This window comes from Ptychodera flava, chromosome 6 (assembly GCF_041260155.1).
Source record: "Ptychodera flava strain L36383 chromosome 6, AS_Pfla_20210202, whole genome shotgun sequence".
Classification (NCBI taxonomy): Eukaryota; Metazoa; Hemichordata; class Enteropneusta; family Ptychoderidae; genus Ptychodera; species Ptychodera flava.
This window is the reverse complement of record NC_091933.1, coordinates 43,067,435-43,211,613: the sequence shown is the minus strand read 5'-3', so window position 1 is coordinate 43,211,613 and position 144,179 is coordinate 43,067,435. Positions and strand designations below refer to the sequence as shown.

Here is a 144,179-nt window from a genome sequence, read left to right as displayed (position 1 = left end):
AGGACCTTAGGGAGCTTTACACGTAATCGGTAGTTGTATTACAAATTGTGATGGGACCCTCATAAACAACTATGTACCGTAGTTTTCAAAGATATATTTTCTTGACAATTTGAACACAAACACTGCAATCAAGTCTTGATATAAAGCAAGAGACAAATATCAATATTGAAGTTGACTTTTTAAAAATCGAAATTTACATCTCTTTCATAGTCCATCTGGTTTATATCTAAATTTTTAAGGTTTAAATGCTCAAAATTCTAAGTGTTCCTATTTTAAAAGTTCTGGGAAAAAAATCTGAGTGACAAATAGTTTGATAATACCAGCAGTACCAGTATTGCGTCATATCAACTTACCAATATTTGAAATACAATAGGTAGTTTAGAACCATGATATTTTTTCCTGTGAAAATATCTCACCAATCTCAGGAGGGGATTGGAAATTTAGAGAAGGATGCTAAAAAGCAACAGAAACCCTTTCTCATTTAATTTGCATACAAAACAATAATGGACTCAAGTTAAGAGAACCTAGCTAGCTCACAGGATCAACTGGAACCATAATTTTAAGATCATTTGGACTCTGTTGAAGAATATGCCAGGAAATGGGCTAAAAGGGAGGATGTATAGAGCTATATCTGTGAGGGGTCCGTGGCTGTATTGGTCGACTTAAATGACAAATTTGCAGAAGACCCTATCCTGTATATAAAAGATTGGATGCTATTAAGTGTTTGAGTGACATTCATGACAAAGATGTTGTCGTCCCTGCTGATAAAGTTGCCAATAATGTCGTATTTGTCTGTAAGAAGTATTACTTTGAATGTCTTATAGCCGAACTTAGAGTAACTTAGATCTCCACCAACTCAACCTACAGACAATCAATGTTCGACAAACTGAAATGTTGGCAAACCATAAGTCATTCAGGGATAATTTTAATGTTACAACAAAGGATGACCACAATAAGTTGCCTAGCTTATACTGGATACCCAAACTCCACAAAACACCAAACAAAGCTAGGTTTATCACAGGGTCTTCAAAATGTTCAACAACTATGTTTAAGACTTAATTCTATTCTTTGTACAATTAAACAGGGTCTTCAGGCATACTGTGATATTGTCTTTTCTGGAAAATTAAATGTGGATATTAAAAAATGCAAAGCAAAGATCTATTTAAAAAATAAAGTCTATTAAAACTTTCAATTTTTCCACATTGTATACCACAATACCACATGATAAATTGAAAGAACGCTTGAAAAACATCATCAACCAAGCATTTTTCTACAAAAATGGTTCACACTGTTACAAATATATTATGGTATAATTCTACATATTTTTTTAAGAATATTACTAATTCTTAAGTTTTTTATACCGGAAAAGACATCAGTATGCTTGATTTCCTCATTGACAAAATATTTGTTGAATTTGGAGGACACATTTTCCAACAGTGTATAGGAATTCCTATGGGTACTAACTGTGCTCCCTTGCTTGCTGACTTATTTCTGCACTAATCATACGAGGCAGAATTTATCCAAAATTTAATTGAATAGAAAAAGGTCTCGGCAGCTAGAACTTTCAACCATACATTTAGATGCATAGACGACATGGGCATGATTGTGATTATAATTGTCTTCGCAGCTTGTATACTAGCACTGCATGGCAGGGCTGTTACTAGTTATGCCTCCTGGTAACACACAGCCTTGTAAAGTATAGCTATACCAGCATCTATGCCAAATGATTGTGTTGACAATTCAATTTGTCCAGACAAGAATTCATTTGTCAACAATAGTATATGCATATTGGAAATCATGGGTTGTATTTGCAGGGACCATGCTTTATACAGAATATAACTTTTATGGAGTGTCAAAATGACAAGTGCAATCTTTACCATTAGTCTGCTCCCTACTTATTGATTTTTAACCCATTGATCTGAATTTTATTTGTATTTACATATAATTCACATCAAAGGCTAAAGATGTACCTAGTAAACAAATATGAAGGCAGCTAGATAAGGGACTGGTCAGTTTCTTCAGCCTTGGGGGGGGGTCACCATGTTTTTGAAATGCCCAATAGGGGGGGGGGGGGGGGGGGGGGGTCAGTGTGTTTTTGAATTTTGACACAGGCTCATCATTGCCTAAAATGCTAGTGTCAGCCACAAATTTCATCATTCAGTTTTATTTTTCGGCGCGCCCTTCGGGCGCGTAACTTTAATAATCAGTCATATTTTTCAGCACGCCCAACTTTAACATATCAAGCATACATACATCAGAGATATCTGTATGTTCAATATTTTTCAGCGTGCTCTTCAAGCTCATTACTTTAATATATCAGACATTTTTCAGCATGCCCTTCAGGTGCATGACTTTAATATACAAGGCATATATATCAGAGATATCAGGATGTTTCATATTTTTCGGCGCGCCCTTCGGGCACCATACTTTAATAAATCAGAGATATCTTGATGTTTGCTTAGTGAAAGTGTACCATTATGAAATCTGCATTTCATATGAAAAGGATGACAAATTCCTGATACTTTTCTGTTCTCTCTATGAGAATTCAGTATGAGAAAGCAACATGCACAAATACAATATATATTTGATGCAATGACTTATTTTAGAGATAGAAAAATGTTGTGAACAAAATAACAGTTAAAGAAGGCAGTTTTTGTCATTATTAGCTGTGCTTTTATGGTTTCAATGTTACCAGAAAAGGTCCTCTCAGTCACTGTACACATCAGATTTGGCTAAAAAAGCTCTCTATGGCTCCTCAGGAGATTTAATAGGATGGTTGGCAAGTCTTAACACCCATCAAAATTTTTAATTCACTGCTTTTTCCTCTTTGATATTAATGATTGACATCCATTTCTGTACAACAGTTCAGGACATCTGGTTAAGCATAGAAAGTGTGAAATACATTCACAGCTCATTCAAAATACAGCTCATTCAAAATGTACTGTATTCAAACTTTAAGATTGACACTTTGAAATTCCTATCTTACAACTGACATGTCAACAATTTCATTAAAACATAGAATGACTATTTAAAATATAAATGTATGTAAAATGTAAAATATAATATATATATATATATATATATATATATATATATATATATATATATATATATATATATATATATATATATATATATATATATATATAAAATTTATGTCCACCTTTTCTTGTACCTGTGTCACGCGCCGGGGGGGGGGGGGGGGTCACCCTGTTTTCGAAATTTGGAATGGGGGGGTCACCCTGTTTTCAAAATTTGGAATAGGGGGGGTCAGCCACTTTTTGACGTCGGCAAAAAATAATCCACCGCCCCCCCCCCCCCCAAGGCCGAAGAAACTGACCAGTCCCTAAGACAAATTGAACATCATAAATGTACCTATACATCACTTTATTTGAGCATTGATCCATCCATCTCTATGCCAAATGCACATAAAATGATGCCTACTAAACATCTCATCACACAGCCAGCCCAAGAGTGCATGGGGAGTTAAAAGAATTAGTTTTCCCAAATATGCTTGTTCAAAAAATTTTCCAGGAGAAAGCAAATAAGTAACACCTTGTTAAACTCTGACAGCAAAACATTCATTACAAATTCTGTAGACTCGGTTGTCCTCGGAGTGAGTCTTGAATCTCTGGCCTTTGGCCAGACACCATTCAGCTGATAGAAAAAAGGCAACAATAGATGACATAAGAGAAGTGACCGTCCTTGTTGAGTAGTCCAAATCAGACCCATCATTAATTCAACAATTCTTCTTTGCTGATTTTTACATTATGACATATTTAATTAGCATTGTAATATGTCAATGTAGTTACTTTGTACAGAACAATCAGCATCTATAGATTGTGCAAGTTTCTACACTCATTTCAGACACTTTAATTCACAGTTCTTGGTAGTTATGTGGCGATACTAATGGTATTCATATTTCAGATTACTCTCTGTAGAAAACAAAGGACATTGTCATTTGCAAGGCTACACAAATATCAAGACTATACTTTACTAGAGGCTGCATGCAGTCTTGATTTAAATGTCACTGCCTGAATGTTGTTACTAACAATAGCATTGTTGGTCTTGGGTTTCTTCAAACACTCTAACGCAGCCAGACGCCAGGAATGGCACCCAGAAGTATGTAATTTCACCAGTATTCTGCTTAAACATCTGAAAATGACTGCTTTGGTGAAGCCACAGAAAATGTTGGCATTCTATACCCAAAAATCATGAAAAAAGTTTTGTGTTTAGTGAGCAGTTCTCAGTGAAAGAAGTGTAAAATTTGGAGACGCTGTTGTACCTACATGTTTGTGAATCTTATTCCTAGTTTTCACTTTTCCAAATCAGTGTGAAGTTGTTTTTTCACACGAAGCATGGAAAGATTGACATATGGAAATCATCCAAATCCCAATGATGTGTTCACCTGGTGAATACAAACTATCTCTTGTTTGTGTTGCTTTATGTCTGGTGACAAGGTTGAGACCTTGTTGTGTCTGGAAATTGAGGATTTGATACAATCAGAGACACTAGCTGTCACATTGCTAGGAAAGCGTGATGAAACAAACTCAAGACGTGACTTCAACTTTGGGGGAGTGGAGGCTGGGGATATTTCTGTAGAGCATGTATGGGATCAGGACTATTGCATTATCCGATTTGCCTATTTTCATCTCCGTTGGTCTGGAGGCAATCTAGGAACTTTGCTGTAGCTGTAAAAGTGGGTCAGATTTTAGCCGTATCCTGGTTATAATAATATTTGCTTTTTATGTGATTATGATTCACAGCAGATCAAAACTATCCAAACAGCAGCTTATTAAAATAGAAAGTGAATAATCCCCAGGATTGGCGAGTGTACACCTTTACTCAAACTACACAAACATCATGTGTAGCTGCATATTGTTTGTTTTTATCTGAAAATCCTCACATTATAACCATTTCAAGTTGCCGCCTCATTTTATGCTGATTGAGTCATTGGCAGAAAAATCTAGTCCAGGATCTGTGTTTAGCATTAATTTCTTCCCCAAAAAGAGCAAACAGGTCAAGAGATTATGGACGATCAGAAATATGTTCTTGCTTTGCTTGTTAATGTACAAGACAACTCACATGATGTAATAATATGCACTCACATCAGCACTGTTTGTATGTAGACACATTCATACAGGTAAAAATCTTTTGCAATCATAAAGTGAGGACGTTTTCACAGTCAGTACAATAAAAGTAACTTTTCACAAGACTGATGAATTAATACAATACACACAACATTGTAAAAGGGGGCTTTTACATTCAAAGACCAAATTCTCAGTCCCTAAATTTTCATGTTATTAGGTCATATACATGTGTTACTCCTAAAAATTTTGTTTTTCCAATTCAGAGTGTAGTATTGGGTACTTTCTGTTTTTACTATTTCAAGACAGAGAGAAATTAACAAGCGACCTAACAGCCGATATAGCTCCGCTGTGTTTATGTAGAGAATAACTTTTTTTTACACATGTTGATGAAGAAGGTGGAAATCTTTGATAGCTCATTTCAGTGGCCAGAAAAAAGTGGCTAAAATAGCTGCAAAAATACACAATTGAAGATTTCATCATAATCTGAATATATCACATTGGATCATCCCTAAGAACATGTCAACCAAAGCTATCGACTTGCAGTTTTTGAGAAACAAATTTTTTGACCAAAAATGGCAAAAATTGCCCCAAAAATACAAAATTGCAGATTTCATCGTTACTTCAATAAATATCATTTAGATCATCTACAGGAACATTTTTACCAAATTTCAAAGCTATCAGATGAGTAGTTTTGGAAATACCCATTTTTTGACCAAAAATAAAAAACTGAATTATGGTCCAGCAATACCTGTCAACAGACATACCCCATGGAATTGCTCTGACACATACATGCACAGACTACAATATGACAAGATCTGTGGTTGTACTTCCTACATTGATATCAGACAAAGGGGACATATTGCAGCAGAGTCCTTTCCACACAGTGTGTAACTTTAATATGAATCCTGATATTGTCAGAGAAATCCTGTCTGGGGGTTACATACCTCTGAATATTTGACCTGCCCCAAAGGCACTGCCCTAAAGGCATAACAGCACCTTATCAATGAGTCTGTTTCACAACAAAGGAAACTGACAAAAGATAAGAGGAAACCTTAACTGTCTGAAGGTCACAACATGTTCCATTTTTGATCTGTTTCATTTATGCACGCAACCTAATTAACTGTATCACTTTGTAAGGCGATTACTTCTGGGAATTCAGATTTTAGAAATCAAAGAGGGTGGCCTGGGGCTTATGCACTTCAAGGACAGGCTGTAGAAGTAATCATTCCATTGTTAACAAAAACTTAAAAAGTTTTTTAAAGTTTTGGTATCACATCCATTCTTGAGCACCAGAGTAAAAGAACCATTATTTTTTCTCAAGACCCAATGAGGGAAAAAAACGGCCAAAGTTTTTTTAAAATGTTACATTTCTTAAAGACCAAGACACAATGCAAGAATTTCTTGGCAAAACACCAATGAGGATTAATGCTATGATAGAGAAAGGTCAATTACAGAGAGGCAGTCCTTTAAGATTATGTGAACTGATATGCAAACCAAGGGATGTACACTGGGCCTTTAAGACTTTAAGAGTATATCTTGTGTGTTTTGATGACAGTATTATGTGAATGTGCCAACATTTCAACTACAACCTAAGTTATGCTGCAGTCTTCCATAGACAAGCTCTAAGTTGTGTGTGGCTATACAAAACACAAATGCCTCCCATATCAGCATCTTGTATTTTGACACATTCTGTGAATTAACTCGTCCACTTAATTCTCAGTTTCAGAATATTTTCTGTAATTTAAAACCAATTTTTCTCCAGCCAACATCTAGACTGAAAGATTTAGTTGTCTATGACTCTCCGCCAACTCCAACCCAAACAAGGCAATATGGTACATACAGCTTGAAAAAGGCAAAATGGTCATTGGCTGTTTATTTAGATTATTAAAACGAGATGTTCTATACTGTGTCAAAATTCGGAGTCTCAGTCGGCTTCCAGTTGTATTGCCTGGCAATTGATACTCTTCATGAACCGCTGAGAGTGACAAAGTAGACAATGTTGGCTGTAAGACTGAGAGACTCCGTTGTGAATGCCATAGGTCTCTGCCAAATCTTTAGTAACAGTATCCCAGCCTATCCAAACAACCCTACTGATACTAACAACTTTTCACGGGCTGACAGTCTGGGCAATCAGAATAACAGCCAAATTCCACACTGCCTTTTGAAGTCATATTTGCCTACCCTGGTAATTAAGCAGTTTAATTGGAGTGTGTTGGGAAGCTGTCCTGCCCACCACTGACAGCAGGGAGTTTCACCTAACATACTCTTTGAAGGTCATCACAAGAGGGCCCTTTCTTCAGTTTCGCCTCTATGCAACAACATGAAGGGTGTCATCACGATTGGGTCGTGTTATGTCGGACTCAAACTCAGTTTTCACTTTCAGGTTAAAATGATTCACTTGGCATTATACTTGTGTTCACTTTTCTCTGATCCATTCACGGTTATTTTGCAATGCCCTGTAGCAAGTTCAAAGTCCCTAGTCCTTACATTTGGCACTCGTTGACATTGACTCGCATTTTAACAGTACTTTGTTCTTATTTGAAAGTTATGTCAAGTTATCATCAATTTGTTTGGCTCAGTGCATAGACCCAGATCAGAGATACAGCTGACAAAAAACCTGCCCCTAATACTTAAATTCATGCCAACAGATGACGGTTTTGCAAGAAAGACTGTCTTGGGAAATCGTATCGTATTCCACAAGATATGAAATCTCATTCAGTTTCACATTCCAGCATCTGTGTAGTCCAAATATCGCACTGTAATGAGGAGTCCCTGAACATCATATCAGAATGTCAGAGAACATACATGTGTTGAAATACATGCACGCTATGGTACAAAGAATAGCTTTTCTTTGAAAAGTAAAACAATCAGATGTCATCAGATTACTTTATATTCTCTTCAAAAGCCTGCAGTGAAAGAAGGGGTTCAATCTCTTTGAGGTGGACTTGATTCCTTCAGTACATGACAATTACCGGTTAAATGGCAATATGACAGAAGGTGAAACAATTTGTAACATCTGGAAACTCTAAGATACAACCTTGTATCACACATTCAATATACACTGTACGTAATTCACCCGAATCAAGACCCCTCAAAATGAAGGGTTTTTCATAATCCACAGCTTGCATTTTCACTAGTGCTTTCCTTCTCAACACCAACTACAAAAATACATTTTTTTTCAGGCAAAGTTCTGTGAAAATACTTCACTTTTGAAACTGGAGAGAACCAAACGTCTAAGCATGTGGTTCCCAGTGAACAGAGTAACAACCGTGTCAAACTGGAACCAACAATCCAGATGATAAAACATGACATTGAGAACACTTACAGATCATATCTTGGCCAGGTTGTTCTTGTACAAATGCTCTTTAGGTTGAAAGCACAGAGCTACATCAATTCATTCCACTTTGTCAATGGAACACTTCAACCATTCTTAATCTCATCTGGGGCAATGGTTATAACAAATAAAGGGGAAAATGCTAATTCACAGTTCAAACAATTTTTGGCTTTGATACAGTATACCGTATTCTATTTACACTCACATACATACACACTATGCTTGGCTAGCAGTGTAGCCTAGTATACATAGATGTTTTGACAGAGGAAAAACAAATCAGGACACAAAAATTGTCACCAATGCCTTGAATGGACTCATTATGTTTACAAATCTCATGTCAGGTAAAATAGTTCACCAGTAATCCCTGCTGACACACACACAAAGTCTGGACCTGTCTCTCTGGACAAGACCTGATGCAGTTGCAATTTGTTAAGGTAACACCTTTTCATGTGGATGTGGAAATATTACTAATTATACAGTGGTCCTCTTTAGATTTCATCCCTGGTCATACAGGGCAATGGTTATAAAAAATAAATCACAAAAAGCAATTCAGAGATGGTTTATCACAAAGCCATCAACTTTAATACAAGAAATGCAGATAAAAGGACAAATGATTACAACAAAGTCATTTTCTTTCTGATCTGGTCACGTCTCATCTGCAATCCAAGATCTCCCTAAGTCTTCCATGATTAAGTTGCACTGTCATATTTTTATCACTCTGATTTCGGCTTTGGATGGCGGACGTTATGTTTCTTGGCAAACCTCATATTTTTGAGGAATTTAGGATCCACCTGAAACAGCAGAGAGTACACTTTGTGAGAATAATATTCTCAAACATGGTTTTTTTTCACCTCATGGACTCTTTCACCTTAAAGGTATACTTTCACCTGTTCGGATTTTTGCCACAGTTACCAAGGAAAGAGAAAATCTAACCAATCACAAATTTTAAGAGGGTGGTTGCGTTTTAAAAACAGCGCCCTCACATGGGCATTTTGAATACCAAGGAATGCCCCTTTGACCATATATTGGCATATTTAGATTACAGGTGACTGTATACCTTTAATTTCAGGGATTTTCAAATATCTCTCTACAGATAAATTCAGTAAAAGCACCCTTCAAATTGAATTTAATTTCAGGGATTTTCAAATTCCTCTCTACAGATAAATTCAGTAAAAGCACCCTTCAAATTGTGAGTAGACCATGTCATTTGCACGGAATTGAAATGGTACGATGACTGCCGTCCCTTTGACTAATTTTTGTTTTCATTTTTGAATAATACATTTAGTTGTCCATGATTAGAGTTACCAAACAAAACCTGCAAGGTGTCACTATACTTGCTCACACAGCCACAGATCAGATAACGGCTCCAAAAGAGATGTGCCTGATGAACCAAGTTTTCCTTCCATATGCCAGAATTTCTTACAAGGAATTCAATTAATTGATGAATCAATCAAAAATATTTATAACGCGCCAAAATCAATACGGTATGTTATTCTCCAAGGCATGGTTGAATCAGTGTACATTATATCTCTTGGCAAACAAGTCTTTGATTTATTCTTGAAGCTGTTAAAAGTGGATACTTGTATGTGAACATGTGCTATCAACTATACTTTTCCTACACATTCTCAGTTGAAGACAGCACATCCTGTCAACAATTGAAGAATGGCACACAAAGCTTAAAATAGAAGATCAAGCCAGCAGCGCCATGGCTTTTTGTTCTATAGAAGTAAAGCCATGATTTGCACTGCATCCAGTGCACTATACAGCACACACACACACACACACACATAGGGGCACAGACTACTCTGGGTTGTGACAGCTGATACTGATGGAGTGTCACAGTATGAGCAACACAGCCTAGATATTGAACTGATTAATTCTTTAAATTCATCCCAACTGGTCTCCAATGATCTGTCTTGTCACTCAACTTTTCAAACCAAGTCCATCTGATTCAAAACTGTCTGCCTTGTGAGAGAGCAAGCTGTGTGATTCTGCTCAGGGATAAATGGATAAATTGTCATTTCCATGACTACTTTAGGTCAAAGGTTACTGCTGAGGATTTTGAAAATACTCAAACTGCGAGTCAAAGTTACGGGGTAAGGCTTGTAACCTTAATAGTTATAATGCAGATAGACAGGTAGATTTCAAATAAGACAATGAAATTCACTTTTCCTCCATACTTTCATATGTTACTGATCTTAAACACTACATTCATGTCTTATTTTTACAGGTAGATATCAACAGAAAATTTGTCACACTCTTCAGTGTGAATTCCTGGAAATCTATGTCCGGAAACACTCAAGGACTTCCTGTAGTCAATTATAGTAATTTCAAGTTAAAAGGGGAATTTTCACACTTATCTCCCTTCAACTCAATGATGAGTTGCATAAACGATCTGTCATCTGTCATTTTGAACTTTGACAAAACATGAACCATCAGATCTATCTGGAAATGCTTACATGTTTTATACAGTAATGTACAGGGAAATATTAAATCAATCAACACCAATTTATATATATCACACATTATAACATAGCTAATTAACAAGTATTTATAACTTGTAACCTTATTGATGCAAAACCTGTAGAGAAATTAGTACATGCTTTTGTAACATCAAGGCTAGATTATTGCAACAGTCTCCTTTATGGAATTCAAAATTACCAGTTAGAAAAAATTCAGTCAGTCCAAAATGCCGCTGCACGCCTAATTACTGGCACAAAGAAACTTGAACTTCCCCTTTAATAAACTTCATTGGTTACAAGCAAAGGAAAGGGTTAAGTTTAAAATAATCATCCTTACATTTAAAATAATGAGAGGCAATTGTCCAGATTACTTGAGGTTGTTGATCGATATACAGACACCACGTCATACTCATCGTTCATCGAATGAACTTTTTAACTAGGCATGATACAAGGTACACTACTTCAAATTATGGCTTTCATGTTTTTTCAGTTGCTGCACAAATGTTGTGGAATGAACTCCCTTTTGATATTACTGTACGACATTGTTCGATTGTTTATTTTAAACGCCATTTGATAACTTGTCTTTTTAGAGATTGTTATGCCACCTATTTGTGATCTGTAAATTTTTACTTTTGTTCAGAGCTCTGAGACGCAGTGTAGTGCGCTCTTAAGAAATAAATACTAACAATAATAATAAATAATAATTTTATCTTATCAACATGTTCACAACCTTCATTTCTATTTTTTCAGCATAACCTTTTTGTCTGATAAGTGCATCTTCAAATATTCTGCAAAGACTCTTCACCATCTCAGGGTTAATATCAGCTGAAGTTAACACATGGATGGAAATACTGTCATCATGACATCTCCAGTTCTGATCTGACCTTCAATGGTTGCCATTGGAAACAGAGGAACACAGAGATTCAAAAACAGGAAACTGCATCTCCATCAGCAAATTATCTGTAACTATAGCAACGAGTCCTTGTATATCCTTCTGTCAGGCTACGGTTTCAAAATTACAGGAAGTGATCAAAGCAAAATGGGAAAATTCTGAGTAAATTTTTGATTTGCCATTTCCCAGGAGATAAACCGTACAAATATACAACATATATTTTGTAACTTTTGTCATTTCCATCCCAGTGCAGATGAAGTAAACAGCATATCCTTGGAAAAAGGATTTACTATGCTATGATTACTGACAAACAGTCTAAAAGTCCAAACAAACAAAACAAACAAAATCCTTTAAAATTATTCCAGTTAGTGATAGCTTATTGTGTTCTTTGTTAACACATTATTTCATTGTAAACCTTGGTTAAGAATATGAAAAGATTAATTTAATTGTTCACCCCCAATTCCCTGTAAACAGGACCACTCTCACACTTGATAATGATGGGTTTGGGCAAACCATGGCCGTGTAAGTGTGAAAACCTTTCTACAGCTAATGAGCCTGAGTTTGAAGGACACAGAAACGCTTCTTTCAAGTGACATTGAGCTTTTTATAAACATCATTGGGCAAAATGAAAATTGCCCGGTGTGACACGGAAACACTAGCGTCACTGTGTGCATGTACATGGTATGGAAAAGCTAAACACATCCCAATCCACATTGACATTACCATCAACACAATCACACACTGCTAAAAGTCCATGCAAAATACCTTCAAAGGACATACAGCTCAAAGAGATTTACTGGTACATATATAAAACTCATACAGGAAATCAATAACAGCAGTGGTTATGGCACATTCACCGTGCAACACTTATCCATTACTTGTGAAAATAAGAAACGTATGGCCGACATAAATTCACAAATGCATGCCATACTGATCATGCAGTCTTACCAAGAGGGCTTCCAATACAATGCTTATCAAAATACAGATTTTAGGAATATACCTATTTCCCTTTGTAGTTACTGATTACTTTCATTTTTGATTGGCAGATCAATGGTTACAGAAATAGGCTGCTTGAGCTACTGGTCAATCACCCCTACAACCAGATGGTTTAGTTTATATTGTCAAACTAATATCTACAGAGAAAAAAAGTTGCATGTATTCCAAATATCACATTACATTATTATGAGATGAATTATTTCTATCTCCCATTTCAGCAGTTGTTGCGAGGGCACAAACATGAAATGACACATGGATACGCAGAAATCAATCCCAGCCGAAAGGCAGCAGTGCAGGGTTTCCAGGAAGTATAAAATGTCTTGTGTAAAATGAACTGGCATACAAAACAAAATCAAACAAAGGTCTACATGAACATGCAAGTATAAATAATGAGCAATTCAAAGTGTACCAGCTCATTACCAGGTTATTGACTTTTGAAACAGACAAAAAGTAAAAATTCCAACCGCATCTGGTGAGATACAATGACAACTTATACGTATGATTAAACTCAAACCAACAACCTTCAAATGAGTGTAATCCCTTCTTTATTCACAATGTGGCTTGTGTATTTTTTGATGGGTTTAAATTTTGCCTTTTCAGAGATTTACACTATTCATACAGTATTTTAAACATATGTGGTCCATCTTACATCCTAAGCATAGAAACTCAAGTCACAGAGGTCTGGAAATATTTCAAAAGTGGAGTCAACTCATTGACATAGTTCACTAATTAATTTCTTAACAACTTCACAGACAAGTATTTCTACGGCATGAAACAAAAAAAATGAGAAGAGTATATATACAGTCAGGCAAATTGAAACATTGAAAAACATTTTAATTCAAGCCTTATGTTTGGAGATATTTTCAACCTCCAAAATGTTGAAATCATGCCATGAAAACATTTCCCCTGCTTGTACACTGTATCTTATTTCAAGATGGATCGACAGATTTCTGTCCTTGCCATAGATGGCGCTATAACATTACCCTGTCAGAGCCAACATTTTTACTGTGATTATACTGTCAACTTACTCCTTTCAGTGATGGGTATCTGTGTGTCTTTGGTCTCTTGATACCATTGCGGTGGTTTTTATAATCTGTGAAATGAGTAGAGCATTCTCTTGTTGGTTTGAACATGCAGACTTTTGATTCCTTTGTGTGTGTGTTACCTATGATGTCAAAAACTACTCGACACAATGGGGTACGAATGGGAATTGCACAGAATGAAGCAGACTTTACAGGTTGACAACAAAAGACAAGGAGTTTAATTAAGCAATAAACTACAACGAGTGACAGTACACCGCAAGATTTTGGCCAGTTCACACATATATGCATGAGCAATAGAGAATACACATGTGAAATGAACTGGTCAAAACTGAGTGGTATTCCCATTGCTGGGGTGCATTATTGCTATTATATCATAATAATATATTGAAATTCTGGCGTAAAACATTGGAAAGGGAATTTTTCTCTTGATAAACGCTCGCCCTATCGCAAATGCAGCACGGTTATTTTCACGTCTCGACCAATCAGATCACTAAATTTGCAGCATCAGAATACTGGTATGACAAGATAAACTACTTTCACAGCTGATGATTAATGCTTTACTAATAACACCATTCAATTGAACAGACAGGGTATGCAACAAAGCATGTTGTGATGGAAAACTTCACTGTATTGTGTATCTAGATTCTTAGACAGTATCTATGTAAAGAAGACTTACTTTGATTGTGATTGGTGTGGTTCTTTGACTTGGCCATCTTCAGCTGTTAGTAGCTAACTGCTTTAGCTGCACACACATAAAAAAAACAACAAGTAGAGTTAACTTCGCATAAAAGTTAGTTTGCAATGTTGGAGATGTCTTGCTTAATTATGACATCCCTAACTACAGCTTTGGCAACTCTCGAATTTGAAGTGACACCAGTACCATCATAAGCACCTTTGTAACGCATCCAAAACTGACGATGTTACTGTTTTTAAGGGCCAGTATAGCTGAGCTTTTGTTGATTTTTTCACACAGTTTTTTATTAATGTGATCTTCAGTTTCTCATTCTACTCCCCAAAGCATGTTGAGATTCAGCTTATCAACTCAGCCTGTACATGTGTGGATTGCATTTTTATTGTTGACAAATGAATTCTGGTCCAGACTAGATTTCAAATGAAAACAAATAAAAGTACTTCTACACGTACAAACACTGTACTTGCAAGCTTAATAGTACCAAGTAGATGTTTTAACATGCTTTGGAAAGTAAAACAAGAACTAGCAATTGACTTACACAGAAAAACTGATAAAAAAAATCGTCAGACGTTATGGCTACTGGTCCTTCAAGTGTTGAGCATAATGCATGACAATTCCGTTCATTAAAATGAACCAAGAAACTTAATACTTTAACCAGTTGAGAATGTCATTGACAGCAAAGATCATGGGTGACATCGATGAAATATTTGAATGGGTGTGTACCAATCAAGTAGATCACCAATATTAAATAGTGATGTTATGAAGAGCGTGACTACTTCCACTATTTCCACTAGATTAGTTTTGAAAGGAAAAATTTATTCACAAAAAGTTACTTTGATAGTAGATATGTCTACCATTAACATGAAACGTAATGTCTACATAACTATAAATAAGTAAAGAAAACAAAAGGTAAAAATATGTTTTCAATAACAAAGTGACAATAACATGCCATTACTGCAATTTGCTTCATGCTAGATTACAATACCGCCCTCAAAGTTGACAAATGGAAATTCCACTAACTGATGCAAAAGCATTAATATTCACTGAGATTTAATTTTGCTGTTTTTGCCAAAACATAAAATCTGCTAAATTAAAAGGGACATCTCTATCTTTTGACCCTTTTCTAAACGAGCAGTTGCTGATGTTGTTCGACTTATTGAAAGATGTCTAAAAAATGGTCGACCATAGACAACTTCCATCCCATCTTGCCTACACTGTGTGGAAAAACCTCGGGTCAGGGGTTTTAGTAGCTGTGATAATATCGCAGTGGTACTTGTTGTGGCGTGTATCGAACGCCCTTGGGTCATTGGGGTCATCGCCAGTCCTGCTGCAACCAAACTATGGGCTTCTTTGGCAGTTTACTACGACACCGACCAGTGTCATAGATTTAGCTCGCAAAATAATGAACTATATTAGCCTTTGAATAAATAAACTTGTATCATCTTTATCATTGACTATCTGAGACTCATTCTGTACCCCTGCTAACTTTCTTGAAGATAAGAACACGTATTTTCGACCGTTTTCCCATGAGCCGTGACAGTTTCTGCGAGGTTTGCCTGATCGCGCTACAACGCACTGAATACGTTGGCAGTCAAAAGTTCAAATTCGAGCAGGAACCATCGACGACTCACCGAAAAACGGACGAAAATACATGTTATCACAGTCGGGTTCATTAGAAGGAGTAGAAAATGAGTCAATTTGATCTATTCCAAGCTTTATCTCCTTTATTATTTTGCGAGGTTAATCTTCAACACCGGTCAGTGTTGTAGTAAACTGCCAAAAAAGCCCACGCATTGGCTTGCAGCGGGACTGTGGCGATGACCCCAATGACCTGAGCGCGTTCGATACACGCCACAAGTACCGCTGCGATATCACAGCTTGGGTTTTAGGTGACTGGTGCCATAAGTTGTGTGTTCTAACCCGATTGAAACCACCATATTTTCACCTAATCATGTTCTCATTTTTCAGTTGCTGACCAAGGTCTGTGCCTCAAATGTCATATGATCTACCTCTATTTCAAAGTGTTGCTATTCATCACTGTTAGCTCTAAAATATTTACCCAACATTTGCACAGTTTTATCTTTCATCATTGTAACTCGTGTTGAAGTTTATTACAATCCACACTTTTGTTCAATTGAACTGGGCAGTATTGATTTAGCCTGTGTACAGTACGTTTCTGGGAATGTGCTCATTTAAGGTTTATTAAAATGATATTGAAAGATCTCCCTGCAAAAAGCTCTTGGACGACAAAATAGAAAACTTTTTCTCTGTGAACAGCACAGGCCTACGTAGGAACATATTAATTAGGAATAGTAGCACACAGGTAACATACAGGGAACTTCGTTATCTGGTTGTTCTTTTTTGTTGTTGTTTGCTGTTACTCTTGTTCCAATCACCATGATCATACTATTGATATACTTAAAAATAAAAGAACATCTCATTATAATCGGGGGCTCCTGTATTTCAACACATTTCACTGTTAAAAACGGTGTGAAGCAGGGTGGTGTCTTGTCCCCAAATTTTTTCAATGTATATATAGACCATCTGAGCCATAGATTGATTAATTCTAAGGTTGGTTGCAACATTGGTGGTATATTTGATAACCATCTCATGTATGCAGATGATATATGTCTGATAAGCCCGTCAGTGAAAGGAACTTAGAAACTTTTAAATATTTGTAGCAATTATGGCAATATTCATGATATTGTTTTCAATACAGAGAAAACTGTATGTATGTGTATAACTTTCAAGCTATGTGTGATAGAGCTTATTCAAGCTGTTTATTTCAATGGAGTTAAACTTCCATTTGTTGAAAAGAAAACAGTTCGGCTACCCGTTGATAAATACCTTCAGTGACAATCTTGATATCGAGCGTCAGAGGAGATCTTTTTATATCTCTGCTAACATGCTTTTGAGAAAATTTTCTCTGTGTTCTCAGAGTGTTAAGTGTAAACTATTTAAAGCATATTGTTATCAATTGTATGGTGGTAACTTATGGGTCAGCTATAATAAAAGCGCCCTGAAACAATTGAAAGTTGCTTACAATAACGCTGGTTGCATATTTCTGCGATATGACAGACGCAGCAGCGCTAGTACTATGTTTGTATATAATAGGATTGACACTTTTGACGCTTTGCTTAGAAAGCAAATCAACAGTTTGATGAAAAGGATTTCTATGAGTGAAAACTTAATTATACGTAAGGTGTATGATGTTGTGTACTTCACTTCTGACTTGAGGAGAAGATGGATAAATTCAGTCTTCTAATCTGAGTTTCTTTGTACAGTAATATATCGTCTAACCCATAAATGAATTTTTCTTGATGTCACCATTTTTGTATGTTTTTTCTCCCAATCCTGTAATCATTTATATAAATGGACATGCTCAATGTCCGAATTAAAGAATTAATAAATGAAAAAATAATACTAATCGGGCTTCCTTCAGGCCGGCCCAACACAGCAGCCAATATGAAAGAAGCCATCGCACGGACTTGTGGACATTTGTTGCTGCGAGCTGCTAGGTAATTTGGCTCATCGTATTAAAGTACGGAAAAGCGAACCATGCCATACATTCTAAGAACGTATAGTATAGTTGTTTTCCTCTGACAACTTCAATAGTGAATACTGCACCATCTACCAACCAATGAAGGAATTAATACTATACAACGGGAACGTTCGTCTTGTCCTCTTCCCCATGTGTTGATTACGTACTTTGGAATACTGTATCAAATTTCCTAGTGAACGTATCGACTCTATAATCACCAAGAGCAATATCTGTTTATTATGGTTTAAATTTGGGTCGTAATATACTTCGGATGGCCATTAATAAGGCCGATATCCCGACGATTGAAACAAGTACCGCTGCACTTACCCAGACTATACAAAATGGCGGATCGAAAAGACCTGCATGAGGGCGCACTACCAAAACATTACTTCTTGACCGTAAGGGGCGCCACTATGGTTGAGTCCGAACTACCGTATTTGTAAATCATTTTGCAGGCCAGCCATAATTATAATAAAAAGTGGCAAACATATCACCAATGCAATATTTATAATATGAAATCTATAAATTTGATTGTAAATATTTGATGTTTGAGTAAACCAATGTGACCGTTGACCGTAAAATAAAACTAAATCCTTGAAGTTTTCCCTAAAAACCAACACTCATGCCTTGTTCAACTTCACTGAATCAATTTATATTTAAACTTACCACAAGGCTTCTTATGTCAAATGAAGCAAATAAAAAAATAATGCAAATGATTCAGCTTTTATATATCTTGTTAAGTCAATGAAGATACAAGAACAGTAACACTGAACAAATCCAAAGTGAAGTGAATGACAATGATATGATCCAACTCTACTAGCTTATCACTCAAGTGATAAGGCCAGGGACTTGATCCCGAGGATCAAGTTTATTTCGGTCTGCAAGAGGATCATGGAGTGTCATAGCTTTTTGTTTTCCAGTGAAATTGTAATCATATATTTCCCTGCGAGAATATCTGAGTCTGGCACAGTACGTTAAGGTGGTAGTCTACTCAAAATTAGAAATATTGTCACTTTTTCTGATTTTTATATATGTTGTGCTCTGATCAATTTATATCAACACAAACAAACAGAAAAAGAGAGGTTCCTGTCCTACTTTTTGTGTTTGGGGGTCCAAAGTACCCCTACCCCATACTCTTTCAACTGTTTTATGGTAGTATGCGCCTTGAAAATGAAAGACTTAAACTTTTGCTCAAAATTTCCTCAAGGAATCTTTCAACCATTCTTTTCTAACTACAGAATAAAAATCGGGAGTCACCGTGCAAATTTTGTCACTATAGAAACAAATTACCCAAGATTTACCTATATTTGAAATTCAAAATCCCTGTGTTAACACTATGGAGAAAAATAAAATTTTCTATATCTGAAAAACTAAGATGGTGAAGTTATCTTACACCAAAAGCTTTAAAATGAACCCCTACAAGTACTAGATCATAACAGAATTGTAAAAGTTTGAGAGCCACAGAATCTGTCCCCGAGGCGTATTCTGTATTCTACCTAGTGCTAGTTTAAAGGCGGAGCCTCCCTTTAAAAGGACGCCAAGGTATGGCGGTGTTCACTGTGTAAGTGGACACCAAACAGGCAACACGCGGGCACACGCTCCAGAAAATGCCACTTTTTAGTTTTCCCCGGCCGCAAAAACACAGACTGCCAAGCGGTCAGCGCGAAGTTGCTGCCGATCGAACTCTGTGGTTATATTCAAAGTCTAACGCGACTGGAAGACAATTTTTTAGGAAATTCGAGCGTTTGTGGTGGGGAATCAATGACCGTTGGCGATTTGAACCGACCGTCAATCAAAGGCTTGCATAAACTCTGTTTGCAGGATTAGCAAAAGGTGATAAAAGGTTGAGATCAGTTTGTGTAATCAGTGTTATAGAAATCAAATGTCGTACTGGCCAAGCGTTTGACTGGGAGGAGAACTCCACTAATGCGAAAACCTGGGATTGAAAAGTGCGGCTTTAAGAATTTCAGCCTTGAAACATGTATTATGCTCATTAATACTAGAGTATTGTTATTTCCTGCAGTGTAAAGTTCAAAATTCTTTACAAATCCCTGTTTCATCGTATGAAGCAAATTAGTATTGCTGACAGGTTGATGAAATTACACTACGTTTATCAAAAGCACGAAGAAAAACTGCTGAGTCTGCAGTTTTTGCTGGGTCTTTTGTACTGAAAGGAATAATCTTGGCATTTTATCTCAAAATCTAGCATGGTGACACAACTTTTTAAATATAATTTTCAAAGTGACTTCTTATTCCAAGTCGTTTGTGAATGTTTCAAGAAAATGACAATATTGCAAGGATGTTTTCTTGCATTTTTACATATAAACAAATGGAATTGCGGACACTGCACTATCCATGGGTAGTCAGTCCCCTAGGCCCTACCATAATTCTATAACATGTGTTCCACCCAAAATATTCAGCATCATGGGTATATATGAACTATAGCTGCTTGTTACATTTCTTGGATTTTAATAGAGTGTCGTATATTTCTATAAGATCTCTATCAAAAAAGCAAGTTAGAACACTACTCTTTCTCACTTTTCTTGTCTACTCACTGTAACCTATACATTATATATTAAAATCAGAAAATTGACTTTTAGCCGTGTTTTGATGAAATTAAAGAAAACGACAACAAGGTAAGCCTATGTGCAGTTGAAAAAAAGCATGGGTAGGGGTACTTTGGGACTCTAACTCAAAAAGCAGAATGGTGACCCCTCTTTTCAAGTTCTGTTTATTTTTGTTATTAAAATGAATCAAGGCACAACATACGCAAAAATTAGAAAAATGACAATATTCTCTCACAAGTTTTGCACATGCCCTTTTGCTGAAATCATCAAAAATGACAAGAATGTCCTTTGTTCTGCATAAAAAAAAAAATGTTGCTTGAAAAATGCTTGGGATAGGGGTGCTTTGAGACTCCTAATTCAAAACCGGGAACCCCCTTTTTTTCTGTTAATTTTTGTTTACAAAATTGATTTGAGCAAAACATATGTAAAAATCAGTGAAATGACAATATTCCCTTACAAGTTTTGGGCATGCTCTTTGCTGATATTATCTGAAATGACAAAAGGTGCGGTTTGTACTTGAAAAAGCACGGGGTAGGGGTACTTTAGGACCCCTTAACTCAAAAGTTGGTCGGGAACCCTTTTCTGTTTATTTTTGTTTTAATCCATCAAAGTGCAACAAATGTAAAAAAAAAAAATGACAAGATTTTTAGTAGACACCCATAAGGGGTACGGAAGGATTCAACACGCACGCAATCGCTAAGCCTGGCAGTTTTCCAAATGCACTATTGCAGGTGAAAATCATTACCATTTACATAGTTTTCTAGGCACTATCGCATTCAGCTCTTGTGCAAATGTTTAAAAGCTTTCAAGTTGGCCAATTTTCCATCTGTTGAGAAAATTTTGGCAGAATTGTAGACACTGCCAAGATAAATAAGGCAAAGCATGCGTTTTAGAAATTCTCAATAAATTTTTGACATATGGCAGGAATAGGATTAAAAATTGTACAAAATTAGAAAGTAGATTTTTGCCATTTCAAAACATAGTGTTTGTTTCAGGGCTGACCAAATCCATGCCCGGGACTGTGAAGGAGTATGTCAAGTATCACTTTGTAAAATTTCAGGGGATTTTGAGCAAATTTGGAGTGGCTTAATCTTTTCAAAAACATGCTGTGCAAATCTGCATATCTATGACATCACGTGCTCCATGCCTGGCAACCATGCGTCTGCTTGGTTTTGGTGTCATTGTTTTGCATCTTTAGGACAATAAATGCACAAAAACTCTTGTTTTCGTGGATTTGACAAATTTTCCTTATCAACCATTGCCTAGATACTTGAATCCTTCAGTATCACCTTTAAGGCTTTGAGTGCTGTAATTTTTTCTTGCCAAAAATTTTCTTCATTTTAGAAATTTTCAATAATTTTTCTGTAATTTTTTTAGATAATTTTGGACCAAAAGGATATTAATTTTAATTTCACTGGGTAGTTTTTTATGTTGGCAAACTCTATATATTATAGCCCAAACATGGGACTATGTGTCCGAGGGTAGGTGACCATTTGCCTGACGTAAAGAGGGCATTATATGGTCTCCTGCCCCAATACATAGTCCTATGATTGGGCTGTTTTTATTACATGCCTCTCTGACATTTTCTCTCCAAATTTTTTGGTTTACGTGCAAATGACAATTATATGCTTTATTTCCATTTTAGACGAAAATGTTGAAAAAACAACGATTTTCATCATCGAACGGCGCATTGATCATGTTATTCAATTTATCAAATTTTTTCGCATAATTTTGTAAAAAAAAAGTATTTCCTAAGTAAAAGATGTAATTTGATCATTTTTTAATCCTGAAGTTTCAAGTTGAAAATAGTTCCAGTTCACTTTCAGTTTAATAATGACTATGCGGCCCACAACATCATTGAATTACCATTGAATCCCATGGAGCACCCGCCATTCGATATACAAGGCATGTAAAAATAGTGTCAATGACACTGTCCTCCCATTTTACAGAGATACTAAGTACTAGTACACACATTACAGGTTGACTAAGAAAATTCCATTGCAAGTCCAAATTAATCTTATACCCCAGCAATATGAAATGCTCCATCTCATAATGACTTTTACACATCTGACAGAAAACAACCCTTGGATCAAGACTATCATGTTTTACAGCAATCCAACAAATACTTTGGGAGAAAATGATTTTTTGACAAAAAAGGGAAAAATTGTCCTAAAAATACAAATATGAAATTTCACCCAATTCGAACAAATCTGACAAAGGCCAACCCTAGGATCATACATACAAGTTTTCAAGGCAATGGGATGAGCGCTTTCAGAAAAGATTTTTTGACAAAAAAAATCCGGGAAAATCGCCCAAAAATACAACTTTCAAAATTTCACAACAATTTGAAGAAATGTAACTTAAGTCACTATAAAGAGCCTGCATACCAAGTTTCAACCAAATCTGGCCAGTGGTTACAGGGTTTTAGCAATTTGCAGGATTTTTCCTTTCTTCCCCTTCATTTGCATATTTTTGACTTTGACATGTTTCTTTCAACAAATTCACATCTCCACCCTTGGGTGCACCTGTCCACCAAATAGTCCGTGGGCTAGAGGGGGTCTACGTGCACCCCTCCCACAGGATAACAAACCTGTATTTTTCAGAACCCTTGGGATCCCTAGAATACGAAATGGAATTTTAACAGGAAAAATATAGGGACGCAATAGCTGTTATGGTCATGTTTTGAAGGGTACCGCAAAATCACGATTTTCCAAGCCAAATGCATTTTCGTCAAATCTGTCTTCTTGTAAGTCATGTGCTGAGCTCATTTTTTAACATAACCTCACTTGTTTGGTATCATTAGAAAGGGAATTTATTTCTCTTTAAGATGACATATTGCACTATGCAATATCTTCTATAGTTTTTGTCAAATATAACCAAAACTTACCCCTTACCCCAAAATTTAACATTGCAAATTACAGTAAAACTCAAATTCTACCAATTTTTTAGCTAGGCATAATAAAATATGCATTGCTTTGTCTGAAATCTGTTTTATTTGATACAGGGACATGTCAGAAATATGAAATAGACTTTTAACAGAAAAAATATTGGGAATCTACAGCTGTAACAGTCATATTTTGAAGGGTATCGCAAAATAACAGTGTTGCAGATTTGCATGCATTTTTGTTAAAACTGTCTTCCTATAAGTTATTTGCTGAGCTTGTTTTTGAATATAACCTGGCTTATTGGGTATCATTAGAAAGATAATTCACTAGTCTTTGAAATGACATATTGTAACATGCAATATCTTGTGTAGTTTTCATGATATATAACCAAAATCTACCCCATACCCCAAGGTTTACATTGAAAATTGCAGTCATAGCTAAAACCAAATTCTACCATTTTTTTAGCTTGACACAAAATATCTGGCCGATTTTGCTATTAAATTTATTTTATTTGGTACAGGGACATATCAGAAATATGAAATAGACTTTTAACAGAAAAAATATTGGGAATCTACAGCTGTAACAGTCATATTTTGAAGGGTACCGCAAAATCATAGTGTAGCAGATTTGCATGCATTTTTGTTAAAACTGTCTTCCTATAAGTTATCTGTTGAGCTTGTTTTTGAATATAACCTGGCTTGTTGGGTATCATTAGAAAGATAATTCACTAATCTTTAGAATGACATATTGTAACATGCAGTATCTTCTATAGTCTTCATGATATATAACCAAAACTTACCCTATACCCCAAAGTTTACATTGAAAATTTCAGTCATAGCTAAAACCAAATTCTACCATTTTTTTAGCTTGACACAAAAAATCTGGCCGTTTTTGCTATTAAATCTATTTTATTTGGTACAGGGACATGTCAGAAATATGAAATAGACTTTTAACAGAAAAAATATTGGGAATCTACAGCTGTAACAGTCATATTTGGAAGGGTACCGCAAAATAACAGTGTTGCAGATTTGCATGCATTTTTGTTAAAACTGTCTTCCTATAAGTTATCTGTTGAGCTTGTTTTTGAATATAACCTGGCTTGTTGGGTATCATTAGAAAGATAATTTACTAGTCTTTGAAATGACATATTGTAACATGCAATATCTTGTATAGTTTTCATGATATATAACCAAAATCTACCCCATACCCCAAGGTTTACATTGAAAATTGCAGTCATAGCTAAAACCAAATTCTACCATTTCTTTAGCTTGACACAAAATATCTGGCCGATTTTGCTATTAAATCTATTTTATTTGGTACAGGGACATATAAGAAATATGAAATAGACTTTTAACAGAAAAAATATTGGGAATCTACAGCTGTAACAGTCATATTTGGAAGGGTACCGCAAAATAACAGTGTTGCAGATTTGCATGCATTTTTGTTAAAACTGTCTTCCTATAAGTTATCTGTTGAGCTTGTTTTTGAATATAACCTGGCTTGTTGGGTATCATTAGAAAGATAATTCACTAATCTTTAGAATGACATATTGTAACATGCAGTATCTTCTATAGTTTTCATGATATATAACCAAAACTTACCCTATACCCCAAAGTTTACATTGAAAATTGCAGTCATAGCTAAAACCAAATTCTACCATTTTTTCACCTAGACATATAACATCTGGCCATTTTTGCTATTAAATCTATTTTATTTGGTACAGAAACATGTCAGAAATATGAAATAGACTTTTAACAGAAAGAATATTGGTATTCTATGGCTGTAACAGGCATATTCTGTGGAGTACTGCAAAATCACAGCAGTGCAGACTCATATGTGTTTTTGTTAACTTTGTCCCATTGTAGGTCATCTGCTGCGCTTATTTTATTACATGACCATGTTTATTTGGTATCATTAAAAAGCTAATTTACTACTTTTCTAAATGACATATTGTTATATGCCATATCTGATATAGTTTTTCATGGAATATGACGAAAACGTACCCCATACCACAAAGTTTATATCGAAAATTACTTTCGTAGCTATCGTCAAATTCTACCAATTTTCTAGCTAGACATAACAAATAAGGCAATGCTTTATATGAAATCTTTTTATTTGGTACTGGGGAATGTCAGAAATATGAAATAGACTTTTAACAGAAAATATATTGGGACTCTCAGCTGTAACAGTCATATTTTGAAGGGTCTCGCAAAATCACAGTATTGCCAACTCGCTTGCTTTTTTGTTAAATCTGTCTTCTTATATGTCATCTGCTGAGCTTGATTTTTGACATAACCTGGCTTGTTAGGTATCAATAGAAAGGCAATTTACTAGTCTTTAAAATGACATATTGTAATATGCAATGTCTTGTTTAGGTTTCATGAAATAGGACCAAAACTTACCCCATACCCCAAGGTTTACACAGCAAATTACTGCAAATCTGAAACTCTACCTTTTTTTACAATTTATTAACTTTATATACCAATGGCAATGCTTGTATGCAATCTATGAAATCTGTGATTTTGTTAAAAAAGTATGTCACAAATATCTAATTAACTTTTAAAAGGAACATAATATGATTTTGTAGCCTTTTGGATCATATTTGGAAGGGTACCCAGGTATCAGGGCAAATTTGCCGAAACACATACATTTGCAATATATGGGTTCCCCCTCCAAAAATGATCCAAATGGCTACTAAATTGTATCATCTTCCCGTTAAAAGTTAATTTTATACTTGTGACATACTTTTGTAACAAATAAATCAGATTTTAAACAAGAATTGCCTTTTGTATTATGTGCAGCAAAAAATGGTAGAAGTTAAGATAAGCCGTAATTTGCGATTTGAACTTTTTGGGTATGGGGTAAAGTTTGACCATATTCCAGGAAAACTATGAATGACATTGTATATTACAATATGTCATCTTAAAGAAGAATAGAATGCCCTACTAATGATACCTCACAAGCCAGGTTGAGTCACAAAATAAGTTCAGCAGATGTCTTACAAGAAGAAAAATTTAAAAAAAAGGTGCCAGTTTGCGGTACTGCGATTTTGCATTTCCCTTCAAAATATGGCTGTTACAACTATACAGTCCAAATATTTTTTCTGTTAAAAGTCTATTTCACATTTCTGACATGACCCAGTACCATATACAACAGATTTAATACCGAAACAGAGCTATTTTTATCACGTCTAGCTAAAAATTCACGGAATTTGATCACGTTATCTATGACAGTACTTTCAATATAAACCTTGGGGTATGGGGTACGTTTTGGTCATATTCCATGAAAAGTATAAAAGATATTGCCTGTTACAATATGTCATTGTAAAGACTATTCAATTACCTTTTCAATGATACTAAACAAACCCAGTTATAATCAATAACAAGCTCAGTAGACGACTTATAAGATGACAGATTTAACGAAAACGCATGTGAATCAGGAATACTGAGATTTTGCTGTACCCTTAAAAATACAGCTGTTACAGCTATAGAATCCCAATATTTTTTCTGTTAATAGTTCACTTCATATTTCTGATATGGCCAAGTACAAAATAAAACAGATTTCATACAAAAAATTGTCTAATTTTTTATGTCTGCGTAAAAAAATTGCTTGAATTTGACATTAGCTGTGACAGTAGTTTTCGATGTAAATTTTGGGGTATGGGGTAAGTTTTGGTCATATTTCATAAAAATCTGTACAAGATATTGCATGTTACAATATGTCATTTTAAAGACTAGTAAATAATCTTACTAATGATACCTAACAACTTACATTATATTCTACAAGAAGCTCAGCAGATGACTTAAAAGACGATAGATTCAACAAAAATGCACGCAAGTCAGGAATACTGAGATTTTCCTGTACCCTTCAAAATCTGACTGTTACAACTACAGAATTCCAATCTTTTTTCTGTTAAAAGTCTATTTTATATTTTTTTACATGACCCATTACCTAATGAAATAGATTTCATACAAATAAATGCCTGATTTTATATGTCTAGGTAAAGAAAATGGTAGAATTTGATTTTAGCTATGACTGGAATTTTCAATGAAAATTTTGGGGTATGGGGTAAGTTTTGGTCATATTTCATGAAGACTATAGAAGATATTGCATGTTACAATATGTCATTTCAAAGACTAGTGAATTATCTTTCTAATGATACCTAACAAACCAGGTTATATTCAAAAACAGACTCAACAAATGGCTTATAAAAAGACAGATTTAACAAAAATGCATGCAAATCTGCAACACTAATATTTTGCAGTACCCTTCAAAATATGACCGCTACAGCTGTAGAGTCCCAATATTTTTTCTGTTAAAAGTCTATTTCATATTTCTGACATGTCCCTGTACCAAATAAAATAGATTTAATAGCAAAAATGGCCAGATTTTTTGTGTCAAGCTAAAAAAATGGTAGAATTTGGTTTTAGCTATGACTGAAATTTTCAATGTAAACTTTGGGGTATGGGGTAAGTTTTGGTTATATATCATGAAAACTACACAAGATATTGCATGTTACAATATGTCATTTCAAAGACTAGTGAATTATCTTTCTAATGATACCCAACAAGCCAGGTTATATTCAAAAACAAGCTCAACAGATAACTTATAGGAAGACAGTTTTAACAAAAATTCATGCAAATCTGCAACACTGTTATTTTGCTGTACCCTTCCAAATATGACTGTTACAGCTGTAGATTCCCAATATTTTTTCTGTTAAAAGTCTATTTCATATTTCTGACATGTCCCTGTACCAAATAAAATAGATTTAATAGCAAAAACGGCCAGATTTTTTGTGTCAAGCTAAAAAAATGGTAGAATTTGGTTTTAGCTATGACTGAAATTTTCAATGTAAACTTTGGGGTATGGGGTAAGTTTTGGTTATATATCATGAGAACTACACAAGATATTGCATGTTACAATATGTCATTCTAAATATTAGTAAATTATCTTTCTAATAATACCTAACAAGCCAGGTTATATTCAAAAACAAGCTCAGCAAATAACTTATAAGAAGACAGTTTTAACAAAAATGCATGCAAATCTGCAACACTGTTATTTTGCGATACCCTTCCAAATATGACTGTTACAGCTGTAGATTCCCAATATTTTTTCTGTTAAAAGTCTATTTCATATTTCTGACATGTCCCTGTATCAAATAAAACAGATTTCAGACAAAGCAATGCATATTTTATTATGCCTAGCTAAAAAATTGGTAGAATTTGAGTTTTACTGTAATTTGCAATGTTAAATTTTGGGGTAAGGGGTAAGTTTTGGTTATATTTGACAAAAACTGTAGAAGATATTGCATAGTGCAATATGTCATCTTAAAGAGAAATAAATTCCCTTTCTAATGATACCAAACAAGTGAGGTTATGTTAAAAAATGAGCTCAGCACATGACTTACAAGAAGACAGATTTGACGAAAATGCATTTGGCTTGGAAAATCGTGATTTTGCGGTACCCTTCAAAACATGACCATAACAGCTATTGCGTCCCTATATTTTTCCTGTTAAAATTCCATTTCGTATTCTAGGGATCCCAAGGGTTCTGAAAAATACAGGTTTGTTATCCTCTGGGGGGTGCACGTAGACCCCCTCTAGCCCACGGACTAAAATACTAAGCTGTTAGGTGCTGTAATTTAGGAGTTTTAATGTGGACGGATATACATCCGCACATACTAACTAACATACATACATACAGACAGACAAACAGACAGACAGACAGATAGACATGCATACAAGCATACATTTATTTTTACAGCTTTTAACCTCCAACAGCCAACCAACTTGTCAATATCAGCTTGTTCAACTTGATACTACTGCTTATAATAATATAAACGAGAGTTAATTACATTCTAATTAAAGTAAACAAGACTTGCTTATCAAGATTTACGTCATTTAAAGTAACAGCATATCTGTCAGGTTATAAAGAATCTTCAGCTGGATATCTTTATCAGTATTTCATCCTATTAACCAAGCACATTTTAACTTTCAAATTAACATTGCAAGTAAGTTCTGTTGAATAAGTTGAGCCTGTAAGTACTCAGAGAAAGCACACTGAAGAGACAAATATTTGCAACTTAAAAAGTTCAAGGTCATCAAAAGCATTATAAGGAATCATGTAACACTTTCATTGCACTGTTTACACAGATTGCATAATTGCTATAAATAGCACGATGAATCTTACAGCCCAGCTTTACCATAAAAACCCTATCACTTTGACCACTCTTTTAATTGACCACTTTATTTTTTTCCTCAAAAAGTAATTTTATTGTATGCTTACCAAGTCAACCATTAATGGAAATTGGAACTTTCTCTATCTCTATTTATTTGACCAACCTATCATGACAAACTATTATGAGAAATTTCTTTTAGATAACATACAGAGCACAATATATGACGGTTCAGAATATGTCAAAGTTGGGATTCAGGAAAGCTGCCTTTACATGTTTTAATCCTCCAAGATGGTAAGCAGTTCACTATGAACTGTCAAAAAAATTGAACATTCTAATAATTCTACACTAAAATTATTTTGGCTTTGTTGATATCCTAATTAATTCAATTATTTAAAAACTTATTATTTTTTTCTGGGTGAATTGATAGGGTTATACAGTACAAGAGTTACATACAATGTAAGTCAAATTCAGTTAAAACATCAATTACTGTCTAACATTGCATCATTCCTATAAATAGCACCTCAGCCTGGAACAGCACAATCATAATCTGCTCATTCACACAGGCAGTACTTGACTTTGAATGAATGACCTACTACATTTCACCTATGTACCAAATTTGAAAGCATGGCAAAAAGTATCGCAAAATTTGCAAATTGCAGCTTGAGTTCATAGAGTCATCTTCAGGTCGCTCCTAGGAACTTGCACATCCAATTAGAAAGTAATGGCATACAGTTTCAAAGAGGATTTTTTAAACCAAAAATGGCAAAAATTGCCCAAAAATACAAATATGCAAATTTTGCCATAATTTTGATGAATTCTATTTTGAGTTATCACAAGGCACCTGCACGCCAAATTTTAAAGTGATTCGACCGTTGGTTTAAGAGAAAAAGATTTTTTACTAAAATGGCAAAAAAGAAAGAAAAAAATTCATTAAAAATAGAAAGCATCAAATATTGACATCAAATCTATATGTTTAAATGAGTTGGGCCTAAGGTACCTAAAACCCAAATATGACAATGATCAGATGAGTAGTTCCTGAGTTATTGATTTTTGACCATTTTCACCGTTTTTTCTACCTCATTTGCATATCTATGAGACTAAAAAGTTCATTTTAACAACGGCACATCTACACCATGTATGGCATCACTACACCAAAAATCAGCTTAATACGTGCAGCGGTTCGTGAGTTTTTGCGTTGGACGGACAGACATCCATACATACATACATACTAACATACATACATACATACATACATACAGACAGACATCTCACATACAGACTTTTTTCAACCATATAACCTCCCAATTGCCATATATGTATGGCAAATGGGAGGTAAAAATGAAAACGAATGACTTGGGAATATATTAAAATGGCAACAAAAATTGACTTTGGTGTCCAAAGAGTTAACCCTTTCAGTGCCAGTCAATTTTTGCCGCGTTGGAATAATGCAATTTTTTTCAGTTCCAGAAAATTCTTTTAGGTTTTTGCCAAAATTTTGTACAAAACCTGAAGCCAATAAAAAGTGAGGTCCAGTTGGTCAAAAATTATCAAAATAATTGCGGAAAAATTCATAAAAATTGGTAAACTATTGCACAGATATTTAAGTTGGAAGTTTCAGCAAGGCTCAAAAGGGCTAACAAGATATTCTACTCCTTTGCATAAATTGGTCCCTGAAAAAATCAGGAACATGCAATAGAGTAGACGTTTACTTCCGGCCCCTGCTGCAGACGACATAGTTCTTTTACCGGTTCCATGATGCAGTGCACGCCAGGGTATACAAAGCGTACGTTACGCATAGAATTTCTTAGCCGTAGGGTACAGGCAGGGTACGTTACTCATAGAACTCTATGTCAGATTACACCCTGACCTATATTTTTGTCACTGATGGTTAGAATATACACGGGGCATTATTTGGTATTGCAAATATGTGTCATTCTTCTATAACAATCCGTTGTACAACACAAATCAGTGTTTTCATTGTTTTGAGCCTATATACGGTATTTGATATAGTATAGTATTAGACTAGGTTGTTCATAGAATGTCCTACACACACTTCATCAGGCTAATCTTTGCCGTGCCAAAAATTTAAGTTTGCAAGGATAAAGAATATAGAAATAACGGGTGACGTGCTGACCATTAACGTTTATTTATGGTCAAGGGCGAGAGGAAAGCCAAAAATTAACGGCGAGGCTTTCCTTGAGCCCACGCCCATAAATAAATGCTAATGGTCAGCACAGTCTGTTATTTCCATTATATTATCAACGAACCCCAAAACTCTCAATTTGTGAATTTCCCACATGAACGACAACAAGCCCAAGGACTTCTCAGCGAGTAGTGTGTGCATTGTAAAAATTGTCTAAACTGGCCCACAAGTGTTCCACTTTATTTTCTGACTGATTATAATCTGCGTACAAATTACAATTTACCTTTTAGCTGAAAATATACGATGTTTATGATATTATTCACATTCACGGGAACATAAACCATTATTGCGTATTTGTGGTTGGTCACATGGTTCAGCTCGACCAATTAAAATGCGAGGGACAGGGCATGGTAATAATCCTTATTTTTTCTGAAAATTACACGATTTTCAACAATCTATTACCGTTAAACTGAAAAAGTTTTGGTAGAGTATGGATATTTAGTGACCTTCCTTTTTGGAATGCATTTGTAGAAAGTTTGAAAACTACTAGGTTAAAAGCTTGAATTCCATTGGACTGCAGTACAAACAAAACCAAGTGCACAGAAATGTGTATTTCCCTATGCTTTTGTACACAGGAGTTTGTTCTTACTGTCATCGCGTCATCTCTTAGGCGTGCTGAGTCTGCAGAACACAATTGAATCATTTTTATTCTGGAGTATACAGCAAGCAAGTGAATAAATAGTTCTACTCAAAAGCAAGCAAGTGAATAAATAGTTCTACTCAGAATAAAAAGGACATGATGTATAATGTGTGATGACAGTACCAATACGTATGAAAATGCATGTACTTCTCTGCGTACGTGTTTTCGCGCGTAGGTTGGTTTGTACTGTGGTCCATTCAAATTCTGGTTGGATGTATTAAAGGGATTTAGTTGTCAAAACTGCGCTCAAAGGTCGTATGGGGCCCATACCACAGGGACGCGTTATTTTCCCAGCTGTGTCATGCGCACGCTGCAACCTCTTGCGAATTTGGGTACTATGAATAGTTGTACACACACTCTTACTCATAAGAAATCCAAGGGTGGACACCGAACTAGACCGTTTGGGAAAATCTACATTGTAACAGGTTATATGCCAACAAAACCAATAGTTATGGCCATTTCTTACGTCAAATAAATAATTTTTCCGGTAACATTACCAAATAGTGCGTTTGTCATTTGAAAATGAGTGTAATTTCGCTGCTTGAACAAAGGGAAAACTGCTCTGTATGCAAATTACAGGTCGCGATGTCACGATAGATTTCTCGAGTGCTGATTGGCTATGAAGTGCCGGCTTTCCTATGACGTAAGTATGTGCAAACACAAACATTGCAAACGACGTCCCAGTGTTTCAAACCCGGAAGTATAGATCTCGCACAGTTTTCGACTATTTCATGGCATTAAAGTAAGACATATGCGTACACTAATTAACCTAGTGCATGTCTAACAATATGTGAAGTGTGGAATATCTTTTGGGTCATTTTTTTCATATTTCAGTGATTTTTACTATGGTTCGAGCGCAAGTCGTACATGATAACGTACAGACCGTACGCGTTCCGATGAACCACGCGCCACTTGTCAAATGACAGTTTCCGTTTGAAATGATTGACGTACAGAGCAGTTTTCTTTCAGGTGTCCGGTTTGTGTCCACCCTTGGTGTTTTATATAAGAACAGTGGCAAAGCACTTGATCTTGAAAATACTATTTTTATAATCAGACGGAAATATAAATATTCATTAATAATTGATATGTTATTGTGAACAAGCAAACACGGAAAACAAATGTTGTAAAAGATCGAGTCATAATGTTCGGAAATGGGTACTCATAGTACCAACATTCGTCATTCGAAAGATAACGCGTCCCTGTGGCCCATACGACCGACAGCAACTGTATCCAAGGTGCGGTTATTGATGAAAGTTGAAAAATGTCTGTCATAATCTACATCGTATAGTTTAAATGTTGCAGCTATGATGATGAGGTGCATCTAGATATCGTGCACGAAATACATTGTTTGAAAACAAGAAACTTGCAGATCCGACTACTATTTCCCTTTAAAATAACAAACTATGGTTGAAAAAACTAAACACAAACACATTCGTTTTCATTCTAGAACAAAACTTTTATTTCTTGCATTGGTATTTAACGTTGCAGTGGGATTTACACAAAACATGCTTTTTATCTTCCATAAACTGGTGTTTATTTTAATATTCTTCACCCTCTTCTTCAGCTTCACCTTCAACAGAATCCACACCAACTTCTTCATAATCCTTTTCCAATGCAGCCAAGTCTTCACGGGCCTCTGAGAATTCTCCTTCTTCCATACCTTCACCCACATACCAGTGTACAAATGCACGTTTGGCATACATCAGATCAAATTTATGATCTAGACGGGCCCATGCTTCTGCAATAGCTGTGGTGTTGCTCAGCATACACACTGCACGTTGGACTTTGGCCAGATCACCACCAGGAACAACAGTGGGTGGTTGGTAGTTGATACCCACTTTGAAGCCAGTTGGACACCAATCCACAAACTGGATGGTACGCTTGGTCTTGATTGTTGCAATAGCAGCATTGACGTCTTTTGGTACGACATCACCACGATATAGCATGCAGCAAGCCATGTACTTGCCATGGCGAGGATCACACTTGACCATCTGGTTGGCAGGCTCAAAGCAGGCATTGGTGATTTCAGCAACAGACAGCTGCTCATGGTATGCCTTCTCAGCAGAGATGACAGGTGCATAGGTGACAAGTGGGAAGTGGATACGAGGGTATGGCACGAGATTGGTCTGAAACTCTGTGAGATCGACATTCAGGGCACCATCAAAGCGGAGGGATGCAGTGATGGATGACACTATCTGACCAATCAGACGGTTGAGGTTGGTGTAGGTTGGCCGTTCAATATCCAAGTTGCGGCGACAGATGTCATAAATTGCCTCATTATCAACCATGAAAGCACAATCAGAATGCTCCAAGGTAGTATGGGTAGTGAGGATTGAGTTGTACGGCTCTACAACTGCAGTAGACACTTGGGGAGCAGGGTAGATGGCAAATTCCAACTTGGATTTCTTGCCATAATCTACTGACAGACGTTCCATCAACAGGGAAGCAAAGCCAGAACCAGTACCACCACCAAAGCTATGGAAAATCAGGAAACCTTGCAAACCTGTACATTGGTCAGCCTAAAAGAGAAAAAATACGAAGAAAGTATTCTCAGTTTAGAGTTTGGACGAACATTGAGTTGATAATGGTCTTGATCTATTCAATTATTAACCTTTACCAAATTGAATTAACCCCTTATATTGAAGATATGTGAAGGAATTGTAAGTTCCCATGAATTTAGTTTACAATTTAGTACAAGGCCAAAAAAAAAAAAAAAGCTGTTCAACGGGCGGGATGACTTCAAAGTTGGGTAGGTAGGTCGGATTTTTTTTTTTTTTGGTTTTTCTTAAACAGAACATATAATATAAACACTTTTTGTGTGTTTCATGCTTTTTCTTAGTCACATAACATATACTGGATATGTTGTTTAGTACGTTCATGATTTTTTCAATTTTTTGTTGACATGGGTTGGTTGTCTCACAACAGCTTCTTTGCCTTCACTTCTACAGTTCAATCTACAGGTGCCGCCAACTGGTAAATTTCATGAATTTCTCAAAATCATCACAAAACCTGTTTTGAAGGCTGATATACCGATTTTCTTATTTTTGACCCTGACCTAAAACTTGGAGGGGAAAGTGAGATCTGTTCATAACTGTCCTACCACTGGTATACACTGAAAATGTGCCTTACCACTGAATTTTGATGCCCACTGCCCTCCGGTATCTACAGTCTGCCCGCTCCCTACTCCCCATAACAATTCAAGCTCCCCGCTGCTCTCTCCCTACTACTGAAATTCCCCATTGCCAACTAGATGCCCACTATGCAACCCAGATCAACACAAAACCATGCAAGCAGTTAGCAGTATACCTTGGAACATTGCTCCCCTCTAAGTTAGGTTCTATTAAGCACGCCGCTTTCCCCTCCCTCTACGTATTTTCCGGTGCCCACTGTCAAAAATTTTCTCCCCGCCCGCTGAAAGTAATGAAATTTCTTCCCCGCCCACAGTAAATATCGATGTTTTCTCCCCGCCCGCTGATTAGTTTTGAAATCTGCCCGCCCGCTGAAAATCTCGCACGAACACCTTTTTGCACGAACAGCTTCGTTGGCGGCACCTGAATCTAACGGAGCTAATTTCTGTGTTGGTGTCACCAGCCCCATGAGCACGGTGGATTCCAACCAAAACTCGCGACTCAGAAACTGACGGGTCAGCCCCGGGGATGTCCGGGGTGACGTCGTCGAGCGCGAGGGAGCGAAATTAGACCATTCGTCCTGTGTCCAAGTCAAACAAATGTCACAAGGTTGACTCCTTGTGCATTCTCGACAACGGAAACACAAATCAAAATCATGTCCGTCCTGCAGTGAGAACTGCTGCTTACAATCACACGTTTGATAGGAGAAAGCCATGACGAAAATCGGAACGAGTGATGACTCAAAGAACAATAAAGAATTTTCAAGGAACACTGAAAATAGGAACCCTAGAAAATGTAGACTGTACAACCACTCGGACGTGAAATAAACGCCGGTGAAACAATACAGTACAGAGTGTCTAAGCTATACGGAACACGTGGCGTAATAGTTTATTTTCCACGGCGTATTAACCCTGCCCTTCACCTTGACCAAATGTTTGTGATGCGCTTCCACCTTTACTCTTCAAATCATAGCCTGTATCAATCTCACTCAAGTCAATGTCATCGAAAATGTGAAGGTCATTCATCTTACAGACAGATGTTCACTGAATAACATCTCCGCGTTTCTTCAGATTCGTAAAGATTTCGGGAAAAAAAAAAGAAAAATGTGGAGTGGTCCAAATATGGGTCGGTCGGGCCCGTTGAACAGATAATTTTTTTTTCTCGCCCAATCACATTTTTTTTTTATAATTACTATATATTATTCATAAGCAATTTTAAATAAGTTCTAATCAAAATAGCATTAACAACATGACACAACATCAAAATTTTATCTCATCAAAAAGAAGATATTTGTTTTGGAATGCTTACAAGTTTGCGAATCCTGTCAAGAACGAGATCCACAATTTCTTTACCAATGGTGTAGTGCCCTCGGGCATAGTTATTTGCAGCATCTTCTTTGCCAGTGATCAGCTGTTCAGGATGGAAAAGTTGGCGATATGTACCAGTGCGAACCTCATCTAATAAATGTGAAAGGTTAACATGCATAAATTAACATTATAATTATTATCTCTTGATGGTCAAAGGTTAAAGGATACAACCATCAGCAAGACGACTGTCAAAAAGACAGTCAACCACAAAATTTCAACAATTTTGATTCCTTTTTTGTCATCCAAATATATTGACTCACCTGTGAATTCACTACTGACAACACCTAAAATTTTAGAGAAACACCTAAAAATACTTTTCGATTCATTTTCTGGCCCTGACTGAAAAATTCACATTGACTTTTCAAAAAACTTACCTACAACTGTAGGCTCAAGATCAACGAATACAGCACGGGGTACATGTTTTCCAGCACCAGTCTCACTGAAGAAGGTATTGAAGGAGTCATCACCACCACCAATGGTCTTATCACTGGGCATTTGGCCATCAGGTTGGATACCATGTTCAAGACAGTAAAGCTCCCAACAAGCATTACCAATCTGGACACCGGCTTGGCCGACATGAATTGAAATACACTCACGCTGAAAAAGTTGAGTTCAGGAAACACAATGTGGTCAATTCAAACAGAAGAATCTTTTGCTGGCAAGGAATTTAAATAAAAAATAACACAACAAAAACTTACTGGCATGTTCCTTTTCCTGACAAGCAAAAGTAAAAAGAAAATTCAACAGAGGCACACTTCGAACAGCTTGAACCTTGCTGAGTTCACTGTTCTGTGAAGAATGGCGAATACATCATCAATCCTATTATATTTGTTGCTTGGATCGTACGCCATTGGCTGTAATTGCCGACACTTCTATATATGGAAGAGTATTTATTTGCGATGCGCAATGTCACTCAGGCCAGGCCTGGCTACATGGTAAATGAAATATGATCTCCAAACTACGTGAAACAAACTAATTTGCATAGAGAAGAAGAGCAGCCTCTACTATCAATTTCTTTATCGGGATTATTTCATAAACTATGACCTATAGGGTATTGCGGAATCCTGTTACAAATTGAATACCTCAGATTTAAAAGATAAAACAGGAGAAATGGCTCATAAATGGAGATTTGGTTCGCTACGAATGCGTTTTTTGTGACGCTTCAAGTAAGGGACTGAAATAAAACTACTTCTCGTCATGAATATTAGCATTTTTAAAGCTAACTATATATAATTGACAACCCCCATTTAGGGTTTTAGACGCAACGAGACTTATCTTTTGTCAAGTTTTCTTGTTCCGAAGGCTGTTTCTAAACCGTAGCAAAATGCAAAAGCTTATCCAACTATGTCAACATTTCATGACTCGATAAAATGTGATAACAACTACGTTTGCGTGTCGTATCAATATAGTTATTGGCGCAAACCAGTTACCCAGCATCTGCGCAATCCTTCTCGGGTTAACGTAAATGTCGGATAATTTTCACAAATTATTCATAATTAAGATGAAACGGTATCAATGACTTGGTTATCATCGTTACACATTAATGACACCAAAGAAAATTATCTGCACACATCTAAAAATATCATGGTATGCACAAACTATGTCACATCTCAGCACCATATCGTGGCGCGAGATTTCATTCTCTCAATTGTTGTTTACAAAACTGGAAAATCAGGCAACTGTTTGTGCTCTTTACAAATTTTAGACTCATTTATGATGAAAAAAACCCAAAACTTACCATTTTTATCGAAGTTTCTGTGAAAAATCACTCAAAAAGTATAGGAAATCGTTATTTTGTCTAGAAAGACTGCTGACCAAGATGCGCAACGGATCTCAACAACAGCTAAACTGATCCTCCTCGAGATGTCGTCGTTATTTATAGAGGTTGGTTGCCAGGAGTAACTGTTCGTCGTCTTGACTACTCTATTGTTTGTTGGCGCGTTGGTTTCTTACTACTAGAATTTACAACAATTAGAGCCAATCAAAACAATCAATTCGCAAACGTTTGATGATTTTGAAATTTGATTGACAAGTACATCCGCGCGCAAAATTTGGCATTCTCGAAATTTCTTCCGCACGCGCGCTCGTACTCCATGCGCATGCATATATGCTGTGGGCATAGAACTCCAGTGATGATGCCATGTGTGCAACTGTTGTACGTAATTAAAGTTTAAAATATTGCGTTGATACGAACAGTGATATCTGTACACTGTCGATTTTCCTTCGAGCAACTGACAGAAATCCAAAACATCAACACTTTTGGCTCGAAGAAACCTGTTTAAATATGACCGCGACACTGGCGTTTTCACCCCGTTTTCACAGACAACCACTGTCCAGACAGTTAGGCGGAAGGGGGCGCTGTCCACTACTACAGCTGTGTTTTGGGCCCTGGGACTGACAGGGCACAGGATATGGGACAGCCCTGACAACTATGAAATCGCTACTACCATGTTATGATGTATCAGGAATGTAATCATCATTTGTTTTTCTCGATATCTTGAGGAGATTTATTATCCTATTGTTTTCGGTATGATTGGTTTTCTTATTATTATTTTGTTACTCTGTTTTGGTTTCTTAAACTTCCTCATTTGTTTTTTTAACACTTTTCTTGCCTTCAGAGGGAAGTTGAGTGTTCAATAAAGGATGTACGAGGACACATATTTTTTTTGTGTTGGTTTTGGGTTTTATGAGAAATTGCCTCTTTTCAATTTAGTTGAAGTTACAATAGACCATGGTCCCTTTGTGGAGGGACTGTGAATAGACCCTCTTCAGTCAGTCATGCAGTTATCACTTTTCACACTTCTCTTTTGTGTTATTGTCAATTACGGAAAGAATTAAGTATTTTTTAAGTAAACAGCTACATAAAACATGTAAGCCATGAATTGAAGTATATTATATCTACTGTACACTGCAGTAACTTTGATCATTGAAATTGTAGCTGCGATTATTCGTTCATAAATGACATCATTGTCCTCTCATTAATATGCAAAAATAAATATTTGTCTGTATTAATTTAGATTACATTGATTGGAAATTACGTTAACTTCACAGGCAATTGTCAATATTGTGATGAACACTAGAAAAAAATAGCGTCAATGACACTGTAGCTCCCATCCTGGACTATTTAGTGTTTGTTCTCTGGTCAGATATTTGAACATGTGTGAAAGGGATAAAGTGCATGAAGTGAAAATACTTAAATGTAATGTACTGGAGACAGTGAAATATGTTTAATGTATTTATTCAGAATATAAAATGGAAAAAATACAGAATTAGATATATCGAATACTGTGATACAACCATTAACTCAACAAGTCATTTACAATGACATAGTCCCCACTTGTAATAGGAGTATTAGTCTTGATGGGGCAGGAAAATGTGGTCATTAAGAAGTATCACTGGAGTGTATATGTTGAGATCTATGGGCACATAGGTCTATGTCGTTGTTCCCATTTGAAACACATGAGGCATGTCTAAGTTATGGTTCTAAATCGGGAAAAAAGATCAGACCTCTAGCAGTATTGGCCAGCCAAGAAATACATATGCGCATTATAAAGAAGATACAAGATGTGACATCTTAAGGTCTAATATCCTATCAAATTGGAGGGTATAGAACTTGTGGTTACTGAGATATGCATATATATGTATAATCATAGGTCAAAGGTCATCGAGGTCACATGACATTTTGAAAAAAAAAAATTATATAGCTAATTATATGCCAAAAAATCAGATCTCTAGCTCTATTGCTTGCCCAGAATAAGATGTGTACATAATTAATGTGTGTTGTCATAAGGTCTCCCATCCTACTAAATACAAAGGACATAGCACTTGTGGTTACTTATTTATTGACATAAACATATATTTTAGGTAAAAGGTCATCGAGGTCACATGACATTTGGTCAAAAAATTTCTCTCCTATGGTTATCCCTGTATACCAAAAATCAGACATCCAGCTCTATTGGCTTGCTCAGAATGAGATATGTGCATAATTATTGAGGTACAGTATGTGGTGTCATAAAGTGTCCCATCATATCATACATGAAGGGTGTAGCACTTGTGGTTACTGAGTTACAGACAAATATGTATATTTTAGGTCAAAGGTCACCAAGGTCACATGACATTTTGTCAAAAAAAATTGTATTGCTAAGTTATCCCTATATACCAAAAATCAGACCTCTAGCTCTATTGGCTCGCTCAAAATTAGATATGCACATAATTAATGAGGTACAATATGTGGCGTCATAAGGTGTCCCATCATACAATACATGAAGGGTGTAGCACTTGTGGTTACTGAGTTATGGACAAATATGTATATTTGAGGTCAAAGGTCACCGAGGTCACGTGACATTTTGTCAAAAAAATTGTATTGCTAAGTTATCCATATATGACAAAAATTAGACCTCTAGCTCTATTGGCTTGCTCAAAATTAGATATGTGCATAATTAATGAGGTACAATATGTGGCGTCATAAGGTGTCCCATCATACCATACATGAAGGGTGTAGCACTTGTGGTTACTGAGTTATGGACAAAATGTATATTTGAGGTCAAAGGTCACTGAGGTCACGTGACATTTGTCAAAAAAATTGTATTGCTAGTTATCCCTATATACCGAAAATCAGACCTCTAGCTCTTTTGGCTCGCTCAAATTAGATATGTGCATAATTAATGAGGTACAATATGTGGCGTCATGAGGTGTCCCATCATACCATACATGAAGGGTGTAGCACTTGTGGTTACTGAGTTATAGACAGATATGTATATTTGAGGTCAAAGGTCACCGAGGTCACATGACATTTTGTCAAAAAATTGTATTGCTAAGTTATCCCTATATACCAAAAATCAGACCTCTAGCTCTATTGGCTCGCTCAAAATTAGATATGCACATAATAAATGAAGTACAATATGTGGCATCATAAGGTGTCCCATCATACCATACATGAAGGGTGTAGCACTTGTGGTTACTGAGTTATGGACAAATATGTATATTTGAGATCAAAGGTCATCAAGGTCACATGACATATTGTCAAAATATCCGAGATATCTGCGTGAACGGATGGACTCACGGATGGACGAACAGACGGACATGACCCAATCTATAAGCCCACTGGACTTCATCCGTGGGGACTAAAAATTGTGTCACTGCATCCTTTTTGCAATATGAATACGATGAGAAACTAAATTTTTATTTTTCGTGGCCTTATACATGGGAGTCTATGGAGATCTGCCTTATACATGGGAGTCTATGGAGGTGTAAACTAAAAATATGCAAATTTCACCACGATTGGCCCAAATTTGGGAAAGGTCACTCCTATGCACTTCCATACCAAGTTTCAAATCAATCGGACTTGTGGTTGCAGAGAAGAAGATTTTTTGACCAAAAATGGGAGAAAATTACAAAAAAAATCATGAAAAATAGCAAGTCCAAGATACTGACCCAAGATGTGCACAATCATTCATGTCAGCCCAAAGTACTTACATGCTAATTTTTCATGTAATCTGCTCAGTGGTTATTGAGTTTTTTCAATTTGACTGTTTTTACATTTTTTCACTTAATTTGCATATTTTTGGCAATGACAACTTCATTTGAACAAAATCTCATCTACAGCCCATCATCCATGTACACACCAAATATCAAGATGAAATGTACAGCGGTGTTTGGAGTTTTTGATGTTGACATACAGACATACAGACATACAGACACACAGACATACAGACATTTCCCTAGCCTATAAGAATAGCTTCCATTGCCATATATACATATGGCTATGGGAGCTAAAAATGGCTCAGACTTCAATCTCTGACAGACAACCACACATGTAACACTGACAAATTTGCCAGCAGTGCCCAATGTTGCATGCATGCAGCTTTATTTAGTAACAAGCCTGCAATCACAAACAGCCCAGGGCCACTCTCAACTTCAAGGTAGAATCAGAGACAGATATTTGCATGCTCAAATTTTTACAATTCTTTTCTAGTCTACTGCTTGTGAGGGTTCATTTAAAACCTCTTAGCATAAGAGAATTTTTCACTGTCTTAGATTTTTCAAAATCAGGAATTTTATTTTTCTCCATAGGACTTTTTACTCTGGGATTGCCGCCATTTTGAATTTCAAATATTGGTAAATCTTGGACATTATATTTCTCTATTACCAAAAGTTGCACAGTGGCCCTCAATTTTTATTCTTGATTTGAAAAAGAATGATTGAAAGTTGAGGTAAGTTTGAGCAAATGTGCAAGTCTTTCACTCTTTAGGCATATCTCACAGTTAAAGAGAGGGCAAGAGGGTGGCTGGAAGTGGACTGCAAATTTGTTGTTCTCACCTGACAAGATTTTTTTTTTCATTTTTTTTTTTTTTTTAAACAGAGGTAGGGAATGAAAATTTTATTATGCTAGAATTCTCAACACTTCAAAATTGTAGTTAGAGGGAGCTAGGGGTCATGGGAACTGCTACAAGGTTGTATGGGAACCACACAACCAATGAAAACACTATTGGAGGTATGTTGGCGATCAATGAAAATTGAAACATGTTTGTCATAATGTAAACTTACATCATGAAATTTAGATGTTGCAGCTATTATGATGTGATGTATATAGAGGGACTGTGGATGTATCTATATACCATTCATGAAATACATTGTTTGTAAACAAGAAAGTTGCACAGGCGTAGTTATGACATCCCCTCCCTTTAGATAATTATGGTTTGCAGAAGCAGCAAGGCCACTGATACATAAAGGGGCTGAACCACTATATTTTGAGTGAAGTAACATAATGTAGATTAAGAATTCCCTTAAAAAGTGTTACTGCCATGCTGACTTTGAGGAAAAAATATTGAAATGAAGGTGTTTTACAATTTGGGGAAAATTAGTGCACACACCATACAAAATCCAAAAAAAATTGTGATATTTTCAGTTGCATGAAACTGCATGTCCACATCCTGAGTTGAGCACTTCCTTGATCTTACACCTCCTAGATTTACCCCAGCTGATCCTAACACAAATTATCCCAAACATTTCTGCATCGTTTTGTACCATTTAGAGAAAATTAGAACACGCTAAAAAAATTCAAAATAATCAAGAGATAGTGTATTGTGCTGATATCACCAAATCCTTGGTCAAGTTTATTGTGACTGGATATTGATGCATTTGCTTTCATTTGAAGAAAAAGTATTCAAAAATAGAATATGCTATGACTAGTAAGTAGATGTGACTGGCTGCTAATTTACAATTTTGATTACTGTCCATGACAGTCTGTTGAGATAAAAAAAAGTAAAAATCTTCAACTCTACAGATTATCTTTTTTATGATTGATGGTACTCCAAATTTAAAGTCCTTGTGATTACACAATAGTTGAAGATGTTCTTTTGTTATCTTACAGTATCTACAACTATACACATCATCTAAGATTCAAATAGTTTTTTACAAATATGTACAAACAAAATAAAATCTGAAAGTTAAGCTATTTTGCCAGTGATATGTACATTGCAAAAGACTACACATTAACAGTTCAAATTAAGAAACATTGTAAACAATTTTTCATGTTTTTACTACAAAAATACAATTACAGAGAATTAGACACAACAATTGACTAATATACAAATCTAAATATGTTACAGCTGAATATCTTTAAAAACTGAGTTGTTTGGAAAATTCATCATAGAGGTTGGCACTTCATGACTATGTACAAATCTTATTCCTCAAGCGATATATACTTTATTTCAACAAATCATTTACAACATTGTAAAAAATATTCTCTGTGTTGTCCCTCTCAGGATATGAATTAAGTCGTCAAACAACCATTGATTTGCACAATGTATCACGTTATAAAATTAAGTCTGTCCACATACATGTTGAAGATATTTAACAACAATACAGTATACTGTAAATTATCCTAAGGAGAGAGTTGCAAAAGACAAATTAAAATCAGTATTCTTTGGAGCCCATAAAATGTGGTTGAAACATAACAGAATTCATGTAAACAGACTTTGACAAACTACAGCTGCTGTTCCAAATCAGTGCATTTCAGCTGCACATCATATGTTTTATAGACTATTCTGTGAACAAGTATAATCGGTATTTCTACGGAAGCAAAAGTATCATTGAAATTTATTACAATGCAAAGTGATTGTCAGTTCACTTCATTTCAATCTTTTGTTTCAATGTCATCTTTGAACGTGATCTTGGAAGTTGATGGCACTTTGTTTGTGTCTTCATCTGTGCTATCAACTTGAGGGATACTACCATTGATGTCTTGGGTTGTTACACTTTCAAGGGATGAACTGGCCAACTTTTTCACATCGGGTGTTATCAGATCATCTTTGCCACTTCTAATCACCTTCTGCTGATACATGTATGTTGGTAATCGCTTGAATGGTCGAATCTGACTTCTTTTGGATGGGTATGGCTGGTCATTTGTGGAGTATCGACCTGGTACGTGATACCACCCTGCTGAGTGAACTAATCCACTCTTAGGTCTAGGACAAGGTGGATCTCCTAGAAGGGTGTCTATAGTACTGTGTGGACCATGTACATTGCGAGCATTTAAAGGATCCCAAGCAAATTTCCCGGGTATTTTACACTTTGACCTATGAACTGAGTCTTCATCCATTGCACTGATTGGTCGGCTGCTGCTTGACCAGGCACCACTCCGATAGTAGCTACCCAGTACTGTTGAACATCTGCTGGTGGCGCTGTGTGTACGTCTTGCTTTTGATTCCCCTCTTTCATCTTTGAACCTGATACTCACAGATTGTTGCAGTGAACTGGCGATGCTTGGAGCCCCGATAGCACTGACAGGCCGTGAGTCAGAAGCCAGTACTTTACCACCTGAAACACTTCTCCTCTCAAAATCAGTGGCATCAAATTTGACACTTCCATTAGTTGTCATGCGAGACCTGTCTCCATACTTGGAACTGGTTGGTCTGTACAAAGAAGAGTCATATTCATTATCAGTATCCCTGTAGGAATAACGACTTGGTGATCTGTTGGTTGGAGTGAAACCACTCCTAATGGAGAGTCTGGAAAGAAGAGTTCTATTTGAATAGCCAGCTTTGCTTCTTTTGTCCAGTTTCTCAATTTCTTGATCATGCCAGCTCATACTGCTGTAGGGTCGTTCAACTGTTCTTTTGTCTGGCTGCTTCACTGGTGCGTAATCATATTCGCCATGCTGTAGTTGCTTTTCAGCTCGTATCAGACAGCTTCTAACAGCTTTGGTTATGCCGTGGTCAGGACCAAGCAGTGTTGATCTAAGATCCAGTGACCTCTTCAACAGCTCAATGGCTTCCTTCTTGTACTGTCGACTACCATTTGTGTTAAGCATTCTCCCTGGAGATAGATAGAAACAATGACAGAATAAATATATTTTTTCTGGTATCTTTATACCACATTCTCCAGTAAATACATTGTGAAGGAGTAAGCTGAATGGTTTTCTTCGCTATTAGAATAAATCACCTTGAAAATTTCTGTTTCATACAGCGTCCAAATCTGCATTTCATTTTTACTTCAAAATTCATCATTGATACATTCTTTTCTAACAATGAACAGGTAAGAGATTTCCTGATTATAAAATGTCAATCTTCTGCATTTCAATGAAATCAACAGAAATTCTAATACTTCTTGAGCAATGTCTGGGTTACCATTTCTTGAACATACTATGTATTCGTAGTGTAACACAGAAACATGGCCATATGTCTATTTCAACTGTGAGATACCAAAAAGCCATGAAATTAAGCAAATATCATATCTCTGTATGCTATATTCGTCTTGTTTGCGCCACTTCTTGCATTGACGGTGATGACTGCACAGAAGTATAGACTTGTCAAAGACTATTCACTCACCAAGATGGAATAGTGTTGTTGCAACAAGTAGGTGTTTTTGTCCAAGACTTTTCTCTCTAATTTGCAGGGCTCTTCTGAACATAGGTTCTGCTGCTATAGGGTTCAAACTGTAAGAGAATTAACCATTAACAATTTACTAACTGAAAATAACAATTTAGAAATAAAAAGGACTGTGTAATCATTTGTCTCTGAAATCCTCAGGCAATGTACTCGACAAAAATCAATATGAACCATGACAGATTTGATCTAGTAACTTTTTCCAGTAATCTCAGCACAAAATGAAATGTTTTCCAGTCTAATCATATATGTGTAATCTCCTCTGTGATCCATACAGGAATTTTACTAACTATATCCCACTTTGTATCAACACATCAATATTTTCCAAACTAAAAGTCACATACTTGCAGTATAATGGACAAGAAGTTACACAGGTGAATAATAAATAGTTGATACTGAGGTCCTTTTGAGAAGAAAATTAAAAGAGAAAGTTGAACAGAAGAAAACAGAAGAAGATTGATTCTAGATATGTATCAGTCAGAAGCCATTGTCAAAGATCAAGGTCAACAAAGATTCAAGGTGGCAGATACCAATATACTCACCCTTCTTTATTTTTTTCATTAGACAAAAGACAAGCCAGATCATCCAAAACTTCAGCCACAAGTGGATGAGATGCTCCATACCAACTTTCTCTCAAAGTCAGTGATTCTCGGAGATATTTCTCAGTCCTTCTGAAGTCACCTTTCTTATTCCTTGGTGGAAATGAAAATAAAATTGATGAGAATAGGTTGACAATTTCTTCATGGCAAGACTTGGTGATCTATGTCTGGTGAGGAAATTCATGAAATTCATAAATAATGTATCTCATCACTTCAAGAGTTTCAAAACACTTTCTGACATAGATATTCTGTCTATCTTTTTTGAACTTCAACATTTTGAATCTGAAACAGCAGAGGAGGTTTTTCTTTCATTTTCTCATTAATCAAAGCACTCACAGATTTTATCTTGTAGAAAAAGTTGCTTGGCATCATCATACATTCTTGTATATATGTTTATAGTCTTTTCAATTATCACTTTGGTAGAGTGTGTTGAAACTGGCTGACACAGTAAGAATGCAAAGCGTTTAAAATCAAATTCCTAGATATTAAACTCTATCATTATCATGATCACACAACATCTTTACCCGTAGAATGCACTCATTGTTTACATTTGAACTCTAGTGCGGACCAGAATTCACTTGTCAACGAAAACAATGCAGTATTGGAACTCATTGGAAGTTAAAGAAACTAGCCCTTTACAGTGGTTTGCTTTGAAACATTGGCATTACGTGAAGTAGACATATTGTCTACATTGAGGTGTTGCCAACACTGTCAGGTGTAATTATCAGCTGAACAGTAATTCCAGTCGACCACAGAGAAATCAACTCTGCAAAGGTTGAAACATTGTCTTGCAGGAGGTCAGACGTAGTCAAAACACTCGGCAAGTGATAAGACTTGGACAGTGTTGGACATGTGTGGTGGTGTTGTTCAGACTATGTCTGACCTTCTGCTAGACAATGTTTCAACTTTTGCAGAGTTGATTCCTTTTTGATCGACTCATGTTACTGTTCAGCTGATAATTGTACCTGACAGTGTTGGCAACATCTCGATTTAGACAATATGTCTAGTTCGTCTAATGCCGATGCTTCAAAGCAAACCACTGTAATCCTAGCAAGTATCTGATTGGTTGCCATTCACCATGCTACATACCAGTAGACTCCAAGATTGTAGTAGACAGTTGCTCTACCGGTTGTACTTCTGGCTGCCTTCATACAGTCTTTGGCTCCTTCCAAGTATGCTAGGGCTTCCTTGAACTGTCCCTCATGGATCTTAAGATGTCCAAGTCTGTTCAAAAGACGTCCTGAACAAAACACACGAGTTAAAAAAACCAATGATTAAACAAAAATGCTATGTGATATTCATTGCATTGGCTTAAAAAATGCGCAAAATGCAGAAAATTTTGTCTGTTTGGTTTCTGCCAGTGGGAAAGAAAGGTCATTTGTTGTATGAGTTAAGACCTTTGATAATAAACCAAAGTAACTGGACACATGATAAAACTTACTTTGTGAATACACATGCTATTATTCTTTTACAAGGACAGTTGACTTCTCTTTCTAAAAGCACAGAGACATAAAATTTTAAACTGTGAGTATTCTCCTGTCATTGACTGAAAGTTACCTTTGCTTTCCATGTGTTTATAGTAATTATTTGCACAATCTTCCTCTGGCATCTCAATCAGTGTGTTAAGAGCTTTCTTGTAGAAATTCTCTGCTTGGGTCTTTTTCAGTTGATACAAATGCCAGTCTGCTAGGCTCTCCTCAATCTTAAACATCAACACCAATTCACTGCTGTCAAGTGGTATTTTCTATTAAAGTAACCAGAGAAAAGAAATCATAAACAATTGTTTGTACAGAGCGGTTTAATATCGTACAACTCCACTTGGAAAGAAATGCAGCAAAGTTCAAAACCAACAGGACAGACTACCAATAGATATCATACCTACAACACTACATGCAACCACAAAACTGCTAATCTTTTCATGTTTTAAAGTTTACAACCTCTCATAAAAATCTGTCATCACTATTGAATGAACCTCCTACAAAAACGCGAAATGACATATTCAATGTCATTGGTCCAATCAATGAACAAAGTCATTGGTTCAGTCAATGTATTGCCAATAATGATCAGAGAGTAATTCAGATACTCACCTGTTTAATGTAGTTGTAAGCCATGAATAATAATTCTCCTGCACTTTCAAATTGATTGAGTTCATTTAAGAACTGACCTGCATGCCTCGCTAACGCTGCTAGCTCATCATCACCCAATGGTTTCATGTTATCTGTAAGACCATGAGATATTATAAGGATCATGCCAGCTGTCTTTGATCATCAGACAATGATTTTCATAATATTTTGCAATGCATAAGAACAAAAACACACAATAAGTGGTTGTTACTATAACTGTATAGATGTACTAGCTAACATCAGTAAAATGTTTTAATAATCTAGAACAAAATTTAAATGAATAACGGTATTTGGCAATTTTATGAAGAAAAATCAGTACTACGTGAAAAGAAACTGAGGAAAGATAATGAAAATATCAATAACTCTAAATGACCATGATGAGACCAGAACTCTCAATGACCATGATGAGACCAGAACTCTCAATGACCATGATGAGACCAGAACTCTCAAAGACCATAATGAAACAACGAATGGAAAGTGATGGATAAATAGTAAGTTCCACTTAATTTCATTGTTTCTTAAAAGTCATTTTCCTTCAAGTAGGGAATATAAATAGTCAAGAAATGAGAATGGCACGTTTTCTTTGTCTGAAATATCCAATGTCTGTTGTAGAGATTCGGTTACATTGACATATGGCTACTTCTACAACACAAAGTCCACCAAGACTCCACTCAGGAGTAGACAAAAAAGGAGATAACCACAACCTACCTGGAGATACCGAGTCTATCAAACTATTGGATGCCTGTGTCAGAAACAAATCATCAATCATAGCTCTGTCCTTGTTAATCTCATCTATGTTATCCTCCATCTGTTGGCTGTCTGAGTTGATCTCACTGAGGGCGTCACATCCCATGCTATTCACACTCATACTGTCACTGGTAACCACTTGGAGTTCTTCATTGACGTCTTTGTCACTGTCCACTGGAGTGGTTGGTGTGTTAGTGTTCTCAGCACTGTAGGCTTCCTCAATGACAGACAGCTGATTTCTCATATCTTTTCTGTCTGTGTCAAGTTCATCTTTACCTGGGAAACAATTCACATTTTGAAATCTAAATGATGTTGATATTACATTTGAGGGAAAAGTTACGGCTACATTATATCAACTAATGGAATGTTGAACGATCATTCAAAGGACACAATGCCAGGCTAATGCCTATGACGGGTATGTATATCTGTGTGTGAAAACACTGGGATTTAATTTCACCAAATTTTCAAAAAGATGAAATCCGCTCAATAAACTAAATCCCAGTGAAAATTTAAAATAATGACGACATGTTATATCGTTCTACTGGCAAAATCAGTGAATTCAAGTCCCAGTAAAAAAATCTCAACATCAGAATGGTGAAATAACGTCTCTGTGAAAATAAGTGAATTTTCAGAATCAAAACAGTTGTCATTAAAACAACTTGACAACCTTCTTGAAAAACTATATGCTGCATTTACACAAATCCTATGTCCTCATTTTTGACCAACCACTGTTCCAGTATGAGTGCTGATTCTTCCCTATTGCCCGCTAAGTGTATTATGATTGTCAAAACTTATACAAGCAAAAAAATGAAATTAAATTTTGAACTAAAGCCACTAAATATCACTGGCTGCAGTGCCTGAGAAAAACAAATAACATGTACCTTCAAGCTCAGCGACTCAAAGACATTGAATCTTGCTGAAGTAAAAAGTATATAAAATAAATTTCTCAAGCTGAAGTGAAGTAACATCTTGACTAAGATGAGTACCATGTAAGTTTTAAATCAAAGAACATCGCTATTTGAATTCAGGTGAGAGAACTTACCTCCACTTTGTGAAGTTACACCATTGATATCACCATGTGTTAACTGCAATAGTAAATCAGGGATTATATTTGCTGAACTTGTCTGTATTAGCTGACAATAATGCCAGCACTCTCACTGAACTGGATAACACTAAGCATACAAATGGGGCAAGACAGGGCCACACTCTGCGTCTACCTATGGTCTATGAAAGAGTCTTAATATCCCTATAACACACGACCTAAAAAATATTAGGTGCACTGCTGGGCACTTGAAAGTTTCATTTTTATAACCTTTACAGATAACTTGAAACTGAAAATTAAAAAATGCACTCTTGATGCTTCATATTTCCATAATATAAATCACAAAATCTTTTTAATTTGACAACCATCTCTCAAGCATTGCACATAACACAATTCTACACATTTTTAATTGCTATCTCAAACAATACTTATAACTTTAATATAGTCACATTTAATTTTTATTGCATATTAATAATGTAGTTCTTCTAAGAGTTTTCATGCAGCATAATTCCATACCTGTGTTTTCTCTGCCCATTCAGTTTTCTCATCACTGACATCAAGTACAATTTCTACAAGACTGCTTAGTTGTTCAGGAGGTCCTATCTCACCAGCTTTCTTCACCATGTCTGTGTAGAGCTCTGCCGGTTGGAATCCAGCCTCCTGCAGGGTCTTCCAATACTGATGCAAGTCAAGCTTCCTAGCCTCATCCTCTCCACTCAAAGTAGAAAACATTCTGACAGAAAACAATATTTTCAGAAATTACCATAAGGATGACAGGACACATTATCAAGTCGTGATTTTTTTATTTTATATGTATCTTACAATTTTGCAGACAAAGGACATGATTGATGTTTCTCCATGTTTTACAAGCACACATGGATGGTTATTGTATTTGTCAAACATTCCTTGGAAACTTGATTGAAACAGTCCAACAACGTAAAGAAATGTATGTTATGCTTTAGAAACCACCTTTCTGAACTAATAAAAGGAGCCTTAAAAAGTGAATTTTACAACGATTATAGGTCAATTCCAAAGACGATATATTATCATGACCTTCAAGGATACAAAAATACATGCACAAGCCAGCTTGGTTAGGATAGGAAGATACTTCAAGCGCCAGAAAAACAGCTCCTCCAATTGGCAATGCTAGACACAAACTCTACTACACTCAACTTGAACTATAGAGAGCAAGCTTACCTGGGCTCCGTCAGAACTTTACTCAGGGCTTCCAACTCTCCACTCATTTCTAGTTGCCATGGTAATTCTTCCGTTCTCCTTGGTCCATGGTTCTGCTGCATGAAGTAATGAGCAATATAACAATGGTACTGTTGTTTGATTCTTTCCCACTCATGAGGGAGGCCAGGGTTACTGCTCGGTCGCGTTGCATTGCCAACGATGCCTTTAAAAAAATACAAAGAAAAGCTTTTTACTGAGATGGGAAAAGAAATGCATCAAAACTACAGCTTCATTTCATAGATTTGCGAAGTCACTTAGATGCTTTTGTCAGTTCTTCCAGTTTTCCTTGCCCAGAAAAATATATTTCAACATCAACATACCAATACTGTAGCATCTAGTAAGCATTACAGATACTAACTGGGACCTAACGGAAGTTGCTATGCAGTAGGAGATGAGCAGACTAATTAATGTGGTAAGTGATAGCGTAACAAATTTCATTATTGCATATAGATGAAAAAACATAATTCAGTATATCAAAAGCTTACCGAGTAAAGTGTGATCTACTGCCTCTCTGAGATGTTGATGGAAAAATGTCAGTAATCCACCAGGTCTTTCTATCAATGCATCAGAAGAAGCTGATCTGAACATCGCCCAGTCCAAGGATGAAACTTCAGTGTTGCCAGTGTAGCCAATCATCTGGAGAATCTCCAAAATTTCTTTCTCCATCAAACCTTGTCTGGACACAGCGATGAGTCTCATTGCATCAGCAACCCAGCCTATCAATGCTGGGTTGGGAAAAAAATACAAAATACTGCTTTTTAATTTCACTGGTTATATTTTCTCAGATCGTCATGGAATAACATTTTCAGACACAACTTGGGATGATTAAGTTTACAACAATGGTTAGAAAGAGTTTGCAAACAAAGCACTCAAGATAAAGGACAAACATAGAATGATGCAACAGAGAATGAAACCTGCATTAGCTGTAACTATTGATGTTGTCCAGTACATGTATTTTTGTTGCTTTCAATACACATTTCTACTCCAAAAATCATGTTGAAATGGCTTGTGTCTAGCTTTGCAACATGGCCCATAGGTGTGCAATATGTAATCGTTGACACCTGAATTTTAGTCAGGGCAAGAAATTATTCTCAACAATAACATACCGCATATTGTACAGCATGTGTTGTGGATAAATGTTAATATTCTGTATTTAAATGTAGGAATAAGAATGAATACTTGTTTTGTGGAAAAAAATTATAAAAATATTAAAAATTATAGGTTTTGTCCCATTAAAATGTATTACTTACGAAATGGTTGTGTGGTTGCAGAACTAGTGACACTTGCTGTGATGGATGAGCTTGGATAATCTGACGTCCAACTGTAATCCTTGATCCATCGTTCTATGATGAGTCTCCAAAGATCACGGTTGTTTGACGTTTCCAAGTAATTTGTGATTTGCTTGTTTAAGTTTTTATGATTGCCGATCACTCTGAGTTCGTTGGCCAGCACCGAGAGGAAGAGGGGTCTGTCGCTTAACTTCCACTCCATGATGTCGTCAATTTGACCCTTGTCCAGACTTTTGCAGTGCAAGGCAAGGTGCTCCTCCACCACGCTGCGTTTCATGTCAGGGTCATTCATCAGTGGTACTGTGTAAATCACTGTATCCCGTCTCTTTGACAACGCTTGATACGTCAAATCTGATCTGACTGTGGTCAGAATGATTTTGCACTGAGCAGGGAGTGGAGTTGCTAACCAGGATAACTCCTTAATCTGAAATGAATATGAACCCACATCAAACTACTTGACAATTTTATTTTTCCTTAATCTGAAATGAATATGAACCCACATCAAACTACTTGACAATTTTATTTTCCTTAATCTGAAATGAATATGAACCACATCAAATTACTTGACAATTTTATGATTAAGGTAGTTCCGCCCTCCGAATTGAAAGACTTAAAAATTTTGCCCAAAATTTCCTCAAGGAAACTTTCAACAATTCTCTTTTCGATATCAAGAATAGAAATCAGTGGTCATCATGAAAAATTTGGTACAAGGGAAACACGCTACCCATAACCCTATATGTACCATCACTTGAAATTCAAACAGCTACCACCCCTGTGTTAACTCTATGGAGAAAATTAAAATTTTTGATTTTATACAAAATAAGCCCTTGAAAGCTTTATTTACTCCATGAGCTTCAAAATGAGCTTCTACAAACAGTAGACTAAAAGAATATTGTAACAGTTTGAGTTCATTGAAATATCTCTCCTTGAGGAACAAGGGCGGCAAGGTTGAATTGAAACCAATGTACAAACATATAATCATGCTATTTGAAACCGTATAGCTGAAATTAATTGAACTGCAATGCAATCACAAATGATGTTGCATACAGTTATTACATGTCTCCTTTGATATTACTGAAAAATTCCTAACCTGCCTTATCATGTACTCATACTCGTTCACAAAATTAAAACAAAAACAAATGCATGCAAAGGAACAATAATTTTTGAGAAAAGCTTCTTCTATAAATTCTTGAAACACAGCAAAACAGTGCAGAGATATCGATTCAAAGATTTAATCCGTTCACATGCCAACTGCTGAAACAGAGGTTTTAAATCTTGAATCAAAGACTTGGATTTATAAAATCTGAATACAAAGCATGGAAATAAAGCTTTACCTGCTGTGCACTGAGCCCATAGGTTGTACTGAGTTCATCAATTCCATCTATGATCAACACACATGGTCCCATTGCAATAGCCGCTGAGAAGGCTTCTGAGATGTGATGAAAATCTGCCAAGTCATGAGTACTTGACGATGAAGCTGTGTCTTTCTGTGCACCTACAAGGAAAGAACAGTGTTTGGATAACAATTATTTATGAAAAGTTATAGGTATACTTGTGTTCTGGTCAACATTTTCATCACTTCGGTCCAAAATTTACTTTCTTATTTTAATGGAGACTGGCACTAACCCAGAGGAAGAAAGATTTAACATAAGTTAGCTTAGTTTATCAACATTTAATCAGGTTGTCTTGGACGTAGTCATATTAAAGCTAAAATAAACATCATTAAACTTATACTTTTCATCATACATCAAACCTTTGAAAATCTGATCTAAAAGTCATAAACACATCTTCTGAGAGGTTAAAAATTCACCCATATTCCACTTACCTGTATATGAATCTCACAAAACTTAAAAAGAAAAAATTTATTGAGATCAATTTGTGTCCTACCTATATATTCATCTCTGAGATCATAGGTAGCTCTTCTCATAAAGCTGGTAATGTCTACGCTTATTGAAGTAGCACCCACGTAATGAGTCAAGACTTTGACACTGGGATGGCAGTCTTGAAATTCCTTGACCCAGTTTGCAACGACACTGCTTTTGCCGCTTCCTCTCTCACCAATCAGCACAAACATTGATTTGTTATTCTCTGTTGTACCGACATCCCTGGAAATATATTACAGAAAATTAAATAGAGGAAAGGTTTCCAGCTCTGTAGCCTATAACTTTTGATGTATTTTGTGATATTTTTGTTTTGTTTGTAAAAATGCAGTGTATTGTTCTACTCCTAAATTCATGCTAAAATGTCTTATGTCACACTTGTCGATACTGCTCATGCGTACGTGTAATAAGTCATTGTAGACTATGAAATTGAAATCCAAACTAGGATTCACTGGTCAATAATTGCATAGTGTAAATAATACACTGCATTGGCAAGACTTTTTCTTTACATTTCAACCTATTTGAGAGAGAAGAAATAGTAGAAATGTTTAAATTACAAGTTATGCATGCTTAATGCACCTGTGAAAGAAACTGGCAGGGAACCAGAAAACTATGATTTCATATTCATTGTGCCGAAATAGTAATGACACATTATGTATAAATAAGATTTGCAAATATTGATGAAGAAAATTATCCCTTCAATGATATCGCTCTCTATTTTGTAAAATAAACATTAAAACTCATGAAAATGTACATCACACGTATAACACTGATTACGCTCAGACATTAAGTTGTTACTACAGATAAATTGGAAACAGCACGGCTCTGATGCTATAGTTACGTGATGACGCATTTCTTAATGTGCCTGTCAGACCTACTCTTCACCAACAGTACCACTCAGGTCATATTAAAAAATTTTAAGTATATTTATTTAAAGTAAACCATAGCTATATTACCCTAGATTTCAGAAGGAATACATGTTTTAATTGATATTTCTTTGTATTCATTCTGACCCATTGTCATTTTCTGGTGATCACTAATTTATTACTTTATAGAGAGTGTATCAAAACACTAAGTGGTTTTAATAATGGATGGTTCAAATTTTGTACATGAACCTCTCATCTACATGTAATCTCAGATGCCATTGATGTAGAAACCCCCAAGTAGCACAGGCTATGACTGAGAAAGGCCTTTGATGAGTTTGGAAAACCTACTGCATGGAGATGAAAAGGCCAAATAAACATGATGATTGAATTACAACAATTGGTTTGTGAGTGACATTTAGCGATCAATAGACAATATCTGTCCAATCATCTGTGACAACCACTCTACCATTATTGTCTACACGATCTCAAACTGAACCCATTCTGTTATTTTTTTTCAATTGCACTTAAAAGAATTAAATCTAATGTGACATTCTGGTGACTCATTATTCCAATCATTTTTAACAAGCAATAACCATAACATTTATGTATAACTACAATGTAAAATACACTGTAATTTATTGATTAATGGTTGTTTCCGTTTGTTTTCTTTCTTTCTTTCTTTTTCTCAATAACATACGTCTGAAAAACTCTCAATCAGTGTTTCACTTTCTTCTAGAATCTTCATTACTTTTATCAAGTACATGTCCTGACATGATTCCCATCAAGAATGAATCTTACACAGTATTTTGTATCTAATCAATAGGGCTTTGAGATAGAATGATTGCACTTCATTCAAATCTTTACAGTCAAGGATAACCCTACTAAATCTTGCTTTTGCCTAGCATGATCTTTGACCTTTAGCACAACTCCACTATGCTGGACACAAAGGCTGTCTAGCCAACCTTTTACTGTGGAATGTCTCTTGACAACACACTGACATATACAGACTTCTGTTCCGTGTGAGAAAGAATTTCAACATATCAGTGAATCAGAAGTGATTTTTGATCTGGATACATATGTATACATGTAGATGGTGTACACTTCAACTGATATTGAATTAGCAAAACAATAAACTTGACATTTTCATACAAAACTTTGTTCTGGAAAACAGAGAGTGGTCCTTTTCAGTGTGATAGCTTTCAATTCAGTGAGGTAAACACTAAATGTTTTTTTGTCATTTCACTGTGATGCAACAACAATGCCATTCCCATTGAACTGAAGTATATAAGGAGGCTGAGTTTAACAATACGCTATCGCATTACTGAAAACTTTCTGTAAGATACCTGTACAAGGAACAGATTAGCTTGATAGACAAGCATTGTCTGAGGTGAAGAATGCATTCATGACTTAAAACCCACTAGTATCAGCTTTCAAGACAAAGCTTCCTATTTCTTTGTCCTAATGACTTTAGCTCAGTAAGCTACTTTACAGACAGCTACCATTACACATGTACGATACAACAAAAACTGTGAATGCGGCTTTCACTTTGGTTGTATAGTGATTCATGCATTGTAACTGATTGTCTACAACAGTGAATTAGAAGTTCACCGGTTTTTTTCATAAGAATATGCATTTTATATGCACACAGCAATTAAGCTGAAAGATACTGAATCACCTATGAAAGAGATATTCTAGTATTAAATTTTGTATTATCAGAATGATACAAGCTTTACCAGGCATAGATGTACAATTCTAAAAGTTTAAATGTACTTGGTAGAAGTGTGATAACCAAGTAACTTCAATGGCAAAAAAGTTGATTGCTAAAACAACCTACCTGTTACCCTTCAGTAAGTTGCTATGATCATTTGCTTTGTGTGCATTTTCAGTTCCATTCATAGAATAACGAATAACAGGTTCAATAAACTCATCGAGTTTTGCATTGAGATTCTGAATAGCTGGAGTTGTTACAAAAACCCTTCTCCTTGTCTCTGCATACGCTTCATGGGCTGTCCATTCCTGAAACTGTTCACCACCTGAAAGTAAATACACAGATTCAAGTTCAGATTACAGTAGAATGTGCCTCAGGGACAGATATTCAAACTCTCAAATGTTAACAAACCTCTTATAATCTACAACACTTGCATGGGCTTATTTTGAATTTCTAGTAGTAAATAATATTTGCACCATCTCATTTTTGTGAGAATCAAGAATTCAGTGTTTGCCATAGAGTTGACACATGAATGGTGGCCATTTTGAGTTTCAAGTTTGAGCAAAACTTTGTCTTTCAATTTCAAGATGCAAGGTACCTTGATAAGGAAATTAAATTAAATTATATATATATATATATATATATATATATATATATATATATATATATATATATATATATATATATATATATATATATATATATATATATATATATATATATATAGATATAGATAGATAGATAGATAGATAGATAGATAGATAGATAGATAGATAGATAGATATAGATAGATAGATAGATAGATAGATAGATAGAGATATATAGATAGATATAGATTTTTTTGGTTTTCTATTTCATTTTATTTTATTTGTATGTTCCAAATAACATGCACACATGACAACAATATGTATGTTTAAGGTTGGAGATTAAATTTTGTATTTTGTATATGTTGTCATATATTAAACTCTATGTTGTCTCTGCAGTACTTGTGAAGTGAATTGGAAATCAACAGTCTCTAAAAATGACCAATAACACCTACATCTGCAGATCTAATCTCTCTGACTTTGACAGGGCACTTACCCATTTCCCTGACCAGATCTGTGATATCAGGACATGTTGTATCAATGACATTGGTCCAGTCTTCAAGCACCAGGTCTCCAAGCTCTTGTGGTGTCTTGAAAAACTTTATAGGCAAACCTTTCTTTGCTATCCTTTGTTTTAAGTCCCTCATTTTTATTTCTGCATAGTCGCTTTCACTTGAGTATTTCTGTTTGAAAAAAGAATCGAATGTATATCTATTACCGAAGAATCATTTGCATTTGTTACTTTGTGGCAGTAGCCACAAGTGGAGAATCTCTCTCTCTCTCTCTCTCTCTCTCTCTCTCTCTCTCTCTCTCTCTCTCTCTCTCTCTCTCTCCAACATGAAGAATTTATGTCATATTGCAAACTGATTTTTCATTATTTAGATACTGCAGGAGAATAATACAAGTAGTATTTCTGAATTTATGAAAAATTCAAAACTGTTTTAACTGATCTAGTTTTTCAACAATGGTTCCTTTGATAATAGTTATACGGAAACACCCTGTACCTTATTCAGCTTAATATTGTGTGCGATACCACAGATAATACTGTGTACTGGTTGCATTGTGCTCTATGGGCTGGGCTGTACTTAGGATAAACCAATTCACTTTCAACAACACCAATGAAAATTGACCACTTCAAATAAAAGCTTCAAACTTCAAACTAAATTTTACGTTTATGAGTTTAAGATAATTCAACTGAAATGATGAAATACAAATGAAGTTAGACAGAAAGGAATCTACTGGATCTAATCTAGTCATCAAAGTGGAGAAACATATTTGGTAGCAGTACTCCAACAACAACAAAATTTCAATGCCAGCATTATTGTATTCTCGTCCATGTTAAAAGTTGAATGGCGTTATGAATGTAGAAAAATATATTCTGATTCTGTTACATTGAAGAAAAAGACGGGTTTACTGCACTCAAAATGGAATATCTATTTATAATACTGGAACAGAAACAATGGAAAATTTATTGCTTTCAAACTGGAAACATTTATTGCTTTCCAACTTTCTGTAGAGGTGCTGTAAAGTTTACAGCTACCACAGCTGAATATATTGATTTTCTACCCATGTTTAAAGACAGCATAAGAATGTCTTGCACATGTGTTTTTCCCAGGTTTATTGACAAATTAATTATAGTAACATAAAAAAATTAGGTCTAGTCATTCCACACTAACTAGAAACAAGTAGCATATGTTTTTATTAACATTGTATTATGTTATTTAAATGTATCTACCAAGTTACATGATTGTATTATATCATGTGTAGACAGAATCAACAACAACTATAAAAGTAGGTATAATCTGATAATGACACCATTCCTCAAAGTTCTTGTTTTGAGTTTGTACTTCCAAGACAGCAAGGCTAGGAGAGATTTAACTGTGTCATGTTAATCGATGAACAGTTAAGAGTTTGAAAATGGAAAATACCTGTTGAAGTTGTGGATAAATGTATACATATAAAAAAACAGACGTATATCTATAAGCACGACACTGACTGTTAGAAGAATGAAGCCTATTTACTGGTTTTCCAACATAAATGGACTTTACATACTTATTTTATATGGCTCAATAATTGGATGTATGTGTTTTCCCTTCACACACTGGTCTATGGTTTCTTTCAAGGCATTATTTAGATTAAACAGTTACAGATGAAGGTTAAATTTGACAGACATACAGTGTTTAGAAAACAGCTTTTATTGGCACACAGAGTGTACAAAAACTATAATAAAAGTAATGAGTTGAATGAGCAAACACTTGAAGGTGTTCCCATTTTGTGCCACTGATACTTGCTGTCTGGGTTTCTGTCTAGACTAGGTACAGGTTTTAGGATTACCAGTTTCACCAATTTTCATGGGTAGTGAAACCTTCCAAGTTTGAAAAGGATTTAAATTTATACTTCACGGGAGATGAGAACAACAAAAGAAGGAAAGCGATGCAGACCAACTCTCATTCTGATTCTGAGGTTGATTTTCCTACATTATCTCTTCAACCAATTTCTAATTTCAAGTGCTTATAATCTATCCATACATACATAACATTTTCCAGGTTGCATTTTACACATACAATATAATTGTCTTCAATATAATGGATTGCACAAATTTATCCACAGCGAAAGAAATAAAGGTTAAAACAATAGAAAACCATGATAAAAATCTTCTACATAACCATGATGTCAAATCTGAACAAAAGCTCAATGTCAAACTCAAATCATGTTTACAATGGTTGCCCTACAGCAGTCAATACAAGCTGTACTTTTCATTAATCATTTCTAAAGAAACTGATTTCATGTGAAACCTTCATGAGTCAAAGAGCAAGTGGTTGCTAAGATAATCAAAGCTGGTTGCTATGGAGCAGCAGCTTTGAAGTAACGTATTAGCATACTGAATCTATCATGTAATTAAAGTCTATTTTATGAAACTAGGGAAGGATAGAATTGGACTTCTGTTAACATTACGTCATTTTTCAAACCTTGAACAGGCAGAAATAGGGGAACTTGAATTCAAATAAGTTCAATCTGATAATGATTTTGGTTTTTTTGGTGACATATTTATCTATGATTTTCTGTCATTTGTGACAAAAATTGTATAAAGCTAACTTTGCATATTTTTCATTTTAGTATACGAATAATGGGTATAATTGAAGTGCCTTGCTTGTTGTTTTTGTTTAATTCTACCAAATCTTACATGTAAACAAGTATTTTTCAATCGTGAATTGAGATGCAAGGTACACAGAATGATTTGTTTTTCAGTCAATGAATATTTACGGTGACAACAAATTGACTTGGCTTGCACCAAAGAAACAAATTAAAGGTCATAATTTGATCAGGGGATTACAGTTCAAATATTTCTGCTTAGCATCAAAGATATTACATGTCAAATCTGTTAACTGAAAATTATGTTGCCCTCAAGCTCAAACTAAAAGACATGTCATATCAAAATGGCTTCATTTCTTTAGTTTATTCTGTCAATCCAGAATTGTATTCAGAAAATCATCTGATCTGAAGGATATATTTTCACTTCCTTGGCTAATATTGAGTTCATTTCATTTCTTGATACAAAATGCACCGCAACCTATTCAATCAAGTAGATACCATGCCACCTCAGGTGTAAATTTCATTAAGCAACACACAATTGCAGTAAACGAATTGCTAACTCACAACTTTTTTTCACAAAAATAAATAATTCAAGTAAAACCTCAACCTGCTGGAGGGAAAAAGCATGACACCGACCCTTTTGTCCCCTAAACAATAGAAACTAAATTTCTTTACATCTGTTACAGTAATTAAAAATGCAAGTTATGAATAATTAATTATGTTTTGTCCAACACTATACTTATTAGAACCCTCTGTCTTAAATGCCCTTCATTTTCCACGATGGACATCAATTCACACTGTAGGAAACAGTATGTCCAAAGTGCTAACAACATTATTCACACGTTTTACTATTTAATTTTTCGGGAAGACTTAAATGTTAGCTCAAAATATCAGGGGATTCAGATGTGTTTGGCGACAGAAATATTCCATATCACAGTTGCTATAGGCAATCATGGCTAACCTGTTACCTATACAAAGGTTGTGCAATGTATGTTCACTACTCATGGACTGCCCGCTATCAGTGAATCAAACAGTTCATTGTCAAAGGTTCATGTTTACAAATAAATTGTGCCTCTATTCAAAATGAAAACAGCATGAAATAACATCCCCACTTTCTAACACCTCCTTTGATCTTCTTTTGAAAATTATTACAAAACCAATCAGTATGTACCGGTTTTAAACATACCTAGTGAACTTGCCATTGCTTTTGATATTCAGAAGATTCTGATCTATTTTGGTTTAATTCTCACAAAATTATGTGTACCCTTCCAGACATGAAACCAATTTATTATGTTATAAGCCACACAACAACTAGAACTTGCTGTGAACTCAGCTGTTACATGTATACACCAAGGATTCCAAATGCAACACTATGATAAGAGATCCCTCTGTATTTTAAAATGCCCACGCAGGATGAAAAGTCTACTTCGTGTCTCATTAGGATATTTCATGCAAGTATTTTAAGGAGCTTACAACTGCCCACAATAGGACAGACCCCATTTACACAATACTGGACTTGTACAGTTCTATGTCTTAATTGTCGTTACTCAGATGTATTTAAATTCTCTATCTTCTGTTTGGGTCAAATCAGGACAGCATTGCTTTGAAAACATAAAGTGTGCATAGTTTTACTGACAGGCAGCCGTCAGGAAAGAGTTGGAGATTAAAATCATAGAACATTTCGGCTTTCTTTGGAAGTCTGCCTTGAATAATTGTGGGCTAGAGGGATAGGTTCTGTAATTTAATTATGTTCCCAATATCTGGATGTTAACTATATTATTGTTTACTCTTTTAGAATTTAATCTCCATTAATTAAATTTGCACCGCTATTGCTTTCTGTATCACACCAACATTTGCTAGTTTAATAATTAAATACCATAATTTTGACCACGTCACCTATATGATTTGCTTTTTCACCTTAGCACCTGAGATCATGAAATTATGGAACAACCTTCTTTTTGTTTAATTGTGACAAATGTATTCATTTCAACCATCATTTTTTCAGATAGTAACTTTTCTGTAAGCTTTTTTGTGGTAATGATGATATGGACGGCAAAGTCCGAAATAAAGTCTTAATAATAATGATAAATAAAACTAGTTTTGACCAAAATTATTGCAATTTTACAAATATGAATTGTTATCGTGCTTTCCTTTAGCACACAAGTTGCTCAACCTCAACTTACATTTCCTCTTTCCACATCATTACAATCTTGCTTAAATTGTTAATCACAATTTGCAGTAGCAGCTAGCAATAAAGCATTGAAAAATGTATAAAATGCCATATTAACTTGTAATCTAAACCAGCTTAATATTATGTACAAGTGATAAAAATTGTGAAGAATTTCCATTGTATTCATCAACCGACAATCAAGAAGCAACTGGTAGTATCATTAACAAAAGCAACTGATTACTAACCAGTGTGAACTCTATAAATGTGACACAATCAGGTGTTTTTCCTGTAGTGTAAATGAAACTGTTTGTCTTACATCCTGGCAGATTGCTTTTAATTGGCAAAGGTTGTGTTAGGCACTTTGAGATAGGGTTAGCATTTGATGGACTTTATCAATAAATACTCTTCAGATACTTGATATCCTTTGATCCACTTCATTGTCAAAAATATTTAAGAGACAAATGATATAAAATCAAACAGCCTACTATATTTGGTGACAGACGAGAATTCTAAATCTTCACTGATATCTGTCAACTGTACATCGTTTCCATGGTATTAGGGAGAGCCAATGGAAGAAATTCATTTCTCAGTGATATATGCAACACTTTTGTAATACATGAAAAGTGGAATTTCTATTTGTAATATACTGCACAGGGCAATGAAAGACTTTCCATAATCCCACTGTCCATATTTTTTTCACCTGTCTCCTCTGAACATTACATACATAAAATATCCTGCAAATGGAGCACACAGCTTGTTTTTTACCTTTGGTTCTTACCTTTCCAAAATAAAATACTTCCAAAACTTTAACTTACCTGCCCTATTTCAAGAGGCTAAGACAAATAATTTATTTTTCCGTCGAAATCTACCTCCTTTGCTTACTGTAAGTAAAGAAACGTAACTGTTATAAATTCATATGGACAGAAAATACTAAATAGGCCATGAATGGTCATTTTTACCTTTAATTTCTCTTCCCTTTCCTCTTCTGGAAGATCTGTAAATAGGTAATCAACATGGGCTGTCTGTCGAACGTAAAAATGACAGTGAGTGTTCTCATTGAGAAATGCTGCTTGTATAATTTCCAGTTCAGTAACACTTGAAGTTTGATGTGATTCTTGTAAGATCCATGAATACCCATTGTTTGCAGCAACCAAGAAATTTTTGTCAAGCCAATGTGCATCATCTGATAAGTCACGAAAATTCTTTGGCAATGGTGGTGCATCCATGGGCCTATGAGAGCCATACCGTTCACCGAGAAGACATATAAAATATGGGGTACATCGATTTATGTAATCAAGGCACAGTGCTATAACATTGCCAGAACTTGTCTGCTCATCATTAATCCCCCACTGGAGATCAACTGGAGCGAAGTATGAACCACGGTTCCTGCACAACTTATCAAGCTGTGGAAAGATCTTCTTAACCAGATGTTCTCTTTCTTCATGGAAATCAATGAAGGTTGAACTCACAAATGGTCGCACTGGTTGTCGCCATTGAAAGTGGCGCTTTAGCATACTCATGCTACGTTGTAGCTTTGGTCGTTGAGTAGAAGACTTCATTTTGTCACAGCTGTAACAATTTATGGATACTACTTCCAATGTTTTACAGGGATACCTTCTTTCTATTGTTTTATCTATCTATCATTTTTGCAAATCATGGAATTTCCTCTTCCTTGCCAAACCACTCTGAGTCTCATCACACACTTGTTCTCAGGTTTTATACTTCTTCAATGTCCAGCTCTTCTGTTACTCCTGGAAGGCAACAGAGAATATCAATGTTTTTAGTTTTTTAAAGATTGTAAAAAAATTTGCATTCCCACTTCAGTGGAATCGTCTTCATCATCAACCAAACACATTCAAAGTCAGTCAAGACTTCCAATTTAATAGATATGCTAGTTACACCTTTGGTATATTTTTTTAGATAATTTGGATTTTGAATAACATAACTTTACATTATATAATGATTACGCTACTCATCAAAGGTAAAATGACATAACCCTATTTTCTCAACATATCTGGCGATATTAAATTGAGTGGATTAGTTTGTCTCAACTTTCTAGAGCTAAAAAGTCATTTCAAAAGTTACAAAGGTGTTCAGAAAGTATTCTTAAAATCTTTTGCAATTTATTGGTTTAAGACATTTTTGTTATATCAAATGAAAAAAATTACCATATAACAGTATTGTTGTTATAGTGTTGATAATCTGTTGTCTTTGTATATAAACAATAAATGCAAGTCAACTTAAAGTTCGAATGGAAATTGTACACTTTAATGCCACGGAGAGTCACAAGAAAGTGTTCTATAATCTCAAAATGGTGCAAAAAACAAAATCAGAAAGCCGCATTTGTATATGCGACTACAGTGTTTTACTGTATTACTGGTACCACGGAGATTAAAAGAAAGGAGAAGGCTATAGCAATTACAGTGTACCATGGAAATAGTAGCTATGCATGTGATATGATGCATGTTACTGCCCATGCAGTGGGTAGCACATATATAGACAGGCGTTATCAAGTAGGAAACTGCCCGGAGAACCTGCCTCCACACACTCCAAAATTAGTAGCGTGTGATAAATTACTAAAGATCCGCATTGACTGTGCATCTTCCGTAATTTTTAAGTTATCGGTGAACAGTCGGTATCCGGGTGAGCACCATCACGATAATTTTTTAAAATATTTCGTCGAAGCGGTTTTGCTCGACAATACGATCATTAATCTACTGCTGCTATCTACTGTCGACTATGGTGCTACTGTCACAGTGGCATTGTTTGTGAAGTTTTTATTGAATGACAGTGTACGTTCGTGCCGATGAGCTACTTGTGGCTGCTATCGCTGCACCAAAAAGTTGTTCTTGTCCATTACATGCCAACAGCAAACCGTAAGAATGATAATGTAAAATCCCTGGATTAAAAAAATAGCGGATTAAGAACTGCCATACCTTTCACGCCAAGATCTCCGCGGGAAATAACAGAAGCCAAACTGCGCCTGTTCAACCGCTATCGCTAGGCAGCAAAATACCAACGCAATCACCCGGGGATATCCTCTGCCCTCGTTCGGGACCTGTCTCGAAGTCCTCGCAGGGAAAGAAAAGGTGTGTAATTCTATGATTCTACTATGATCCAAAACTTTAATACTTTTCATGCAGTGAAAATTTTTGAAATGTTTGTGTTCATTTCGGAGGATACTTAGTAGTGTTCAAAAAAGCCTTTTTATTCATACGAGGACAGGGGTCAGAGGTTCGTGGTGCTTTTTCCTGTCTCATGTCGACTGACCTCAGAAGTTTGGGTAAGGTTCAAGCAACGCAAAAGCACTCTTATCAGAAATGCTGTCTCTAAAGTTAATTTAGCGTGTAATTTTTCCGCAAAATATGCAATTTTGGGAAATCTATTAGCATGAAATGATTAGCATATGCATGTTTGTTGACCCGTCAGTCGACATGCGTCTGCTGTTTGGGTCTGACCTCAGGGTAACAGCAACAACCAATCACAATGGGCCACGCTCGGGAGAGACTATACATGATTTGGAATAATCTAATTGGACAATTTTTATCACATGCAGCTACGCGGTGCATTTTCATTGGTTCACAACCGGCAAGGTATTCCCTAAACTTCCAGGGATTTCCGTGTTGTCTTCAGTCACCTCCTTGTAACACATTTTCGTGTAGCTTCATCGAGAGTTCATATACACTGACAAAGATGAAGAGCAAATTGTGGTTACTGGGACTTCTAGCCCTCGTTTTAGCATCCTGTAAGTAATTTCTTGCGTTTAATTTTCAAAAACACCGCAAAAGGGTGAGCACGAAAACATGTGTACGCGTGGACGTCTTTCATTGGCTTCATTCAACGTGAGTGCGGAAGTAGTGACAGTTTCGGTATAACTTTGTCGTGCTCTCTGATATATATGGAAAAAGAAGTGTAGCTTTATGTATTGGTTTTCCATAGTACCTTGATGAAATAACATTTGTTTCTCCAAAATCCAGGACTCTGTGTGTTTTAAGATGTTCTCTGAGTTGACACCGAAGTCACATGTCACCCTCCTCCAGGCTCGAGCCTGGCATTGGCACATACCAGCAGTAATCGCAGTTAAAAATGACACTTCACATTCAAGGCAAACTGTTGTCTTTGGCGAAAGTGTTTACAGATATGAAGAGAACTGAAAAACAGTCACAATCATGGACCTTACGTCCATGATCACAATATACGTTAAAGCATCGAGGTAAAAAGAGAAGCTTGTCGAAACTCCATTCGTGGAATGGTACCGTGGTCTCTTTCCGCGTTGCTTTCATTACTACAACTCTAGTACTCCAGCCCTGCGTACGATCCTACGTGTGTTCTCCCACCCACACGCCGGGAACACACAGCATCGTACGCAGGGTTTCTACTTCAACTCATGCTTTGTCAAGTACCCGCCAGAGAAACTATTCTCTTAATAATACATTCACCAACTTTCTAGTACCATTGGAGCTTAGTTATACCATGAAGGTATAGAGACAATAACTTGCAGTAATACAAGTAGGTAAAGGATTCAGGAACTTTAAAGTGCTGATAATTTTCAAATTGACGTACACATCAAAGCAAAATCAGACTGATGTCATGCATATACACAGTTTTCATTACAGCCTTGGCATACAGTTAATATAAAATCACACATGATTATGATAGTGGAAATAGAGCTACCCCCATGCAATGTGTTTTGTAAGTAGTGTGCATTTAAATCATCCATGGTCCGAAAATGTCTGAACCTCTGTGAAGTCATTGAGATAGAAGCTGCTACCTTCATGTCGAAGCAAAGTTTTTCACAAGTTACAACTGCAGAAAGGCACATATTTTTTGTCTGATCTATTTGATAAGCAAATTTATATTTAATATCTAAGTTTCATCAGGAAAACAAAGGACAACACCACGTACTCTTGCACATCACCCGAAACAAACTTTATCACTAAGATAAGATTGAAATAATGCCAGTATACCTGCAGTTATCATCATCATTACAATTTGAAAATGATTGTCATGGGACCAGCTTTTAATCAATACATGCAGGTAACTTTGAAAAGATTTTTACAATATCTGTCATGGAGGACGAGTTTTTTATTCAGAACATGTGAGCAACAAGGAATAAATTTCCATGACATTTGTGAGGACATTCATATCAAGTAATGTAAAAGTATATTTCTTCTAGCTGACAATGAATGAATGAAAGGATTGCAATTCTATCAACCAAAGCATTTAATGTTGTCCAATCTAAACTAAAAGCATGTGACACGACACCAGCAAAAGGAGGAAGTGATTTCATCAATGTTCAGTCTGGTGGTGTAAATGGAGCACATAGTTGCCTATGGCCAGAATGCCCACTTTTAACAAATGTAAAAAGTGACTTTGGAAGTATGATAGGTTCCTTGTAATGTGTAACATTCTATATGTCCATCCAGCACTTTCTTTAGCATAGCCTTTGCAGATTTTGCAACTGGTGCTCAAATATCCTGGTACTTTAGAAACCAATAGGTTCACAGAGATTGGTATTAACACGTTGTACTATCTTGGTACACATGTTTCAAAACTGATAAAAATAACATTTCTGTCAGAAGTGAGGGCTGTCATACCCACTGATAATGGGGAAATGTTACGAACGTCCAATAGTTTTTTGACAAATACTCCTACTAGTAGCAGCTTGCAGACTTATAACAATGGATGTGGGTTATTAATAGAGCTATTCATTACTTATGCAAATGACACGTGCATGTTTCAGCCATTTATGTTGTACCATCACAGCAGGTCTTTCATTAGAAACCTGTACAGATATTTAATAGTTTCTTTGTTAAGAAAAATGCTTTTACTTTGTAGAACAAAGAAGTTGGAAAATTATTCATGTGAAATATCACCATGTAGCATGTTCACAAGTATAACTCGGCATCAGTAAAGCTTGTAATACACACAGCTTTGAAACCATCTGTAGGTAACAAATAATGCAAAATATTCTAATTGTCCAAAATTTAGAAAGAAACAAAGCTTTAGGGACTCTTTGAACCCAAATTTTAGATGCTTAATTTCAATAGATTACACACTACATCATAAATTTGAACATCACTTTGGAAACACCTATATACATGATGACGATTTTCAAGTGGAAAAAATAATGGCCCTTAATATTAAAAAGTAGCTGAAAAAGAATTGGGGTGCATTTTTGTACATGAAGCTATAAAATTATCAGAGGTAGATTCAGAAAGTGATTTCCTACTTCAGTTTATCTACTAGACATGGAAGGATATTTTGGAGGTGAGTAGGAGTTGACACAGTTGTGTCATCTTCAACACATTTGTTGAAGTTGGTATCTCCATTTCCTGCTAACTCATCTCAAAATATTGAACTCTCGGGTCCTTTGTGAAGTTTTCTCACCCATTTCTGTTTTATTCTTTTATCAAACAGCCTGTGTTCTAGCTGAGGACTCAGAAGATGCAGAAGTCACAGTTGAAGATGACATCGGAAGTAGCAGAGATGGATCAAAAACAGATGATGAAGTTGTACAAAGGTAAACAATTACATCTGATTTTGATTTAATCAAAATTAATATCTTCTATGAAACAATCTGCTTGGAATATGAAGTTCTTGCCTAACATGAATCATCGATTTTGTGTTGCAGGGAAGAGGAAGCCATCAAGTTAGATGGACTCAGTGTAGCACAGATGAAAGAACTTCGAGAAAAAGCAGAAAAGCATACTTTTCAAGCAGAAGTAGACAGAATGATGAAACTTATCATTAATTCTCTTTACAAAAACAAGGAGGTATGTATCAGTTGTTGTTCAAACTCAAAACGTAACTTTTGAACTCCTAGTTCTCATTTTGGCCTATGATGAGGAGTTGCAGCAGCACTATTGATGAGGAGTTGCAGCAGCACTATTGATGAGGAGTTGCAGCAGCACTATTGATGAGGTGGACAGAAATCCTGCAAATGTTTAACTTCCATGAAGTACCCAGTAGTAGAATATGCAGATTGAGTGCATATGCTCCAAATTGATCAAAATAATCTCGTGGTTAATTTCCAATTTATACATAGAAAGAATGTTCATTTCTTGAAACTTACGACGACTCCTACTGTGCTTCTTTCCCTTTCAACAGATTTTCTTGCGTGAATTGATTTCAAACGCTTCTGATGCGTTGGATAAAATCCGTCTGCTATCACTCACTGACAAGAGTGCCCTTGATGCAACAGAGGAACTAGTTGTTAGAATAAAGGTGAGTTTACATCAACATGTATGGTATTCTAGCTCTAAACTTTCATGTTGTCTCTGACTAGTTAATCCTGCCCAGACTAGTTGAATTATGTTGAACATTTGTCTTGGCATATCATGCTTAAAAAATGTGAATGCAAAGTCAAAGTAGCTGTATGATATTATGTGTGCATTGATGTTTGAAAAGATTATACTGACAGGGCATAGAATGGAAAATGTATCAAATTGATCAAAACTTGCAAGTGGTACATTTTGTTTGAGTCAAAAGTTCTTGGAGTGAAAGACTTACTGACAACAGCATTTGAACTTATAAGGTTTAAACTGTGACCTTTTGGAGAAAATGCTATCAACTCAAGGAAGAAATTACAGATGGTGTTTAACAGTCTGTAAATTTCAATTATCTCATGAAGTAGTTTGTACAGTGGGAATATAATTTGACTGTTGGTGATAACTTTTCAAAACCCAAAACTCTAAAAGTACAACTTCTCATAAGATCCAAGCTTTCACCAATGAAGCCTGAATCCATACAGCAGGTTCCTTGAAATGAATACTGCTTAAATAATAACTAAAGGTCATATCATGTTGCAGTGTTTCCGTTGTTTTCACTTATAACTAATCAGTATAAATCTTTGTACGTTTATTTGAATTTCAGGCTGACAAAGACAATCACATGCTGCATGTAACAGACACTGGTATTGGTATGACAAAAAGTGATCTTGTAAATAACTTGGGAACGATAGCAAAATCTGGAACCAGTGAATTCCTCAATAAGATGTCGGTAAGTATGTGCTAAAACTTCAGTCACAGTCACTTCTCAGATACATACTGTGCTCTGATATCAAATACTACTGTTTTATAAACAATGTTATTGAAGGCCAGAACTAACATATTTTCACTGACCAATCGATACAGAATACAGAAAAGTCAAGTGAGAAGCTTTAATGGACATCTGACCTTCTGTCTTATGACAATTATTTTACCATCTATAGGAAGCGTCATCTATGGAAGCTGGTGATCTGATTGGTCAATTTGGTGTTGGTTTCTACTCCTCATTCTTGGTCTCAGAGAGAGTAATTGTGACATCAAAACACAACGAGGACAAGCAACACATCTGGGAATCTGATGCCAATGAGTTCTCTGTCACTGAAGATCCACGTGGTGATACACTCAAACGTGGTACAACTATCAGGTATGGTGCTGCAATATCAAACTGTCCTGCGATAAACTGCTCATTTATTTTGTACAACATGTGCGTTGCATTTCCTGTTTGTGCTCAAAACGTCACAGGGCTCTGAATGAACTATACACAATGATTTCTCAATGCATAGAAATCTGGACACATGACAATCAAATCTATTTTTCAAATTCTCCGATACCAAAGTCTGTTGTGTCATAATTTGATTCCACTTCAGTCGTAAAACATTGTGTTGGGATATTTCTCTTTGTAGTCTGCATCTGAAGGAGGAGGCATATGAGTTCTTGGAACCAGAAACCATCAAGAATCTTGTCAAGAAATACAGCCAGTTCATCAACTTCCCTATCTACCTCTGGGCCAGCAAGGTACACGATCTTTGCTTTCATTTGTGAAAAATAAAATTATTTCGATTGATTGAGAAAGTTGTTCTCTCATCCAAAATAACACCAAGAAAATGCAAGTAATTGTGATATTAACTATGTTGAGATGTGGATGGTTAGATTTGTCATAGTTTATGAACTGCAAGACAGTGCCGTCTAGGTGACAAAAAAGTTTTGAATATTGATTACCTGTTATGCTTTACCCACATAGACTGAATACGTGGATGAGCCAGACGAAGATGAAGATGTCCCAGCTGATGAAGAAGCTGAGGAAGAAGATGAAGAACCAAAAGATGAAGATGGTGAGTGTTTCATCCTGGTAAATGTTTTATTTGTCCCTGGGTTTGTGATTTCATAGAATCAGAAGCCTATACAGGGCTCGAAATAATACCTGTCTGCCTGTCCCGGACAAGTGAAATTTGGCCTGGGACAAGTAGTTTTGAAAAGTACTTGTCCAAGTGGACAGGTAGGTTTTTTCAGCCTGCAACCAGTATTTCAACCTATTGACTACAGCAAATATTCATAAGTTTAAATTTATATACCAGCGTTTCCGTTACAATTTCAAAACTTGCGTACGATTTTACGCAACTTGGTTTTTATTTGCGTAAAATGTATCAACAACACGTACGGTGTCGGTGGGAATCGGTATCTGAAGTGAGTTGGGCATTCTTTTCTGTCGAACTTGGGGGTTTCCTGTAATGCGCATGCTCTGTTAACAAAAAACAATAAAGTGGGGGGGGGGCTTCATAGTAGCTGAACGCATGTATGCAATGCCATGATGCATGTCTCGTAAATGATCGTTGAGCAGCCTAATGACTTCATGTTCAAAGAAAATACTTTCTGACCGTGAAATTAATGTTTTCAAAGGGCCAACAAAAAGCAGATACTGATCAAAGTCCAGCGGGACCTCTCAAGATGCAACCCTACAGAGTGTAAATCGTCATCCGTAAACACTTTCCAAATAACATGCGACCTAATGACCATGATTAACTGTATTGTGTTACCAACTCGATGGATTCTCGAATTTTTTGCATCTGTAGTGTCATTGTCTGTACAGAACTGATTGACATGATGCTTTGTGATGATGAAATACAATGTTTCATAAAGAGTTGCGGTCCGCTAAAGTCTAAAATGTTGCAATATCATGATAAATGTCACTTGCAAGCAGGTGCATATGTTCTATTTTTGTCCTGCATTGAACCACGTTGAGGCAATGTAGTGCGAGCCAAGTACGTCCATGTCAAGGGGCGGCATTTCTCAATGCGTATTAGTTTACGCAGTCATGATTTTTTTTTTGCGTATTTCAGACTATTTTGCGTAAAATACACAGGATTTTGTGTTAACGGAAACGCTGTTACAGTATATACCTTTTACAATTTTGAAAATCATTATTTGGATATTTACCTGTCAGAAAAAAGTAAAAGAAAATTCGATAATATCTAATCACTGTTTACAGGAGGCAGCCATATTGATTTATCTAAGGTCACGTCTCAAATCTCTTAGATTGGGAGATTCTCAAAGCTATCTCGACACCGCTGTTACGCCAGTTTGCATATGATACAGGCATGAGTTTGTTGAATTGAATTGAAACTAGTATAGTTTCTTAGAATAAATTATGCCATTTTGGACAGGTACTTTTCTCACTGGGACAGGTACTTTTTATTTTGACTTGTCCAGTGGACAGGTGGTTGAAAAAAAGTATTTCGAGCCCTGCTATACCAAAGAAATATTTCAAAATGTAAGTGTGGCTAGAAAGCAATCAGTGTATTGAAATACACTATTGTCATTTAAGAGGTGACCTTGTGTATAGCATGTAAACAATCATTTTAAAATAGCTGTAGAATTCAGAGTGATGGTTCCTCAGTATGTATCTTAACAATTTAATTTTCACTTTTGTAGAAGCCACTGTGGAAGATGAAGAGGAAGGAGAGAAGGAACCCAAAACAAAGAAGGTTGAAAAAACCACATGGGACTGGGAACTGATGAATGCCAACAAACCAATCTGGACTAGAAAGTAAGTCATAATGACAGTGTTCTGACATACACTCACTATGATCAGTTAGTCTGTAGATGGCACTTCATAGCCCTTTATCACTTTGTTTGGTGAAACACTTGGGTTGTTTCAAAGTCAGACCATTGTGAAAAAAACCATGGGCAGATGATGACTTGGAAACTGTAGCAGAACATCATTGTGAATTTGACATATGCCCCTTTCTCAATAATAGTCGAAGCTCCTGACAATGTTTAACTGCAATTCTTTGGTTTCAAGAAGTTAGCATTGATCAAGACCACAACTGTATAATGCAGGGAACAAACTGTAACAATCTACTCTATATACAAACCCAAATATCTATTTTATTTACAATTAACTGTCTTCTCTATTTACAAACCAACTTTCTATTGTATTTACTATCATTCCATATTTCATTTCAGTCCCAAGGAAATCACCGATGAAGAATACAATGAATTTTTCAAACAATTCACCAAAGAAGTTGAAGATCCTTTGGCCAAGACTCATTTCACAGCTGAAGGAGAGGTCACTTTTAAATCCATTCTCTATGTACCAAAGAGTGCTCCTACAGGCATGTTCCAGGATTATGGAAAGAAAGTTGATGCTATTAAGGTAAGTTTCTCCTCAATTTTGACAGTTTCTTCAAAATGAAAAGGAGCAACTCTTGAATGACTTTTGTACTTCTTATCTGACTCCTTGCAACATGAACTCCAGCAAAACTGAAACAAACCAATGATCAAAGACTGATTCATATCAAGAAGTCACATTTTCTTTCACAAGACTGTGCTTGTATCCTTGTTTTAAGGTTACCATTCTTTTTATTCCCATTCATAAATATGTTCCAAACGTCAGACATCAGTGTTTGACTTCATGATTCTCCCAAAAGGAAATTTGAAACATCAGTAGTTTCTTACTTTGACAAAACCTGTTTTTGCATCTGTGCTTGAAACTGACATGGCAAATTACCTTATCACAAGGTATTCATCTTGATTGTTTCATATTACAGATGTATGTACGCCGTGTCTTCATCACTGATGACTTTGAAGACATGATGCCCAAGTATCTGAATTTCGTCAAGGGTATTGTTGATTCAGACGATCTTCCCCTCAACGTATCACGTGAAACTCTACAACAGCACAAACTCCTGAAGGTTATCAAGAAGAAGCTTGTCAGAAAGGTAAGAATTCTGATATAATCCTAGTATTTACATTTTTCAGGAAATTTACAGGAATTTGAAATCAGTGTATTCTCTGAGTATATAAGTTATTTGAAATATATTTGAAATATATTCTCTGAATATATAAGTTATTTGAAAATATTTTATCAATTTCCGATTCAGTATTTCTCTTCTACATAACATTTGTTTGAACCAATGGACAATAAAGATACATCAAGCATAACATGCCAATACTTCTAGAAAACAAAACAATTGTCAAAAGAATAAATATCATGCATGATTTGTTACATAACAGTTCCTATTCATGAAATATGTAATAGTATGTCATTCTTTTAGTATATTACAAAAATCAAGACTGCAGTTAAACATTTGAACTTGAAATTGAGAATGGCTCACATCATGTGTTTCTCACCCATAGACTTTGGACATGATCAAGAAGATGGACGCTGAAGACTTCAAAGAGAAGTTCTGGAAGGAATTTGGCACCAACATCAAGCTTGGCATCATCGAGGACCATTCCAACCGTACACGTCTGGCTAAACTTGTCCGTTTCTTCTCCTCCAACTCTGACACTGAACTGACCGGTCTTGCTGATTATTTGGAAAGAATGAAGGAAAAACAGGAGCACATTTACTTCATGGCTGGAACATCCAGAAAGGAGGCAAGTTCTTGTTTACTCTTTCGTACTGTTTCATTTTTTCAGGTAGTATTGTGTGCCAACATGTGTGTCATATGGATGTCTCGATGGTTTGAAATTTACTAGACAAGATAGTTGAATTTATGTTCTAAATCCTTCCATAAAACTGATAATAAAGAAGTAGTTTTCCCACAACCTTTTTGATGATCTACTGGTGAAGGTGATAAAGTCATATTTCTTTAAGTGTCTCATGATAGTTATCTGGATAACACTTCTCGATGGGATTTCAAACTTTATACGAAGCCACTCTGTGATATTCTTTATTTTCAATTAGAAATGGCTAAACAGGTACTTTCAGAAGAACATTGCTTCTTTGACCCTGCAAACATCAAGGCAATCAGCATAAACAAAACGAAACAAAGCAAGATTATGTACAGCTGGTGTTTATTGGGACACAAAATATATTACACCATAAAAATTGGTATGAACACTCACACTGATCTAAAATATTTTGTGAAATCTGATATTTTACATAGGTTGAAAATTCTCCATTCGTGGAAAGACTGCTGAAGAAGGGCTATGAAGTACTGTACTTAACAGAGCCAGTAGATGAGTACTGCATACAGTCCCTGCCAGAGTTTGAAGGCAAGAAATTCCAGAACGTCGCCAAAGAAGGTCTTAAGATGGATGAATCTGACAAAGCCAAGGAAAGACGTGAAGAAACTGAAAAGGAATATGAACCATTGATGAAATGGTTGAAGGATACCCCACTGAAAGACAAGGTAAAAAAAAACTCTGTACAGTGAACAATGATGCATTTGAAATTTCATCATTTTAAACCATTTTAACAACAAATATTTTTAAATCTCTAAAGAGAGCAGCATTTTTCTTTTATCCTCTTTTGTTTGAAATCAAAATTAATTGTGATTATCATGGCAATATTTTCATCATGAGACCTAAATTTTTTTCATTTTTCAGATCAAGGAAGCAGTCATTTCCAACCGTTTGACAGATTCTCCCTGCGCCCTGGTTGCCAGTTCCTATGGCTGGTCAGGTAACATGGAACGTATCATGAAGGCACAAGCATATGCCCAGGCCAAGGACTCACAGTCAAGGTGGGTACAGCAGAAAAATAATTTCTCTTGGCGTTTCAAAACTGATGTTGTCAATACAGGGCTTTCTGATACAACAGTGTCAGCAAATTAACACTACCAGCAACTGCCGAGTTTCTGTTAAGGTAATATGCACCTCGAAAGTGAAAGACTTAAACTTTTGCTCAAACTTTCCTCAGTGAAACTTTCAACCATTCTCTTACCAAAGCAAGAATAAAAATCAGGGGTCACCGTGCAAACTTTGGTACTAGAGAGACAAATAACTTGTGGTTTCTCAATATTTGAAATCCAAATGGCCGCCATGCCTGTGTTAACTCTATGAGAAAAAATAAAATTTTCGATTTTTGAAAAATTAAGACGGTGAAAACTTTTCTTTCGCCATGAGCTTCAAAACGAGCCCCCACAAGTGGTAGGTCAGAAGAAAATTGATAAAATTTGAAGGCCTGAACATTGTCCCCGAGGTGCATTGTACCTTAAACATTCTCATTTTTCTTGTTCAACTTAAATGTCATCCATGGTCTCTTTCCACCTATTTCATTTTAAAAAGTGCTATAATATGACCCCTCGCAAAATACAGTTGACGAACATAAAAGCAATCAGTCAAATTTATCACTGAAAGATATCTGGTATTTTTCTTTTTCACCATGTATGGAGGACATTATTTATTAATTACTTTTAAATTGATGATATGTATTTGATAAATAAAAATATCACTATTGATACTCAAGTTAGTAACTCATTATTTTATTTATGCTTACAGCTTCTATTCAGGTCAAAAGAAAATTTTGGAAGTGAACCCCCGCCATCCATTGGTCAAAGAATTGAAGGGCCGTGTTGATGCTGATGAAGATGATCAGAGAGCAAAGGATCTTGCTGTCCTCATGTTTGAAACAGCAGTTCTCAGATCTGGCTTCCAGTTGGATGACTCCGCTGCTTTTGCCAGCAGAATTGAGAGGATGCTAAAGATTAGCATGGATTTAGATCCAGATGCACAGGTAAGAGTTATCAATTTGACCAAATTTAATACTGGTGAAAATTGTGTTCCAAAATGGTAACACTATCTTTCCAAGGATTACAAGTCTCAGAACACTTCGTGTCTGTATTATGCAAATGTATGCCAGACAGTATGCTGTATTTTGTGATGGGAATTAGAGTGCCAGTGTGTCAGGTTTTCTTTCCTCAAGTCATGTCAGCAGGAAATATTCAGCGCATCATTTGTTCTCCTCCAACCAGGTTGAAGAATGGCCTGAAGACATTGAAGAGGAAGAAGAAGAGGAAGAAGATGAGGAAGATGAAGAAGAAATTGACAGTGAAGATGAGGAAACAGAAACACAAGAAACTGAAGAACCAGAAGTAAGTTTACCAGTACCATCTTTAACATCAGAATAATGCACTTTGCTGAGACCATTGTGACCAATATTTTGATCATTTAAATACTTTTCATGATGTTGACAATGATACAGTTTTCTAAGACAATTTCAAACTGAAGTCTGGCCTGTATGTAAGTTCAGCTAAAACTCTTCTCTTGGTTAGAACTGGAATTGTTTGTATATGTTCACACTTTGCAAAAAATTTACCGGAAAGATTTTTTTTTTCTATGTATCAGCCTATAACCCCTCAAAGGTTTCACATTTATTTTCTACAAGGCCAACTTTCTCAGATTCATACTTTGCTTAACTTTTTTATACTTCCCATTACAATTTACTCAAAAAAAATACTGTTTATTGAAATTAACCAAAACGGATAAGATGATAGATACAGAACAATCCAACAAATAAAAAGCATTGCGTAGGATTGCATTCAGAAACTAACATCACTCATGTTTTTATTTTATCATCAGGAGAACACAGAAGACCATGATGAACTCTAAAAGATGATGACTGCCATTCCATGCAAAGAGAGAGTAGTGTAGTTGTTACAGTGCAGCAATTGTCATTAAGGAATTCTGACCCGTATCTTCATCGTTGTCATCATCGTCATCATCTTCATGTCTACTACAGATAAAACTTCATAAACTGTTCTGCCTTCATCAACAGAGCCTTGCTCTGGAAGGCGTCTCTTTTCAGCAAAGTGTTGTTCAACTATTATGCACCATTGCTCTATATTCATGTGCAGAACAGTAACATCAGAATCAGTACTTCATCATCGGCAGCAGGGTTTTGTCATTAGTTGTCCTGTCTCCCAAACATCACTAGAATACAGATATTTATTGCAGTCAATATTTTATACTCATTCAGGTAGCAACACCGAGCTGCATAATATAATTTTTTTTACAATTGTTCCTGTAAATTTTAGAGAAATCAAGATCACTGTATGTTACACTGTCATGAATATAATAATATGGAGCAAAAGCAACTTAAATGTTATTCTTGTGGATTGTCGTAGACTTCTGTTTTCTGTGTTTCAAAGAGGGAAAAAAAAGAAAGATGTAACGTTTTTTTCTATTAGGACTCAAGTTTCTTACATAGTGATATGCAAAACATGCATGGACATTGCACTGTGACTTTCAAAAAATTCAGATGGATTAACTAGCCATTTTTCTCTGTACATTTGTGGCATGATTGTTCTACAGTATGTGCTATTTGCTAGAGGGGATTCTGAGTGATTCATCGGTCAAAACCTTGCCTTTTTATGTTTTTATCAAAATAATGGATGTGATGACAGGAATCAGATGGATTAAAAGTTTCATCGTTATTGTATCAATTTTGAACAAGGAAGAAAATAAATTATTTCTTTAAACAAATGTGTGGTTACCATGTGCACTCTGATCTTTTAAAATTAGTGCAACCCTGTCCCCAGATGAAACTTGCTGGTATTAATCAGTGTAAAGTCTTGGTTGTTCTTGTATGTGACCAGTGCAATCATCTCATGACCAAAAAGAAAACATTTCCACATTCAAAGTTCTATATCCACAGAGCAACAGTATGATGAGTAAGCAGAAATAGAGAAATATGTTTATTTAGAAGTTCAAAAATCTTTAACAATGCTATCTAAATGCCAAAGTGTTAATTTTCAGTGTTGTACATCATGTATACCACTGAAGCAGGGCTTGCCTGTAGTGATGTTTAGTGACCATATATATGTCCTTTCTCCAGTTTTTGGATATCTGTAAAGTTATTGTTCACCTTCTATTCATGGTCCCTCAATCACCGTGCTGTGAGGCTAGTATTTATGTCCTTTCGAAGCTGTGATAGGAAGTAATTAAAATACTGCTTGTAGACCGACAGATCTCTGATTTGCAGCAGATACAGTGTACTGCTATGATAGCCTGAAATTCAAGCATAGCGATGCTGTTCCGTTAGTTTGAATTTTGTTGTGTGAAACTAATTTGTTACAAAATAACACAAAATTTGATTGACAACTGACACAGGTTGTCCGCAAAATGTGCAAACTGCCCTCCAACATAAACAATAGTGGGACACAGTATCCCCTGGGTTAAAATTCCTGGCTGCAACACTGAAAAAGTATTTGTGGTGCAAAGAACAAAACCAATCTACCCATCAAATCTAACAAGTATACCCATATTATCATGTTAGAACAAATCAATATGCACACGTCAGCAATTAGCAGGTATCCAAGGTGAGAAATTCTTCTGATTGCAGAAATAAAAATCATTGCAATTCTTTAAGGTGGAGACTATATGATAGTAATAATAGTATGCAGTAGTAGCAATAGCATAAGAATTTTGCCATTTTCTTTAAAATTTTGGATGAAGATTGCAGTGGATACACAAGGATTATGATGAGAATTTAGGGTTCCCATGGAATTCATAAATATGTCATAAACACCAATTGCTTCATAGCTTTCAGAGAAGCAGGAAGGTGATTACAACTGGAGCAGACATGTCATGTCAATTTAGATTTATAAACCATTCCTCTACAAATTACTTTAAAAATTATGAAGACACTCGGGTGTGTAAGTCTAACGGGGATTTTGACATCTGTTACTGTTTTTTTAAGCCATGTAAATTTCACACCCACAGGCTACAAAGAATGTCAAATACTCAAAAGTGGGGGAAATTACATGCTACATGTAGATAATTGAGGACTTCATTAAAACTACCATCTTGCAGCTTTGTCAAATCCTCCCACAAGGCATATCATTGCAATCTAAGTTTGAACAAATCCCCCTGTCCCATGATATGATTTGTGATCAATTTCCCCATTGTCCCTCTCTCTCCCTCTTCCCACACCCCTCTTCCAGTGGAAATTGTCCCGCTCTCTCCCTCCTCCCACACCCCTCTTCCAGTGGAAATTGTCCCGCTCTCTCCCTCCTCCCACACCCCTCTTCCAGTGGAAATTGTCCCACTCTCTCCCTTCTCCCACACCCCTCTTCCAGTGGAAATTGTCCCTCTCTCTCCCTCTTCCCACACCCCTCTTCCAGTGGAAATCGTTGATTGGTACTTCTGGCACTTCTGGCATTGCTATCTTGAAATCTTTCATGTTGACACCATTTTTATTTAATGACTGTAATATTTACATAATTGTAAACAAGACAGTTGACTTTATTGAATTATTAAACTCTGAAATATTTTGATTATGAATGCTGAAATCAGTTTATCCTCTACACACATTTGATCATGGGATAAGTTGCTTAAGATAGACTATGTGCGTCAGAAACAGGTATTCAGATTCACAAACTTTCACAATTTTTTTCTGATCTACCACTTTAAGGGGCTCAGTTTAAAGCTCTTGGTGTAAGGAAATGTTCACATCCTCATTTTTTTCTCTGCTTTGTTTTAATGTCAACTACGGTTTCTTGTTCAACTTCCAAAGTACGTTGATATATTCAGTATTCAGTTTGTCAACTCAGCCTTTACATGTGTAGACTGCATTGTTATTGCTGACAAGTGAAATCTGGTAAGAATTCAAATATGAACAATATCATTGCGTTTAGTTAGCGTAATAATAGGCTTTTTAACATGCTGTGGGGAGAAGAATGAAATTTGCAGTTGACATACAATATAAAAATAGTGAAAAAGTCATCAAAAGTTAAAACTGCTGGCCCCATAATTGATTTTCTGTTAGTAAAGGTTACATTACTGGGGCAAAGTGTTACGAATAATATCTTTACATCAAACAAAAAACCTTAATGTTAAGTAGAGCCCTTTATACCTCAATATTTCAATCACACAATTATTTGATGTCAAATATCCTTCAACATTCAACCTTTTATTACTGTTTATTGCTTATTATTATGATGGAAGATTTTGAGTAGAATAGGACAAAATGCATTCTTTCAAAAGGATGTAATATATGCTACTCAAACTGTCATTAGGATCAAATAGTACAATCAAAACTAAATAGAAGCTATTGTTTCTGTTTTTGTAATTGTTTCACATCAAATTCTCTGTTGTCATATTTTTTTTTGTTTTAAAGAAACTTTTAATAATATGAAGAAAGTCATTCTGATTTGAAATTTAAAAAGCGTGATAGATTGACTGTATTTCCAAGTAGAATTCAAAAATGTAAATCTGTCACATTATCCTTTCCAGGACATGATAGGTCCAATTACCATTGCTGAAGTTATGTAATCGCTGTCATTTATCAGAAATCAAATCAACTAGCCAAAATAATATGGTTTCTTCAGCAAATATCTAACTATGCACATCTTTCTTGATAGAACCCTTCACTATTACGATCCTGCTAAATATTGATATGATCAGTGAAAACTTTCACCTGATTTTTACTTTAATTTCCAAAATCTCTGAAAACATTTCAGAAAAATATTTTCCCTGTAAAAAGAATAATTTAGAGCAAGAGGTAAACATTGATATGCCTCACCAAAGCGTCAGCTTTATAATATGATTTTGCTATAAACAATTTTCAGGTCGATCGTCGAAAATGTCTTTCATGTAATATTCAATTATCGACAGCAGAGTTGTTACCATTAATACACCTTCGTAAAGGCAGTTGTGACGTGTTCGTGTTGAATTATCCAGAAGTTTCGTGAGCATGCGCAGTATCATTGTCGTGGCGGCAGCTGATTGGTTATCATTTTCATCATGGCTGCCCCCAGTAAGCCGGTGTTCGTGAAAGAAACCCTACGAAACTTCTGTGTCCAGTGGTTCCACGCCGTGTAATTAGATCTTTCTGAATTCCATTGCCGTAAAATATCCGGGTTAACTTAACAGTGAGTTTAAAGACAGCTTTCAGGGTAGTTTTCCGTAAAGATTGCCATCGTTACATCTGTGATTGACACGTGTGTTTTGTTATCCAGCAGACTGAGGGGGTAGCCTCTACTAGTACTAGGGTACCGCACCGGTATATGGTACGAGGTTATCCGTTACTGCTGCTATTGCTAGATATACGGAATCGACAGACACGACTCACTGTTCCGTTCGTATAAATGTATAATCAGTGAGACCGGGACGGTAGCAATAGCTGTCAGGAGCCTGGAAGATATTTACTTACTCGCGTTGAATGACCGAATCGGTGGCTTTATTGTTGTGAGAGTGATCGACAACTGACCAGTACAGGACAGAGATGCGGTTATCCAGAACTTTGCTGATATGCATTGCTTTGCTGACGTTGATGTCACAGTCTATTAGCAGTGCTAAGAAGAAAAAAACGAGTAAAAAGAAGGATACCCAGAAAGAATGCGAGACTTGCAGTGGTATAGCAAGTGCATTCCATGAGGTAAGTGTAATGACAACATGGAGGTAGCTCTCTACCTTCATGGTGACAACACCACTCATCATAAAAATTTCGGAGCAACGTTTTATCATCGACGTACCACAATAGTACATCAATAGTTTAATCCACAATATTTATTGTTTTTTAATTGATTTATTTTATCAAGCTCCTTCCACCTTTCTCTCTTTTTTTTTTTTTTGGTAGAATTTTAATGTTTTTTTTTTAAATATTAAGCCAATCCTAAAGCATTTGATTATTTCAAGGTCGGATTTATGTTGTTAAAACTTATTGTAATGCTCGGAAATAGGAATGAAAATTAGGGTGACGGACTCGCTATCAGAGGATGGTGGGTTCGAGACCCGGTTCAAGACCCGTAGGTCCAGAGTAATGGACTCACTGTCGGAGGGCAGTGAGTTCAAGACTCTAGCACGGTGTTGTGCCCCTGAGCAAGGCACTTTACTCCTCAGTGCTCCATTGGGGGATAGTGGATTATGCGTACCTCATCCTGTAATTGGGCTAACGCCCGTTGGATGATGGACTGATTAAAAAAAAAAAAAAAAATGACAGAATTACTCTAATGAAGTTTCTGTGATAAGCTACAGAGACAGAATGCTACCGTTGTGACGAAACGTCATTTGTTTGATGCATGAGATACATAATTATAAAATCTATCAAGACTTCTTTCATATTAATGGCAAAAAATGAGTAAATTGAGAATATTAATTGAGTGTTTGTCACGGCTTAAGAAAGTATCATACCCACCAAACATGAGATATCAGGTATTTACATTAATTTGATATTCAATTGTCAACAGGGAATAAAACGAACAACTAAAAGTAATTTTGGAGGTGGCAATACTGCATGGGAAGAGAGAGCCCTTGGAAGCTATGCAAACAGGTAAAATATTTCTACAATTCTGTCTGCATTATGTTCAAGGATAAAATGGTGTCAGAAGTTGAAGTAACTTGACTGAAAGTTTGTGTACTGATACTGAACTCATGTACTGAAAGTGAAGTTCTTCACTGCATCACTGTGAATCATACCAGCAGAACAAATGATCTACACTACCCTCACATGGTCAGGAAGGCAGACTCTTTGCCCTCCCCTTTTGCAAGTCAACCAAGGAAAGAAATAATGTTGAAGAAGTCTTTGATATTCTGTCACATATTTGTAATCCTTCTTTCCAAATTGCATCCTAACAGAGATTATGACATGAAGTTGAGTTCATAGGAGACTGAGTTGCCAGTAATAACCATATATGCTGTAAATGAGTGTATGTAAATGACATGGAACATACAAATATGTAAATTCCTTTCTTGTGCCAATGTGTAATCCACATATAGAACAATGAAAGGGTTTTCAAAATGAACAGCTGCTTTGCTATATTTGTGAACCTAAGGTAACCTATTGCCAGCATATTCTGAAAAGCATATAACCTGTTTTAAAATGCACAATTAAAATGTCAATGCTGGTACATAGACATTAGAAACCTTTGTCAATTTTTGCACCCCGCTAAGCCTAACATTTACAAAAATACAATGTGCAATACAACAATCATCTGTAGTATTACTGAGACTATCACTGCAATTGGGATTTAAATTTAAGATTTTACTTTTTACTGTGGAGATTTGAAATCTATTTGCTTGACTACTATTACTGGCTAAAAAGTATTCAATGTTTCTGAAATCAAATTGTGAAAAATGTTAGTGTCAATGCCAAAATGTTCCTCGCTATTTTTGTATGTTGTTATATCTACCAATTCATAAAGCGTGATTTTTTTTTAATATTGAATATTATGCAATACTGATGTAAAACATTATCCATATTGATTCTCTGAATTTGCAGCTACTTACTGTCATGCAGCCGGCGTGGTTCTCTCAGAATTAGTGTAATTTCATAGCCAAATGCTCATTCCACAACCCTCTTTTAAACTTAACAGGTGTTTACTGTGATCTATCATATTGAATACTATGGAATCATATTCAAATTAATACCCACCTTTAGGGGCGACGTCAAAAGTTCAATGTAGGATAAAAAACTTAATTCCCTTAGTTTCCCCCCAAACCCCCCCACCCCCCCTAGAAACTTAATTGACTTATATTGAAACTATTGCAGGCTCTTTCTATGTAAAGCGAAGCAAAGGACCAGTCAATTATGGGGTGAAATAAAAAACAACTAAAACAATACTTCATTAACACTGAGAACACATTTTAATTTTGTGTTTTATCCAATGAAAATACAAAAACTTGAAGTTTATTTATGAGTGAACAAGAACAATACAAATAAAGTCCAGGTTTCTCCTTTCAGAGGTAAGACAAGAACCATCTCATTTATGGTTGTAACAGCTGCACACTGCGCATCCAGGAGGACTACCATCCAGAAAGACGACCACTTCTTTGTTTGCTCAGTCAGAGTAGAAGTACTTCATTTTCAGGAAATTCTAACTCTCTTCTTCCTGACGAAGTGTTGGGATTAATGTTTGTGTTTTCTCAACTGATAATAGCTTTCACCCCTGTGTAGAAAAATTTTATATATTTTTAGAAAATTCGGAAAATAAATATTTTATAATCCAATATGTCCAATGGAATTTGGTGAAAATTAGTGTGAACTGTAGCTTACATGAATCTACATTCTGTGCTATCAGGCAACTTGTACGTGCAAAGCCAAGACTGAGGTTCAGCTGCTGTGGTACAGCTATCTCCTTCAGTCAAATCCACAGTAGTAGGGGAATTCGCTGCCCTCTTCTGAGCTCGCCTCTTCTTCTGCATATCAGACTGCCTTTCAGTGTAATGTACCAGGAAGTCATGTTTCTCGCCATCACTAACAGAAGAGATAACATACTGGCAGCCTCGTGGACACACCTTGACATCAGCTATAGATGGGCACCCTTTGTCGATACCTGACAAGATTAAATGTGCGAAAACATCTGGTATTTCATCAAATTAAGGCAATATTTGTTGGAGTTACCCTTCACGCAAAATATGTGCCAATGCTCTCGGTGAAGATTTATGAAAATGCTTCAATTTTCAGAGAAAGGACGCTATATATAATATTGATGGCATTGTGTCATTGTTTGTGAATGCAATCTTAAAATACTATATTACTTTTTCAGTATGGTTAACAATAATACAAATAAATACTCACCAACTACTGGCTGCTGCAAATGTTGTATGTAATTGTTCATTTCTAACCATGTCATATAGTGTCCTGCATGGATATGACTAAAACCTGGAGTTGGCAGTTTACCACCCATCTGCTTGAGCTATGTGAGAGGTCTGAAATCGGCAGTCTGCGCCCCCAAACTGCGCAAGCGCATTTCAATTTGCGCTATCATCTGCGCTCCCATTCTGCGCTATTGATCTGCGCCCCTGTTTTGCGCTCTTTATTTCTCCAAACCACATGTGCTGTGAAAACGACCCAACTAGCACAAGAACGTACTACAACGATTATGATTTTACTATTTCCATCATTCGATTTTTTGATATGACATCGGATCGAGACATGGTGCTACAGGCACATTTATAGGGACTGTAGGGAGCTGCATTTAGGACCCTGGTAGCGAGTCCTGTATCATCGATGGCTGCCAGACCTACGTTGAGATAGAGTTGACCTTTCAAAATTCTGCCTTGTCGACATATACACCTACGTACTTTTTTGACTTTCCAAACATGTAAACTACATGTATGAGTGTGATAGAAATGACACAACCACTTAACTTAACCACGTATCCGCGGTTTGAAACAGTCCCGACAATTACCCCTCGGACTGGCACTGTCGCTCTACAAACCCTCGACCCGTCCGGCTCATTCATTGACTCGGATGTGATACATTGTGAATGAAAATTCAATTTTATGAAATATAAATATTGTAGAATCAGTAGACAGTCCCCTGTAATCAAATAGGTGTGTACATACAGGTTCAGTAAGGTTGTACTTTCACTCGGCCGCTAGTTGACAGGTTCACAATCGATGTGATTGTGAGTACACTGAACAGCTAGGACGTACGTGTTGTCATGCTGAACTGTGGCCCACAGTTAGTGGTTTTCATTGAAGTGCAAATATGTGCATAAAACTAGCCGTTAAAGGATGATCGGTCGATGAAAATACGAAAACTTTCCATGCAATATGCATTATTCACACCGACACGGCTTCATCAACTGTCCCCGTACTCAGGGAAGATGACACGCGTATTTTATTCAACATATTCGGTCATCTATTCAGTAATGAAGTAGCGCACGATCTCGTTCAAATGTTATTCTAGCCAAGCCTTTTTGAATGAGCTTACTGTTCTGACTGAGAATTTAAAATAAGTTCGAACTAAATTTAACTATATTCCAACTTAAAATCGACCGTACATCGGTAGATCCTGTACGTACGCTTGGCTGACGGATATAGATCTGAGCGCGGAGGGGGGGGGGGGTGGCCCTATATACCGGAAGGAAGGAAGTAAACCAGTTCAAGTGACCTGAAAATGTACTTTCAGACGCTTACAAGACGCTTGCGACGCTTGATCTCGACCAACATGCCACGATTTTCGTTGCTCGATAATCCGGTCCTACTATACATTCTCTCCAAAACAAAACGAAAACTGCAGGACTTTCTTTTGGGGAAAAGTGTTGGGTCACATCGTACCGGGAAATTCCTGAAATATTACTACATGTAAAATGGCAAACTATCAGCTAAAATCGGTACAAGAACACATATAAATAAAGTTTGAAAAAATAACACGAGTCAATCTCTCCCGTCGTAACAAAGGGCGACAGGTTTGCAGCGCGGTGCAAAAGCTATTAATTAAAAGAAAATACAACAAACATTTTATGTTGTCAAGAGTTAGATGTGTTCATCTTGAGGTAGGAAAACTACAACCGACGTCCCGTTTGCACAGATCACGGTCCCTCCACAAATTTGTTGAGGGACCGTGCACAGATGTTGGCGCTGACATGAACTTGACAATCATTTTTCACAAAGAACATGCATAAATTGCCGCGCGAGACGTAAGTCAAGAACAAGTGAATGTCCAACGCGATCGCGCAACGACAGCGCTCAGGTCTCGATCGGATAGACTTTTTTACACAAGGTTCGACATTTTCATCTTGACTATGAACTCTGGTAACCAAATTGTAACTGTTGAGACAACAGTATACAGTTAATCTACTAGTTAAACGTTCGAAAATTGGATTTAAACCAGGTTTAGCAAAGATGTGGTTGCGGTTTTAAATATTGCCGTCTCCGGTATAGAAATAAATACATGCATGCACCACGGTGTTTGGCCAAGTAGTGGTAACTTTATTACTACTAGTCAAAAGTCTATATTCCACAGAGTGCCGTGACCACCCCCAAAATGCTAGCAAGAGGCGAGATTACAGAGTTGTGGCTGCCGGGGGTGGCCACTGGCTCTACCACTATGTTTCTAATGTTTCTAATAACTATATTGCTGAAAACGTCACGGTGATCACAGTCCCTCGTGGGCTATTCAGCTCTGGGACTATTCGCCCCATGTCGAAAATTGCATATGTAACCTCTCCTAAAGCCTTGTGAACTGCGATTTGTTTGCAGTTTTTTCACGATTTTACTTTCTAACAAAAATAAGTTCATGTAAAATGTACTGATAGATGCGTAGGGAAGTTTTATTACTCACAAAATTTGAACTGTATGTCCTTGGAGATTTAGTTTGAACAATGAAATAATGAACGGTTGCTGCTCTCATAAAATTGCCGCTGCATGGACGTGCATCTATGTGTCATAACCTTCCAAGAAACAAACATGATGTAATTTACTGATATGAGTAACACTGGATTCCCTTGTAGTTGATTTCCTTGATGTTCTGGTTGTAAGCTTTATTCTCTCCCTTACATGGCTAGTTTTTGAAAATGTCGGAAAATCAAAGACGATGTAAAAACTGCTCAATTCACTTGCTCATTCCGACACAAACAACAGTGTACTAGTTTATCAACATATCATGTAGTGAGTAGAATTCAAAGAATATCCAAATGTCGAAACATTAAAATGAACACAATATGAGAAGATTCCTTTCACAAAAAGATCAACTTCAAGTGATACTTTTGAAGATTTGAAACCGAGTACGTACACCCTACTTCACACCTCGTCAGTCTTACGTCATCGACAAGTCACCCACGGCGTCGGCACTGGCTTGACGTCATGGACGTAGACTTGTCAATCATCACGGAAGTCGCGAACATGTATGATCTGTCGGGTTCAAACGTTTCTGAGAACATGAACAGAAATTCTCAGTATCGACAAAGAAATCGTCAGAAAAGAAGTAAAAAATTGTGATGCTAACGTAAACATAATTTTGTATCCACTTGTGCCATTCCATGTTGCAGGGTTGCGTCGCCAGCCCTGCCACTCACTCTGCTGTGCATTGTTGGACTCGGGGAAATAGTCGCCGTCGACTAGCAGCAACGTCTAACCATGGGGATACTAACATAATTTTAGTCAGAACTTGACTTTGAGCTTTCAACTACTTGATCACTTCCCGACGTCCTTATACGAGAAAGAAAATCATTTAATTTTTACTACTTCACATATCTTTTTGTGTCGGATCCACTGTCCACAGAATGTATGTATGTCGTGATTGTACCGGAAATAAATTCGATCTTACGTTACTCATAACCAGTCGTCCTGACAATCCTGACATACGTCGAAGTTTTTAAAAATACATTACGAAAATACTGAAAACTTTCCTAATATTATGAAAAATAGTGTTGCAAAGTGTTGGCAATGGCATGATGGTGGGAGGCAACCGACAGCTATAAAGTTACAAGTAAATACAAATATATTTCGACACTGATATGTCCTACGATCTGGCTGGCAGCTTTATCAATCTGTGGCAAAGTGCCACGGATTTATATCGCGTTAGTTTCGTAAATGTCGCAGCTACAAAACTAAACTTACAACATTCCATAGATAGCGCAGAATGGGGGCGCAGATCGATAGCGCAGAATGGGAGCGCAGTTTGATAGCGCAGAATAGGAGCGCAGATTGATAGCGCAAATTGAATGCGCTAGACGCAGTTTAGGGGCGCAGACTGCCGATTTCAGACCTCTCACATACCTGTCTGCTTTATGTAGCTTATGAGATTTTTAGCACGGATTGGTTTACAAGAACAGTGAGAGCAAGATGGGTCATTGCACTTGACAAATTCCAGCATATAAGTTCTCCGTACACAATGTTTTACCAAAAAGACATACTCTTGCCGGAGGTTTCTAAGGCTGGAGTCGTAAGTATTTCACGGATTCCCTTTTTGAACAGTTTTTCAACATCTTCATGATCATTATATGGCATGTTGGCTTTCATACAAGGAACAGGGATTGGCGTTATAGGGAAACCGTCATGCTCCCTTCTCCAAAAATTATTCAACATTTTGATTGCCCCGTCAAAGACTTCAGCCTGCTTTTCCGTCTTTCCTGCATGGATAGATTTGTCTGTTGAGTTGGAGTTGTATTTTCTCCCGGCAACGTATTTGGCAGTGTCACAGACACCAACATTTTTGACAGAGGAGACCATTTGTGTTCAATCGGATTCTCAGCACTGTGTCCCGGTGCATGGTTTATTATGGCTAAGTAATCAAAGTCAAGATCCCGCCACAGACGTCCTTGATACATAAGAGTAAACTGAGACTTAGCAGACCAGTCTGGCCCACCGTCGGTTAGATTTATCAAAGCACTTTTGCCCCTACGAACGTTTGGGTCTCCAAGTATGAAATGCAGATCATTTGCATGAGTCATTGCATTGGATGAATGAAAGCATCCTGCTCGATTTACTACAAACAGTGGTCCACTCCGGTTTACTTTGACATGCATTCGCCCAAGTTTGTCAACAACAAAATTAGAATTTGTAAACCTTTGTTGCCCTTTACCAGTCAATTCAACTGACCTTGACCTCCTCCTACTTATTCTCTCTGGGTGCTTTCTCTTTCTAAACTGCGTGATCGGTATTGTTTTGTTGCACTAGTTTGTTTTGATTTAGTCAAGAGGTATCCCGAAGGAATAATTTTGCTATTGGCATATGGAAAATCATGGTCATAATAATTCGGGCTATCATCCTTTAAAAAAAACCTACTTATTTGATGATACCTGCTTACAGCTAAGGTTCCCACATTGACTTTATTCTTATCATCACAGGAGAATTTTAAGCATTCCGCATCAAAGTATTCAGCAGTTTCACAAGCCATTGCAATCTGACTTCTCTGAAATGCAAATCAGTGTGTTCTGTATGGGTAGCTGTGTTACACTTTCCAGGTACCTTTGCATCTACGAGGCCCTTATAATATAATGAGCTATTTGATGATCTATTTGGTGGGACCATAAGACATCTTACACTAGACAAGCTTATCTTACTCTCCTTAAGGCCAGGAATGTTAGTCAATAGATGATGTCGCAATTCAGGAATAGAAGTGCCCAATGCAGTTGCAGTGTTATTTCGCCGTCTACTATGGGCTGCAAATCCATGCAATTTCAGAAATCGAATACTCTCTGAAACAATGATTGGAAACTTGACATGTTTTGCCGGTCTTCCACCTGTCCCAGGCTTTGGTCCTGATTTAATGCGTGGTTTCTCAGGTGCAATAGATTTTTCAGGGACAACTTGTTGCAAATCTCTTGTCAAATCCAAATAATAACCTCCTCAAAAAAGCTTTCATTCAGATACAGCTCATGAATATTAACAACTACCATACAAGTTCCCTTTGAATAACCATGACAGGTAGCCATTCCATCAGATTTTTACTCAGGGTGCGTTTAATTGCATATGACTGCTGGTTTTTTGTAAGTGGTACTCAAGCAGGTTGTCAATTGACACAGCATTGGTTTCCATTATTGTTTTGCCACACGAAATCATATCAGAAAAGTGAAACATCCGGGAAAGCGGTCTGATTGTTGCGTTATCAAGTTGCTGAAAGCTTCATCCCATGACAAAGTATTGTCATTTGTACAGTGGATATGAAAGTTGTCATATCTGGGCAACGGATCAATGCTTGCTCTCTTTTGACTGATTTGTACCCTAATCCTAGATAATTGGTCATTTATAACAGTTTTCAAACGTTCAAATTCGATGATCATGATTTTTACAAGCGATGCCTTTTTGACAGCTGTCTCTAATATACCCTTCAAAACGGCATTTGTCTTTAATTTGGCCAATTACCGAAACTGGTTTTTCAGTTCAGATAATGCTTGATTAATTGACAGCTCATTATGTGTTACGTTAGTTTGGTTTTTCCGCCTTGGAAAAAGCTGGATATATTCGAATAAAGTATCCATGTACAGAAAATACGATGCCGCTATGTCAAACAGAGGAAACATGAACGAGGTAGAATTAACAACATCTGGTGTCAAAATTTGAGAAGGGTCCAGACGAAGCTCGAACAAAAAGTCACGTGTGAGTGCCATCCTACTTTCACTGAGGAAGGCGTCCTTTCTCCCAGCATCACATCGAGTGCCGGATGAGTTTGGTACTTTCAAATTCGAGGGTATTTGGGAGATTTTTTCATCAAAAATTGAAGCTGCGATGCAGGATTCGTGTTCGCTGATTCATTTTGGCGTCAGGAGTAAAACATTTTGGTTTTACCGTAAATACTGAGCGATTGCTGTTTTCTCGTGACGTCATGAGATAAGAAATTTTGTAACGATTTTCGATCCTCTCTGTATTTCGTCCTCCACAGACGACTCGCACTCTCTTGAACATCTGCACGTGATTTTCCTTTTGTTGTTTGATGTTTATGTCCCAAAGCTTGTTAGTAAGTTTTTGGAAATCATTCGAAGGGTTTTTATACATTGTGTACGGAGAACTTCGCCAGAAATATGCAAAAAACTCACCAACTCTCCCTGCGCCTACCTCATGCACCACTCCGGCCTGTTCTCAGGACACTACAGTGACGTTACGCGCATGTGCAGTCCCCGAAACTGGTCAGATCGCATGGCGATCGACCGTGTAAAATGTCGACACGTGCACAAGAAATGTAGCAAAACATAAATTCCGCGCGCAACAGAGGCCAGCCTGCATTGTTTGCGCTAACCAGGGCAGGGATCGTCGTACAAAAACCTTCGTCTGCTGGCTTCAACACGAAAGTGCACATTTCTGCTGTATATTTTTCAAAATATCTATTCCCCCGGCAATTTTCACCTTAAATCGATTTGTCGGATAGAAACTTTTTGGGGTCAAAACCCCCCCACTCCCAAACTAAAAGGATTAAGTTTTTTATCCGACATCGAACTTTTGACGCCGCCCCTTATATGTCTCTTTCAAGCACAATGATGAATTAACCCTTGTTGTTTTCCACAACTACCAGGTTGGTTCTTCTGATGTCAATGGACATTAGAAACAAGGAAAAATGGCTGTATGGTTCAGAGACTGTGCACAAACATTTGTAGCTGTTTCTTTGAAATTTTACCAAGAAATAAAATCAATCTGACAGCAGTATTAAGTAATGATGTTTTAATTTTTGCAGTGAAACAAGATTTGTTGAAATAAGTGAAACAGTTTGTGAAAAATCAAAACATGAGGTGAGTATTGGAATAATTTTTCAACCAAAATACAATTATGCATTATTTTATTGATCCACAACATTTTTAATTTCTGTTTCTAGTCACCTACATTATACAGTACTTTTTCTTGTCTTTTTACCATAATATACGTGATAATTTTAGAGCAATAATATTTTCAGATGATTTCTGTAGTTTTTGCTAGAAGTTGAAGGTTTCATATCTTTTAACATTGCAAACAGCAATGCATGATACTAAACAGTGTGTGGTATGTACTCATCTTCCAGGAAAATGTTATGAAACTAGAATATGCAGCTTTTCAGAACTACTTACTGACTCAGAATATGCCCCCTCTTCTTTTAGTAGAGATTATGTAAAAGTATAAGCCAGTGTCAACACAGCAATTATGAAAGTATTACAATTTATTAAAAAAATGTCAATACACTTTTTAATTTTTAAAACATTTTAAAATGTGTTTTTAGATAAATCAAAACATTCAGTGGTAGGGACTGGAATTTTCTATGAAAATTAATTTCCCTGTGAACAAGGTCAAAAATCGTCTCACTTAAGATTTGATAAAATAACCCAGAATTTCAATTTATAGAATGATGACATACCACCTGGACTTGCAAAAATCAATGTTGATAAAGAGGGTCATGGTATTGAACCTCAGTTTGGTGATCCTGGGTTTGGAAATTTACCTGTTGTTGATTACATGGTAAGTTGCGGATCATCTGCCGCTCAGTGCAAGCATGAAAAGTAATGGTGATTTGCATGGGGTGTACAGGGATGGGCCCTAGGTTCAAGGTATAGCCATAATGTCATGCTCATTTCACTGTCTGCCCATGAAGTTGAGGTAGATGAAATGACAGAATGGCTCCAATGTTTTTGCAGATTGGTGTCCACCATTGATACTCTGCAAGGGAATTCAAAAATGGAAGTCTGTCCGTTGTATTTACTAATTGATGTTAGAATAATACCACTGTCATATAATGTCAATAATGATCTCAATATAAAGTTTTAATACTGGTAAATTCATAGGATTTTGATAGACTGTTAAAAACGACAGGCATATTTCAAAATGTTTTCATATTTTGTCAATACCATAGCTGTTATGACCATGTCTACAATAATAAAGATTTTATCTGTCTATTATTATTCTAAAATTAGTCTTAATAAAATTTAACCACAATTACACTCATACAGGTGATAGATTGTAGAGCTTAAGTTGATATCCCCATACAGAGGAATGGGCTGATCACTGTAACCATGGTGATATCCTTCACATCTCGTAATTGTCTGTTACACAGTGTCACAAGATGTTTGAAGAGCATGAGGAGTTGTTGGAAAGCTGGTGGATGGAACACAGAGAAGAAAATGAAGATTTACACCAATGGTTCTGTATAGATGAAATCAAAGGTACGCAGCGATACTTTGTCTTTAACCCTTTTCCTGCCGAGCGCCCCTGTCCGTTATCCTGCCAAGTCGGTCAAAACCGGCCCCCTTTTCCGTGTCTACAGAAGATAGGCTCTCCTGCACGCTTTCCTGCCAGGCATTTGGCGGGAAAATACCGCATTTTCGGGGTACGATTACCGACCATATACGTGTTAGACTTCAAAAATTTTTGCATGCCCGTATAGAGGGGCAACCGCTGATGAGGTTGTGTCGAGAAAATAACGAGGTCTTGGGCGTTGTTTGCCCCGGGGGACGTGCACTTTTATGCCCTTTTCTAGCTTACTTTTGCGGAAGTAAAGCTCGTTCGCCGTCACGCACGTCCACACCGGGGAAACATCACCTCGCTCGTGGGTTAGTAGAAGACCCAGGGGTTAGTGCTATGGGTGCGGCAGCACCCTCAAACCTGTCCTGTTCCCCCTGGGTTGTGTCACTTGGCCACGTACTTTGAACGACTTGGAAGAGTCGCACAGTGCAGTCTGCTTTGACGTAGTGTCAACGACATAGCTTCGCCATTGAAGGAAGGCGTGTACGTAGTTTGGCCAGTTCAGTGCACACTTAGCTCGTTAGTGTTACCGTTTCCTAACAGGTTAGTTGTGCAGTTGTTACTAAGGTGCAGTTTTGTACCACCTTAGCTCTGGACAGTGCAACTGCTCTATGCACTAACCCAAACGACAGATGGTTGGTACAACGTCTACGTCGCACGAGCACAGCCTCCGTTGGGCTGTGCCCCTCCCACGTGATACAACGCACGTTCATCCATTACTATAGCGTCCTTACGGATCTGCCAAAAACGAAAGTGGGGGTAAAACAAAACAAACGAAAATATGCGATCATAGATAGTATTTTATTCGGGAATAATTTACATTATGCCGAACAATAAATCTCGGAGTCTGTCTCGACGTCCTGAGTGCATGGTCCGTGTTTCAAAAATTACAATCGGGGTGGCAGATCCGTGTTACAAAAATTATAATAGGGGGAATTGTACAAAATAATCCGTCTAAACAAAACAAACGAAAATATGCGATCCATAGATAGTATTTTATTCGGGAATAATTTACATTATGCTGAATAATAAATCTCAGAGTCTGTCTCGACGTCCGAGTGCATGGTCCGTGTTACAAAGATTACAATCGGGGGATTGTACAAAATAATCCGTGTTTCAATTTACAATCAGCGGGATCGTAAAGCACAAACAAACGGCACAACCGTGCTCAAAATGTGATCATGGTCCGTGTTAAGAATACAGTCAAGCCACTGTTAGGCGAAGCTGTCCCCTGTCCGTTATTTACGTCGGGTTCTCTTGCTGATGGGTGTCGTCGGGGCTGTGTGAGTAGAGGTCTGCACGCCAACTGCTCCTCTTACCTCGTAGCATCATGCGATGATGAAAAGCCGCAAAACACTCGCCCTCGTGAAGATGACCCCGCACAGACTACATCCTTTGGACGTCTCAGACAGTCGTCCGCTCGCAGTGGTCTTACCCTCTCTGCTGCATACTTTACAGCATTTCTGCCGCCCCTCCAAACGGCTGACAACGTGCATCGGCTGATTTTGTGGATTTATGTACGAGGCAAGAGAAACGGTGGCCTCGACCTCTCTCACACTGGGCTGCGATCGCCCACAATAACCGCCAATGAGTTGTTTCCCGACACGCAGATGAAACATCTTATGGGTCAGCTTACTATCAGGGTGTACATGCTTGAAGCATATATATGCATTTACCAGGGCAACATCAATCAGGTAACATGCCAGATATGTCCACCATCTGTGATTCTTGCGCCCAGTGTGAAAGTACTTGCGCTTCTGGTTGGCTCGGTCGACACCTCCCATGTACCGGCGATAATTATACAGCGACAGAGGCACTTGTCGCTGCTCGTCTCCCTCCCCCACTGGCACGCACTCCAAGGGTGGATAGACCGTATTCAAGATCAGCACCTGAGCGTTACTATCCTGATAAGCAGTGATGTTAAGACGAGAGTCCGTTCTGGTCGTGGCTTTCATATCCCCAACAGACAGAGGAAGGCGCTTCCTCTTACCCGGCGGAATTAATTGAGGGGGCATGGTGCGACGATTACGGCGGTTAAAACTCCCGACCATGTAGATCCCGGTCTCCATCAGCTCTCTAGCAGTAACGACCGTGCTAAACAGGCTATCACAAAATAGGCTGTGATTATATCCACAAAATGGCTGGACCAGCTCCATCGTAATTCTTTTCACCACACCTCGCTCCTGCCGTCTCCCATCAGTCCGATCCCGAAATTTCACACCTAGGTACGGTGCAAAGTTAGAGATGTATGCAGTGCTGGAGTCGCACAGCTGCCATATCATATGCGGTAATCTCTGCTTAAATTTAGAACGGCCCTTAAATCGCACCATGCCCTCGTCGATGGAGATCTCTCTACCCATCTTATAATTATTTACGCACCTGTCAACTATGGGCTCCATCCATGGATTGATTTTATAAAGGGGATCCTCCTGACACCGACGTCGGCGGCGTGCCTCATCAGGATCACGACGTGGATCGTTCTCTGGGTCTGCCAGATGAAAGTATCGCATAAGCTGCTGAAAGCGACTGCGGGTAATCACAGTAGAAATACCCTGGTTTCTCAGAAATGGATCGCTAGACCAATAATCCTCCACTGATGATTTACGGTCGATACCCATACAGACTAAGACGCCAATGAACGCCTGCACCTCTCGGTAGTCAGCGTTACGCCAGTATTTATCTATTTTCCTAGCGATATATCGCTGGTGGAATTTGGCGTATTTATTAGTCTCGTCCTTTGCCAATCTGATCAGTGTAGCTGGAATAAACTTAAAAAGTAATCGATCTCACGGGAGTGGCTGGGCAAGGTGAAAGTCGGTCCTCTCTCATGGTCAAAATCGGTCTCCTCAAATATATTAGCATGGTAGTCTCCGACATACGCCAGACAGGAGGGGTGTCGTCCTCCGCCAACACAGCAGCAACGTCATCATCGTCGTCAGAGCTTGCCTCACCTACATACTGCCTGTCATAAAAGTCATCGTCCTCTGCCGCATCCTCGTCAACCTCCGAGTCGGACTCAGCGGTGATATCACCGTCGTCTGGGCGTCTGGGCCTGAACTCGCCCGTAGCGGCATCAAGGATCATATCTGGCTCAAAATCAGGATGGGCTATCCTGATAACGAACCCTCCGCACTATCTTTTTCGGCGGGGACATCGCAGCACACGAAACTATGGCAGGAGCGGGCTGGGCAGCCTCTGCTGATGACGAGGACTCAAGCTCTTTCGCACTGGGCACAGGAACCTCTCCTGACGCAGGATGAGGGCTCATGGTGCACGCAACAGGTGGTGTCTCTCCCGGAGCAGCCGGGGGAGAACCAATGGCATCAGCCGTCTCGTTACTAACTGTCTCACTAGCAGCAGCAGACGTAGTCTGTGCAGGTGAAGTATCTCCCACAAGAGCAGATGTAGTCTCTGCAGGTGAAGTAGTCTCTCCCGGAGCAGCCGGGTGAGAACCACTGGCAACCGGTGACCCATCATCATCCTCATCGGCAGAACGATCAGTCTTACGTTTACGCTTACCACTGGGTTTTTCAGCCGGAGATAGCTTCGCCTTACGGGAGCGTTTCTTGCCCGACTTCTTAGAACGTTTACTAGGGACATCACAACGATCGCTACCACTACCGCCCGGAGACTCTGCATCTTTGAGCTTCAGTCGTCTGCTCGCCTTCAGAAAACTTTTGCGGTCCGTCAAGCTCATGTCTGGAACAGTGTCGACAGACTAGCAGGTCCCACCCTTTTAAAGCCACAGGGAAACAAAGCCCTGGACATGATTGGACGCAGGGGTGTTTATATATGCAGCCACCTGTTATTATAATGGACCTACGGCAATCAGTCCACCAACCGGCGCTGACATTCCTACCCGTCATGTAAATTGCCTGTCCGCACCATTTGATATGCTAATAATACTCATTTGCAATGCAAATCCCTCGAGCACTTAGCATAACATAGTCAATGTCATTAGCATCTCAACTTGACATTCCGTCCAGCTGGGTACGTGGCATGCGCACCTGCCACCCAGGCCCAAGCCCATGTTTAGTACGGGTGGGAAACCCGTATCTTTAACCTCATGTCCCTTCTAAGTACGCCTGCGCAGGGCGTATTGTCATCCAAGTCGGTGACAAGCAACCCGACAGATCGCCCATTAAGCAGTAATGGACTGGCCGTCTCGTTCTTGTACGGCAACGAACAGTGCTTCAGCGGCTTGTTTAGGTCATAACCGTCGCCTGCCGAGCGGCTTACCCAACTAAGGCGGTCAAAGATGAAGGATGCCAAAATTGTCAACAGCTGTCTCGGCCTCGTCCGTTGGGCAAACATGGCTCCTTCAAATAACGTGGCCAGCACGTCTACGTCATCAGCGGTGATGACGACCCGTCATTGACGCCGGAGTGCGTAAAACTCGGAATATACCGACAGGTACCTCTACCTGAGTCGGTCATACTACGGTATAAACCAAACACAGGTCTGCCAACTCCCGTTAGACTCGGCCGTTAGCCGAACTTCACAGGGACAACATAGGCGTAACAAGTCGGTGAACAACGGTTCACGCACCTAACCGCAGCCGCCAAGTCGGTGAACAATGGTATCAAATTTTGAGGCCATGTTCGTGAATGGCAAGGCTGAGGCGGTGTGTTTCGTTGCACGGCTTGAACGTCTAGAGCCAAGTGCAGCCGACAACGTCCGACATCTGAGTGGGTAGTCTTTTCGAGAAGGTAACAAGTCGGTTAAAAGCGGTGGTTACCTTCACAAATGTCGCTCAAGTCCGTTCGGATCAGTTCCATGTCAGGGACTAATCAAGCCGAGTCCGTCAAATCCGTCCGCACTTCCCGTCAATCAGGACTAAGTCCGTGATTTTCTCTCGCACCATTGGCAAAAAATTGCACCGCCAGCTGAGGCGGTCTTAGGCGGTTGCCTTACAGATTAGCGTTGCCGAGACGGTCAATTTCGGCCGCAATCTATGTAGTGCCTCAGAGCCAAGTTAGCCCAAACTCCGCTAGGATACGTCACCGTGCTAACCTGCCAAGTACGCTACTCGTCCCCCCAAAAAAAACCAGTCCCCCACCGGGGTGGGGGACTGGCTGGGTAGCTTCCGCACCTTTCCCTGTCGTTGGACTCTCTGTGAACCCATTTCGAGAGCAAACGCCGTTCCTCGCCCAAAACCTGTCCTCGAACGACCCCTAGCGCGAGCAAGGGTTTGCTACACGTAGTTCCGTCGACTAGGCAGGAAAGGGGGTACCAAAAAGTAGCCCGATTTCCACCGCCTTGGCAGGATAACGGCCGTGGCTGCTCAGATTCTAGCTACACCGAATTTCAAGCGGATTTTCACCGACTTGGCAGGAAAAGGGTTAAAGTTCAATACATACAGCAAATGTTTTATCATTATTTCTGTTTTCATTGAGCATCATGTCTATATGAACATCTTTTCTCACAAGACTTCACAGATTGAATTTTATACATTCACAGCTTTTCAACTTTTGAGACAGGTTTAATAGAATACATGCATTTTGTTCTGGATAATCATACACTGCGTGTGACTTGTACCATAATTGATGATTGAGATTAAAACCAAGTGCGAGGTAGTTCAAATACAAATTCTCTTCTGATGCTAAAAGTATGTTTCCATGGTTTTTTTGTCCTATCTAACAGTTTGCTGTCCAAAAAATACATACGGCCCAGAATGTAAAGGTTAGTGTTGGCAGAATTAATGTATAATTTTTTTTAAATTTGTATCATAAAGGAACAAAAACTTCACTAAGCCTTGGAGAAATTTCAGACGAATTCTTTGCATGTATTAATGAAGCATCAAGTGGTCCATTTGCCTGCATGCTGGTGAGAGAAGAAGATCAAAGTATTCTGAAGTTTAAAAAATTATTTATTACCCAGTACATCTTAAATGGTGTTTAAAGGGGCAAGTTCATTATCAGCTTTATCTCTGAACAAATTGATGAACTGGACACAAATTTCAAAAGATACCAAAGGACTAACGCCATGTAAACAGTCAACATCAACAAAGAGCTGATGCTAGAGTCGTGGATTGATGACACCGCTTTAAACTCTCTAAGTTCGCCAACTTCAGGGATAGAGCATACCAAGCGTGAATTGTTCATACATTACTAAGTTGTTGTCATCATCAGTGTTATTTTGGTTGAAATGTGTGCAGTTGTACATGTGAACATACCATGAACCCTTGTACATTGTCACTTACTCATGTGATTGTTTTTATTTCCCACTCAGAGTGTCCAGGAGGCATTGACAGACCTTGCATGGGCAATGGAAAATGTGTTGTAAGCCCTTTAATACATTAATTATAGTATATTTCTGGAGGGCTCTGATGGAAATTATAATAACTATATTAAAATCAGATTACCCTCTTTAAATGAAGTATAATAATAATAATGATAATAATACCTACACCATTTTGTAAATCTATTTAATTGAGTTTATATTACATCAAAATATTGGCTGTCTGAACTAGTGTTTCCAGTCATTGATATAGCCCAAGGTGCATTCACGGTGAAAATTTAGTGAGACAGATCTTAAAATTCATACAGTAGGAAGGGAAGAATTCTAATTTTGCTTGGAAAATGTATTTGAATATGAATTATTATCTCAGCATTGTATTTTCATCTGCCTTATATTTTATTATCTCGCCAGAGATATTAGTGGGTATCACAGTCATCATGAATTTCACCACTAGAGTTCAAAAAACTGCACTTTTGCTATTTTTACTGATCACCCTAGCCTTCAGCTTTAGAGATTCTGTAATCATTTATTCTGATGCGTGTAGGGAGAAGGTACTCGAGGTGGTTCTGGAAAGTGCAAGTGTGATGATGGCTACAAGGGTGCCTTATGTGATGGCTGCAAAGATGGATATTTTGAAGATGTAAAAAATAGTACCCATGTTATCTGTCTAGGTAAGTCTACAATATCCTGGCCTGTAGATCCCAGTGTTCATCCATGTATTACATACTGATACCTAATTAGCTTATGTATGGAGCAGTTGAAAAATTCTACAATTATACGGAGAACACACAAACCAAAAGGCTCCCAGCTAAATTGAATGCATTAAATAAACAGCAGGTGGCACTCTGAAAAATACTATGAACAGCAGACAAATCAGGTTGCCATGGATACTTCATTGAATCTTCACAGGCTGAATCAGTGCATAACTGTACTGACCAGCCCCTTTTATCCTCACTCTCTAAATTCATTTTGACAAAGGGTTTTTTTTCGTAAATTTCATATGGATGTAATGCAATGGTTCTCCGTAGTCACAAAATTACACATGAACCTGGTGTGACTCCCATGAATTGAAGTCCATACTAATGGCAACACCCTGTTGATTACATAATATATCTGATAACGATTGAACTTCTTTTAATGAAAAGGAATTTAGAAAAATGTTTGAAAAAAGTCCATGGCAGTTTTGCTATGCAATCAGTGAGTATGGCAATACTGAGATAACTGTAAAAAAACTCTATGTTTAATCATTTTTCTTTAACATATATTATAAATAAGACAGAGGTTTGTTACTTTTAGATCAAAATTCTAAATTATGAACTTCGTAACATTTCTTTCATAAAATATCTTATTCACATCTATATATATATGAATGGCAGTATTTGATGACCATAAACAACATTAATGAAATGCTGTGATAGTCATAAGTTGCTGTTGTTATTGCTTTACTTGCAGAATGTCACAAAGCATGTGCTCACACATGTTGGGGAGGGTCAGTGAAGGACTGTGACGAATGCAAAGAGGGATGGAGAGAATCAGAAGACGAAGGCTGTGAAGGTACAAGTAACATTTGCTGTCATTTTATCTTCCGAGTCCGAGTCATTGAGAATACTAGTAATATACTAATTAAAGTTAGAATGCTCCTTGAGAACAGATATACAAACACTCTCAGTTTTACAATATCTTTCTGATCTACCACTTGAGTGGGTTCGTTTTGAAGCACGTGGAACAAGTAAATTCTTCACTATCTTATTGTTGTGAAAAGTGAAAATTTTTGCCTCACAAAGTTATCACCAGGGATGGCAGCCATTTTGAATTTCAATTATCAATAAATCTAAGGTAATTTGTTTCCACAATGCTAAAATTTGCATGTTGACCTAAATTTTCATTCTTGATTTTGAAAGAGAATGGTTGAAAGTTACCTGGAGGAAAATTTGACTGTAAGTTTAAGCCCATCAATTTTTGAGGTGCACACGACCATAAAAATAAACACAAATACAAATCATGCTATTTTGTTTAGAAGAATAGACAAAAATGAACTATACAGAAGTTTATTATGAATCAGTAAATGACAGAATTTGCTAAGGGACAGCAGTCATCATTTGTTCATTCGTCATCATGTCAAAATTTTATCCTAAACATTACAGTGTAACAGATTTTCAGTTCACCAATAAAATGAAGCGTTTAATAATAAGATGATAAGAATTCTCAACTATATCTGAGTATCAGTTGGCGATAAATGTGCAGGACATGAAAATTGCAGAGCTAATACCTTGTGACCTGTGTCTGTCAATTTAGGTTCACTTACTGCTTACTTGTGTTCATGTGTCATTGTACACAAATCTTTGAGTCTCAGTTTTGTTGATTGTTCAGATATTGATGAGTGTACTGAGGACAATCCGTGTGAAGCCAAGCAATATTGTGTCAATTCGGAAGGATCTCACAGCTGCAAGGATTGTGATTATTCATGTGAATCCTGTCTTGGTGATGGACCAGACAAATGCATCAAGTGTAGGACAGGTTACAAAATGGAGGAGGGCAAATGTGAAGGTGAGTTTATGCAACTTAGTTTCACGGTAGTTCCTTTCTTCTCTCCCCACCTGATATCATGGTACAGCCCATTGTCTCCCCACCTGATGTTATGGAACAGCCCATTGTCTCCCCACCTGATATTATGGTACAGCCCATTGTCTCCCCACCTGATATTATGGTACAGCCCATTGTCTCCCCACCTGATATTATGGTACAGCCCATTTTCTCCCCACCTGATATTATGGAACAGCCCATTTTCTCCCCACCTGATATTCTGGTACAGCCGAATTCTCAGACAACAACGTTTCATACAGTTGTGTTGGGTTGCCAAGGTGAGAATTACATCAGTTGTGAAGAAAGACTTTAGCTGTCAAACTATTTCTCAAATGCATGATTTTTATGAATTATGGTGTCAAGTTGACAAATTGTCAAGTTGACAAATTTGTTCCTTGCGTCTGTCATGGTCAGGTAACGATGTCCTCATTTTCATAGTGAGAGGAACTCTATGGAGACTGAAAGTGATATTAATCTTTATATACAGTATACAGCGTTTTCAGCCATAGATATATTTTCGCCACACTAAACAGAGCTGAAAAAGATGCATACAGCCCATGATGTTTTATCATATTCTATTACCTTATCACAAATAATTGTTTGATTGCTTCACAATTTATTTGAATAATTTTGAAAGGTAAACTTCAATTTACTGAAATGGAAAAGTGTTTCCAGTTTTGGAGGCTCCTTACTGATGCAGACTAAAACTAGGGAGGCCAACTGAAATTTTTAAATGTTCAATCTGCATTTTAATTAATGTAGTTTTTTAGATTTCAATGAGAGAAGCTAAACATTTTTTTAATTTTCGAAATTGGATGAACGGTTACAATTTTATAGCTTTTTAAAACATTCACTTTTACTCTTTCTGTAGAAAGACAATACATATAATAACAATGGGAACAATGGGACAAAATGAAGGAGTTTTAGCTGAAATTTACAGTAAATTTGCTGTAACTTTGTTAATAAAACATCTTTTTGTACCAATTTGGCATGGAGATAGATTTCAATGGCACACACAAATGTATCCTAAATTACGCGATTACAATGGTGGCCATATTGGATTTATCCATGGCAACAGATGAACGACACTTAACGAGAAATGACAAAATGAAAATATTAAGCTCAAATGGCATAAGTGATATATCAAATTGAAGGTCTTTTTGAGCTGATGACACTTTTGAATAGCTCTACTGCATTAAAACTACCTACAAAAAGTATTTTATCCAAATAAAGGCTTTCAAAACATCACCACTGGGACCATGTGGAGTTTTGACATTATTTGGTAAAGGCTTCTTCAATTTTATCAGTTTCTGAACAATTTGAAACTTAGAATTTAATTTAAGGATTATTGGTTAAAACTATGCTCCAAAATTATTGATCATCTTTAAAATTCAGGAGTAAATTGAATGAGAAGTCGATGTTTGGAGTGCTAAAAATTGCATACTTGTCATGGTAAAGTTATCAGCAACTAAGATGGTCTCATCATACCACCTGTCAGACATGCAAATTTCCTTCGTTACAAACATTTAAAAAATCAATACCCTTTCTTTTGCCAACACAGATGCAACTTATTCCCTTAGTTTCCTTGAAAATATTGTGTATGGCTGTCAAAAATCTATGTCGACAAAATCACAAAATTGCTATCTCCTCTGCGCAAAAGGGATTGATCTTCTTATTATTCACCGTGAGAAATTAGAGAATTATGATTATCAAAACTATGGTCCCAGAATTTTGATATATGGACCGAGCTGTTCTGTGTACAGAAGAAATTTGCTCCAGTTCAATGAGTGATCTCCTTGTGTATGGCTCATGGAGAATTGTGGGTAGCCTCACTTACTGTGAAGCGTAGTCTGGTTCCCTGACCCATTCCCCGGTAGAGGGCGTAGGGAAATATAGGTCAGGTACCGGGTAGCCATCTTGAACAGAATTTTGTTCAAGATGGCGGAGGTTAGTCACCTGACAGAACATGCTGCAACAAATATGGCTGCTACCATGAAAACGCCGGTCAAAATTCGACTGGATCAGAATTATGTTCGAACACTGGTATCCGAACCAAAAACATTGGAACACGAGACGGGAAACATAAACTGAAAGGATAAATCCAGAAGTACGGGGAAATAGAGGTGACTGAAGGCTGGCTGTGGTATCGCAGCAATACTTGTTGCGTGTATTGAACGCGCTAGGGTCATTGAGGTCATCGCCAACTGTGGCGTGACCCCAATGACCCGAGCACGTTCGATACACGCCACAAGTACTGGTGCGATATCACAGCTAATTAAAAGCAAACTTTGTTGGAACTGTGAACGACGATTGATTTCGATGGATAGCATGGTGTCCGAATTTCGTGAAAAATGCCAGGCATCATGTCGACGTTCTAAAAATATTAAGAGGTGTGCTAAATCACAGTGGCTAAATCATGGAGGTAGAAAGTCTTTCTTTCTACCCCCACGGCTTTGTGGTACAAACAAAAAGGTGGTGTCAAGTGAGCCTGAAAGTGCGAAACCCAAGAAAGATGAGAAAAAGTTACAAGTGTTACTTTCATCCAATCACAGCTTGTTTTATTTTAACCCAATAGCGTCCATGTTTTACATTAGCCGGTACCTGACCCTATATTTCCCCACGCCCTCTACCGGGGAAATGGGTCAGGGAACCAGACTATGTGAAGCGTGGTCAATATCTCCGTCATAAATACGTGAGCTGTTCAAAATTTCTCATTTTTCTAGCAAAATTCAAAAGAAATAATGATAAACTGCGTACTAGAGGACGTTTCACTGAGAGTTGGTCGGGTTAGGTCTCGGAAAAATCGCTCTCAATTTTTTGTCTCGGATTTGGTCATATACACTGCCCTATGTTGGTGAAGAACCTTATATCGCGAGAAAGAGCGAGATCTGGGCTTTCAAATGAGTATTCGATGTAAGGGATGTTTTGATTGGCTCACCTTCAAAAATGCGTTTCAAAATCAGTGATGTAAATATTAGGTGCTGCCATGTTTCAGATCGCCGTTCCCGGTACCGTTTCTAGCTCAATTTTGCAGTTTATTCAAAAAGTAATATAAAGAAATAAAAAACATATGAGAGAATAGCTGCATTTTTAATTTTAGCCTCATGTATTTTTTTCCACAATTTTCTTTCCGTTATCGATGTTTTTCAATTTTGAACATGACTAAGTCACTGGTGATTGAGTGTCAATTCAGCATGTCCTGGGCGACCTGCTGGCCTCCCTACTAAAACAGAGAATGCTGCTTGAGATTGTGTGATTAGTTTTATTTAATCTAATTGTGGGTGGCTTCACATCACACATGAACCCTTACATCCTGAAGACTGGAATTTTTGTTTCATTCAGGATATATAAAGTCATTCACAGTTGTCAAATCTTCATTTTCTACCATTACCTCACTGTTGTTGCTAGCACAGAGTAAATAAAAAATCCAGCTCCTCTTTTGCAATTTTTTGCATTCAATGCATTAACATTTTCTGTCACAGAACACCCTTATGAGGATTTTTATGGGTATTGCCATTACTGCAGGAAGATTTTTCTCAGATCACCAAATATTTTTGGTCTTCTGCTTCAAAATTTCATTTGTAACTAGAAAGCATTTGCAAGCAAAAGCGAAGTTCCAGAGACCAGAGCAGCGGAAGAAACAAGAGAATGTGTGACAAAGATAGGTGCAGAATGAAAGAGTGCTTTTAATATTCAAGCACGTACCTATGGCTGCTAGCAGTAAACACAATGATATACAACTAGAAGCAAGGCAGTCCACAGATCACAAATGCCTACATGTACGGTAAAAACGAAACAGATACATACGGGGGCGACAACGCACGGAAATGTATATCAGACGACATTCTCGCGAGCCAGAGCAATAATTTTCGCTCCGCTGATCTACGCAAAAGTCAATCGCTTGACGGTAGCGCTGAGTTGTTGCCGTAAAAAGGTGCGTGGTTTAAGACGATGATCAGACGAGAGGAAACATCGGACCTAGGCCGTTGAAATTGAAAACCGAGGCCACATGCATTTTCATTTGATTAAAAGCACAGACTAAAACAATTTTCATTGCAATGTCGCTGTTTTCACGAGATACTGACCGTTTGATCTTGGAAAGTTGAGCTGCTTTAACGTGCAGCCAACGCATGCCGGCGCCGGTGCGGTGACGGCTGTGTGTTACCGGCCTGTGTGTTAACGGCCTCGCAGACTGATATAGAAAAACCGGGAAAAACCGCTGGTGGCTTCTTAGAAATACGGCGGGCAGTTTCTCCGCCAAAACAGCCGATTTTGAATCCAAATTTTGCATTGACCTTCGTTTTCGAGCACACCCACCTCGCCTAGGTACACGATGTACCCAGCCGTGCTTGTAAATTTAGGGAAAGCTATAATTTTCTCTCTCTATGCGACCGAAGCCATCTTATGTGCCGCCATTGTTACATTCGGGCGAAACAGTATAGCGCCACGTACGGCGAGTATTTAGAGAAAAATAAAATCAAAAAGCAACAAAAAACAAAGCGAAAAAAAGCTAGAATTATTAATAGCTGAACGCAATATGATAGTCGAGCAATGCAGAATAAAAAATAAATAAATAAACACACAAGAAATGCCCGTAAAACCCGTCTGAGTTGAGCGATGACGTCATAAGCGTGTCGCAATGCATTCTGGGTAATTAAGGTAAAATTTGTGTGTAGCATGTTCTATGATAGTAATACCGGAAATAGAGAAAGAAAGAAAGAAAGAAAGCAAGGAAGAAAGAAAGAAAGAAAGAAAGAAGGAAAGTGAGCAAAAACTAACAGTTCCAGAGCTGGTCTCTGGAACTAATAATTAGGGTGAAAAATATTCCACGACAAATATTTTGCTCTTCACCAGACATCAATGAGTGTGAAGAGGAAGATATCCAATGTGATGGACACATGACTTGTTACAATGATCCGGGCAGTTATCACTGTGGTTGCAAAGAAGGATATAAACGCTTCCAAGGAGAGTGTGTCGATGAAGAAATATGTAAGTTGCATTCTCCTTGTCTTCATTTCAGAATTGTACTTCATCATGGATATGACCATCTCGAATGAAATTAAAAAGTAAAAATCACAGCTTGTGACAGAAGAGCATTTCTTATTGGACAAAATATTTTTTCTTCTTCAATATTGAAACATCTTTGTGAAAGTGAGTTAGTTGTATATTATCACTGAAAAATTACCTTATGCATGACCTAAGTGCTTTGATGCTGACAAAATATGGCTATTGGTTTCAATCATTTCAAATTTTGTTCATTACTTTCTCCCCTTTCCAGTGAAACAAATGAAAGAGCTATCACATCAAGAAGAAGAAGAAGAAAGCACAACAGGTGAAGTTTTGCGCTATGTAATCTACGGAGTTGTATTTTTGGTTTCCATGTATACAGCCAGGGGTAATCCACTTGGAGCTGTAATATTTGGATTGGTCCTTGGTGGCCTATACATTTACAGATTGTCTGACAAACCTCTCTAACAGATCTTGGTCAAGTTTTCAATTTTTACCTCAGTACCGTATGTCTCTCAGTCTGCACTGTCCCATAATGTGATCTTGTTTTCTTGAACTGGTCTTCCCTTTGTTGTAAGTTCCTCCATTCCACCATCCAGATATTATTTGAAACGACTTTTTTGACTCAAGCAAGTAAATTGGTGCCATGGCTGTTTGTGTACCGATAAAAAAGGACTCGTTATTAGCGATATTCTTTCCTTCTTAAACAAAGTATCAGATCGTAGTCAGATGATGGTAGTAGGATTTTTAAGGGCATTAATGTGGAATGAAAATTGTAGATATTTTAATGGAAAACTGTGTTTTTAAATCAGTCTTTCTTATCCCAAAGTCAGTGACCTGTTGTATTTGTACATTCAAAGAAAGGGTTATTAAAATGATAGAAGCCTAAGAATTTCAGTACTCTGGTATCAGCCTTTACATTGGCAGATGGTTGGGTACTTACACTGAGCCTAAGTGTGGACAAAAGAAAAATACTTTACTTACATACAATCAACTTTTGATACACCAGAGTTCAATGAGCTGTCATAGTATTTATGGTTTTTAAGTTAATTTATTCTTCAAATAAAAATAAGTTGCTCTTTGGCTACATTTAATCCAGTAGTATTTATACAATAACATTAAAAAGTTGATCCTAATTACAATTTCATTCATGATCAATACAAAGAAATTCCATATCAGAAATACTTTGCCAGTGTGATCTGTCCCCTTCTACTCTGTGGTATGATGGGTGATATCGTTTATAGTGAATATGAAACTGGGAAAAGATGGAAAAATTTGTCACAGGGTGTTATTGTGGCTGTCTTTTCACCTCCTTGGAAAATCTATGAAAATGTTTGCAATTATCTTTGAAGCTGCTTGCATTGTGTGGGCTGATGTGCAGTGTCTCGGAAAGTGTTATCCAATTGGGTGGCTGAATCTTACCATTACATTATAGACTCCCTAAGTTGCTGTGAATAGTGACAATCGCCCAATCAGATATAGTCTTCCAAGCACGTTGCACATCAGCAGCATTGTGTGAATCAGCTAACTTATTATATACCAGCCATTTTCAACTACAACCAATTCTATGTTCAGAAACAGAATCTATTATACACTGAACGTGACAGGGTATTTCAATGTAAGCTTTCATTTTGTGAGTAATAAGCAGCACATGGCACAGCATTATTAGCAAGTAGCAAGTTAACCACAAATGAAGCGGGCACTCAACAAAGCAGGGGCAAAGGTAGAAGTTGTCTGTGAACTTTGAACTGCTGGTAAGATGGCATGAATAGGTTTGCGGAATCAGACTGCACTCATTCTAGAATAGTCTGTGGTTTGACCTACACACAGCCATAGCAGCAAAGCTAATAGCACAGAAATTACTAGGGTAATGTTTTGCTTGAATTTAAGTTATTTGTGCAGTACTAGCTGTTAAGAATGTAGCAAGTATTTATAGATTGTCAAATTTTTAATATTGTGTCCGTATGATAAGTCAGTTCTTCTGGCAGATTTTTGTTTTGAAACCTTGGCAAAGTTTTCGGTGCCAAAAAGGTTTTCATTGGTAGAGTAATGACATTAACAGCATGCTTTAGAAACAAAGTTAAAGATTTCATTATGTGGAGGTGACCTTGAGATTTTCAAAATGTAGATATGATCACTTATGACAGACTAACATTTTCTATTTATTGTGAATTTCACTTCTGCGTAAGAGTTTGATAAACTATATTGAATGTTAGTTGTAAATTAAATTATTTTCCAATGATGTAAATGTTTTATCAGTGTATGCAGTGATAGTCTTTCTGTTTCAACTTCTTCATGAATATGGATCATTTGTCATTCTGTGACATTGTTTCCAGCAAGCTGTATCCAACATCATTTCCTGACAGTTTCTTATGTAGGAGATCCCTCAGGCATGTCTGTTGTCTGCCACGATGGCCATGTATCAACTCACAACTCAGTATACAGATGCAAAGCCTGTGCAGGTTTCTAGATCAGAATTACAGAAGAACTGGTACTACCAGACAGTAAAACCTGCAACATACACACAGTATAGAAACTTTTACAGAACTATAGACAGTAGAAGTGAAACTCGCTTCTACTGTCTATGACAGAACTAGAATCAAATGTCTTTTTAGGAAACGAGGAAATAAAAAAATTTGCATACCACATTGTGCTTTCGCCACAGCAATAATAACAAAGCATGAAGCAGGATATGCATCGGTGTAAATCTTTATTTATTTCACAGGCATTGAGATCTCATTAATACACTTGGAAACATTATGTGGAACCAATCAGTATTCTTAATTTGTTGTGCATGTAGTCCATTTCTCTCTCACTTCATCTCTATTAAAAATGCAATAAGATTGAATGATGAAACAGATTGTTTTTGCTGATTGTGTTAAAATTGTTTAAGATCAGTGCAGATATTGAAAAATACCCAATCCTACGAGGATTCATACTTTGTTGCAGTGTGTGGCAGAGCTTTCTAAGTGGGTACAAGCTGCATCAAATATAGCTTCTACACTCCAATTGTTTGAGTTTTACTGCATAGAACAAGTTGTCCTGATGCCAGTGAAGTTTGAATCCCAAAAGACTGAGCTTTTAAAAATACCTCTTTCCGTAAAGAAGATGACTGTAAATCTAGCAAAGCTATTGCATTGTGGTATAGTATTCAACACTCATTGAGCTCAGCTGGTCTACAAATTCTGTGTTTCTAAAATACACAGATATAGACAGTAATGATGTGTGCATCTCTCTTTAACAGACAACGATGAGGAGACCAAGGCTGGTGATGATGTTGTGGAGGGTGTTGTCAGTAGTGATGGAATAAATGAGAATGGAGGGTCTGACAGTAATGGTGGAGGGAGGGATGGTGATGCAGAAGGCACGGCAAATCTGCATGATAAAAATATTGATTCAGAAGCAACTCCAAATGTCAGTTCTGAAAGTCAAAAAGATCACCATCAGAATGACAATATTCAACAAAATGCACATATTGATGAGAGCCATAAAGAGCTATGACAGGTTTTGTTTTACTTTTATTATTTTGTCTTGTTATGTTCTCTTTGCCAACAGCAGACACATTTCTATCATTATTTATATTGTTATGTTTTGTTTCCTTTCTTCTGATTTGCTTTCATTTTGTAAAAGGCGCTGTAGTCATGGAAACCACAATCAGGGATGGCATCTCAACAGTCTGATAAATAATAAACCACAGACATATAGAAACCAATGAGCAATTGGGTTCAGAGGTTATAAAGGACGATGCAGTTTGTACCCATTTACAATATTTCTCTGTATTCGTAGCTCAGTAGACACAAAAAACACTCGTATCTCACCTTCAACTAGCCTTTAAGTAAGTTAATTTCATCAGAAAATTTATCATATTTTCACAGACATTTTATAATTATACCATTTTCTATGTTCATTGTGGATCATTGTTGTGAAGAGTTGAAGTCAGCACTGTGAAAACTGTAAAACTAATGCCAAATAAAGCTTCTGAAAAGAGTCGGAACTTAAACACCATCAGCAAAGTAAACTGTGCATGTCACTTTCCAGTAGTTCTGGTACTACTCTGTGTACAGTTTGTCACAATCGTTGCTCTGAATGGCAAATGTCTCTCTGGTCTCAGAAATCAATCTGGATTTCAACAAATAAAAAATAATTCTTAAAATGGATATACCCTTGTGTAGTTATTAGTCCCACGGACACCGTCCGGGGGGACTTATAGGTTTGGTCATGTCCGTGCGTGCGTCCGTCCGTCCGTGCGTCCGTGCGTCCGTCCGTTCACGCAGATATCTCTGAGATGCCTGGAGCGATTTCATTCAAACTTGGTACAAGGATTACTTCATATGTCATACAGATGCACGTCAATTTGTTTTGTGATACGATCCAATATGGCCGCCAGGCGGCCATTTTATTACGATTTTTTCATGTACAGAGCCATAACTCAGGCATGTTCCAACCGATTTTATTCAAACTTGGTACAAGGACATTGACCAATGTCATAGATATGCACGTCAATTTGTTTTGTGATACGATCCAATATGGCCGCCAGGCGGCCATTTTATTACGATTTTTTCATGTACAGAGCCATTTCTCAGGCACGTTTCAACCGATTTTATTCAAAGTTGGTACAAGCTTATTGACCAATGTCATAGCTGTGCACGGCAATTTGTTTTGTGATACGATCCAATATGGCCGCCAGGCGGCCATTTTATTACGATTTTTTCATGTACAGAGCCATTACTCAGGCACGTTTCAACCGATTTTATTCAAAGTTGGTACAAGCTTATTGACAAATGTCATACCTGTGCACGGCAATTTGTTTTGTGATACGATCCAATATGGCCGCCAGGCGGCCATTTTATTACGATTTTTTCATATACAGAGCCATAACTCAGGCATGTTCCAACCGATTTTATTCAAACTTGGTACAAGGACATTGACCAATGTCATAGATATGCACGTCAATTTGTTTTGTGATACAATCCAATATGGCCGCCAGGCGGCCATTTTATTACGATTTTTTCATGTACAGAGCCATTACTCAGGCACGTTTCAACCGATTTTATTCAAAGTTGGTACAAGCTTATTGACAAATGTCATAGCTGTACACGGCAATTTGTTTTGTGATACGATCCAATATGGCCGCCAGGCGGCCATTTTATTACGATTTTTTCATGTACAGAGCCATTTCTCAGGCATATCCGCATGTTTCGACCAATTTTATTCAAAGTTGGTACAAGGACATCGACCAATGTCATAGCTATGCACATCAATTTGTTTTGTGATGCGATCCAATATGGCCACTGTGCGACCATTTTGTTACGATTTTTTTCATGTCCTGAACCATAACTCAGACATGTATCAAGTGAATTCATTCATAAGTATTTTTATCACAGACCTAATGAAGAGGACTCTATCCTCTCTGAGGACCTGTAATCAAAATACCCATTAACAAGTGGGGACTGTGTCATCAACGATGACTTGTTTTTCATGTTTTTTTTCAGCATTACAATGATGACAACCAAGCTAAATCTGCCATATATTGAGAGTACACCTAAGTTCAAATAAATAGAATGTGTCCTGTTGGAAACTCACCTGCCCAGGTATTAGGCCGTGACATTATGGATAAATGTACGACAAGTGGAATGGAAAACTGCACCGAGAAAAAACTTACTTCTGTGAATAGACACTTCAAAATGCATAGGAAAGTAAAATTTTGAAATATTAAATTTGTTGTGTATGTCAGTATTAGGTACCCACAGTATTAGAAATATTTCACAGTGGCATCAACTTCAAACCCCTGGCCTTGCAATATGCCAAACTCACAGCTCAGGAGGGCAGATTGTCCAGCATCCACTCTACTTTCCACACCGCCAGTGACGAAGTAATCTGATTGGATGTGAATACAGATGTACACAGGGTGAATGCTGGCATGGCAGATTTAGGATTTAATGATGGTCTCACAGACGATGACATAAACCATCAGCCTCTTTATGGCAACAAGCAGGGTGTGTTTTCACTAGAGGCATACCGTCTGAGAGTGTACACAAATTATTGGCTGGCATGAATGACAGGTGGTTCTATGTACAGAGGAGTACATTCAATGCATTGTATGTGACAAATGCAGAACATAGAGGGAGGAAATTGCTTCAACACAATCAATAGACCCCATTTTCACTAGAACCTTTTTTAACATGATGACAACTGTGGCATATGTACCAACATCTGCAGATCAATGTTACTGGTATAACTTGACAAACTCAAAACTTAGAAGCTTGACTGTTTGAGGACACGATGAATAGCTGAATCAGCATATTTGATATCAGTCATAGACTAGTATGGATCACATGATTTAATGACGTGATTTTATTATTTGTATTTAGCATTTGTAGGCATTTGCAGAATTCATAAAAATGTAGCTTCAGTTTTCTACATTGAGCTGTGATGATACAAATTTAACTCTGTCCTTAGAATTATTCCGTTCAACAGGATTTCAAATCAGATGCTTGTGTTCATTGTCACTAGTTTACAGTTGTTAAGGAACACGTCACTGTAAAATGGACGTGGTGCACATTAATAAACATACAAAAAAACATGACACCCAGTGCATGTAGTACAAAAATAGAATTTAATAGATCAGTAATCCATAACAATTATTTTGATGGCGCTTGCTTTCTGAGGGAATCCGACTCTATGTACTTACAAAACCACAGCCTTTTCTATGGTGTTTTGGAGACTCAAACATCACAGAGAAAGTCTTGTTTTTCATAAGTTTTTGCACATTTGAACATCAGGTTTCCATATACCCTAGATATTTGCGTCTCTATGAAGATACACTGTCCATGTATTGTTGTAAGCAAAATGTTAGAATAGTACTTTGAAAGACTGGCAGTTATTTCCATGACACTGCTTCAGAAATACAGTAACGTGAAAATTGATATGTCTCATGAACCAAAAACTTCAGGTTTTTTCAATAACACAAGACTCCGTAGCTACATCATTTGTAATACCATGTATTCTGTTTGACTGTGTTGCACTGTTGCTTTCAAGTGTTGTACTGTCACTCTTTGACTTTGTTGTAGTGTTGTGATCCATGCTGTCCGTGTGATAGGATGTATCAACTAGGTTTTGTTCTGTTTCAGTGCTGACATCTCTCTCATCATCTGATTTACTACTTGTATGATCACTATGCCCACTACAATCACTACATTCATCGTCTGTACTGCAGCTACTGCTATCTGTGATGTCATCCTCTGTACCAGAGTCCTTTCCACTTGTATCATCTGAGACTTCCTGCTTATCCAAACTGTTGATTTCCTCTATCAATCTTATGCCACTGCCCATAGCTGTAGTCTGATGGCCACAACTCATTTCAGTGCCATGCTGTGAATGGTGATCAGCGCCCTCTGCTGGTGGCAGACTTGAATGTTCACAGTGATCAACTGTGATATTCTCCATACCCACCACGATCTCATCAACCCCACCATCCTCTTGAACAAGTATAGCTGCATGCTCCAGTTCAATCAGGTCAAATTCAAGGTCACTTTTACTGACTTTCACCTGAAGAGAAAAATAGACAGGCACATGGAGAATAAAAAAGAATGAAGCTCTAATTTGAGAGTGTTGGCCAACAAATAAGTTGAATACCCTTGAGATTGAAGATAGAACAGTAACTCACTGGTCTGAGCAGAACAGAATGGTCCTACACCTAAAACTACTTGATTTTTGTTTTCTCTGGAATTACTTTGTGTTTGACAAGCAGATTTTTATGGAATGACACAAGAATGTAATTTCTGTGGTTGTATAAACACTAACATTTTTTCTAGGACTGATGGTATTATGTTATTACCTTACCTGAGTGAGTGACTCTGCCAGAGATGCAATCCAAGACTTCTTTGCTGACTGTATCCACACACAGTAATCTGTCACATACAGATCATTCAGAATGTATCTTGTATCATCGGTGGACAGCAGACGGTGTATTTCCAGCAAACATTGCAGCAGTTTCCGTCGACCTATTTTCGAAGAAATTAAGTAAACATAGTCGGAACAATCATTTTACTGCCAAAGGTCATAGTCTAGATTGCGTGATCTGGTTTGATTGCTCTCTGCAGTCAGTATTCTTTGATGTGACTCACGTGCATATTGATGTTGCATGTACAGTGCCCTCACATGGCGTATTGAACTGACAATTATTAATACTGTGAGGCCAATAAGGTGATTTTAGGGAAAAAGCAACCTTTCAAGTGATTAGGTGATTTTGCTTTTCTTTTTGCTGACTTAAGGTAGAACGCACCTCGGGGACAGACATTGGACTCTCAAACTTTTACAATTCTCTTCTGATATACCACATGTGGGGGTTCATTTAAAGCTCTTGGTGAAAGAAAACTTTTCACCGGCTTAGTTTTTCGAAATTCAAAATTTTATTTTTCTCCATAGAGTTAACACAGGGATGGCGGCCATTTTGAATTTCGAATATCGGTAAATCTTGGGTAATTTGTTTCTCTAGTACCAAAATTTGCACGGTGACCCCCTATTTTTATTCTTGATTTTGAAAGAGAATGATTGAAAGATTCCTTGAGCAAAGTTAGAGCAAAAGTTTAAGTCTTTCACTTTCGAGGTGCATACTACCTTAAAGTGGGCGTTTCCCATAACAATAAACATTCCTTTCATATTAAAGGCAATCTGTTTAAATATCATACCAGTATAGACATTCTATGAACGTTTTGGTTATGGAATTTCCAGAGTTCAACGGAATGTAGTCAGCAGGAGATTCATGCTATTTGCCAATGTGACATTTAATCACAGGTTTGCCTCAAATGTCTGCATCTACTTTGTACGTGTCCTTTGAATGATCATTAGAATGAGATTCATGGCTTACCCAGACTAAAAATTTGTTGTACATCCTGATACACTTTCTGTGTAAGTTTCCAATGTCTGTAGAGAGGATAGCACAATGATCTTCTGTGACAACTAACAACAACATCTTGCAAAGAAGTAAATGTTTGCAGCCAAGAAAGTGTAGAGCTCAATTTACAGATTGTCCATGCAGACTCCACCTATTAACAAGAAATGATAAAAAAAAATGTGTCACTGAATATGTTGCAGCTAGTTTCGAGCTGGAATCAGAAACGTAAATGGAATCAAAAGGGAAAAGGTCACATAAATGTACTTCATCACAATCAAATCCCCGTCACTTACAAAATGGTGTAAAAGAAGATGGTGTAAAGAGGATGCTGTAACTATGGCACTTGGTATATATGTTGATGTATATATGAGGACATAGGCGAGAGTGGTAGAGGTGTGGACTGGGAATTTTGGTCCTTGAGGGCGCTCTCCATGAGGAAGGGATCGGAAAACTCAGCCCTTTGTGCGATAACCAATACAGGTCATTCTGGTAACTGGTCTCACTGCCTATAGAGCTATACTTACAGTAAGGCTAAAAAGAGAGGAAAAATTTAGTTGTGCATCCTCACGAATATATCCATCTAACGGTAACCACGTCAGCCTTTGTTTAATTTCCACTCCAAAGAAATGAAAGACTGTGTGTGATGCTGAAGAATCACATTTACACATTGCAGTTCTGCACAGTGAAAGTATTGTTGCCACGTGGTTGCATGTGATTACAGGGCTCAAAATACTGGGGTGTGCACTGCACTATGCATGTCCACGTTACCTTGGTGCAGCATACATACAGCACACATTCTGAACTTTACCTCAATATGCTAAATAACCTGTTTTGACTAGTATGATCCTCATTTCCTAAATGTTTCGCTTAAAAGCAAACAAATTTCTGACAGCTTGAAGTCCCAAATATTGATACAAATGAAGTACATGCTGCCCTGTAGTTGAGCTCTGAAGAAAAGATGATAAAACACAAAAACGGCCCTGAACACAGCCACAAGGGACATGAAGTACGGAGAACTTTCCTGAAATGATGGGAAGGACGACTAAGGCACTGTGCATATACTGGGAAGTTGTGCATGTGGATATAGAACCTGACATGCACATTTTGCATGTTGGTAACAAATTCTATTTCAACCCCTGGATTTAGAACTACCAATATAATGTAAACATTCCAGTTTTCATTACAGTGCTTTGCATTGAACCATTGGCATTACAGTACTAGAAATACAGTCTAACTTGAGTTGTCAACACTGTCAGGTGTAACTATCGTCTAGCGGTAATATCAGTCGATCACTGTGCAAAAGTTGAAACATTATCTTGAAGGAGGTCAAACGTAGTCAAACACCACTAGATTCACACAAACAATATGTGAAAATACCACAAATATTTAAGAAAAATCTCATTAATTTTCACTTTTTGGAAAACTTTGCAATTAGAAAATTCTAACTGTGACATAGTAAGACCATTAATTAGTTTATAATGCTGTACTGTTTGACCATTTTTTTAAATCTTATATTTTTTGGCTTACCACACGGTAAATACATATTAAGTATGTCAGCAATGGCAATGAACTCTTTTGTGTGTGGCTATAATTTACTTCTGGGTACTGCACATGACTATGGCAATCACAAAAGTAAAACAAAATCTTTGTGGAAAATATATACATTTATACAGTCAACATTTTTACTGTGTAAAATGGGAAAATATATAATATTGCAAATGATAGCAAGAGGATAAAACTTACTGTATTTTCACCTTCTGTTGTTCTGTGGTTGTAAGCATATGCGAAGATGATATCCAACAAACCAAAGAATAAACTATTTTGTGTCTGTTTGTCCAACAAATATTCCTTGTTTGGTAATTTTCTAAGCTGTTCTTTTTCCTCTTCAGTAAATTTGACTGCAAAAAAATCACTTCTAGTTCAGTCTCAACGCACCTATAAACTCATAAATTTTCACCTTTTGTACATACATATTATTTCCCATTTCGCAATATCTTGTACAAAAGTCTAAATAAGAAACTGACTATTAAAGAACTGGAAAAATTTAAGTCATAGTTGGAAAATGGAAAACTTCAGACAGAATGTCATTTGCTGCTCTTTCTACTCTACAGATTTAAGAAAGCTATGACTGATAAATTGTGACTAAACAGTCAGAGTAACACAAGGTATATTAATGTCATCAACCCACAGTAACATTGTAAACATTCTCATCAAATCTGCACCATATATGAACCAGTCTTACCTATGCTTTGATTTGCTGAAAGGTTACCATCTACAAAACTTTGTTGTGATCTAGATTTCTCATATTCTTCAAACCATGATGGCTGATATGCTAAAATCTGCTGAACCATTTCATCCTGATACAAATCAGCTCTGATGAAAAAAAACTTTAGAATTGAGAAAATCTCATTTTGATCAAAGTTTATTGTCCCAATTGTTCGACAACTCTAGCTCTTTACTCCTGGACTACATTGGCAATACAGCTGTCAGCAGACATAGAGCTCTGTGCCATCATAATACAGGAGCCCAAATATATGACATGCTGAATTTCTGTATTCACATTCTTCACTTCATTATGGCAAAGAGGAGGGGTTTTCAAGCACTCTTTTGGGTGAAGCATGGTAATTTCAATACTGACTATTTGGTAGGATAAATTAAGGTAGATTGCGCCTTGGGGATTGATATTTGGAATTTCTAATATCTTATATTCTTACTGTAATTTATTTTGACCACAGAGATAAATACTTACAAATAGTGGTCATCATCAAATTTTCCATTTTCTGCTTCAATCCTCAATTTCCTACGTTCACTGGGACTTGTTAGGTCTGGATCAGGGACATCAACCACTCCTTGCAACTCTTCCTGTAGAAGACAATAACTTCAAGGTCTAGATTTCATTTAAATTTTGTGAAAGTCAATGTCGCAACCTTGACCACAAACTTACTATTAGTGAGCATTTTCCAGGTTTTGTATGATTGTGACCTGAACTCTACAGTTGCAATACAAACAAACAAACAAGCAATCAATTCTCCTTCCACTTAGCATTGCATGGCATTAGCAAAAATAATCAAGAGCATGAAAAATTAAGTCTTCTTGAAATTATCCATAACAGAGAATTTATCACAAAAACCAACACTTTCACCTACAAGAAGGGTAAGAATTAAAAAAAAGGTCAATAAATCAGATAGTACATCAGTGAAATACTCACCCTCAGTTCTTGGAATACACAACTTCTCTTATTGGCAAATCCATATTTGACATTAGATTTGAGTAAATCATCAGAAAGTTCTTCATGTGGTTGCTGGTCGATTTGCCAGTCAAATTCCTCCTCCTCTTCCCCCTCAAATTCCTCACTCTGCTCATCCCCTCTCACTGATTCACTTGCATCATCTCCAGGTCTCTGTTCTCCTGCATCAAAGAATTCCATGATCAGCTTGTAACAACATCAAAGAAACTTGTCTGAAAGAGACACCGCCTTACTCTGTGATTGGCTAAACCAGATATATGATCTAATACAGTGTCCCGTTATTTCTATATTCATTACTCATCATACAGGTCATGTGATCAGTTTGAGAGGACATTTTATCCTTCTTTTCTTGATTTGAAAAACTACTATGTCCTAGAGTGTCTTTCTACATGTCCTATGGAAAATTCCAGTCACTAGATACAACAGACTTTCTGACATTTTGTATTTTGTATTTCTCTATGACTTGTTATGGCACTTTGATACTTACCCATCACTTCAATGAGTGGTGGTGCTGCAGACACTTGACCCTTTGGAGCTAACAACTTGGTAAGCATATCCAATCCTTCAAAGTTCTCTCCGGCATTTACTTTGGGAAACTTCAGTACAAAGTAACCTTGGATTTGGACAAAGAAAGAAGGTATGCTGAATGTCAACAAGAAGGCATACCAAATATCAACATTGATGAGTTGAAGTAGGATGGTGATGCTGACTTGGCTGAATTATTGTATGTGCAGTATCAGAATGTCAACAACACAAATTTTGTACATCAGCATTCATTACCTGTATCTGTATCATAAGAAGCAGATTCCCGTCCATCCTCCAGAATTCTTCCTGGCAAGTTGAGTCTGAAAAATGAGTCACACAAGATGGAAATGAAAATGTACTGTATAAAGTAGCACAGATACACACTTGGTAAAAATATGTATACAACATTCCGTTTATGAAATTTTACAATTGAAATAACCTGCCTTCTTGTGATTAAAATAAAATGGTGTCACAAAGGTGCTGGCATAGTTCATAGTGTATCGAAAATAAATAGTCAATGTTATAAGAAAGTTCTTCCTGAAAGGCATTGCATAATAAGAGAAATATATCATGGTAGTTGATCGGTACAACATTTGGAATATTTGTTTTTTTATTATAGCATTCTTACCTCAGATAGTATGGCGTTGAATAAAATTTGAATTCGTCACCATCAACATATATCTCAGTGTCTGCTACCTTGGCAAACTTTGCTTTGATTATTATGGACAGATATTCAGCGTCCTGTGACAGCTCAAATGCCGGGGTTAGCATGGCTTAAATGGATAGAAATGGAAGACATTCAGTACGAGGTAACTAAATCAAAAAGTTTTGTTCCTGTAACTTTTGCTCAACCTTGTGGCTCGGTTAAAATACTTGTATTTCAGCAATTGTTGAGCAAATGATTGTTATTGTAAAAACAACTTCAGAAAATATCGCAACTGGAGAGCATAAACTACTTTATGAAGAACCTATCACATCATCAGTTGTATTGTCCAAGAATTAATTGAAACAGAATTTAGCACATCTTCAATGAAGGGTGAATTCCACTATTTAATGAAATTTTCTAAACTTAGTAACGATAGGAGAGATCTTTTCTCATCAATGAAGTTATCCTAACTTTATCCTAGATTATTCTACATTTGATTAGAGAATTGTTGGTACATTCTAAGTTCAGGTGTCAAGCTGCCTCTCATAAAATTTATTACAAACACTGTCTCCCAAGCAGCTGCAGGTCAAGATATAGACACGGTCCCTCGCGAGGGACCGTGATATAGATGACAATGTTTTGTGCAATGTTTAGCTTTGTTCTTGCTACACTGCACTTGCAGATGTGTGTTGATATGCAATAATAAAGCTGTTATTGACAAGTCAGCCACGCTTGCTTCAGTGTGATCACAAGCCTAGATACTTTTGTTTTTCGTCATGTCTATGGTTCAGTCTGTGGTCTATGGCAATGAACCGTTATGCATGTCACTGACTCATCTTTAGCATGCAAATGAATGTTCAATATGTTAATGTGACAAAAACAATAACGAACCTTTGAACACCTCGACTCGACAACACAGTAAACAGGTGAACGTGTCGTTCAACACGCGTACACGTGAGTAGAGCTGTTGGTCATCATGCTATGATTACATTTACTCACACGCATGCCCAAATCTCTCCCGAATGAGCACCACTGAGGGCGCCAATTTAACCATATATGGAATCACCCAGTCAGCCGATAATCAAATAGGCCAATCAGAATGCATTGGCCTTTGACACACCCCTGCCATGACATACAGTCTCTCCAATATTTACCCAGCTTTGTCGAAAGGACTGGAACTAGGACGTTTTACTTGAACTGAGGAAGGGTTTTGCGGGTTTATCCGATCCGATTATCAGCACAGCATATTTTTTCTTTCGTCTGCGACCATCGTGTGAAATATGTGATCCACATCGTGCATTGGTTTAGTTTCAGTCACAGGATTCACAGCAAAATCAGCGATCAAGTTGCTGGGCCGGTCGAGCAAGTTCAGCAGAGGACGCGTCAGCGTAAACAAACCGTTGGAAATTTAAAGGCACAATTATTGAACGACATGTACTATCTATTTCGACATACTTTCGCCATTTGAATCGTTACAGGTAATTAATTCGATTTATGAGTAGTGATTTTGATTTCTTTGCTGTACAGAAAGCTGTGTCTGTTTTGGGAATAGGTAATATGTAGACCAGATCTAACGTGACTCATTGTTTACAAACAATTGTGACGTGAACGTGACACAGTTACAAGTGAAACATACGCAGAGATATCGACGTTTTGAATCTTTGGTCTCATAAAGTCATATTGAACGTTGAAGTGTTTCGTGTTTAGACATTGTTGGTTATACCATGGAGGTAAATAAATACCTCCATCTGTCCATGCCTCATGTGGAAACGAAAAATAGAAACCGGAAAACTTGCCCCAGAAGTAAGTTGGCACCTTCGACAGAGTAAAGATCTAATTATTGATCATTTGCATGATAACATAACATTGTACATCATATAATATTTCTTAGTAATATATTTATTGGTGTATTTCTACAATCTTAATAATATGGGGTCTTTGGAGTATTTACAAACTAAACGTTATTGAACAGACATCATCATCATTATAATAGTTGATATTTGCAAAACAGGTTTCTGTTGCATTCCATAAGCAATGTAGGTTGACGTGTCCACTTAAACTGCACCATGGAGTTGCATTTTTTTACGTCCATGCATTTATCAACTGCCGGCTAGTCTGATTGAATTGCTTTATGGAAAAATCTCTTACATTGTTTGTAGACATGTTGTCTACAAATAGTCCCAAGCTTTCCCTTCTGCTGTTGGTCATTGAGGCCAAAATATTGACCATGTGTTACCAACATGCTGCCAGCTTTGGTAAGGCTATCTGTACTCATATTTTACTTGTGATTCACTTCAATGATTCAAGCACAGACCCTCCACCAGTGAGATTCAAGGAGTCCCTCAACTGAATCATCAGATTGGCTTGCAGTTGAAAAATGTACAGTTTTTGCACATGAGCAAGAGTAATTACTGGTCACCCCAATGCCCCGTAAACAGATCCTCACACACCATTGATATCAGTTTAATCAGTGGCTTTAGTGAAAGGATTAAAATAGCTATAGTACTACTAACTAAGAAATGCTGAACTTTCTTGTAATCCTGTTTTCAGAGTAAAAAGCTTTGTCTCTCAACAACGAACACTTTTGATTTGCTCAGCACAAATGATGATGTTTTTTTTCCTTTTGCTTCATTCAGGATGACATCAAAGTGACATAGAGCATCTTCATGTCAAGTTCACAACCACATCATGGCGGCCACCTACAATACAATCATACAAGGAGGTCGATGTCCATGCAGAGGAACTCCAACATGGATTCAGAGGTCCCTGAATCCCCAAACATGTGTTCAACGTAGTCTACAAGGAAAGAGAATGATGCATTGTGGTCATACTAGTACTTTCCTGAAGGGCTCCAAGCTAGGACATCGAGTCAAACCACAACCTAACAAGCACATTGTATCTAAGACTCTAAAAACACTGCCAAAAAATCTCTCCAGATATGAGCAGAAGATTCAGAATTTTGGCACCTTCACCAAAAACATAAGGGGTAACTCTAAGCGCATCTTCTTGCAGTTTCGCCAGAGGCCAGAACTTGCTTCTGGCCAAATACAGTTATTCTCAAAAAAAATTATTCCCAATGGACCTGAAAATGAAACTGGTGAAGATAATAAAATTGGAAATGACAGCAGAGTAGACCAAATTAAGTCTGTTTTTGGCCAAGGTGACATTGATATCCTGCAAAAAGTCATCCAAGCAAAGCAAAAAATTCCTCCTATGCCAAAACTCAAGCTGCCATCCTTTCCAAGGTTTGTCCTGGCTGAACATGCTGTAATGGCTCCCGAGCAAAAACTACAAGAGACAGAAGCCTTAGACTCACAGGCACATTCTGAGAGGAACATAAAGTCTGTCATACGCACTGATGAAATTAATGGCGAGCGTCTAAACAAGAAAATAACACAGCACAACTTTGAAGAAGCTCTTTTACACGCAAGTGAAGACCCTGTAGTGTACAGAGTGCACAGAAACTCACAGTCTAAGGAGGAAATCCGACGAAGAGTCATTACTCTTGCTAAGAAAATGGACGAAATGAGCAAGAAATCAGATACAGCATCCCTTGAGAACAATCTGTACCTTTACAGATTGCTAGCAACATTTGCAAGCAACCTGCCAACCATCAGCAAGTTGAAGGATGTTGACATAAAGAAGCTGTTGAAAAAGAATTACCGTGGCTCACCTGTAGAGGGCAGTGATGGACCACTTCGAGAACAGCATGACCTGGAAGCAGCCCTGCTGAACATGTACACGAGTACAGTGCCAGCAGAGAATGTTGATACCTCAGCATTTGAAGGCCATGCAGAAAATGTGAAGACATCCAGCGAGAAGCCAGAGAAGACTGGGACGAACAGTGTTATGAAAGGACTCCTCAACAAAACCATTATGAACAATAAAAAAGAAAAGGAAGTCAAGAAGCCTAAGACCAAACCTGCAATTGTTATTTCACAAGCCAGTATAGATAACCGAACGAAGGCTTTGGTGGAGACCATCAGAAATGCAAAGACAAAAGGATCCAAGTTGACAAGGATTGAGAATCTGTGCAAACACATTATGACATACCCAGATGCTAGATTCCTGGCTAGACAGGTAAAACGATTACCGGTACTTATAGTTATATTATTATTAACATGGTTGTGAGGTGAGCTGTGGCCGTCAACCAAAAATAAACAAGAGATCACGTTTTCTTTAAAATTTATATCAATAAACGAATAATTTTTCAAAATATTGTTATAAAGCTATGATGTTATGACTGGACAAATTTAAACATGGTGATCAGAGTTCGCGTTTACGCAAAAATCGTGCGTATTTACGCATTGAAATTGACTCTCTAACGCATTTTTTTCTCGTTATGCGTTTTCTATACGCAAAGGATAACACCGAAAGCACTCCCCACGACTGAGCTTAGGCGACAACCAGACGAAATTTGTTGCAACACATTTCTGTCAATCACTCATTTTGTGTGGAAAGTTTCGGATTCTCTGGGCGTTGTCTGAAAAATCGGCATCGTAGTCCACACGTTATCACGTTAGGCACGTTATCATGTCAGCTGTGTCTATGAATTACGTTGCTAATTTTCAGGCGAGCGATAGTTTCTGAAAGTGAGTGATTGACAGAAATGTTGCGACAAATTATATAAATGCCAACCGTGCACGATCATCGCGTCTCGCTGTTCCCAAATTTTGATCAAGCACACATGCAGCATGGCGTCGAAGCAGACAAATCTGTTTTCTTTCAACTTTGCTCTACGAGTCCGTGAAAAAAATGATTCATCGGTAGAGCTCGTCGGAATCCCGATAAATTTTGAACACTGCAGAAGTGTCTGGATGGTAACTGGTCGTTCAGGCACCAAGTCGTTTCGGCCCAAGTCGTTTCGGCCTCTCAATTTCCGGCCCCAAGTCACTTCGGCACCGCAACCCAAGACGTTTCGGCATCTGTATTTCGATTTTTTTTCAAACTATTTAGTAATTGACTGATCCGTCATATTCGTAAGCGTGACCTTTGTGTTCTGACCAGTACTTTATGTGCATTTTGTGTGAATTTTGCCGTGCTGTTTCGTCACCGCTTTCAAACTTTTGCCGTGTCGGCGGCTATTGATATCGATAAACTTGTGTCACAGATTTGAAAATGATATGAAGTTTTTTCTTACGGTCTCTTCCCATGTTCTCACAAAGATTAAAGCATGTACGTGAATGTTAGTTGACACTATACTTTTTAGTACTTTACGCTACTAGTTCCCACAGGTAGCCTTCAGCGGTGCCGAAACGTCTTGGGTTGCGGTGCCGAAACGACTTGGAGCCCATATTGGAAGGCCGAAACGTCTTGGGCCGAAACGACTTGGTGCCGAAACGTCCACAAACCGTCTGGATAAGCTGCCATAACTCTAACTTTTGGGTTGCCCGATGTGTTTTGACGGTCGCATGTATACCCTTCGCTGTTACGTTTCAACATTGTTCAAGTTGTTCGTTAAACTGTTTGCATTAAAATAATGTTACATCGTACAATCCGAATATGTAGTGTAGGTTTATTCAACGCACATTGTATTTTGCAGTCAGTTTTTTCATCAATCGAGTGCGGAAGTGAAATTACGCACTCAAATCCAGCCATTACGCAATTTTAGCAGACTAATGCGTATGCCGTACGCGAGGAGAAAAAGTCACCGCGAACACCGGTGATATAAAAACAGAAGTTTAAATTCTACGTTGTTTCATATCCATCAGTTGAATTCATCTCGTCATTGCTAGTTGAGAAATAGAGAACAATGATATCTTTTGATCAATGTGTTCTCTTGCTGACATTTGGAATACAAATATTTTGCTTGCATTTTGTGATATTTTATTTGAACAGGAAGGTGTTTTGTCCCCCCTGCTGCAATATCTACATGGCAAAGACAAGACTTTGCAGGGTGAAATCAGAAAGGCCCTGGCTTTACTGGGATATGCAGAACCAGTTAAAGGCCGTGGTGTTAAAATCCTGACTATAGATGGAGGTGGCACAAGGTACATTGAAACTTTAATGCATAGTCACAAACAAATTGATGTGTTGGAGATTTTGACAACTGTACATCATGTATAAAAGTCAAAGTGATTGAGAAATATTGTTGAAGTAATTCATATTTATTTCTCAATGCTTGAACTGAAGACCTCTTTTACAAACATCTAAATGATACCAAAGTTGTATCAATAATATAGGGTTATTCACAAAATACGGTCCTGTATGGACGAGGGCTCAGTGAGTGACGTATTGGACGAGCCGAAGGCGAGTCCAATACGTCACTCACTGAGCCCGAGTCCATACAGGGCTGTATTTTTGTATAAACCTATTATTATACACCTCCCTCCATTAATTGTCCGTATAAACTAATTCTATGGTAAATTTGAGGGATGCGGCACACGCGATATGAGTGGAACGCGTGCGACTTGCGTTGGCACGAAGCCAATTAATTTTCAGTGCAGTACAAGCAAACTTCGCTGAATGTTTTCAATTTAATTAGTTTTTTTAAATAAAAATCAAGTGCATTTAGACTCAGTTTTGTGTTTAGCGTGTTTAAACCTTATACTACGAATACATTTTGGTGGAAGTTGTTATTATGTCTATAACTCACCGTAAAATAGTTTGTTTACATCCGATAATTGCTAGGTCAAAGGTCAAAACAGGCGCGTCGCGCGTCTCCCGTATTCGGGACTCTCCGCGTACTATACAAATACGGAAAGTTATTGGACGGTCAAGCTCCCATAGGTTACGGCAGTAGGTGTATCAATAATATCTCAAAGGTGCAATATGGAACAAACTCATGTTAATATTGTGTACAACCTGTGATCTAATATGATGAGTAATTACTATTTGATGAACACTCAATTAATTCTTCAAGCATCAGACATCCTGCTGTTTCAGAAAGAGGCCTGTATGTAAATTTCAGAACTTTGGTTGCTGTGTGATATGAAAATTGCAAATGAGATAGAATTTCATGTCATATTTGATTTCAACAGGGGTATTGTTGCGGTTGAAGTGTTGCGAGTTCTTGAGAAGCAGTGTGGCAAGCCAATTCATGAGATTTTTGACTACATATGTGCAGTCAGTTCAGGAGCAGTGCTTGGGTTCCTGTTAGCTATCCCAAAAGTCTCCCTGGATGAATGTGAAGAACTCTTCTACACCTTGACTAAGGACATCTTCAAAAGGAGTACTCTGGTTGGTACTGGACAGCTTGTTTGGAATCATGCATTCTACAACACTGAGGCATGGACCAATATTCTAAGGTAGGAGGCATATCAATGAACTCCACTTATTTTTTGCCAATCAACATCAATAGGTACAAGTTTATTCAACATACGTAAATATTGTATTCGTTACCCTTTTTTCTGTTCATGTGGACACCTAGAAAATATCATTTTCTTGAACTAGATGTTTGTACTTCCAATGATTGTTGATTGCAAAGAACTTAATCCTGCATTTTATTACAAATACAAAATACAATACACATAATACAAAATACATCACTCAGGGCTGTGTCATCAGTAAAATTTTTAGTCTGCAGCACAACATTAATAGAAGAGCCAGCTGAATGTATTGTTGTCTACGTTGAGCTGGCACTTTTATGCATGTAATTGTGCAATTACATTTAAATGTTTCTGTATAAATATCTATGTACAATAAATGCTAAATACAGGGCAGACAAAACTCAATATGCAAGGAGCATTTTGAAGCAAGGAATTGATAATTCTTGGGTACTGAATGAGTGAACGCCCATTCTAATTTTGTTGTCTTCTTGTGCTATACAGGGACCATCACCTGAGTGAAAATCTAATGATTGAAACAGCTGCTGATCCAACGAATCCAAAGGTAATGTAGAAAGGAATCTTTTGCTTTGTGAATTATTATCTTAAATATATCATGTCAAAGTTTTTCAGACAAATACACAACTTCAGACAAAAGTGCAATATTATTGTATACTTTTGTTATGTCCAGCGAGAGTTACTCTACAAAACATGTAATTCTTTTGTTATTTTGTTAGAAGAATAAACAAATCATTTGTGGAAAACTGCAGGCAAAATATTTGTTTGATACCGATTTAGTAGGAAGAGTGTCTCACTTTTCACCAGTTCTTGATATCATTGCAATTATGACATAGTGAAGCTGAAACCAGTCAGTTAATTTCTCAGCATTGAAGTTTCAATTGCAGCTTTCTATTAAAGTAACATCCTCTATCTTCTTACATTTCAGATTGGAGCCTTGTCTACTCTTATACAACCCAGTGCAATTAAACCTCACTTGTTTCGCAATTACAATGTGCCAGACAGTGTCAGGTCGCACTATCCAGGAACCTGTCAGGTCAAACTATGGGAGGCTCTCCGTGCGTCAACGGCTGCCCCAGGGTACTTTGAAGAATGTAAATTAGGTGACTCTGTACATCAGGTATTTCACTGTCATGTCTCTACATCAGGTATTTCACTGTCATGCATTTCATCTGAAAACCATACATATTGTTATATGTAAATGAAGTTGAAACTTTATTGTGTTATTCAGCGTCACTTCATCGGTATCAGATGAGCAAAAGGTGAAACAATAAGTTATTAACCCTTTGAGTGCAGTAGTAATTTTTCCAATCAAAATTTTAAATTTTTCTGTAATTCTTTCAGTAATTTTGGACATCACAGTATATTTTTTACAGTTTTTTAGCTCATATTTGGTTTTGTATATAAATACCAAAAATAGCTTTTATGATGAGTCGGTGGCGTCTGTATGTCTGTATATTTGTGGATATGTATGTGCGGATGTATGTCCATCACACACAAAGGCTCCCATACCCCCAGAGCTACCATCTCAGTATTTGGCGTACAGGTAGATGCAGGGGTTGAGATGTGAATTTGTTCAAATGAACACATCAGTGTCAAAATGTGCAAATGAGGTAAGAAAAAGGGAAATCCCGCAAATGTGCAGGCCAGTAAGAAACAGGCCAACTCCACTGATCTTGAATCATTTCCTGTCATTGTTTATGAACTGTACATATTAACAGACATGATGAAACCATAGACAGTAGAGGGGGGCAAGACCGTCTATACTCAAACTAAGAGGGCTTGTTTCTGCTATGCATGTTGCTAAAGTTGACCTCCAGTACCTAAAGTTTCAGACCTTAATTACTTTGTTATTCTTGTTTTTCTGTTTTAACCCTTTCGCCCCCAGTTCCCTGTGTACAGGTCCAACTTTACCATAGAAAACAATGGATTTGGGACAAACCATGGTGGTGAAAGGGTTAAATATTTCTTGTTGTTTTTCTGGTTGTACTGTGCCGAAATCATTGTCATAACATCAAAATTGAATTTTCCTCCACTGAACAGATAGAAACAACATTTATTGTTGATCATTGGTAACCCATACTGGTATATACCAATTCTGATCAAATTTGAGCGACACCGTATAATTGCGGTATTTTTATCAAAATTTGGGCAAAAATCTGAAAAAATTGACTTGGATATATTTTATCATGGCGACAGAAATTGAAATTGACTTTGGTTAAGCTTGTGATGTAATGCATTGAAACATAGTCATATTTTTATCAATTGAAGATAAATAGTAGTAGATGAGGGCTGTGAGGAGTTGAAAATGGTCACATTGCTTTGTAATTTGATAAACATTATACTGATTAGTTGCTACAGTTCTATCGAAGACCTGTATGTGTCACATTCTAAAACAACCTTCATCTCCAGCGTCGTCCATTCTGTAATTTCCTCTGCTGTGTACCTCTGTAGTCTAAATATTCAATTAAGCACATGGTCACGTAAACAATTTTGCTTTTCCCCTCAAGGATGGAGGTTTGCTGTGTAACAATCCCACAGCCATTGCTGTACATGAGTGTAAGCTGTTGTGGCCAAACACACCTATACAGTGTATAGTGTCCCTTGGCACTGGTAGATATGTACCTGAGGCAAACCCAAAAAGTAACAACATGAGCGGCCTACGAGCAAAAATATATCAACTCGTTATGAGTGCCACAGATACTGAAGGTGAGTTCTGATTTTAGCAGCCATCATGCATGTAGATAGGTAAAGTATGGCTCCAATGTGTTTCACACCTGCTCAAGTTGTTTTGTTTATTCTTCAATAAATGTTCTACAATATCCAATCATGATTTCATGAACAAGGTATAAATATCCAAATATCTTTTGATTAATCTTTGCACTATTCCCCACCTAGCCACTATCATGATTAATCCAGAAGTATTTGTTGTAAGCATAAGAACAAAAAGTTTTCCTCACAAACATGACCATTATCCAACATTTAAATGTTTTAATCAGTCTCACATTTTTTGTTTCAGTCGTTCACAGCATGCTTTCTGACTGCATGGCACCAGGTTCCTACTTCCGTTTCAATCCATACTTAAGTGAAGACATCACACTGGATGAAAACAGAATGGAAAAGATTGAAACTTTGCAGCGGGACACACGCAAATACCTCAGGAGAAATTCTTTCAAAATCAGTGAAACAGTCAACAAGCTGAACCAAACCAAAAACATTTACCATCTCTGTAAGGACTGGTTGGAAACAAAGCAACAAATTTATCATAAATGAAAATACAGGTTAGGTGTTACCAGATACACGTACCTAATCAACATAGATACACGTACCTTATCAACATACAGTGTCGTACATACTCATATGAACTGTGTGTTCATTCACTGAAACAACATTTCTGCCTCAGACAGACTTCTTTGATGTCGATGATCATGCATAATCTAATGTTCAACCCATTCTCCACTGCATTTTGTTATAGTGGTATAACAGTGATAGGTATGGAATTGAAAAGGAGTTACAGTTAGAATAACTTTATTGTCCATAAAGTGAAACATAGTTTAATTAATTGCTAATTATCCAGTTGTGTGGCAATGCACCAAGAATCTATTGTGGAAATTGTTACATCCCAAAACTTAATATAAGTTAAACTGGTACCAAACATTGTCCCACCATCTTTTAAATTCTTCTCAAAAATATGTGATTATTGTCATGACCAGAGAGTGTTATTTAGACTGCCATCAAAGTTTACAACAGATTCTAATAACTCTGATTTCTGCTAAACCTATTAGCTTTAGTATCTTAGACTGTTTTAATGACTTCAACCTGAAGACAGAGTTGACTGCCAGGATTTGATCTAGAAATGCCATCACAATAGACATGTGCAATTTGTTTTGTGGGATTGCATGACTGTGCAATGCATCTGTCAGACTTGTATTTGACATTGACTTTCAGGATAACTTCAGAATCCTTGCTTACAAGTGCCATTGAAGTTTTGCTTCACCTAGTAAATTTCGTCTGCCTTGAATTGATAGTCTAATGAAAGGAACAACTGAAATGTACCCAAAATACAACTGGTCTAATCAGGATTTGCAGTGAGCTCTGTCACCTAATAAATGTACAGCATTTATGAAAATCTACATCAGCCAGAAACTAAGGCGCTATTGATGCCATCAAAAGTTCAATTGTATCTCTTTACCCTTTCACCCCCAGTTCCCTGTATACAGGTCCAACTTAGTCGTAGAAAACAATGGATTTGGGACAAACTATGGTGGTGAAAGGGTTAGGTAGTTGCATTCCTGAAATTCCTGAATTGACCATTATGACAGGCCAGTATTTATCTCCATCCAGTCCTTGAAGAAGTACTATTAAGCTTCATAAATTTGAGCTTTTAAGTATTTTACATTTTTTGAAGATTCTCTCCTTGCACCTGTGTTAATTCTGACACCTCATAGAGAGAAGTTTCATTCATCTCTTTGTCCATCACCATGTAACATCCATCATCGGTGTGATTCAGCAGCTTTCATCAATGTAACTTGACATTCTTTTATCAATGCCAATTGACAGCTAGTGTCAATGCCATAGATGTTATTAGTGCCCTGCAACAGCAATCACGTCTGCCATGTGGCAGCCATCACCGATACCATGTGGCAGCCATCACAATGCCATGTGGCAGCCATCATCGGTGCTCTGTAGCGGCCGTGGTCATGATGTTACTTGACAACCTGCCAATTGGCAGCTAGTATCAATGCCATATGGTAGATGTCATTAGTGCCCTGCAACAGCCATCATATATGCCATATGGCAGCCATCAAATATGCCATGTGGCAGCCATCAAGTATGCCATGTGGCAGCCATCATCAGTGCTCTGTGGAGGCCATGGTCAATGTTACTTGACAACCTTTATCAATGCCAATTGATGGTCATTATCAATGCCATGTAGCCATCATCAGTGCCATGCAGCAGCCATCAACCATGGCATGTTGCAACCATCATCAGTGCTTACTTCACAGCCATCATCAGTGCCATTTTGCCACCACTGTAATTGCTAGGTAGTTCTACTGATAGAATTTTATATATGAATAGTGCAACATAAAATAGTAGTTCATGTTAGTATATGTGTAATGATTATCGTGCTTGATATAAAAATTATTCACAAAATATGCATCATTGTGCATTAATTGTAACAACTGCTTAAATTTTCAATACATTTAGTCATGTCGAAATTGGTAAATTGCAACATCTTCATCACTTTTTTGAGAGTAAATTTTCCAATTCATAACTGCCCAAGTACATTGTGCAAGTTGTAAAGGTAGTGTAATATACCAGAGTGACAAAGTTCTGATATCGGCCATTTATGAAAATCAATTGTAAAATTGAAGGAGTTGAATAATGTCCATACTGTGTGCCAGTATATCATGGAAATAATGGGTGGATTCTCAAATCCATGGCATTTTCAACTTCATATCAAAAATAAAAATAGCTGATTTATTTACTTCTCAAAATGGCTATCTCTCAGAACTTTTCAAATCATGGTAAAAGGAGTATTTGATTGTAATGCTTTGTCGAGCATTGTTGAATCAGAAATAGCATGTATGATTTACAGAGATAAAGCCTTGTTTTACATCAACTCTAGGCAGTATTGTAGATTGGTCTTAAGTATTTCATGCCTGTTGATATTATGTTCATAAAACATGTGCAACCCTAACATCTTGATGAACAAGTAACCTTACAGTGTTCCTGATCAAAATCTCTGAGTACTGCAGACATACAGTCATATTTACCAAAATATCAAACCAGACAAAGCAAAAATAAAAAATATTGGAGCAGTTATATTCAATTAAGTTCTATTATTACAGATATATTTATCAGTAAATGTACATATTAGTAATTTTCTTTCTGCGTCTGATTCATTTTGACATGCTCTTAATGTTTCTTCATAATAGAATCACAAAGATACCAATTTATTTATTTCTTTCATTTTTATTTCTGTACATAGATGGCATTTGCAATGATTATTTATTATGAGAAATGTCAATTATGCAATGAGAGCAAGGCAGAATTGAATACTTTGCAGCTGCTGCTATAAAACTAATTTCTTTTTTGCATGTATACCACTTTCTGAATTAAAGACCAAGTGAGTAATTTTGCAATCAAAAGAAAAGGCCTATCCAAAAAAGTGATCAGTTTGGATAAAAGCAACTATTGAATATGACGTATTATTTGAATATTGCTCAGGTAATGTATGAAATAAAAGATTTTTTATTAAATTCCCTCAGGAAGAAAGCAGAACTGACATGAGATAAATTGTGGCTGTCACTGTTATCAGTTGTGACTGTAATATCTTTGGAGTATGAAGACAAAATTCTTTCAATGATACAGCCCGCCATTTGTATTTTTCAAAGGGTTGCACATTTTGAGCTGCAGTAATGGTTGTTTTCTCACTGTTATATCATTCGAATTGACTTGTTACAGCGTACAATAAATGCTATCCAGTCTTTCTTGCAGTAAACACTAGGGTCTGTGTTATTCCTTCCTGCAAACATGCTGTTCATTCTGTTAATGTTACTCAAAATAACTGGTCAGCAGAGTGCAGACTGTGTTCCTTATAGATTTGAAGTTACATTGGATTGGACCACACAACTTTTTGAAGGGATAGTAGCTGTAACGTTTTGTGACTTTTAGTGTTTTTGTTTTTAATGTCAACCATAGTTTCTTGTTCTACTTCCCAAAGTATGTTGAACAGAGACAATATTCAGCTTTTCAGCCTTTACACATGTATTATGTAGATGTATTATTATTGTTGACAGTGAATTATAAACAATAACAATGCACTTTACATGTGTAGAAAGTGTTGACATATAAAAAACTAAGTAGTGGGGTTTCAACTTGCTATAGGGAGTAGAACAAAAACTTGATGAACGTTTACATGCTGAACTAAAATTGAAAACAATAATTACCGCTCCTGTCTGTTCAATTTTACTCAAACCGCTAGTCAGCCTACCCCCCCCCCCCCCCAATTCATGGAACATGACAATCAAATGCTCTTAAATTTGTTCTTTAAGTCACGTTTTTAAAATTTTTATGCATCACTGACTGTCACAGTCAGTCCCTAGCTACTAGCTTAGGGTCCCGGCTAAGCATGAAATTACAGGGGAGGACCAGTGTGGGTTTTATTTTTGTTTTGGTTTGCTTTGTTTTCAGGGCATTGCCATTTTTCATGCAAGCATTTTTGAAGGGGCATGAAATTTTACACATACCTTTGAGGAGGGTCACCATGTTTTTTTGCACAACTGTAAATGTTGCCTATATAGTGCTTCACCCAAAACTATCAAATCATAATACAGGGGGAGTTTATTGGGCACACTATTAATAATTTTCCCCCACAAAACAAGCTATATCTGTACATTCATATATGTTTGATAATTTATGTAAATGTTCTTTACTTGAAGAGCGAGGTAAAAAGTGCATGCGTGTGCAGGAAATCTGATGTTTGGATTTGAAAATATTGATCCACTATGCATGGTAGTCTTTGAGAAAACTATGAACAATTTTTTTCCAATATAAAACAAGAATTATCTGTGCATTTATAGACAGTTGATATTGATATGCATGTAAATGTACTTGATTAGAATACGATGGTAACAAGGGCATATATGTACAAGAAATTTAACTTTGGAATTTCAACGAAAATATTGATTCATCATTCATGGTAGTCTATGAGAAAACTATGAATATTTTTTTTACTATACAAAACTAGCTAAATCTGTGCTTGTATAAATTTTTACAGTGGGTTTAAGTGCAGATGTGAACAATAAATATGATATTGGAATTTCACCCCAAAATACTAATTCACTTCTAACGTAAATGTGATCTCCCATACATCGAATTACTTGAAACCTTACACATAAAGTGATTATTTGAAAGTTCAAAGGTCAAATGAGAAATTGTATATCAATTAAGATATTATTGATATGGATTGGTACATGCAAGGGGAAAGGTCACTGTTTTTGTGCATGAAAATTGGGGAGGGTCACTAGTTTCCTTGCAAACACTTTTGTCCCTTTATTTTCATGCTGATACGCTGTAGGGCGCCCTCGATGGTCAAGTGTTCGTGACAGCACCGCTCTCACAACTGCAGCTGATATATGAGTCAACCATACCGGTGAAGGCCATTGTACCTTAAGTTGTTTGACCTTTACACATGAGCATCATGAAAAGAGTGGTAGACAATCGCCTTGTCGTGACATTTAACTTCGCCATTCCCATAAATATGATACACACCATTGAACATTCATGATTTCTTTCAAAAATTCTTCAAAAAAATAGGCACAGAGAGAAATCTTGCAAAAATTTGATGCAAACTCTGTACAGCAAAGAAACATTTTTGTGAAACGCGGTTAAAAGTGCTACAAGCTTATTAGTCAGTTTTTACCAAAGACCCTTCATATATCAAAAATATCATCACAGTCTCTCCACACACGATATTATATTTTGGTACCCCTGAGCAGTGCAGTATGCAAGAACGTAGTTGTAAAATAAGTGATCTTCTTGACAATTACAAGAGAAGCCTCAAAAGTCACAGAGGAACCGTGCAAGGAATATATCCAAAACGGCCAAAATTTGATTTCAAAACTGTTTGGAGCTGTATATTTCTTTCCTTCCATAAAGCCCCATCACCCCCACCGAAATGCCAACTCAGCAGTTTTTAGAGTCTCCAACTAGCCTGTATCTTCAAGGAATAATTTTTAAGGAATTTTCAATGACAGTGAATGGCAAAACTGAAATCGCAGTAAAATAGTTTCTCCTTTGAAGGCTAAAATTTTTCAGACTAAAACCCTGCATGACATTATAAAAAGTTTGTCAACTTCATTGATGACGTTTCGCTTGCGTTCATTGAAGAGCGACAATAATTTTTAATAGACCTCCATCGATAAATTGTGGTAGAAGCGTTCCTTTTGTTCCAAACTTTTAAACAATGCTTGTTTTTTATTAGAGAGTATAAATTAAGATATAGCGACAGCATATACACACTGTCAAAGAAGGTTTTTGTAGCCAGGGCAGACATATAAGGCCATGATTCATTATAACGGTCGCTACACCTCGTTTACAAAACAAACCAGTTGGCAACTTTGCGGCCACAAAACGAAATGATAAGATTAACCATCAGACGACATGAAATGTATGATACTGTTGTCTTTATTTAGCAATATTTTGGTGTAAATACATATAAAGTAAAGTTTCCATTTTAAATTAAAGAGGTACATGAGAGGAAATTTCCATTCCGTAAAGTTTAAATCCGACGTCAGTCCATATTCATGTATTGAGTCCTTGCTTTTTCTATGTGGATCCATCAACTAATATTTCATCAGTTTTTGATCTGTTCCTGTAAGTATATTCCGTCAATTTTTAGTGTTCAGCGTCTAAAATGTTATATTGTGTTCATCAAACCTTGCCGAAACACGATGTCTAGCAAATTCTGTACGTAAGTGCATGTGTCTTTCAGGGAGAAAAAACACCATTCTTTAAATCATAAAAAGTTAGTAAAATCGGCCGCGGATTTCAACCCACTTCGATAAATTGTATAGAAAGTGTAAAATATAAGCTCGATGTAATTACGTCCAAAGTTAACTCTTTCTTAGAGCAGTAATTTATTTCTTATTTCTTATTCAGATGTTAGATGTCGTCGTCGTTACGTGTGTAGAAAATTAGTGACGTTCCCCTTAAAGACACATTTGGACCTGTCACGCTACGATGACGGCATGTTTTGATGAATGTGAATTCTTGAACAGCGACTTTACCATTAAACTATGTTTGTGACAGTAACATAACACGTTTGCACCCAATCTTTCCATCAGCAGGACAGCATACTTCACCAGCAATTCATCGCATCGTAACCCTTCATTAACTGTGACTAATCTTAGCAAGAATACTTTTGAGGGACACTTAACGTTTAGCCTTTGGAAGTCGATGAATGTTTCCGCAGTATATGATGAGTTCATTGGTTAAACCACCGTCCCTCCACCCACCGGTCGGTGGATGGAGGGACGGTGGTTAAACTCTATTCCTTTGTACAACGATGTGCGATTTCCATTTACTAGTATTTTCCTTTCAATTAATGCACAAACACCTCCATGGAGAATACCATAACAATTTCTGATAACAGTGATAAGTTTCGACATCACTAAAATGTCATGTTACCGATACGTTTTGCATTGTTTGAGATCTGTCTTTATCAGTTTTCTTGTTGATTTTCTTGGAACCAAGTCCGAGTGAAAGACAGCTAATGTATAACACGTAACATATACGAAACACGAAAGCTTGTGATTTCATTTGAACAGGAATAGAACCAGAACTTCCTCCTAAAAACTCCCCAGGCCCTCAATATTTGAGTGGGCGGATTGGCATGAATGGGCACTCAGGGGAAATTTCACGACAACGTTATGTTGACTCAAGAGCTTACCTTCCTACTATACGATATCGTGTGATTTCATTTCTATTTTGGCGTAGTGGTATCGGTTTCGAATTATGGTTGATTTGAAATCGAGGCTAGCAACCACTGGAATGACCGTAAGATACGCAGAATTTGTGATTCATATCCTATTTTCTCATCAACACGATTGGAACTAATTCGGGATAATTGGACGATGAAGTAATGTCCGTCTAATATGCAAATGTAATTTTGTGAGTAATTTGTAATATCGCAACTTGAAGCTATAGGGCACCTAATCCTTTCGATAAATTTGAAAATTATGAAGATCCAATCATCCCAAATTAGTTCCGATCGTGTTCATCGTTGGTTGTTTCCAACAGCAATGCACGCTACCACTGTGCTCTTAATCATAATATCTCTTGCAGACAAAGTTACGGGGGCTCGACAAGTTTAGGGAGCATTCGTTATTTACGGGGAGGGGGGGTTGGTGGAAATCAGGGGGGGGTTGACTTTTACAAAACCGCTTTTTAGGGGGGGTCAAATTTTACAATCAATGATTGAAGGGGGGTCAAATTTTACAAAGGTTTGTATTGAGTTATGGAAAACAAAATTGACTTTGGAATTTTGTCGTGAAAGTTTGAGATTGTTGAGTGAGTTTGTAGTGTTTGCATAAGGTGCATATTTTGCGTGCTATAGCTTGTGTTAAAATAGGATCCTAAACTTGTTTGACATCACATTGCGAACGTCATCGAAAACCAGGATTTGTTTGTACGCATGACATTGGAAAATTAGCCAATGACGTTCATGTTTATTGTAACTTTGATACAATGTTCTGTGTTTCCTTTCCCGCCGTTTTGGGAAATGAAAGTGAGGCTTTCCACGTGGTTGCTCTTCGAATTTCCATGTAACGTGAGGAGTTCAGGATCCTCTCTCCAGTGTTTTCAATAAATAGTTACGTGTTTATTGTTAACTATTCCGAGTCCAGCTGTCTTCTCAGTGACGTCCGATATTAAAGAACCTCCCCCACATTTTTTGGTGCCGAGACCAGGATATCGCGATGTCGACCGACGCTGGACCTTCAAGTTCTAAAGATGCTCTCCCTGAACTCAAGAAACGAAGAACGGTTTGCCGATCACTACTCACTAAGGTGTTCAACAAAGCTGAGACCGAAATCAATCAATACAACGCGGAAGCTGACAAGTCAAAAGCCTACTCTGCTATCAAAGCAACCTACAAGCCCGTTCAAGTCAGGTATGAACGACTTACAGCTATCGATGAACTCATATTGAACAATACTCCTAACCCAGAGACGGACAAAGATATCGAGGACTCTGGCGATTACGAAATAGCAATATCGGAAAGAAAAGAATTGATCGGCCAATTCATCGAATCCCACGACCCCGCCACGTTACGAAGAGCCGCTGCAGAAAGTAACACTGCTAATCCTACTGCTGTATCTACACCAGTCATCTCTCAACGAAAAACGATCCAACTACCTAAACTCGAGCTTCAAACATTTGCAGGAAATACTCTGAAATGGATGAGTTTCATCGACACATTTAACGCCTCTATCCACGATGATAAGTCACTTTCAAATATCCAGAAGTTCACATATCTACGAAGTCTTTTGACAGACGAAGCAGCGCGTACAATCGAAGGACTTGATCTCACCGACGCCAACTATACCAACGCTATGACACTTCTCAAGGAAAGATATGGCCAACCCCAAACGATTATCAGCGCTCACATGAAATCTCTGTGGGAACTGCCCACTCCAACGGCAGATGTATCAAGTCTGCGCCATTTCTACGATACGCTTGAATCCCATGTACGCGGTCTACACGCTCTGGGAGAAAACGAAGCATCCTATGGTAAACTACTAATACCCATGATACTGGAGAAACTACCCACAGAAATACAACGAATACTCGCACGAACACGCGGAGATGATGCCTGGGATCTACCAGCCCTCCGAAAAGCCATCTTATGCGAAATAAAAGTCAGATCTGTTGGTAACAATAACACTGATAATGATAATGATATGCCGCACCGACAGGCAACCATCGCCACTTTTCACGCTAATTCTACGACTAAAGGACAGAGACCTGTACGCACACCTAGACAACGCCCATGTCTTTACTGCAGTGGATCTCATCCGCCAACTGACTGCACAGTAGTATCAGATGCGAAGTCCCGCATGGAGATCGTACGCCGAAGTAAACTTTGCTATAACTGTCTGGGAAAACATACTGTCGGACATTGTGCTTCAAAATTCTCATGCAGACTGTGTAAACGTAGACATCACACTTCGCTACATCAAAGTGAATTTGTTCCTCGCCATAAATCAAGTAACCATAACGAAAATGGATCAACTCCCAGGCAGGACAACCGTCAAACTGAACGAAAAACTCAAACTGATAGCGGAAGCCAAACTTCAAAGTTTATTAGTGAAAATACTCAGGTACATTTCTCGTCAGGCAGTTGTACTCCGACAGGTCCAGTATTGTTAAAAACCGCCAAGATACCAGTCTCATCAGACAATGGAACTGTTGTGACCGCTACCGTACTATTTGACGAAGGGGCGAACCGTACATTTGTTACTGAGAGTTTTGCCGATCGCGTTCGCGCCAATATCACGCGTTCAGAAACTGTCGATCTTGCCGCCTTCGGAAATAAGCATACACGTGTCCACTCTATGAAAAAAGGAACTTTCGATCTT

The 144,179-nt window shown here is 37.2% G+C and overlaps 8 protein-coding genes and 1 long non-coding RNA gene across 14 annotated transcripts in view; 4 read left to right on the top strand and 5 right to left on the bottom strand.

Annotated features, from left to right (window-relative positions):
- Positions 1–8,980: 8,980 nt before the first annotated feature.
- Positions 8,981–18,452, bottom strand: LOC139135872 (uncharacterized). Its single transcript, XR_011553049.1, has 4 exons — positions 18,377–18,452; positions 14,494–14,559; positions 13,803–13,867; positions 8,981–9,215 (listed from the first exon to the last, which is right to left on the bottom strand). It is a non-coding gene; the product is annotated as an uncharacterized lncRNA (long non-coding RNA).
- Positions 18,453–33,957: 15,505 nt separating this feature from the next.
- On the bottom strand, positions 33,958–39,326 carry LOC139135871 (tubulin alpha chain, testis-specific). Of its 2 annotated transcripts, none has more exons than XM_070703634.1 (4): positions 38,756–39,326; positions 37,392–37,614; positions 36,959–37,107; positions 33,958–35,041 (listed from the first exon to the last, which is right to left on the bottom strand). In XM_070703634.1, exons 1-4 carry the CDS (start codon positions 38,756–38,758, stop codon positions 34,061–34,063), a joined length of 1,356 nt encoding a protein of 451 aa, XP_070559735.1. In that variant the 5' UTR covers positions 38,759–39,326; the 3' UTR covers positions 33,958–34,060. The 2 variants fall into 2 exon arrangements, with proteins under 2 accessions (XP_070559735.1, XP_070559734.1); XM_070703633.1 differs by lacking the exon at positions 38,756–39,326 and adding an exon at positions 37,716–38,000.
- Positions 39,327–44,093: 4,767 nt separating this feature from the next.
- LOC139135893 (tetratricopeptide repeat protein 41-like) lies at positions 44,094–67,713 on the bottom strand. The gene is made up of 18 exons (XM_070703667.1): positions 67,178–67,713; positions 65,201–65,992; positions 59,475–59,661; positions 58,521–58,719; positions 55,828–56,045; positions 55,275–55,435; positions 53,902–54,364; positions 53,137–53,376; positions 52,613–52,814; positions 51,932–52,148; positions 51,416–51,458; positions 50,335–50,649; positions 49,591–49,721; positions 49,061–49,247; positions 48,593–48,743; positions 47,447–47,596; positions 46,848–46,954; positions 44,094–46,335 (listed from the first exon to the last, which is right to left on the bottom strand). The coding sequence occupies exons 2-18, from the start codon at positions 65,798–65,800 to the stop codon at positions 45,155–45,157; spliced, it is 4,752 nt and encodes a 1,583-aa protein (XP_070559768.1). The 5' UTR covers positions 65,801–65,992; positions 67,178–67,713; the 3' UTR covers positions 44,094–45,154.
- A 42-nt stretch (positions 67,714–67,755) lies between these two features.
- Positions 67,756–80,719, top strand: LOC139135894 (endoplasmin-like). Its single transcript, XM_070703669.1, has 17 exons — positions 67,756–67,986; positions 70,662–70,764; positions 70,876–71,017; positions 71,352–71,468; positions 72,117–72,242; positions 72,454–72,653; positions 72,913–73,024; positions 73,251–73,341; positions 74,939–75,053; positions 75,473–75,662; positions 76,057–76,227; positions 76,646–76,888; positions 77,401–77,646; positions 77,843–77,979; positions 78,737–78,971; positions 79,210–79,329; positions 79,817–80,719. The coding sequence occupies exons 1-17, from the start codon at positions 67,935–67,937 to the stop codon at positions 79,844–79,846; spliced, it is 2,430 nt and encodes an 809-aa protein (XP_070559770.1). The 5' UTR covers positions 67,756–67,934; the 3' UTR covers positions 79,847–80,719.
- Positions 80,720–83,964: 3,245 nt separating this feature from the next.
- LOC139135892 (cysteine-rich with EGF-like domain protein 2) lies at positions 83,965–114,594 on the top strand. 2 transcript variants are annotated; one of them, XM_070703665.1, is made up of 13 exons: positions 83,987–84,614; positions 85,426–85,508; positions 95,076–95,130; positions 95,714–95,827; positions 96,420–96,528; positions 102,251–102,289; positions 102,839–102,888; positions 103,392–103,518; positions 104,300–104,401; positions 105,218–105,394; positions 110,285–110,419; positions 110,709–110,762; positions 113,682–114,594. In XM_070703665.1, the coding sequence occupies exons 1-13, from the start codon at positions 84,462–84,464 to the stop codon at positions 113,936–113,938; spliced, it is 1,455 nt and encodes a 484-aa protein (XP_070559766.1). In that variant the 5' UTR covers positions 83,987–84,461; the 3' UTR covers positions 113,939–114,594. The 2 variants fall into 2 exon arrangements, with proteins under 2 accessions (XP_070559767.1, XP_070559766.1); XM_070703666.1 differs by lacking the exon at positions 95,714–95,827 and having other exon boundaries at positions 83,965–84,614.
- A 2,440-nt stretch (positions 114,595–117,034) lies between these two features.
- On the bottom strand, positions 117,035–124,751 carry LOC139135889 (protein SHQ1 homolog). Of its 2 annotated transcripts, none has more exons than XM_070703662.1 (11): positions 124,643–124,751; positions 123,734–123,878; positions 123,361–123,425; positions 123,068–123,193; positions 122,542–122,741; positions 122,083–122,195; positions 121,576–121,706; positions 121,077–121,231; positions 119,307–119,484; positions 118,280–118,440; positions 117,035–117,985 (listed from the first exon to the last, which is right to left on the bottom strand). In XM_070703662.1, the coding sequence occupies exons 2-11, from the start codon at positions 123,874–123,876 to the stop codon at positions 117,386–117,388; spliced, it is 1,872 nt and encodes a 623-aa protein (XP_070559763.1). In that variant the 5' UTR covers positions 123,877–123,878; positions 124,643–124,751; the 3' UTR covers positions 117,035–117,385. The 2 variants fall into 2 exon arrangements, with proteins under 2 accessions (XP_070559763.1, XP_070559764.1); XM_070703663.1 differs by having other exon boundaries at positions 122,542–122,738; positions 124,643–124,747.
- Positions 124,752–124,883: 132 nt separating this feature from the next.
- LOC139135888 (calcium-independent phospholipase A2-gamma-like) lies at positions 124,884–134,475 on the top strand. 2 transcript variants are annotated; one of them, XM_070703660.1, is made up of 8 exons: positions 124,884–125,229; positions 126,388–127,831; positions 129,590–129,741; positions 130,732–130,998; positions 131,521–131,581; positions 131,963–132,154; positions 133,545–133,743; positions 134,054–134,475. In XM_070703660.1, exons 2-8 carry the CDS (start codon positions 126,440–126,442, stop codon positions 134,305–134,307), a joined length of 2,517 nt encoding a protein of 838 aa, XP_070559761.1. In that variant the 5' UTR covers positions 124,884–125,229; positions 126,388–126,439; the 3' UTR covers positions 134,308–134,475. The 2 variants fall into 2 exon arrangements, with proteins under 2 accessions (XP_070559761.1, XP_070559762.1); XM_070703661.1 differs by lacking the exon at positions 124,884–125,229 and adding an exon at positions 125,466–125,554.
- Positions 134,476–138,236: 3,761 nt separating this feature from the next.
- LOC139135890 (actin nucleation-promoting factor WASL-like) overlaps positions 138,237–144,179 on the bottom strand; it is a 570,409-nt gene continuing 564,466 nt past the window's right edge. The window contains exon 12 of one of the 2 annotated variants that reach the window (XR_011553054.1): positions 138,237–138,568. The gene's annotated coding sequence lies outside the window, so the exon portion shown is untranslated. The remainder of the gene's footprint in view (positions 138,569–144,179) is intronic. The other variant, XR_011553055.1, reaches the window with a different exon arrangement.
- Positions 142,518–144,179, top strand: part of LOC139134509 (uncharacterized) — a 4,265-nt gene continuing 2,603 nt past the window's right edge. The window contains exon 1 of the mRNA XM_070701368.1: positions 142,518–144,179. This exon is cut by the window's right edge and continues 1,774 nt beyond it. Coding sequence (XP_070557469.1) covers positions 142,518–144,179 — 1,662 coding nt within the window.

Bases quoted from the DNA above. Each gene is read 5' to 3' on its own strand.
- LOC139135871 (XM_070703633.1), bottom strand. The intron at 37,108-37,391 runs GTAAGTTTTTTG...CACATTTATTAG, and splicing joins TCTTGAGCCTACAGTTGTAG to ATGAGGTTCGCACTGGTACA. The intron at 35,042-36,958 runs GTAAGCATTCCA...TTTCTCTTTTAG, and splicing joins TTGACAGGATTCGCAAACTT to GCTGACCAATGTACAGGTTT.
- LOC139135893 (XM_070703667.1), bottom strand. From the start codon at position 65,800: ATGAAGTCTTCTACTCAACGACCAAAGCTACAACGTAGCATGAGTATG. The intron at 59,662-65,200 runs GTAAAAATGACC...TTTTTCAAACAG, and splicing joins AAAGGGAAGAGAAATTAAAG to AAATACTCAAGTGAAAGCGA. The intron at 52,815-53,136 runs GTAAGCTTTTGA...ATTTTTTTAAAG, and splicing joins AGTAGATCACACTTTACTCG to GCATCGTTGGCAATGCAACG.
- LOC139135894 (XM_070703669.1), top strand. From the start codon at position 67,935: ATGAAGAGCAAATTGTGGTTACTGGGACTTCTAGCCCTCGTTTTAGCA. The intron at 76,889-77,400 runs GCAAGTTCTTGT...TATTTTACATAG, and splicing joins CTGGAACATCCAGAAAGGAG to GTTGAAAATTCTCCATTCGT. The intron at 78,972-79,209 runs GTAAGAGTTATC...TCCTCCAACCAG, and splicing joins ATTTAGATCCAGATGCACAG to GTTGAAGAATGGCCTGAAGA.
- LOC139135892 (XM_070703665.1), top strand. From the start codon at position 84,462: ATGCGGTTATCCAGAACTTTGCTGATATGCATTGCTTTGCTGACGTTG. The intron at 102,290-102,838 runs GTTAGTGTTGGC...TTTCCCACTCAG, and splicing joins ATACGGCCCAGAATGTAAAG to AGTGTCCAGGAGGCATTGAC. The intron at 105,395-110,284 runs GTGAGTTTATGC...GCTCTTCACCAG, and splicing joins GGAGGAGGGCAAATGTGAAG to ACATCAATGAGTGTGAAGAG.
- LOC139135889 (XM_070703662.1), bottom strand. From the start codon at position 123,876: ATGCTAACCCCGGCATTTGAGCTGTCACAGGACGCTGAATATCTGTCC. The intron at 123,426-123,733 runs GTAAGAATGCTA...CTCATTTTTCAG, and splicing joins TCAACGCCATACTATCTGAG to ACTCAACTTGCCAGGAAGAA. The intron at 122,196-122,541 runs GTGAGTATTTCA...TGTCTTCTACAG, and splicing joins GTGTATTCCAAGAACTGAGG to GAAGAGTTGCAAGGAGTGGT.
- LOC139135888 (XM_070703660.1), top strand. From the start codon at position 126,440: ATGGCGGCCACCTACAATACAATCATACAAGGAGGTCGATGTCCATGC. The intron at 129,742-130,731 runs GTACATTGAAAC...TGATTTCAACAG, and splicing joins ATAGATGGAGGTGGCACAAG to GGGTATTGTTGCGGTTGAAG. The intron at 130,999-131,520 runs GTAGGAGGCATA...TGTGCTATACAG, and splicing joins GCATGGACCAATATTCTAAG to GGACCATCACCTGAGTGAAA.